The following is a 136118-nucleotide window of genomic DNA, read 5'->3' as shown; positions in this document are numbered from 1 at the left end:
GCCCGCCGGGGCCGGGGCCGGGGCGGCGCGGCGGAGGGGGCGGGGCGGGGCGGCGCCCCCCGCGGGCGGGGAGCGGCGGGGCCGAGCGGGCCCCGGCGCGGGTCACCCCGCCCCCCGCGGCGCCTCCATTTTCGGGCGGCTCCGGCGGCCGCGGCGCCCCCGCGGGGAGGCGCCGGGTAGCGGCGGCCGCGGCGAGGCGCGGGTTCCCGCTCCCGCTTCCTGCGAAGTGCACCGGGAGCGGGCCGGGCCCGCGGCGGAGGCGCGTTGGCGCGGGCAGGGGCGGCCTTCGCGCCTCTGCCCCGCAGCCGGGGCGCCGCCGAGGGGGGCCGTGGCCGGGGAGGGGCGAGGCGAGGGCGGTTCGCTGCGGGAGCGCCGCGGGGCGCGCGCTGCGGGCTGCCCCTCGGGGCAGCCGCCAGGTTGCTTCGCTCGCTCGGCGCCGCGGGTTGTCGTGGGGCCCAAGCGTGCAAATCGGCGCGCGAAGGGGAGCGCGGGCCGGCGGGCGAGCCAGCCGCGGCCCGGTCCTTGCGCCCGTGCCGTCGAGCGCTTTATCAGAGCGAAAACCGCGCTGCCTCCCGCTCGCAGGCGAACCGCTGACCGGGAGCGGCGGCGTGCCGGCGGCCGAAGCGGGGCGTGCAGCAGGGAACGCGGAGCGCTTCAGCGCGAGGAGCAGGGTCCCTCCGGGCACGCGCTCGAGCTTCTGCCCCAGCTCCTGTCGCGCTGCCTGCCCGTGCCCAGCATCGCGGAAGCTGCAGGCCGTGCGGTTACTTGGCGAAACTTCTGCTCGCATAAGCAGTTGCTCAGTTTGGCCGGGATGAGTACTGATCTGGGTTGGTAAACTGCATCCACCGTGAGCAACAGCAGCCGGCCAGAGCTCCGTGTCCTCTTTGTCAGTCAGCGAAGCCGACGCACAAGCCAGTGCTTAAACTGCTGCTAGCTTTCTCTCTTTTCAGGAACCATAAGTTTCTGAGCAAAAATGTAGGTACTTTCAGAGTTCAACTACTGCTAATACGCCTTACAAACAATTTAGCTGTGCCCTGGAGTTTATTTCTTCAGGGGAAGGCTGTCGTTCTGAGTTAAAATCGTCTTACTGCAAACCTGACTGGAAGTGTTTCACATTAGAGATGCTGATACTTTATTTTCTGCTCTCCAAACTGAAAGCTTCAGCTGCCTAAGCATAGTAAATTGCTCTTAAGGAACCACGTAGAACACGGAGTTCGTTTAGTTGCTTGTCTATACACTTGAAGGTTCAAATAATCGTAACAAAACTCACATTCAGAACAGCCTTTCCTTATGCTTACACCATAGTACAAATGCCCGCAGGAGCTCCCTATGCTAATAAATCATCATAACAGCCATGAGAATTTTTGGAAGCACATTTAAAGACAGCTGATAATCTGTGCCTATAAGATGAGCCTCAATGCACGAGTGGTTTTACTTCCCACTGAACAAGGAAACTTGAAATACCACTGTGGGATGTGTAATCTTGTGCTACAGTTACTTCACATACAAAAATGCAAAGTACCTACACTTCTCACATACTTACTACGTTACCTATTACGTTTCCTGGAACTAACTATGGATTTCCATTTGCTAAGACATTTTGGCAGGCCAATCACTGCGTCTTTCATCCTGCAACTCATTATTTCTCTTAAAGAAACATTTTTTTAAATTTCATTGTTTACAATATTCTAAACGTGGAAGAGAGGTATCTCAAGCCTCTTTTCCATTCTCTCTGCAGGGATGACTATTCTAAGATCAGAGACGGAAAGCACATTTCTACCTGGTCAGTAACTGAACACACAGTCTTACAGACACTTAAAAGATTCCCTGCTGATTTTCATTGCCAAGGTGAAATTTTGGTGCCACAGTAGCACTACTTCACAAACCAGTTGGTGACCAACTGACCTGGTTGAAAAGCTTGACTAGCTCATCTCTTACACTGTAAAGGGGGGGAAGACTGCAAAATGTCATGTTCTAGATCTTTCTTCTTACTCTTCTGGTTTCCGTTCAGAATATTATTCATAAGACTGTGGAAAGGAAAAAAAAAAGTACTACATTACCAATAAAAATACTTCTCTCATAACAGTACTCCGTGTTACACATTTCTGACCCTATATGAACTCTAATTTTACTCATTTCCTTTTTTTTTTTACTTCATATGTTATTGCTTTATTCCGTTATTTAACCTTTCAGTATCAGCTTCACATCAGTAATCTCCCAATGCAAGCATTCTTCATCAAACTTTTTCTTGAAACTTTCCTTCAAGAAATTAATCCTCAACTTCTCTCCCTGGAAATTGCCTTGTATGTGAGGTTGTTCAGTGTGTAACTACAAATGCACAACTCGGGAACAATGCATATGATAAATACAGTTTCACAAAGTTCAAGGGCAAGTGACTCATTCCCTATTCTGAGAACTTTTGCTGCATGCTTCAGGTAACCACTAATTTATCTTACTATTACTAAGCTTAAGAAGTTTCACACAACGCTTCTCCTCCCCTCCTCCCAAAGGCACAGGTATACTAGAGATTCTTAATTTAAAGGTGGATTTTTTTCCTTTTAAGATAGGCCATAGGAAACATAGTAAGGATAACATCAGAAATACAGCTGTGTGCTTGTGAAAAGTGTTATACATTAAACCTATTAAACTTACTCAGATTTTTGTTTTGATCCAGATGCTAGATTGGGCTAGTCTGTATCTCTGTGAAACCCCTTCTAGACTTCCCTTTTGAACAGAATATTACTTGTCCTTTTAGAAGTAGAAGATGGGCCATCTGCTCTGCCGTTGTGTGTTTCACATGGCATCCCAAGAGAAACAGAAAATTACAAAACCAGTTTCCATGTAGTGCAAAGAAATAGGTAATTATAATTCCCTATAGCTTTTATTTTCTGACTTGATTACACAACTGCAGTAGCCATAAGCAAACAATTCTTTTTTAATTTCCACAATTTTACGTGTATCTTTGTAAGACAAATTAAGAGAAACTATTTAAGATGACACCGTTGCTCAATAAAAACAAATATGGATCTTTTAAATGGCCAATTAAAAAAGCATTTTCCTTAATCAGTAATGCAGAAAAATATTTGCAGCGTATCCCTCTGAAAATAATCCATAGTTCAGAGATTCTTTCTTTCTAAAATGGGTATGGATTAATTCTCTAAGAGAAAGGGCTCTGAAAAGCAGGTGGAAAGAGGTCTTCCCAGTTCAAGCACAAACACTGATAACAGCTTTCAGGAAGGTTAAATCCTCCCATCAGATCTGCAAGGCAGATCTCAGATAAGCAGCAGAAATTAAGGATTATCTTGACTACGACATGAACTGTTTACTTTGCTATTTTAGATGGTTACGCTGGCTTCATTTCATTTGTTACTGGGTAATGCTTTCCCAAGAGAGAACGAAGGACCAGATGCTGCGATCTTGACTCTGTTCAGATATTTCTACTGCCTCAAGCAATACTGTTTCTAAAAGTACGTTTTCCTGTTGTGAGGCTAACATACTGTACTTGTGATAACATTTTGGTATCGATTCAGGCAGGAGGTGGTTGGTTGCAAGAACCATTCCATACTGGGTTATACGGAGGGTACGGAACGGCCTCCTCTGAGCAGAGGAGCGTTAGCAGTAACTACAGTTACTATTTAAACTAAAGAAATAGGGGTTAAAACATTCAGGCATAGTAGTTCAGAAATCCAACGAGGAGGAAAGATTCAGAGGAATAATCTACCTGAGAGGTAATAATTGAGAGAGTGACCTAAAGTGACAAGCAATGGTGAAAATTCAGAATCATCTCCCCCAAGTGTGGTGCATCAACGAGATCATAGCACATTTCTCATCACTCTCATTCCAGGCAAATATAGGCAGTAACGAATGAATTCAAAGGAGAACAGCAGAAATATTTAGAGAATGTGCTGAGAGAGACATGAAGAGAGACTGAAAGAGCCAAAGATATTCCTGGCATGATTAACAGACAACATATGATGTTCTGTTAATGTGCGTGACTGACAGGAAGCAAGTAAGAGAAGGGTGATCTGCAAAGATCATCCATCCTCTTGTCTTGGTTCTTACTGATTGATATTCAATCTTACCAGTTGATACTCCTCCTCCTTTTACTAAGGATGACCTACAGAGACTGAAACGAAGTTGTGGGATGAAATCAAGGAAACTCATAAAAGCTACAGAATTGCAGTTGATTTTGCATAAACTGGAAAGAAAATAATTAAAATACAAAACCAGTCTTTTAACAAAATGATAATACTAAAATACTTCTGTTTTGTCTCATTTCCTAACCTGAGTATTAGGGAAGTTTGTCTGCCACTGAAAATCACTGGATAACTGTAGAGGCTCAGGAAACACAAGTTTATTCCCCACTCTTGGCACTCACTGGGTGTCTTAGTTGCTTACTTTTCCATGGCTGGGTTTTCAATATTGACCTCGTTTGTTAACTGCTTTGAAATTAAATGGTGAAAAGATGTATTAGAGGGGAAAGAATTGAATTAGATTTATTTAAGATAAAACTGAACAATGCACTCAAGATCTGTAGGGAACAATGATGCACAGGCAGTGCACTAATTATACACTAAAAAACATAAATTGCTATGCCTTTCCCACCTATAACATCAAATGCGAAGCCATGTGAATATATGAATCTGGGCATTTTTTATAAAGTTATTCCAGTTTTACTGTTAAAAGTAATCTTAATTCTTTACTTCTGCATATGTCTACCAGACAGACTGGGGACGAAATTTCTTCCACAACTACCTGAATAAATTACATACCTCATAATTTCTGAATTATATTTATTCCTTGTTTGGTCTGTTAGCCACAAATTCTTCCCATTACTATTTTGGGGCATCAGTTTCCTTTAACATTCTCCAGTGAGACAGCACAGTCCTTCCTCATATGCAGTGTTGCATATAGCAATCGTCAGATGTGAAATTCTTTGCATGTCAGAACCTTCACCTTTAGAAGCCGATAGCCTGCACACGAGAGAGGTATCTCCTGAAGCATCAAAGCTGCTGCAAAATATTTGCTCTAAAGTACTTATATCTAAATTGTAATGTCACAAAAACAATGCATTCTGGACACAGTTATATTTGACACAACTCAGGCAACATTTGAAAAAAATGCAATGAAGTTCTGGATACCATAGCAAGCCAGGGAGTGGAAGCAAAACTGCATCTTCCGTTCTTGTTCCTTATCCTCAAATACTGATGCTGGTAACCTTGCTTTAGCTCAGGAAGTAGAAACAAGTGACAGTATCGTGCAGCTGGTCCGTCATACCCCAGATGTCTGCATCGGCTGTGCGTATGAGAGCACGGGGGTAGAATAACAGGCTGCTCAAGCGAGTGTGTGAACTCACTGCTTTTAAAAACGGGTGCGTAATTGCAGGCCTGCACGTACGTGAAGGTCAGAACGCTCTGGCTGACCACAAGCTGGCTGAGCAGGTGTTAAGCCAAGCAGAGCTAGGCCGTAGCTGGCTGACTGGGCACATCTGCAGGCAGGAGTGTGCCACACAAGCCTGAAAGTGAACCAGAGGACAGTGCGCCACAGCCACACCTGCTCCAAAAATGGTGGTGTTCAGCTGCAAATTCAAGCGCCTTATGAAAAGGCACTTGGAGAAACGCAGTCTGTAAGGCAAAGTAACACAAGTCAAACCCATTTAACACTCTCAAGTGGGAAAACCCTCTCTTCATTTATTCATTAACCCTCTCATGAATTTACGTTGAAATTACTTGTAGCCATGTAGTTTAAGCCTACAAGGCTTAGGAGCAGGGCTATCCATCCTGAAAAAAAAAAAAAAAAAAAAAAAAAAAAAAAAACAAGCCAGCAAAACAAGCAGCCAGCCTTTACTGGATGCTTTCTCAACACAAGCGGTAATGCAAACAGTTAAAGAGTCTCCAGCCTCCAGAAGGGTCCTCTGGAGCTCCATAGAAACCACTTTGCGAGAGCGCAGAGAATAACACTCATACCAACAAAAAATCATTACCTTTGAAATAGCAGACTAATAATCAGCGTAGCAAAACCACACACTGCTTCCTTCTGCCCTGATATTTTTGTTACTTTCTCACACAAATATTTATGTTGGAGCACTTAGGGAAGAAGAACGGACGCTTCAGGTGATTTAGGGCTCAGCTTTCCTTTGCATCTGCTGTGAATCTTCTCTTGACTTAAACAATCCCATACAGATTAATGCAACAACGTTCAGCATTTTCTAATCATTGAATGCGGTTGCCTTGAAGGAGGGTTATTCTTTTTCCTAACTGTGTCTTTATAAAATGCCCAACTCGGTGAAGCAGGTAAAGCGGAGGAGGCAAGGAAGCATAACAAAGCAGGCGCTTCCAGCGCCAGCAGGCGAGTCCGACTGAATGTTTCTGGTGACTACAGACCAGCAGCAATTCCGGTAGCACACAATGTTCCATTATACGCCAAGGTTATTTAATATTTAGACAAGAACTTTAGAACAGCTTCACAACAGCAGGCCAGTGGTGATCGAACGTTTATGAAACTGCATTCAAAGATTAGAAAAAAAGGAATAACCAAGCTTATACACCAGCACGGATTAAGCACGTTTCTAACAAGTTTAGTGCTTATATGCATATGGCATAGCAAGAAGTTATACATTTGAGGTGAGTGTAAGTACACTTAGTGAAAGCACAAGATTTTTGCTTGTGTAAAGCTAACCGCTGTCACAGAATATCTTCATGTCATCGTCAACTGCTTCATAACGCCCCATCTCTTCAGACACTTCAGGCTCGTAACAACTCTCACCAAAGTCAGGAGCGCTCAGAGTTGATGGAAATACGCACAAGGAATAAACCTCAGCTTTGTAAGTCGTATTTTTATTGCTCGGCAGAGTCTCCTCTCCAAGCAGTACCAGGCCGAATTATGCAGGCTGCTGCCTTGACTGACCGGGTTCTGCGGTTGAAATGTGGAGCATTTCTCACATTACGTTATCTCTGGTGCCAAAGTCATTTGTTCCCACACACATACCATAGCTTATCACCCCCTCACAGTTGCTCAGAGGCAACTGTTTAATTGGGTCACGCTGTGAATTACATGAGCGAAACAACCTGGCTCAAAAGAAGAACAGTAGCCAAGAAGTTTTCATATTTTTTTTCTATCTGTATCGTTGACCTTATACCACAGGAAAGGGATGTTGTCCAAACAACAGACTTCATGGCCTTCCTGTCACAGGCAATATTTAAATGATGACCAAGTGTTTGGATATTTTGAATATTTAGATAAAGTTTCATTTGGTAGCTTGATAAACAAACACAGCTTCAGCCAACTAGATACCCTTCTGAGGAAGCAAGAAGCCAAATCAGCCCGCTGTTTGGATAGCATGGTGATACCAACTTTAGGAGGAAATACAAGCAGTTGTGGAATTGCTTGAGCATCCCTCATGCTGTAACATACTTGCGCACAAAATAACCTTATAATACTCTATAATAATTATCCAAGACATCATGGGCCTAAGTCAAGAACAAATCTAGTGGAGTCTACCAGGAGCCCCCTTGATAAAAATTTTATCTTCAGACTCCTTACTGTATTTGCTGCTTTATCCTAAACTCCCCTTAGACACTTGGGGAATAACTCTGCTAAAACACAGTCAAAAGGGAGCTAGTATATCTGAACGATGAGATCAGAACCAGGCTGTGCTAGGGAAAACACTCTGCTCTAAAAGAAGACTTTAAGAGAACACGGGCAAAATGAACTATGCAATGTATTTTGGGCCAATAGGTATCCAAAATAGATTCTTATAAATATCCATGTATCTGTAGTTAGGAAAACATCATCCAGCCACACTTCTACTTCCTCCTCAGGTTTGACTTATTGCATCACGTCTGTTGCAGAATTATAAACTCTCAGGAGAGGACAAGTGTCTCCATATTCCTGCACACTCGCAACATCCTGGAAGTGTTGCAAATAAACACTGTATTAACTGAAGACAGTCAAGACAACTGAGAAAAACCTAAGCCCGGCTTCTAACTTGGTAAGAAGGACATCCTGAATGCCAATTTTAAGGCATATTTCCACTTGATTATACCAGGTATAAAATCCATTGCATCCTATGAAGATTTTCTGGGGTGGCTAGGGCATTTGCTAGACATTTTACAACAAATAAGTGTTCTTTCTGGAATCTATATTGTTTGGCTACAGCAGCAACTCTTGTGAGATTTCTAAGAGATATTCACAAATAAGAATAAAAAACTTCTCCATCTCTCTTGATACACTTTTGGATAAGTGCTTTTGTATTTCCAAAGTATTAACATTACATGAGATTTGTACAGGATAGAAAAATTATTTTCAATATTCACAGAGAGCTGCACCAAGATGCTCTTACAGAGTCCTTCCAAAACTGACAGGGTTAAATACAATAATAAATTTCTGTATTTGCCAATTACTTTACAAAAACTACCTTCTCTAATTTACATGAAGCATCTCCATGTTCACCGGCAAAAGAGAAAATACTTAGTTATGGATTTCACTGCAATAGTTCTAAAGTGAAAATAATATTCTTAGTGGCAGTCACAACATTCAAAATATTTGTTGTATTAGGCTGCTATAGGCTGTTATATTAACAAAGGATAATACAAATTATTCTTTTCATTGTTAGGAATTTACACATTCAAGAGAATCTAAAAATCTAGTATTGAAAATGAACAGAAAGCCAATTTGGGAAAATGCTCAAAATGAAGATGACAATACATTACTTACGACTATTCTCCTGTCATAGTTACGTTTAATCAAGAAGTTACATTTGTTTTATTTCTTGGACTTTCATTATGTGTATTCTCGTGCAGTTATACAGTTCATCTTCAGTTTATATCATCTGGTAACTTCCACCTTTCTGCAGTTTTTCCTCTGGCTTTCTGTCTTAAATTTGCATCTCCTAGTATGTCTTCCGATGTACTGTAATAGAAAAAGAATGATGTAAAAAAATAGTTTAACATGGTGAGTCATTTTGTTCTGCTTTACTTACTGGCTGCGTTGTTTGGTATGTCAACATATTTTATTAATACTAAAGGAGGAATTCAGGGCTGAAAGAACATGAACAGTAAAACATACTGCTCCTGTATACAGCAGTAGGATTGAAGAGATAAAGGCAGTAAGTTCTCAGTGTGGCTTAATCTACCTTACTAAAAAGCTAGATAAACTCTACCCTTTGAATTAAAAAGTCATTCTTAAACTACCAGTTGTTGTTAATGATTACCAGAACTGGAAATAATCAATCAAAATTCACATGCTAGTGAGTCATAGCCTTCTAAGAGCATCAGGAATACAGAGATTATACCCTTTTTTTTTTTTAATTACAAACAAGGAAATGTTAATTTACACATATATACTGATTTGTATAGCAAGAACCATTAGCTTATGCAGTTGAGGAACTGACACATCCACCAGAGCAGTGCAATTACTCTGTATTTCAGGAAAAGCAGAAAGATTTGTGTAAGGGAACGTTGCCAGTAATTTTCCAAATATTTGGCTCATTTGTGCATCATGCCCCCCAGACTTGAAGGGCAACCGGACTTACATACTTAAACGTTTCCGGGTGGAGAACAAGCGGCATCTTTGAGCATCTTTGGCAGCGTTACGGCCGTGCTTTCTTGCTTTTTTTCCTATCCCTCGTGCGTTTTTATTTTTTAGGCCCGTGTGCCGCTGCACCTTCAGCTGGCGGGGGGCCCGCAGGCGCCGAGCGGACTGGTTTTAAATGGTCCAGCAGCCCGTCACCCTTTATGCGGGGCCGGAGCAGGGGCGGGGGCGGCAGGCACCCTGGAGAAGGGGGTGTCCTGGGCACGGCCACGGCGCGAGGCCGCAGCCCGCCCGCGTGCGGAGCCTCCTGCCGGGCCCTGGACGGGTCCGCGCGAGCTGCTTGAGCGGTGCGGGCGCAAGCAGGGGAACGTGGCGGGCACGGGGACAGCGTTAGCGTAGCGCTGAGCGTCGCGCCACGAAACCGACGCTCGGTCCAAGCTGCTGGCATCCTGCAAAACAACGATTTCTGCTCAAGCTGGCCGGTACCGAAACCGGAGCCACAGCCTCCGGCAGCAGTGCAGCAGCGGAGCGTGGCCAGCTGAGGAGTCGGGCTCTCGAGACACACGTACGCGCGACGAGGCCACGTTAATCGGACGGCGGAGCAGAGACCTCAGACGCAGCAGCAGGACGCAGGGCGGAGAGGTTCGGGAGCAAGGATGGAAGAAACCGTGCAAGCACGCAGGAAAAGGTCGGGCCCAAACTCCCTGGATTTTGATTAAACTTAAACATGAAAAGAAAAAAGCACAGAGCAGAGAGAACACATGCTGTTTCTGGAGCAAGCGTACGGCAATGATAGGCAACAGGAAAGAGCTACGGTGAGGCAGGAGGCCTCCCAGGCTACCAGAGGAAGGTAGAGCAGCCACTGCTCCTCAGAGCCCCCGAGCACCAAGCTCAGGTGCACACGCAGGCAAACACAAGCTGCCAAGCCGCGCTTCGCCATCCCCTTGCGGCAGTGACATTAATACTCCAGCTGCTCTCCAGGGCTCCCACAGCCCCCGTGCTGGGTACATGCATAGGCTGCAGATGGACCCAGAAGGAGCTTCACCAGGAAGGAGGATCTACCACGCACAGGGCTCGTGTCCCCATCTCAAAGAGTTTTTCAGAGAGGAAAAACAGGAACGCTCATACTGAGAGCACAGGCTGTGTCCAAATACATAACAGAAGTGACACCACATATGCAACACTGAGCTTTACTCATGGGCAATGCCACGTGTCGCAGGGAACCATAAATCTGCCCCTTCTACACAGTTTCTTTGGATCTCACTGATCCAAGAGTTTGGCATTCCACCTGCAGCAGCATCCTGGTCACTGTTCAGAGCTACCCGTGTCTGAAACATACAGTCAAAATACACGATGACTGACAATGTCATTAACACCTGTATTTTGCTACATCACGTCATGAATTACTGTTGTGTCCTTCATCTGTAATGTCTCTTTTAAATATTTTTCCTCCTTGTGTGAGTTAAATAAGCTATTAAAATCAGGAGAAACACATCATCATGTGCAACTGTAAGAACCCTCCAAATGTAATGTAGCTGCACAATCTGAACTCTTGACTTTCAAAGCCCTATCCAAAGATAGCTCGCACTTGAGCTGGAGGAGCAGCTGCGAGCTTACCTTGGGGCAGGGTTCTGCAGCTCTGCTCTCGGCCCGGCCCAGCGTAAGCTCACAGCAGGGAAGACAGGACGAGCTGGTTGAGCGCTGTCAGACCATGTAAGACTTCCTTAAGCGCTACACGTGACGTATGCGTCTCGCATGTTGGATGGACACTTGCACTCAGGGCTATTCAGGGCTGGAACTGGCTCCCCCTGAAAGTCCTAACCAGGCTCGGAGCCTTGGTGACAGTCTGCACTAAAACCCCTCCTCAGGGGCATCCTCTTCCAGGAGATGCTCTAACTCCAAAGGAGAGGGGCTGATATTGAGCTCTCGACGCGCCCGGAGACCCCAGCCCAGCTCGTGCCCGCTCTGCAGCCGGCATCAGCAGCCCACCGGGCCAGGGAAGTGCCTGTGCTGGATGACAGCCCACTCATGGCAAGCCTGCAGTTATTTCTCAGTTTTAGCCCTTCTTGGCTAAATTGAGCAAGGGAACTTCCCTGCATCAGGTACTTTGCAAATTCAGTTTCTGCCTGCCAGAAAGCTTTACTCGCCTGCAATCATGGTGGTGGAGGAAGCATGAGTAGCCCTGGGGGCTGGAACATTGCCACAGTGCTTTGCGTGGGGAGATGGCCATAGGCACAAAGACGACCTTGTACCTCTGTGCCAAGGCTCCGGATCATTAAATCCCAGCTCGGCAATCACCCACAACCGCTGCTTCGTGGCGGCCGAAAAGCCAAAGCCCAGCAAAGTTATGTGCCTGCATGGCAGACGTTAACAAATCTATTTAGATTGACTACATTTCAGGCAAAATTGTTGCTGTCAGTGTCTGTTTGCCTGAAGATTTCAGGAACGTTTCGTAGCCACTTGCTGTGTTAATTAAAAAACAAGCATTGCCTCGTTTGCTGAGGCAGCAGTCTTTGCAAACGCCTTTGATCGGATGCAGCTCTGGCTAACACAAGGCTAACTGGGGAAGGCAATCACAGCCGACAGGGGCACATCCCAGCCTGACCTCCCCTCAGACACGGGGTCAATTGGCCTCTTACTGACCACAGCAGGACCTGTCCTGCCCAGGAGCTGGAGATGACAGCCACGACTGGGAGACGAGCTAGAAACCAGGAGATGCGGCCAGGAATGTTTCCTAAGCAGATGGGAAGGAACTACAGAGAGCTCCCTCCACCCAGCTGGAAGTGCCTGATAGTCCCAACAGCGTTTATAGTTTCCAGCTGAGGAGGGCTTGCTGAGGTTATGGGGTTGCAACAGAGACTCTGCAAAAGAGGTGTTATGATGGAGGCAAACTTGCAGATTTTTGTTCAGCATGATTGCACCTATTCCACTGCTCTTCTGAATGCCCGTGGCCTCCACACCTTGAAGTTTTGCAAAGCTATTTAAAGGAGTGTTGTTTTTCTGGCCGTCTGCGCCGACTACTTTATGACACATCACCACATTGCTTTACGCGTTTCTCTGCAGAAAAGAGGCTCGCTGAAGACCTGCGCTTTCTAGCAGTTCCCATATATGGTAAAGCTCTGCGCTCGGCTTTCTCGTGCTCGTCCCGTCCTCTTTACTCCTCATTGCAAAAACAGACCTACGCTCCGGTGTCTATGGTACCAGCATCACGCTGGAGAGAGGAAGAACAGAAAGCCTCTTTTTTCCTTTGCTGAATGCCAACGGGCCTCACCATTAAAAAAATAACCCAAACAGTGCCGAGACTGCGTAGTGCTTGTATAACTAGCTCTGCACACCAGCCACGGACTGAAGACTCTTCATCACGCGGTCGTGCAGCGCTCAGCCCCACCAAGCTCGGACCCCGTCCGCGCTTGCTCGGCATCGCGGCGACACAGGTGTTACGGAAAACGCTGAAAGCGCCCTCAAAGTGTGCCCCGCGCAGAGCCGAGTTTTGAGGCGGCTGGGCCCTGGCTCCCCGGTCCCAGCGCGCGCAGAGCACCAGGGCGGCACGCTGCCGTCCCGTGAGTGCAGGCCTGGGTGTCCAACCCCTGAGACTTCAAACCCGCAGCTCCCTCCAGGCCAGCCGTGGGTCAGCACAGAGGCGTAAGCGGCTGCTTGGCTCTGCACGTGGGGCAATGCACTGGATAAAGCTATTCTGCAGCAAGCATCCTAACCCATAAGGTCTTAGTGATTAATACCTCACTGATTGCTGTAGAAAGGTGATTAAGCATTTGCCCAAATTTTCAGTTTAGGGCACGTTCAAGAAAGAGTTGAAGGAACATGACAGAGATGATCATTCTCTGCAGCAGCTGAGGGCAGCGAGCAGGTGACCTGAGTGTACCTGCAGCATTCAACCTTCTCTGCTGAAGCAGCTGGCAAACATCAACTAATTTAGAATAGTACAATAACAGGATTTATCATTTCTTTGTATGCGATTAGCAATATCCCTCGTCATTTTTCTATAGGCCTATGATTTATCTGCTCAAAGGCTGACAGCTCGGGCTAGAAAGGCAAGCCACTCTGCTGTGCAATGCAATTCGAGGGAGTCTTTGAGCCTTCCTCAGCCTGGAGACGGCTTGCTTTCGAGGCTGAAATCCCGTTTGCCCATTGGTTATGTGGTGGCTGCTTAAACCCCAAGAGCATTCGCTTGGAGTAACGTCACCGGAAGAGAAACGGCGTTAGCTGAAGAGGTGAGATGAGATTCATCACCTTGCAGCTTCTGCCTGCTTTAGTCGTTGTCCATCTTGTAGGACGTACTCTTACTACGTGTCATCTTCTTTCTAGGTGTCCCTGGCGAGCGCTGGCAAAGACAGCGCGTCGTGGGCTCTCCCTTCAGCATCCCGGGATCTGTTTCCCCCCCCCAAGCCCAGCCAGGCTGTCTGGGCTCAGCCTGGCAGCGATGGCACAGGCTGAGCCCGTTTTCTTCTACCATACAGCAGCAAAGCCTTTACGCAAAACAAAGTAAAACCTGTTGCAAGACAACTCAAAGTGTTTGAGGCAGCCCGTGTACTTCCTGCTGTGTGTGCCGGGTCTGAGCCAGCGCTGCGCTTGGCAGCGCGAGGCGTAGCCCCTTCCCCGCTCTAATGCCAAAGTCAGCCGGGACTTTTCACGCATTTCAGGAAGACCGAAAACGGGCCCGTTCTCAGGCGCGGTCACTGCAAGGAGCTTTTGGCATGAAAAGCGAACCAAGAAACAGAAACCCCAGGCGCAGAAAGCCTGCCAGCCCTCGCCAACGTTAATGACGCAATCGATAATACGGTTTTTATGTTTGAGCAATAATATTATGTGCTTCGATTGCTGCCCTGCCCCTGCACGCAGGTGCTGCCGGGCAGAGATCTGTCTCCCAGGTCCTTGAAGTCCATAGCACACTATTGGCATTGCATGAAATATTGCAAAATACACGCAAACATATGTTCGCATGGATTATTAGGGATATTATTGTACTTGCTGGTTATTTTACTGGGGCTATTTTACCATCGTCTGTTATCAGCTCGTTACAGGTTTATACGAGTTTGAGGGCGATATTAATTTCCCTGATGCAACCTGAGAGAAGTCATTTTTCAGGCGCCAGCTGCAGGCCTCGGCGCGTCCGGGAAGAAAAGCTGTCCGCAGGCACAGCCTGCAGGACAAGCTGATACTGCAGCTGGGGCGGCAGCGAGCCCCGGCCTCCCCACACCGCGGCGCGCAGAACTGTCCCGCTTTACCTCCGAGAGCGCGTACCGGAGAGGTTTGTTCGCGCAAGCAGAAGCCTCCTTATGGGATAGAAATGGGTTACGCACGCGAAGGGGACAGAGGCTTCGCAGCCCCCAGGTCGTAGCGTCCAAAGCCACTTTCAGCAGCCGGAAGGGCTGCTATGGTCACGGCATGGGGGAAGAGGGTGAATGCAAGGTGAGTCATCGACTTAACGGCAATTTTTCCCTTAGAGGCGTTGAGCTCTTTTCCAAAAGAGAGCGAATTGGGCAGCGTATTTTGCTGCAGGCTCTCGTCCTCCGAGGAGCCAGGAAAGCCTGGAGGCCACCAAGGGTCCTCAGCGCTGGAAGCAGAGACGCGCAGCGGTGAAGGGGAAACGCAGCTCGCCTCCCAGGCGAAGCGCGGGGCTTCACCGACAGCTCCGTGCGCCGCCGGCCGACCCTGCCCTTTCCAGCAGCCCCTTTCCAAACGTGAACATTTCTCAAAGTTAGGTCTGCATGAGAGGTTTCAGATGGGATGGCTAGTAACTGCTTATGGCCTTCAAAATATGAGCCTTAGTATTTGCTCTTCGAAGCCCAGACACTTGGATTACACTTACAGTTCCCCAACATCTCCGTCATGCTGCTGACAGCAGCTTGTCCACATATGGCACCTGACTGCAGCAACAACCTTGGATTCGCTCCTAATACAGACATTTTATTAGAGCAATAAAATGGACCTTGTTTCCACTGTTCTGGAAGAAAATGCCTTTTTTTTTTTCTTTTTGTAGAAAATCATATGGAGGCAGTCATCACATGGGGCATCTGGGAGGAATCCCAGAATAAGTCAAAGTTTTTTTTTCTTTTTCTTCTTCTCCTTTTTTCTTTTTTTTTTTTTTTTTTTTTTACTGTAGCTATTCTGGTAATTTTCTTTGCATGGAAAATTCTGAGAACAGTTAAGCCTGGAGCGTTGCTTCGTTCTGTAGGGCACAGAGACGCCTCAGATACGACCTACTTTAAATCTTAGCCACTTCACCTATGGTCACTGTAAAGTCATTCTTATATAGATCTGGTCAACAGATTTTCAAAAGCACTGGCACCTGCTGCAGAAGTCCCACTGCTCAGGTAATTCCCTGGCTTTTGCAAATCCCACCTCAGCAACCCCTAGATCACTTCCTCTGTTTTCAGAAGTGAAAAAAAAAGGAAGAGATATATACTGTGGAAACAAATGAACATAACTTATAAAAGGGCAGGAGAACACTGTGGAAAGTTTTGCGTTTGCACTGAAGAAATTCCGTGTGCACTATCCCCCAAAGCCAGCAGGCTGTGCCTGTGGACCAGTTTTGTTACACACACACACACAACTCATTTTTCATCTTAAATGATGCAATCTCTCCTTTTCATACATCATAGCTTTTCTCAGTTAAAAAAGGGGTACGCACCCAATGAAACTAGCCCAAAGGACCACCTTGGCTAACACTGCAACACCTTCCTGTGGTTTATAACTAGGATTACGAGTACATTCCTGCAATACGTATAAAAGAGCAGCCAGCAGAGAAACGGGAATAATGTCTCTTTTTCCAATAAACACAAAATACCATCAGACTCATGCCTCGCTCCATGTTCAGGCTCCTGCCTGATTTCCAGAGGGAACGGAGCGTGCTGCTGCCACCACTGCTGCGAGCTTCCCGGTGCTGCCGCTTCCACCGTGGCGACTCCCTCCAGCAAACCACGCTTTCAGGCTGCGCCCGGTGACAGCGGGTTTCTCCGGGCTGGGGGTCTGGGAAAAAGGACTAGCTCCTACCTGATGGAGATCGAGTGGCCCTCTACATCAGTCAGGTTCTCAGAAGTGCCCAGGCAACCCAAATTTTAAGTATCCAGATTGCTACTCACCTTTGACTTCCTAGGCCTAGGAACAGAACTATTTTTTAGCTGTGTTACTTAGGGTGTGGGGATCAGTTAGATTAGTTAGAATGATAATTTTCACTTTATGGAGACAAGAAAAGGTGAACTCCAGTTTTGGTATTTTCAGGGTTGAAAACAGTTTGTAGCAAGTGTCAGCACGCTGCACTGAATTTGCAGATACAGGCCATCACGTCCCATTTACCCAGAAGACTTTCAACAACAGCCTCGTTCCTACCACACGCGGCACTGGTGTATAGCACCCGTCTCTTCAAAGCAGGTGAAAACTGTCTCATGCCAACTATGTAGGTCCGGGAAGAACTTTCTGTACCAGTGGAGATCTGGCATTTATGTAACACAGCATAAAAATCCTGAAAGCTATAAAAGATGTTTTCACTGTATTAGTGACTATCGTTTTGATGTGAAACACGCTCTAATGAATACCTGACAACTAAACCTCTAAAAGGAATGATTTAACTTGACGTAAATGCATTCAACTACTGTTTGTTGAACGATATTCTTCTTAAACAGCCAGCGAAAGAATACACCGTCCTTGCAAATCACGGATTTGCAGCCTTTGTGGCACCAAGGACCACACCTGCAGGTTGTCCTCAGAGCTACGTCGAGCACATGGGCTTGGCCGGGCTCACCGAGGCCTCCAAAGGTGGGCACAGAGAGCCGTCCTCCTGGCTCCTGCAGCATCCTGGCCGAGATGCTGGAGGTCAGAAAGCCGGTGCGCTCGGGGGCTCGGGCTCCTGCGTGCCGGCCCCCTGCCCGCCGCCAGGCCCTCCCGGCCCAGGCTCCGCGTCCGGACCAACGCGGCTCCCGCTCGCGCCCTAAGGAAGCCGTCGAACCCTCGCCGCGCAACGCCAGCGGCAGGCGCTTTCTCTGCGAGGAAACAGAGTTTAATCGGTATCAAGCGCCGGCTGCTCTCCATTAAAAAATAAAAACCCAAAACTGCTCCAGCTCTTTTGCCACCTTACAACGCGCCAGGAATCGAGGGGTACGTAACGTGCCGCTTTCACGTGACATGTCCTGCACGAAATACCGTCGTGGCAAAAAAAAGAATCCCTACACACTCAACAAATTCTGCAATTTTTCCTCAAAATTCTAAAACAAAGTTTCCAAAATTCAATTTTTGTGAGAAGTGTTTTTTCTAATTCAGAATTTTGAAACTCTTTTCCTTTTTGAAATCTCACAGAGCTCTGTACCTCTACCACTTGCAGCCTTTCCCAGCCGTCATCTTCAGCGGACTCCTGCTAAAGCCTCGTTCGCTTGGGGATGCCTTATTACGAGCATTTGCCGAGACCCTTCTGAACTAGCAGAGCTCGATGGAAAAATGCAGATTTAGAGAAACTGCAATATTTTGAATGCGTCTTTCAGTTTCCTCAAGAAGCTCTAAAGAGAGATAACCTACGCTCTTGCCTTTAAATCTGTTGCACGTTCATCAGTCAAAACAAGCTTCGCTCTGAAGAATCGGCGCTTTCACCGGGCGCAAAGCGCAGCAGCCGAGGCAGGGCAGCGGCAAAGCGGGTCCGGAGGAGCCGCGCGGGGAGCCGGGGGCGGCGAGCGCCGGGCGCGAGGAAGCGCGGCGGCAGCACGGTGTCAGGCGGGGAAGAGCGGCGAGGAGGGTGAGGAGATGGCGTGGGCAAAGGCGTAGGTGGTGCCACATAGCAAGCGCCTGACGCAGCCGGGAAAAGCTGCCGCTTCCCCGTCCCACGCGCGAACCCGGCGACCACCGCCGCCCTCCGCGCAGCGGCGCGGCTGCCTTTTGCTTTCCCCCCTCGCCCCCTCCACGCACAACAGCCAGAGCTCCTCCAGCTCCTCCCTCTGAAGGCTTTTCGGGAGGGCTTCGGTTCCGGATTTGCCCGATGGAAGCTTGTCTTCCAGGAAGACAGACGCTCCCCCGGAGTCGACTAAACTCAGACTGCAGAGCAAAGCAAACAGCTAGAACATCGCTTTTAAAACGACACCCTCTTGCTAGAGGGGGGTGGCTCCTTTTTCGGGAAACCTCCTCCTGGCCCTTTTTGTCCATCCTGAAGCTGAAGGAAAATCTGAATAATTATGAATAGAAATTAAGACAACAAGAAGAAGGACGAGGACGGGGCGAGCCCGGACCGGGGCACCCGCACGGCCGCGCTCCACCCCGGGCAACGCCGGTGCCGGCCCCGCCACCCTTCCTGGCACCTTGCTGGTCACCTCCTAGAGCCACACGGTGGCTGAGGCTGGAAGGGACCTCTGGAGATCACCTCGTCCAGCCCCCTGCTCAGCAAGGTCACCTACAGCATGTTGGACAGGGTTGCGTCCAGCCGGCCTTGAGTATCTCCAGAGAAGGAGACTCCACAACCCCTGTGGCAGCCTGCTCCGGCGCTCTGGGTGACGCCAAGCCGGCGGCTGCCGCGCGCAGCGAAGCGGGAAGCCAGCAAGGCACCTGGCCTGGCCCAAGCGCCAGCAAAAACACTTCTCTAGCTCGTATTTTTTCTAGTTCAATTTGCTAACACACAGTTGTATCACAGACCTCCTGCGACTGAGGCTTGCTTTAAAACGGCCACCTTGCATGCCGCCCCAACCAAATTTAGATAAAAATCAGGCTCTACCAGCCAACAGAATTATTTTTTAGCTTTTTGGCTAGGTTGTTCAAGAACATGAAAGGCAGCAACTACAAAAATGAGTTTTTCAGGGGACGCTGAGAAAGCTCAGCCGCAGATAGCTATGCCACGAACGAGACTGGAGCACCATTACTGTCTTCGCTGGCACGAAAACACGAAGCCTCCCTGTCCCCTTTTACAATGTTTAAATCCTATCAAGTTTTAAAGCTTTTCTCCTTTCTGCAGCAGCTCTGTAAGAACGGCCAAACGCTTAATAAAAAAAAATAAATAAAAAAAAAAAAAAAAACAAACAAACCCACGTGGCAGCTCACCGTTGACGCCGTCCCGGGCGCTGCACCGCTCCCTCCGACGCCGCGGGCAGGGAGGGTCCGCGAAGGGGGCGACGGGAGCAGCTGCGCGGCCGCGGGCCGCCGCCGCGCGCGCCCCTTCGCGGAGGGGTGGCCGAGGCTCGCGCCCGCGCCGGCAGGGCGAGCTCCCCTGGCAGCCCGTGGGCGCTCGGCACGGCACCTCTTACGCAGGCGAGCGCAAATTTATCAAGTGCAAACTTTTAATGGCGTAGAGATGAGTCACTGCAGGGTTTCAAAATGTTCGCGTTCTAATTCGGTGTGTCACCGATGATTTACAGCGAATTCGTCGGGTTACTAGGCTATGCGTAAAGCTCAGAAATTTCTGCTCCATCTTGTGATGGAAATACTCATTTGCATTCATGTCACTGTCTAAAGAGTTAAATGGTTTTCTTCTTATTTTGGCACTGGATTTCAATGGAGACTTGTGCGCCGTTTTACAACCCACTAGTGCTATATTTTGTACCATTAATTTGCAACTGAATAATAAGAAAACAAAAGATTTTTGGCAACACTGGATTTTCCAAGGTGATTAAATAATTTCAAAATAGCTCTGAAAAGGAAGCTGTCTCGAATCCCCAGGGTGGTAAGAAATTAGCTGCACACGCACACATTCTAGAGATTATAGTAGGAATTTAGATTTACTAATCAGCAGTTTAAGATATTTAAGAAAGCAAACAATTAAATAGGAACTGCTGCAATTTAAGTTAAAGTCTACCCAAATTAATAGCTACCATTTTTGTTGCAATGTCTCCTCGAAGGCTGATGTGGGAATACACGTGTGCTAAGCTCTGTACAGTATGTACTCCATGAGATACCATAGCAGATGGTGCACTCTGCAAACAAAACACATTTTAAAGACCTCGGAGTATTTTGTGAAGCAGGCAAAAGCATTGCTCGAACCCTTCAGCGTCTCGCACCGCGGCTCCGGGGAGAGCAGGACGGCCTGCGCAAGGCGGCCTCACCCCGGCAGCGACGAGGGAGCAGCGCCGCGGACGGGGCCGTCGGCGCTTTGGGCAAGCAGCCTGCCGTGCGGGGCACGGCGCGGCGCAAGGACGAGGCAGCCGCCCGCGCCAGGGCCTCCCAAAGGTCTCACCGCACCGCTCACCCCCACCTCCCGTGGCCGCTGGGCCGGGCGGCCGGCCGGAGCGCTCCCGAGAGCCGTCCTTCCCGCTGGGCCCCTCCCGAGCAGCTCACGGAAATGCGTTTTTCATGTTCTGCTCCTTCTCTGCCCACAGACTTCTTTCTCGTGGTGGCGCGTAGGTGTATGTGAGGGATTTATCCTTTCCCCACTGAATCACTGCAGCATAACATCTTTTCAACCCTTCTGCACGGCAGAAAAGATCCTAACGTTACTTCTCCTCGTTTTCGTGCTCACGGAGACGCCCGGCGAGCTCCCCGGCGCGATCCGGCCGCGTCCCAGCTTGACGCCGCGGAGGGCGCGACGCCCTCCCGCCCGCGCGGAGGCTCACCTCGGGCAGCCGGCAGGGCGGCTCTGGAGCCGGGCGCGCTCCGAACCGCAGCCGAGCCCGCCCCAGCGCTGGGCCGCCCCAGCGCGGCCCTGCCGGCCGCGGGGTCCTCCGCCTCCCGCCCGCCCCTGCGCAGCTTCAGCCTTCTTTGCAGACGATCCCAGAGCGTCGTGTTCCAGCAATTCCACTGCACGCGCGTCGCACTGGTAACACCTATCTGCACGTGTGCAGAGGCGGTTATGTACACTAAAAGGCTACGAGAACAGCTAAGAAAAAAAATACTTATGAATTACAGTGGCATTTTTCAGGTCTGACCTAGCCGTCAACTGAAAAAATTACTCCACACGCAAGAGAAGACCAGCTTCTCGCAGCCTCAGCACGGTACGTTCATCTCACCCCTCTGCAGCAGTGAGCTCCGTGCAGCCGTCCAACATTACACACAGTGAACTGAAAGAATCAGATTGAAGCCAAAGTACTTGCTAAATCCAAAACACTGCACTAACGTTTGTGCTTTAACTACAGGCCGCTGGAAGACTTTTCATCACCATGTCTGAAGCCAACGTGCTGCGTACAAGCTTTCGTTATTTCAAAAAAGAAAAGGAGGCCTTAGAGGAAATGAGTTCTGCAGCCTTGTCGTGAATAAAGCCAGTGCCACGACTGGATGCTTTTCCCTCAAACCCTCACATAAACTGCTTGTTTAGAGAAAGACGCAAGAGCTTCAGGTGAACAGCCAGCAAACCAAGTTTACATGCCAATGAGCTCTCTGGCTGCATGAAGAACGGTTACGTCCTGAAATTTAACACTAACAACCGTTCTGTAATAGGCTTTAATCTACTAATGCTTTCCAATCGAGGGCCTTATAGTATTAATCTTCACAGTACTTCGATGAGACACTTGTAAGCAGTAACCTTTCCGCAACGGGTCACGGTTAAACGCCTGCCGGGACGATACAGCACGTACACAGCCTCACTTCCAGCCCTTGCTTAAGGGCACATTTCTTTGGGGGATAATAACCAGGACCCGGCACAGGCCTGCGGGCGCCAGCAGGACTGTACTAGCCCAACACTACGTCTTTTCTTCTGTCTCTTCTCTGCCCAGAGTAAGCAATAGATTTTGAGTTTTCCGATTGCATTTGTATACCGTCAATAACGAACTCACACCAAATTCTGTCTCATCCTTCCACGCTCAAGACAATAGTGCTCAGCTCCTTCCTTCCCGCTCCCTTTTCCCTTCCCCGACGAGGCCAAAACTAATACTGGAAGAGCAGAGAAAAAACAGCAAACATTACGTCATTTGTTCAGGTTTCCTACACTTAATCTTCTCCGAGCTGGACTGAGAGAAGACAGTAGGGTTTACTCTGAACCCACCAGACTGAGCGGATTTCCCTCTCTACTTAGGATCACACCTGACTTCTAAGCTACCTCAGCAGTTTGCAGGCTTTTTCCTTTTTTTTGAAATTTTTAGCCTCTTTGTTCCTCTTTTCATACAGTCCCCCGTATGGATTCTGCCTCCAACTATACTTTATTGCTTGATCCCAACCAGAAATGGGCTGTCTTTTAGAAAGCAGATCGAAACATGGTGGATCACCTGGCAACGGCTGAAGGCAGCCACAGGGCCGAGCAGCGAGACGTTTTGCCTCCTGAATGCCCAAAGAAATCTCCGCAGCCTGCTGTCACCCCTGAGCGAAGTGGTCTTGTGCAAATGTAAGTGCATACAAGAGCAAGAGCGAAGGAGGAGATGGCATTAAACAAAACTGCCATGCTGCTGGCCCTTCCTCTGTTTTATTTTCTCCCTATTTGCCTTGGCCCACTAAACGCCTGCAGGCTCTGCAGGTAACAAGGCCACCCATAAAGCAGAATTCAACCACAAGACCAGGAAAAGGCTTCTGCCAGCCACACTTGCATTTCAAGCTATTCCCTCCTCCCCTACCTCAAGAAAATTAACACATTCCTAAACAACAACAACAAAAACCGTTTAAAAAACAAGAAGAAGAAGAAAAAACCCTGGGGAAACTAAAGAGTTCTCATGGTGAGTTTTATTTTGTAAGCAACAATATAAACATGTGAGTAAGAACAAGCATCATTTGCAGGGCTGTCCTTGGAGCCAGAGTATCCTGAATCTAGCAGCCCTTCAATGAACAGAGGAGGGTAAACCTTCACCTGTGGCTCTGGAGACTACCATCACTCCCTTGAGCCACGCTGCAGTCCAAAATCTTTGTCTTGGAAAGACCAAGCATTGAAATATTTGCTATCACCAATCATACATGCAATCTTGGAATGTATTAACCTCCCTCCTCTCCCTGGGTTAAAAATATCATACAGCTACAAACCAGTTAAAAAAAAAAAATTTTTGCTTCTGGCTTATTGACACTGAAATGGCCTGTTGGACTATAAACTGAAATATCATTCTAGAGATAACCAACCAGTTGTGACACAAAGTACTGTATTTACAACTCAAAAATATAGCTGTTATATACTTTAATTTATAGCAAATTTAATACATTAGTGTTTACAAAATAAATTCTGGACTCAAGTGAAACAGCGTGCTGCTTAGTAAGTTCTTCTTCCTTCCTCTCACTACAACTGAAAAGACCAGTGTGCTTGAGAGCTGCTTCTGTGGTCCATGCACAACTTTTGATCATATCAGATGTTGGAAAAAAAAAATCCTGCATCTTTAAAATCTTCTTGACTGACACATTCTATTACTCAATCTGTACAGTTCAAAGCTTAAGCTGTCCTTTAACAAGTTCCATACACGTCTTGCAAAAACTACTCAGATACTAACCAGTGCACTGGCTAACATTACAGACTGAAGAAATATCTTATCCATATTACTAGCTCGTACAACAGGAAAGAGGAAATAAAACTACACATTCAATCTCTTATTTCTAACAGCAAAGCTGCAAACTCCATTGCTTAAAGTAAGATACTTCAGTAAGTGAAACAGTACCATACAGTTCAAGAAACTTTTTTAAAAAACAAACATTTTAATAGTATAAAAAGTTGTTTACTGGTGTTTCTACTATAAAGCTTTGTTCCACAAATCAAAAGTGATAAAATAATTAGATACGTTTACAGTGATAAGAGACTGCAGTGTAGACATTTCAGCTCACAATTTGCTGATCGTTTCAGTACGACATACACTGTGACTGAATCTTTAATACATACCTATGACGCAGAGCAAACTGCAGACACGAAGTGCGCACCTGAACGGGGACGTTCATCCACTGCATGGTAACTTACTTTCTTCGGCCCTCCCTCACCCCTCCAGAAAGCACTGCAGCAAAAATTGTACTCAGAAACTAAATGCATGTAACTACTTTGACTGCAGGAAAGCAACTCTTATTGTGGGAACTACACAGAGAAAAATGGATGCATGTGAACACACTATGGTAAATTCCAAAGTTATACGCCAATTATTTTTCTTTTGACAAAATGACATCTGCAAAAGTGAAAATGTACAAAAAATAAAAACTGTCAAATAAATAATGAATACAGATGTTAATTAAACACAAAGAAATGTATTGGCATACTGTATGCAGTATACAATATATTCATAGAATCATGTGGGCTGGACAGCACTTAATAAGGGGTCACATACTGAAGATACAACCCCTCATCTCTCTCCTCCAAAAGATTTTATGGTTTCTGAATATCAAGTGCAACCTTTTACACTGATGCATAAATCCTGCATCACATCTGATCTCTGCCACACCTAGGATGCATTTTATCTGTTTAAAGATCCACAGAGAAGTCCAAAAAGTTATAATGATCTGAATCACAATTTTTGCAGCCCTGTCCATGCTACCTTGTCTCTTGGGTTTCCTACCAGATAATACTTTATTAATTATACAGTATCTCAAACAACAATCTTCCACAATGAAATTGGAGCTGATAACATGGACTCTTCCATACTCTACTCAGCTTTTCCTACAATCCTGAACTGTAGATAGGTAGTATACTACAAGTGTGTTACACAAAGGCTGCTGAAACCATTAAAAGAGATGTAATGACAGTAAGTGTCAAGTATGTCCGCTATAATACAGAATCAGGGTCTATCAAATGCTATATCCACATAACATTTTAAATCATGAAATATTTTATGCACTTTCCTGTTTTCTACAAATATTGCTGCAAACCTGCTGTTGCGTCTCACGGTTTGCATTCCTAATTCTCCAAGGATTTTTAATTCAAACGTGTAACAACCATATCTACGCTAGGTACATTTAAAGTAGACACTGAAACTTCAAGTAAAATGAACTGTAGTCACATCTACTGGACTCAATACACGTCCCGACATCTAGATTTACTTTGATAAGTTATACAAATACATAATACATTCTTAAATAATGAAGATCCACAATATTAATTTGTGAATCTTTCCACGTTATAAAACCACTTTTACAGGAATGTTTTATCTACCTGTATTACTGTTTTAGTTTGCAGTGTCTCTTGCTTTTCTGTTTCCACAGACTACTGTACCAGTTCTTAGGCTTTGGCTATTGAAATCTCTTATTTGAATGAGGCAACACTGGTTATTAAGGCTGGGTTTTCTTTTTCCTCTTCTGAAGTTTCATTCTTTATTATGATACCATTTTCCAGAGCAGAATGACTATCTTGTGTCTTCAGGTTCTGTTTTTATGACCTTCCTTTCCGTGTTGTTAAAAGCCGAGTGAGGAAAATCCTTTAAAATACCAAGGCCTTCTGTGTTAAAAAGAGAAGAAAAGATGTTAAAGAAAATACTGCTTGAAAAAAATATATTCTGGTTTTAATTTAAGAAAAGGGTCCATGAACTATATAGATACTAACAGTTGAAACAAATTCTGCCTCCTCCTACTGGGCTTTAACCCAGATGGATTATAATCACACTTATGTTACAGTGATGACAGATTTACTTCAGTTCCCTCAGGGAGCAGGCCTTAGCAAAGATGCACTCTTTGCTAGGATTTTGAAAGGGAATCTGTAAACCATTGCCAGCTAGAAAGTTCACCAGATGAATAATCAGTGAGTTTGGGACAGTCAAACTGCAAAAAAGCTGAGCTAGGATTGCAATATACCAAACCAGAACACGTAAGGTTCTGCCTAGTCTTCAAAATAACCTCTTTTGCATCTTATTTTCAAAACTCAGATGGGATTTTTTTATTATTTCTAAAGCTGAAGTTGTAAGCATCTCAAGAATTCTTAGCTTTGTCTCAGTGCACCAGTTAAATGGAAACCACTGATACAGATTTCACAAAACTGATTCTTGACATCTTCTGCCAAACTTAGAATGAGTTACTCCCATTGGCAGAGGCAAATGACAGGACAAACAGTGAGCAGAAGTCAGTGAATGGAAAATCCAGTCCAAAAAACACTGCATTATTTGGTTCAAAGTAGAGAAACAGTACTAGGTCTTTATAAACCAAGTTAAAAGTCCTTTTTATAAAGAGCCTGTTTATAATTTGATTGATTTATACAGAGTCAAACCACAGTATAATCACACTGCATTACAGTTACACTAAAATAAGTATTTAAGAAAGTAGTTCAGGTTAATAGTTCTAGGACGACAGACATGTGCCAGAACTTGCTTATCTGCAAGAACCTCGCAACTGCATTTGCTAAGCTTATCCCAACTCATGTTCACTCTGTTTCCAGATTACAAGTAACATTACTCTCAAGTTTTGTCCAAAGCCTTTGTTAAAAGGTTAAGCGTAAAGCATGTCAGAATAAGCTACGCTCTTCATTCAGAGACATGATGCAGTTCCATCTGAACTTGCTTAGAAGTTGTGGTTCATTTACAAGGGACAGCACTAACCCGAGGACTGAGACTTTGCCTCACCACTGGGGTAAAGTCGGATCAAGTCACTGCACAGAGGCTTTCCAACATGCTGTTCTCCATCAAGTGAAATGTGTTGTAATTGTCTACTCGGCAGATTTGACATTCGGAGATTCAACGGTCTCTCACCTGGAAGTTGTTCACAATGAAATATTGATGCATTAGAAGTAAAGCAGTATTAAAAATCTAAACAGAATTGGTGATTCTTTAAGTCTCTATTTGCAAAAGCACCTCCTGAATTCCAGCTGCTCAGAGAAGATTTCTAGCAAAACAGGGCTTATGCGAGCGTGCTGTTTTGCAGACTATTTTCTTCTTATCAGACCACAGGCACTGTTACAAGTGACAGCCATACAAAAATCTCTTATTCTGATCAAAAAGCTCTTAGAGATCCTAAACAGTCCTACTCCACAGTGGATAAAGGTATAAAGAAACTTGCATAATCAAGAGGAGCTGTATCTGCACACCTAATTCTTCTTGTATACTTGTGCACTGCATTGCTTGACCAACATGCACAAATGAAATACTGTGTATTAACGCTTACATTTATCTATTTCCTTAGCTTCTTTCTCTACTGCTTTTCTTTCCTGCTTAAACAGAACTTGCCTTTAAAAAGGAAACCAAAAATGTCCCTGGTTGTATTTCTTGCATCTGTTTATAACATTCACAACAGTAAAAGAGAAATCCAAACAGAAAGCACTCAAGCAACCTAAACACTCCTAAAATTAATTCAGGCTAATGAATAGCCAGTTGGTAAATTTCAGAGATAACCACAGAGCCATAAGCTTTTTGAAGAATAATAAACTACGAAGATGATCATTATAATCTGCTTTCTTCTAAGTAATGTACATAGCCAGCTCCTCAAGTTTTATTCCTAGACTGCAGAAACAGGCAAACAAGAAGGGGTACTAAATTCACTATAAGCTTTCATTAGGATTTCCACAAAGAATGCAACATTCAGGTGTATTTTCACAACTTAGGATAATCCTAGAGCCAAGTTCTACCCTCAATGAGTGCACCTCACATTCCTCCCTCCCCACACACACTCTTTAGGGAAAGCAGCTTGCCCAGAGATACATTAGAGTAACAGCAGAATCTGCCTCTGCATCTGACTGCATTATTTACACTGTAAACATTTCAGGGCAGAGATCTTGTCTTTGTCCATTCAGTGCTCAGTGTTGTTTTATTAACCTACCACAGCACAATGACAGCAGTTGCATAATATCAAATGCATTTGCTGGCAGCAATGCCATGCCCGGAAGCCACTTTACCTTGTCCATCAGCATTTTCTAATGCCATGCCGTTGGGGCTGTGCTCCTCTGAGTTTTGCCTGTAACACCCTGCAGAAAGGCGTCTCTCTAATCCAGCCTGGTTGCAAAGAAACTCCATCTGTTTTGCCATCACCTTTTCAGACTGCAAATAAAGCAAAAAAAACCCAATATCTCTCTATATATACACATACATAGTGAGTCAAAACACAGGGAAAAAAACAATATTGGATGATAAGACTAAACAGCTTAGATATACATTTTTGTTGACTCATATGTACAGATGTATGCTTTACAGTTTCTTCAAAACTATCAAGCAAACAAAATATTTTTGCACCCATAGATGTACAGTATGAAAAATCTGAGTCATTCAGAAGGACTAAAAATGTCAATTGCTATAGTTGAACCATGCAAAAACACAATGCTAAATTCTGTTATTCAAAAAAACATTTTCTACACTTCAGGACTGCAGGTTCCATGGAGAGAAATGCAACAAAAGCAAAAGATAATGTCTTAATTTTCCCATTTATCTCTGTTCAAATACATGTCTTCACAAAGTATTCCAAGAGCAATGGCAACATCTGCTAAAGAACTTATGCCAAGATTTCACCAGACATCTTGGAATCTTTATTTCAGGAAACAGCACTATACAAGCTTAAAAATCTGCCATCCTGAAAGTGTAGGATGACAGTATGTTTGTGGGGGATAAAGGTGTGAAATGCCTGTCTAGAAGAAGAACAAGACCTATACACCTCTAGAGAGTGAAATTAAACAATGCAGTGCAACGTGGGAGGAAGTGGCGTCTGAATGTTTGTCATTGACTTTAATGCCAAGAAAATTTTAACTTTCAATATAATCTTGTTCTTGAGAATGTAAATAAGCATTTTGCAAAAATAAAATCACAAGTAAAAAAAAAGTTGATTTAGAAGAGCCACAATGAATATGAGAACAGAAACAAAAAGCATACAAAATTAACACCTAGGAATAATAAGAGAAATTGCATTTCTTTTTCAGGTATTTTCATAATTGTTTCCACACTGCAGAGATGCCTATTAAAAAGAAACAATGGAATTTTGCAGAGCACTTAGGGAAGCTGATGAAAGCCCTGACTTTCCACAGAGGTCTGCTAAGCACAGTTCAATACTGTACAAAACAACAGCATAGCAGATCAGCACAAATTCAGCTTTTCCTGTACAGTGATGGCCCTGAGAACAGGGTAACAACTTGGCTGATGCCCATTTACTCTGATTCAGAGATCATCAGGTTCTGCAGAAGAATACTAAGCTTTCCAGTTTAGTCTTGAGAGACAGGTAAAAATGAAAACTATTTTCAAACAGCTTACTTTCAAGTGAAATTTGCTGTTCGCTCTCATGTCTATTGCTACTTTTGAATTGTAAAACATTTTAAAGAAAAAAAGTTTCATTCCTGTTATCTATGTTGTTTAATTGAGATTAAAAAAAAAAAAAAAAAACCAAAAACAGAAACCCAAAGTACTCTAAAACTGCCATGATGCTTCTGATCACCATAAAAGAAACTCAGAGCCACCAATATGTAAAAGCTTAAAATAAATTTCTATTCCATTGGTCTGTAACAACAGACAAAGAAAACTTTAAAGCATACACAAAATTAAAATAAGCTTGCAAAAACCAAGTTTATTTAAACTGTTATGTGACACCAGAACATGTAGCACAATTTTTCACATATCACAAATGAACAGTATTTGCATGACTGTACTACATGACTGTACTACAAAGTAGAACATTACTTTGCAATACAAGAAGGTGAAAGAAAATATATCTAGTCTCAGAAGACAGAAATACCACTCCTAAACGTTATCTTACATGAAAATTTGGTGATTAGATTTGCCCAAATCAGCTATACAAAATAAATTTGTTGCAATTTAACAGGAAATCCCCCCTTGGCAACAATTGATTGTAGGAAAATAAGAATTGTGTCTCAAGGCTAGGATACAGAGAAAACAAAAAAGGGAACCGCTTTTGATGAATAAAAAGCTTTCTGGGTGTTTGGAAAACACTGCACTTCCACCTGGATGCTATTTAGAAAGGCAATTTATCCTCTCAGATCCAGAGGTTCACCATTTCCTAAATACACGGGTCTTTCTTACAGGAAGCATCAGAACTGATGAGACCAAGATCACCTACTCTATTTCACCAAACTCAACAACTTGAACTTTCTATTTATAGCTAAAAACACAAGTAAGACAGCACATACTGTACCAACAGTACCCTACTTACTCCTAACAGCCAATCACATTTTTCTTTTCAAGTCTACTAGACTTGATCCTTACCTCCGTAGCACGAACAAGGGTAAAGCTGTAGCCCTGTCAGAAGTTTCAGAAAATAAACTCAGATTAAATATGAGACAATCACAGCTAACCTAGGCGGCCTTTGAAAACCAAAGGTAACAGCTTTAGTTATCAAAATAATGTATCAAAATCATGGTACAAAGACATGGCCTCTATTATTACAGTCTCATGTAGCTGATTTACCTGGGAATTAAGAGCTGCTGAGTCTTCACTCTTTCCCTTAGCCAAAGCAAGTGGCATTTTGTCTTGCTGATAGAGTGTTTGGACCGTGTCCTGGAAGTCAGGATAACCATCCTAGGGAGCAAAAAAAAAAAAAAAAAAAAAAAAAAAAAAAAAAAAAAAAAACAGCAAGAGAGGCTTTATAATTGATTTTTCAAGAAAAAGAATATTCCTGAACTTCTGTCAAAATTCTGGACTGAAATTTAAGTGACTGTGCTATACACTTCATTTAAGTGTGTATATAAAATACACACAGCCCTTTCTACAAGAACTGATATATATCTAACATGACATACACAAACAATCAGATCTCAAACTCTCAGTTACATGTAAATCCAGGCTATTGTCATCACTGCCATCAAATAATTTAAATCAAGCCTTGCCAGGCAGATTTAGGCCAATGGTTTTTCTCCTTCTTTATATACAGCATCTTGGCAGTTCTTAAGTCAAATTTATATATAGTCAAGACTACAGGACAGCAGCTGGATTTGCTAACCTTATGAAACTGAGCGAAGCCTCACAAAATTCAATGTTTCATACAGAAACCACACAAGTATCACAGCATGGAATACCAGCATTTTAAAAGTAGAGTAGCAAAACTTATGTACTACAGGAAATCGTAATTCAGTAATTCTTTCAGTCTCAAACAGTTACGACATGCAAATCTCTTTTGCAGCTTACATAATGTGCAAGTGAAGTTCCCATGAAAGCCTGCTAAGCTATTAAAATAAATTAATTGTCGAAGCAAAGGTTCAAGATGAGAAATTTATCCTTTTCATTAGGAAAGCTCACATAAAGCACAGGAACACCCATACATGTCCACAGAAGCACAGTATGGGTGACTTTGTTAAATTAAGACAGGAAGCTGGAGATATTAAGAGTACCAAACCTCAAAACGCCAACATTCATTAGCGAGGTACACTAGACCCAAGATATCAGATTCATGCCAAAACTATGTACATTTTTCTTTGGATTGTGAAGGCACATGAATGCAAGGAATAAGATCTTTGACAAGAGCTGATGAAACAGCTTTTCACCTTCTTTGAACGTAACCTATCTTCCAGAAAAAACATGGGGAATAGCCACTACATGGTCCGTGCAGTTGGCAGGCTCCGCCGTGACCCGCACAGCGGTGGTCAGATCTTTGTCAGTCCATGCCTCAATAACGTAATGCCAATGAAGTTACCTTCAAGAAAACAATAGGCCTGAACCCTATATATTGCTTTTATCCACTCAACATGTTCTCCCCAGGGGACACACACAACATGATAGGTATGTAAAACTTCATAACCAGGTGAACTGCCACAAAACCTCATCCTCTAAAAAACAAAGACTTTGTAGTGCATTTCCATGAGCACTGACCACTTTTATAGTTAGATCTGAATTTGCTTAGGGAAAAAGTGATTGTGTGTAGGAAGATGAAAACTGAATACACAAAAACCTATCACTCGGGTTATTTTTGCAACAAATCACGTACTGGGGTTCTGTAAAAGGCCTCCATGATTGCATGCCTACAGAGCCAAAGGCAGTTTCCTAAAAGCAGGCCCCTCCGCCTGCTGGCGACTCCTGCAGACAGCTCTTGGATGACAACGTGGTTCTGTATCGCCTTCGCAGAGATCCTCCTTCTTGCTGGCCCTTCTCGTCTCCACTGCCTGGTCAGTAGGGCCCGGTGCCTAACAGGTTGCGCGAGGCGCCCTGCCCGGCACCAGCTCGTCTCCCGGCTCCTGCTCCCTCCTCGGTGAGCGGGGCCCTGCTGCATGCAATGCAGCATTTTTTATTTTGTCATGCTGCTGGCTCAGTTGTTTTTCCAAGTGGCTTCTTACAGCAGATGTTCAGTCCCACATGTGCTTTCTCATTCCGTCTAATGACATTTTTCCTAGGCATACAGTAGATCCTACTGCTTCGGCCGTTCTCGTGAGGATGACAGAAATCCCACACTGGTACCAGTGTCACTCTCCTCAGCGATGGTGGAGGCGGGCATAGGCCCTTCCTCTCCTCCTCCCCTCTGCCCAACTGGCACCAACGGGAGATGCTCCCTCACAGCCTCCACCCCGATCTCCCGTTCCTGTCTGCGTCCCCCCCACTCCCACCGAGCTGTCTGAAACCTAATTTTGCAAGCTCTCCCCGCTCCTCTGCCCAGCGGAAAGGGGACGTCAGTGCACCACCGGCCCACAAAGAGCAGGAACGTTTTGTTTTCCTTTCCTTCGCCCTCTTGACTGCCAGCACTGCACCTGGAAGGGCAATCTCTTCCTTCGCTACACAGAGCGGCAGTAATGATGGTAAGCAGCCTCTGCCCCCGTGCCTTTTGCAAAAACCTATCTGCGACTTATTCTGCGCTCTGAGCGGGTGCCTCAACAGCTCACGGCTCTGAGCAGTGCCGGCACTGAGTCACCGAGGATGACAAAATACGGGATGCCCCGGCCCTGCTAAATCCACGCGGGAGAGAGGGCTGCTCGGCCGAGGAGATGCTCCTTCTATCCCCGCTCTTCCACCCCGCTCTTCGTCCGGAACGGATTTAGGAACTGCAGCTCTTTGTTTTCCATCTATCTGGTTCCAACTCCTAATTCATTCCCCACCTTATTTCATTCCCTCTGCACCTCTAGTCTCTGCGATTCTGCATGCGATTCTGTGTTTGACTGGAATTTTTTTTTCCTTCTTCTCTGTACACTTCACTCCCACAACTTGCCCACCCACTCTACAAATAAGAGGGGGAGAGCACACAGGGGAAGAGAAAGGCTTTTACAGTTAATTTGATGTAATTCATGGCATATTGTTTCCTTGTAATGCTTGTGTGAGTTTTGTAGTCATGAAGAGGATAAATTTACGATGGTGGCTAAACCCAGCAGTGTCTAAGCTTGCATACAAAGTTCTGCGAACTCTGCTCCAGTATGACCTTAAGACCCTTTTTGGAGGATTTTTTTAATTATACTTTAGGAAATTGATTTTTTTTTAAAGTAATCCTTTACACTTATGCAAACAGGGTGCAAAATTTTTTCCAAATTCAAGCACTAGCATTTTAGACGGAGCTTTGCACAGACATTAGTGACTAATGGGCAAAGGAACAGTGAATCAATAGAGTTCAGCCTTGCCTTAGAGCAGAAAGGCAAAGTGACCTTCCTTAAGAAAAGAAAGAAAAATAAAAAGCCCATTAAAGCCAGTTAAAACAACAAAAGTCACCTGTGTTCAGATCCTCTGCATGACATCAGCATCACAGTAAGCTAATCTGAGACAACATGAAGAATTACAAATTTCAACTCTGAGACAGTATTTCTCATCCAGAACAGAAACATTCTGTAGCATTTGCTACCACTTTCATTTTACTTCCACCTTTCTAAAAAAATCCCCAAACATAATACCATATTTTTTTTTCCAAAGTACAACCCCCCAAAACTGAAATAACACATGCAAAAGTAATCTACCGTGCAACAGCCTCCCTGCTTTAAATAAAGGGGGGGGGGGGGACTCTCTCACTCCTTAGAAGATTCAGATTTGCAGGGAAAAAGGTGTTTATAATGACACTAGTCATTTTATAGTTAGTAAAGCTATACTACTGAATGAAATATTATTTAATTTTCTATTTTTTATTTTGAAAAAGCCTTCTGAAATAATCAGTTGTACAATTATGCTAAAAATTTACTAAAAAGATCATAAGCACATAAAAACATTCCTAGCAATTTTAGGTTGAAAACGTAAGTAAACATCCTTCTCAGAATTACTGAACTAGAAAGAGAACCTTCAGAAAAAGGAGGTATTCAAGACATCACCACTCAGAAAATGAAAATGCACGCTCCCTAAGGTTGTTCTAATCCTCTCCCCACTATCCCCCAAACCTGAACTTTCAGCCTGTATTTTTCAGAGCTTTAATTTTACTTTTCTTTCAACAAAGATCCTACAGAAAAAAGCACCTCCCCTGCAGTGTGTCATTTCAGATACCTGGTCATCCTCAGTTATTACTGAACAAAGGAAAAACTTCTTAAAGGTGAAATCTATTAGGCTGTGGAATATTAAGCAGCAGCTCCCCTGCTAGATTGGGCAAAAGAGGGAACAATCAAGCGACCATCCTGCCATGTACTGGTCAAGGATGATAATGGTATGAATATGGATTAAATCACTTAATGCAGCTTTTCCCAGCTCTCTTCCAGTTCCAGTAAGAACACGCATAGCTCAAAGTAAACCCCCCAAAATGATGTTACAGAATTATTATCAAAGCTACCAAGGAACCCTCAGCACACATGTAAAATTTTTATTATAAAAGCTGAGTGTACAACTGTACACGAACTAGTGAAACTTAAAAAAATTCTATTCATAACTGGCTTTTCAAAACTAACTACCTTTTCTGGGATTTGCCCCATGGGAAAAGCCCTTGTACAGGTAACAAAGCACTGCACTGCTGAAAACCAGTAGGCCTTACATCTAAGGCAGCACTTAACACAGAATGAGTTAGACACGAGAAGCATATTCCAGAATACTACAAACCTTTCCTCTGCGGTTAAAGAGTAAAGAACATATCACATACCTGTGTGACACGCAATTCCAGCACAGGCCTATTGTACATACTAATCTGCATTTAATATACTTTTTTTAAAATAGATGGCACATTGAAAAACCCACAACACTCATCTAACAGTGAAAGGATAATTAGTTTAAAAATAAGTAAATAAATAAAAAAAGGATCATCTCCTTTTTATTTAAGTGACATGCCTCAAATTTACTTTACAGCAGTGGAAACTCAAGAAATAGTCATTTTAGTAAGTGCTTGCATTTCCCTAAGCAAAAGTTTGTGTAAGTGTGCATATTAGTTGTCTATATACATCAGTTTTATATAAAATTAATTACAAAACACAGTAAGTCAATACCTACGAGTCCAACAATGTGTGTTTACAATCAGTTTTTAGTTAGTTTTTGACTTCTCAATATTACAGGGTTTAGAATTTACAGCAGCCAGATAGCCAATACGCTGCCATTAATCCCTACCCAAAACACTCAGGATTCTACATGATGAAAAACTGAAGCAAGTGATTTAAAAAAAATACACTAATTTCAAAGCAATAGGCCTTATGGGAAGATATTTCATAAGTTCTTGAGTTTATTCCATCACAGGAAGTCAATCAGTCCCATTCCTTCCCCTCCTACACACTTAGCGTGCAAAACATTGAGCGTAAATTTACCACAAAGCAAATAGTAATCCTAATCTTTACCCTTTCTCCTACAGGTTCTTTCTGTAAGTATTTATATTTTCTGAGGGAATGGTGATGCTTGCTCTTGCACACACATCCACATCACCTGTCAGATTTTTTCCTGACAAATTTCTTTAGACAAATGAGTGATCTTCAAAACAAAAATCAGTTTTAGCACACATAGGTCAAAACACAGGAGTCACAATACTGTACCTCTAGCTTAATTCTCTTTGGTGACAGTTCATCCCTTTCTCCACATTTAGATCTAGAAGAAAAGACACATACACTATCAGTAAACAGCATCATCAGAAACAGGCATGGAAGACAGAGTGAAAATAAAATAATAAAAAAAATCATGTGAGAACAAGGGAAATGCACAAAAAAGCCTCAAATTCACTTGGACTCGGCAGTAAAAAGAAAAGGCTTTCAAGCATAGAAGATATTTTCAGAAGTGCCCAAAGGTCCATGTACTCTTTGTACAAACAGGACAAAAATCTACTGGAGCATAGACAATTACAGAAACGCCTTTGGCTTTGTCCACCCTGAATGAGTATACATTCACATTAATAGACACTGAAGGATGGAGAGGGACGAAAAAGCACAACAGTTACTAGAACTGTAGAAAAAGATATTTGAAATACATTATATTAAATGTCAAGGAGTTAACATTTGACAGTAACATATAGGAAGTATCAAGACTTCTCATTGTATTTATTAATTCTAAAGTTTTAATGGATTAAAAAAGCTATCAGGCCTTTGTTACTTTTTTTGGAAAGCAGTTCACTGAACGTTAACAATTGAAATTAGGACTCTCCTTCAGTTCTTTTAGAGCAGGTTTGTAATATGCTCCCTGTGGCCTTTGTTTTTTTCATTCCCTGGAAACTAACAAGTCAGATTTGTACATTAAAAAAAAATCCACTACATATTCAGAAGCTTTGGCTACTGTCCATTTACATTAATCTTGAAGCAAACAAATGCCTTAAATACTTAAAATGTTGGCCTCTCAGATGCCTTTCAGCATGCTAGTTCATTGCAAAACCTGGAAAGCTAGACAGTAAATAAAAACCAATTCAGAATAGCTAATCTAGCAGTTTGAAAGCTTCATGGCTTACATAGCACTGTCCTCCCCTCATCAGAAGAGCACTTTGCTAGCTACACAGCAAAAAGAATGTGTCTCTCACTGCTCAGAAGAAACGCTATCAAACCGATCAGTTCACCGCAAGCAAAGGTCCCTTGACTTAATTAAAACCTTACTTGGTGGTCCTGTAAGTATACTTGTACGTAACTTCTCGAGAGATCTGCCGAGCTAGCGCGAAGAGTTCATCCCTCCTGGTCAACAACGCATTATCTTTTACACAGAGCTGAGCGGCTGCTTCATTAACTGTGAGCTAGGAATTAAACACAAAAACAGCGATTCACGACCTTGCAAACTTTCACCCATTCTGCTTGTAAATGTACTCACTCTTCTGAGGTAATAAAAAAAATCTCAATGAAAAGTAAAATTAATTAAAATTGTATACTAAACCCTGGAAGATTTCTTCAGTCTATGTGTATCCTCAACAACAGCAATAAGCCTCTGGAAAGAAAAAAAAAATACACATAGCTGCTGCACTTAATGTCCTTTGAAGTAAAACGTTGTTGTAAGGCTCACTCAACGTGCTTGTGCCTGATCCCAGCATTAATCAAATTTCAGTATAAAACAGTAGCTCTGAATGTTCAGTGTTTGGCTCCCAAAGCCTCGTTTACAGGGAATACTATTTTTATAAATGCAATATGCCCAGGACTTGAAAAAAACTACTGACAGTGTGGGTACAGATGGCTTTCCCTGGTGAATACGGCATAAATTCTGTAGAGGGTGATGGTTTAAGAAACGATTAAACTTTTTTTAGCTATGTTTCTCACCCTTGTGTTTGCGAAGACTAACTTCAAACATGAATTGAATGTAACTTGTTTCAAGGATGTTTTCCTGAGCCTGCTGGGACACACTTCTAGAGCCTCTGCTGCTGGCAACAGCTTCATAAAGAGGCAAAAAAGCAGCGTTAAGTTAAAGCTCAAAATGGTTCTGCAGTGCTCTTCAGAAGCCTATAGGAAGCGGTAATACCGTCATGAATTACGTCAGCTTACCACCACCGCTGCCTGCAGGGCCTGCGACCAGCAGTGGGGACAAACTGGGGCCCAGATGTTTTACGGGAGGAGAGAAATCAGATCGCAGATGTCGGGGATGCTGCGCGAGAGATTCCCTGCGCCTTGCGGAGGAAGTAGGAGCTGAACAGACGTTTTCACCTGCTCCTCAGCTGAGGAAGGGCTAGCACTTGCCATTAGATATGGTACCAAGCAGACAACTCCCACAGGTATTTTTTCCAAAGGGCACACAAGTGGTGAGCCTTTTGTTTTGGGAAATTAAGGCGCTTTGAAGGGCCCGAGTTTCTCACAGATCAACAGTCGTGATGTTCTGCATCTGTATCTGCCTCAGGCTAGCGAATACTGCAAGGCAACTAGGTTCCTCAGGGACCGCGTTGTGTCATTCCCAGTCCTTGACCTAACAGGGCTGGCAGCGTAGGAGAGCAGCCGCAGTTCGCTGCAGAGGAGGATGTGGCTGAGGGCAGAAGTTACACGCCTGTGACCCCACCACCCAAAAGACAGCTCTTACCAGAACCTCCTTCCACAGAAGCAGATGGGCAGCGAAGCCGCGGACAGACCAGGAGGTCTGCAGGCACGCGGCGTCTTTTGGCATGGAGGCTACGATACTTTTACCCTGCGTTATGGTGAATTAAACCACAACGACCAGCAGCTCACCTGAACTACTGCCCAGTCCATCCCCGAAGGAGGGGAGCACGTAACACGAACAGAACAGAACTACGCTGTCTTTAGCTGCAGTTCTGCTATCATCCGAATCTGAAAAACAGATCTGCTCTAATGCGATGCTAGTTCTCTGGGAGATTAAAAAAAAAAACAAAAAAACCCCAAAGTATCAGAGGAGGATCAGGATATATTGCCTGATCCCATATTCTCTAGAATCAAAAAATCCTCGCAGAAATCAGATGTACAAAAGGTGGAAAGTTTAATCTGTGAAACATCTCCTAGTTACTATGTTTCTACAAGACTGTGTAGCAAAATAAAAAATCATCCATTAGACAGAAGCAGTCGTTCTGCGATGTCTATCTTTTCAGTAATAACACAAAAACAAAACAACAAACAAAGGATTAAACAGCACTTATGAAAAGAATTTCTACCCAAAGTCAGCATTGATTTCTGTAAAAGCAATAGCTGTTACTCTGCACAGGGTAATACGGTTAATGCTTACAAAATAGCTCAGGTTATTTTTTTACACCTTGCTGAAGTGTTGAGAGGTTGCAAACAACTGAAAAGATTGAAAGTGTTTTGGGTACTTGGGGCAAATTCTGTTTATCCTAATACATGAGAAAAGCCAAATGTTTGTTTTTTCTGGTTTCTTCTTTCAGGTTGCATTAAGAATTACCAAACTGAAGTACACTGCGCTTCCTGCCCTTTCAGAAGGCAAAATACTACAGCTAAAAGTGCTGTATGCCTAAAAATAATGATTCCTTTTACTGAAAGCCCTAATGATACAGAGTAGTACATAACCACAGAGAATATACAAAGAAGGAGGGATATATACCAGATATACACAGGATATATTCCCACCTAATGGGCTTCACATATTTCCCTATTAAAAACACATTACTAAATGCCAGGCCCTAATTTTGTTGAGTCAGCAGAAGAAAAGGAAGACATTGAGTTAGCCTAAATTCATTACTTATATTTCTTATTCCCATTCCTCACACTATGCCTCTTAAACAGGATTTTATTCTGTTTTATAGGTAGCTAGACAAGCACTGGAATATTAGCAGACCAATTACAAATCTGACTCAGACATGCAAGAGTCACCAAGTTCAAGGGCAAGCCTCACACTCATCCTTCATTCAATCCAATTTAAAACATCAAGTGCTCTCCACACATGAAAAGCTATGTGATACTGAAACGACGAGTGGATGGAGTAAGGCCAGTGTATTTATTAGTTTTGGAACTTCTTTGTTCCAAAGATTTTGCATCAGATTTTACGCTAGATCAGTCCTGTATGTAGCTAATTCTACTGAACCTCTATCATACACTTTCAAAACTACTCCATATCCACAGCACTCATCGGCTTCTAACAGCAGCTGAAAATCTCAGACTTCAGTGCTCACACTGTAACACAGGAACAGTAATAACCTCAGCAGTTTACCACTAAGAATTCCATCAAGTTCAAGTTAAATCTGCACGTAACTCTATTCTGCTCTAGAAGCCAGAGATGCCATGACCTTCTCATTAGGAAGCTACACACTAAAGCTTTTTAAATTAATGAAGAAGTTTATTCAGTTGTTCATTGCCAGCTGCAGACAGAAACCTTGACTGTGAGGCAGAATGACAGGCTTGGAATGTATTAACACATGTAGAAACACAGTATTAGGTCAAGCAGAAACTTACCGTCCCAGCTGTTTGACATCCTTCCTTCCCCAGGGAATTATTTAAAAGTCATTGAAAATAAAAAGCCATTAAAGTTGAATTTACAAAAGGTAATGTCTGGTTCAATAAATTTTAAACAAAAAGTGCTCTCATTGGCCACATATATTAAAACTAATTTGTGTATTTACTACTTTAAAATGGAAATAGAAAGCAAGCTGTTCCAAGAGAAAACTTAATGAAATATAGCTTTAAAAAAGGTCAATCTATTATGAGCAAATTCTTCTCATTTACATGTGTGCAGTTCCCACCAAGCTTAAAGAGGCCCCACATGCATAACAGAGGCAGAAGTCAACCACATATTCTTTTGATCTTGTGCCCTTCAGAGATAGTGATAGAAATATTTCCTAAAGCCAAACCACAGTCTCATTCTATTTGTAAAGGTGGCTTTACACTGACATAATATAGATCTGTAGGGCCACGTTAACACACATTAACTTAGGAGCCCAGTCCTCCTTTCCTCTGTTCTTTGCTACGCTGCCCCTTGAAACTACTCTCCCAGCTTCTCAGAGCCGCTCTTCAGCCTACCATACATTTTATGCAAACGATGACCCAACATTATGCTGCTGAATGCCAGGGAATTATACCTACGAGGAGTCTGCCCTGCTTTCACTGTAGTATTTCCACAGTTGCTAGTCCAGAGAGAAAGAGACTGCAAAAGGACACTGCTGTTCATGCTGTAAATCCTGAAAGTCTCCACTGCTGTTCATGCTGTAAATCCTGAAAGTCTCCACCCTAAGGTAAGGGGAATCTCATCTGCCGCACTCCGGATTGGACAGCAACGTACATGGATCATCTACCCAACTAAGCTTTTCATGTCCTGCCTCCATCTCTCAAGCAACTTGTCCTGTTACAGGAGACACTTACGCAGGGACAGAGGAGTAAGACAAGATTTGTTCTTGCACGCTGGATGAATTCATAGGTATCCATATCCAACGCAAAGCAGATTCGTGAAAGCTGCACAACTAAAACTGCACAGCACAGATGTGGCTGACTACCGGTGAGTTCCCTTGGAAGTGTCTCCCCAGCCTGCAGCAACAAGTCCTTTGAAGTCACTGTTAGTGATGTGCAATTGCTCCTTAAGTGTAAATACACAAGAGCTAAGTGTTCTTTGTTTTCATTTCCTTTTGTCCTTCTCTCAAAAGCACAAACAGAATCTACTTTATGAATAACACACAAAACTTTTTTATGAAGTGAAAAAAGTGCACAGGTTTTTGCCACCCCTATAACAAACACTGCCTCTTCTTTTGGGAGCTGTCTTACACACCAAATTTTAAATCCAACTGAAATTTTGCAATCACTTAACTGTGAAAATGCTGACACAGCACTCATATCAGCAGTGTTTTGGCACTGCTTTGAATTCATGTTTGCTCTCCTCTTGTAATGTACTTTGACACTAAGGAACTATTCCCAACACAGACACACCTTTGCATTACAACACATGCAGTGTGAGCCTCAAGAAAGCAAGAACAGAAATGAAGCAGGCCTCCACGCATTTTTAAGAACAGGAGGGAAAATAGACGGTCTGCAGGTGCTGAAGAACAAACATACAGATTACAGTCACCCTCAATACTGGGGACAGTCCTTTCCCTTCCTCCTCACAGCACTCAGTCTGCACTTCACTCAGCAGCCTAAGATATCCATGCCCAAAGAAACATAAGAACTGTACAATTTAAGCTTCATCCCAATCCAGAAAAATAACCAGGTTTAGGGACTTCTGTTGAATTTTCTTCAAGTTGTACAAGCTACAGAGTGGAGTCTATAGATTAAGAACTTGTTACAGAAAAAAAAATGTTTTAGTTATCTTCAAACCCACCAGTCTGCTCTCAAAGGGGCAGGAGAATATAAAGACAGGACTGGTTCAGAAACATGCCAAATGCTTAGACTCCCAAGGGACAAGCTTGGTGCAACACTGGTTACTATTTCAGTGCCAAGCTGTTTCAAGCCTCTGTCTGAGGGACTATACCAGTGACTGAGTCCTCTGATGACACAAAGTTTACATCAGCACATACACACACAGACACCCCAAAAAAGGGTACTCCTACTTCACTCAAGACTTCTGTTTCAGGACAGGGCTGGATCTGGCCCTTGCAGACACAAGATTTTCATTACTCAGAAATATCTGTATGAGAAGCGTATCCTATAAACAGCATCTCAAAAGAAGTAGGAATAAGGGAAAAACCTTACTGCAGCTCAACAGATTTTACCTCATGGAGGGTGAGATGCTTGCCATCCTTTCTTTTTGAGTCAAATCTGCCATATATTGCACTGTACTTCCTGATCTCCTCCTCTTTGTGAGGGTCCTCATCACTCATCTCAAAGATGTGACCAATCATCTTTGCCAGTTTCTTATTTGTTTTCAGTAACTCCTTGACCTCATTCAAGTCACTTTTGGGCAGGGAAGGAACCATACGTTCCACACATTCAGCAACAGACAGAGCAGCAGCGGCATCCAGGGTCTCACTGTTTTCCTTTGGTGAAGCTGGAGAGCCAAGGTCAGCTGGGGAAAGACTGTGTTCACTCTCTGTAGTGTGATGTCCTTGCCAGAGTCTTGGTTCATTGCTGCTCTGCAGCGATAAGCTCCCCACCACATCAGATTTGCTTGCACCCACGCTTTGCACACATGTAGTGGCAGCACATTTTGGAATCTTCAAGTGAGGCTCTCTGGTACTACTGTTCCTTTCGTAACTACTGCAGGATATCCCCAGCCAAGCAGGAGACCCTTCAGGCAGTTTATATATCGGAATGCTACTGACCGGTAAGGAAGTGAGAGGCTGGTTAAAAAGACCAGGGTTCGTGACCCAGTCCCTCAAAGCCTTCTGCAGCCTTCGGACATGAAGCGGCTTGCTAGCCATGCCTACAAGAGCCATTATCTCCAAGAACTCCTCTTCACCTGCTTCACAGAGCTGCTGCACATCATCACCACCCTGCTGAATGAAGGCATCAAAGTAGAATAAGAGATTTGCTTTTTGCAGTATTCGATACAGCTGCAATTCCCCAAGGGTTCTGGGTAGGGCTGACGCCATCACGGATGACAGAACCTGCAAACAGAAAAAAAAAGAGAGCGAGGATGAGCATCAGAGTGCCAACATTAAGATGCGTTCCCTCCTCCCACCCTTCCTAGATTTAAGACCATTAAGGGACAAGATATTCTCTCATTATACAAACACATATCAAAATGAAGAAAGGGGTTATAATCTTCTTTATCAACTAGTTAATATGTTATCAAGCAAGAGACTTCCTTCAGAACAGAGTCGATAACTAAAATCTTTGTGGGGCGAGGGGGAAACAGCAGACAGTTGAGGTGCACCTACAAAGATGATGATTCAAACACGAAGCCAGCTTGTTTTCAGCATTTCCGCTTCATGTTTGTTCCCAAGAATGTCACTCAATATTGCTCACTGCTTCTGCTTGGCTCTTCTTTATATCTTCAGATCAAAATGATCGCAAAACAAGCCAAACAATTACCGAATACTTGATCCCTGAAGAAAAATATGTCGGTTTTGACTCTCTTTAATTCTCAATTTCCCAGCATGGAGGACCGTAAGAGGAAAGCAAGGAAGAAATAAGTGCTTCACAGAACCCCAGAATATTAACAAAGCTGGGCCAGTAAAAGGGCATTTCAGAACCAAGCATTTCTATGGGTTTTCCCCCTTTCTTAAAAAAAATAACAAAACAAACAAACAAAAAACCCAACACTAATGCCTCTGCTGACCTTAATTATGGCAGCAATATCCACAGAAAAAGCAAAAGTTCTGATGGCTTTCAATATCTGTAGTTTAAAAACATTCTGAATTCACCTGCCTGCTGTGTTTACTCACAGGCCTGCACATCACTGATACTTACGACGTGAAATACCATTCGGCAACACAGCAGTTGTGCTCTGAAGGCTCCCAACAGACAAATTACAGCGGTATTCTACCCTTACAGCTGCAGAAAAATCATTTCCCCAAGTTTCAACTACAAAAACACAGTTTCCATAAAACCCATGTTATCCATAGTTATCCTCCAGAGACCAAGATCACACACATACATCCTCTCTGTCAACTCCACAGTGGCTTTCACAACTACAAACAGATAATTTCCAGTCTTATTGTATTAAGCTAAACCACAAATCAATAGTGTCTGAAGCACGTAATTTGTAGTTGCTTGCAAAAGTAACAGAACTAAAGCATGGAGCTAGTCTTCTAACATTACTCTGGCCCTGCTATCACTTTGCACTTTAAAATGGACAGAGCAGCAACCTAAAAGCACTTAAGGAACAATATGTACACACCGTACATTATTAAAATGGTTTCCAAAAGCCCAAACAAAAAAAGACCCAAAACTGATGTAAGAATAAATAATTTTGTGCGCACAGTGGAAGACTTCTAATCAAAAGTAATAACGAGGCAGAAACTACTCTTACATGTTACATGCTTTTGCCATTAACATTCTTCAGCAACTTAAAATAAATGTAAACATGTAACATGAACAGAATTCAACATCTATTCAACAGGCGCTTGAAAGATCAGGCATTTGTTATAAAACTTTGATTACATTATTCTAATGAGAACCAAAATTAGGAGGCCAACAGAAATTTTACAAGATGTGGCAGCAAATATCTGCAAATATAATCTTCTCAGGAAAAAAAAAGAAAAAGAAAAGGAGTGTGAGGGAACCAGCTGCATGTTGTTTGTAAGCTGGTATTTATAAAATAGAATGGACCAAATTAGCCATTTAGATCTGAGCAACCACCTCAAAGACCCACTGGTTAGATCAAGACTTAATAAATCACATACTTTAGAAAACAGGATGAATCTGGTGACATTCAAGTGTTACATATTTTAGAAACACAGTTTAACTGTAGAAAACAACAGAGAGCTGCAGAAAAACAGTTAAGCACTATCTAAACTCAAAGATGTGAGCTCCAATAAGCTCACTTCAGCAAATCCTTTAAATGCTACATAATTCATTATCTTAAAAATTGTCATTACTTCTCAGAAGTTCTTAGAAAAATCCTTCCTATTCTATACAAGGGTCGAGAAGGCAAACATCACTAACAGCTGGTATAACAGTGGTATTTCACTAAACTGTTTCTACCCTCCCATTCCATATGCTACGTTGACTTTCTCTCATCAATACCAGAAATTAACTTATAACTGTTACAAGAATTCCCATTTGCTCTGGAAGTCATCCATCTTTGCACAAAAGTCTACATAAATCTATGTAAATGGACTTTGTGTAGGAAAGTAAACTGAATTCTGCGAAGGAAGTGGCAGTGGAATTACACACAGCCCAGGAGCTGCAGGCAAGGCACACAGCTAATTTTTCCAGCCCACAGGCTGGAAGCAGCAGCAATAGCCCATGAGCAGTCTTCACCTAGAGGCTTCTAATCAACAAATCTCCTCATGACAGATAAAACTGGATTAATATGTAGTATGGAGGCGTCAGTAGCGAGTCCACAGTTCAGACTGCATTGAGATTTACATTTAAAGCAAGACTGAAATCCCTCTGTTTTGCACTTTAAAGACCGATTTTGTTCTCTAAATTTAGCACAGTAACTCCTGAGAGGACCATGCAAATTTCCCATTTAAGATCGCTACTAATTTCTGCAGAGACGACCTCTTCAAACACTCCTCCTTTTGACCTCTTTTCTCCTCTCATTAAATCTAGTTCCTCTGCTCTCACTCTGACAAGGTCCCAAGTACTTCTGACCTTACAAAACAGAAAGTCCCTCCCCTCTTCAAGAGGGCCTTGCTACGCAGCCAGCTACGCCTGTTCAGATGTTACTGCTCGGCCCCTCTGGCTTGGCGCAGCTCGGCTCACAAACCACAAAGCCAGGCAAGAACAAAAGCTAGTCAATGTGGAAGAAAACGATGAGGATTGGCACGGAGAACAGTCTGTGGGAATCAGACAGGTCTGCTGAGCCAGAGCACTGCTGCCTGGCTCTGCTGCACCCACCGCTCGGGTGTCAGTGCCACACATCTCTCGGGTTACCTAGGACCAGCGTCTAAGAGACCTAAAGTTTTGTTTTCTATTACTGTTATTCCCATTTCTTGACGCAGCAGTGAAAGCACGTTTGGGGCAAAGAGTAAACATGAGAAGAGGTTAAGCAACGAGAAGACCCAGGGCAAGCACGCATCCAGGAGACCTCTGCGTGCTCCCGACCAAGGAGGGCACCCTGCGCATTTCCCCTCTTCCACAGTATGCTCAGTAAGTCAGGGGCCTTCTCATCCGCAATCCCAATAAACCTGGTTCAGAAGCAGCAGCCAGGTAATGTCCTCTGGCAAACCACAGGAAGCAAAGCAGAATGAGCTGCTGCTGCCGTAGGAGAGTCAGCAGATCTTCCTCTAAGGTATGTCCAACTGCAAACTCTTTCACAGCAAGAGACAGGAACATAAAGTTTGCATTGGAAGGCATGCAAGAATAAATGAATGTAGTGACGGCAGTTTGAGCTGCTATTTCTCCCATGTCTTTGCTCATTCTCCATGATAAATGGTAGGGAAAGACAGCTTGAGAACTGAAGCTCAGAAGAGGGGGAAGGGGAGGGGATTAGAAATATGAAGCAATACAGTATACCAGTAAGGAGTGTAGGAACACACAAGGAAGTGCAATTGTCATTTGAATTTTTCACTTATAAAAAAAAAACAAAAAAACAAAAAGCAAACAAAAAAAGCTAGGAAATTCCCTATAACAGAAAAAGCTGTTTAAAATACATTCAAGGTTGCATACTGTTATAGCCACAGAATAACCAGGAAATCACAAGTTAAATCTTCACTCAGCTTTTGCAACCCACAACCATGCATTCTCATTTTCCACATTACCTCATTCTTATCCACAACCTACCACCCCATACCCTCTGCTCCAGACATGGGATGTCACCTTAACTCTGACCACAAATATAACTCCTAGCAAGAAGAAAAATGACACCACAGCACTACCAAGTATCTGTAAGTTACCAGCACCAGAATTACGATGCATTACTGCAACTGACTCCATCTACAAAGACAAACTGATTTGACAGCAGCCCAACTCAATGTTTTAAACAACTGGAAAACACCAATTTCAACCCATTCTGCACTGTCAGTGTTCAAAGCTGCCCATTTCCTGGAGGTGGCAGGGAGGACGCACAGCTGCAGTAAGCAGGTGGTGGATAGTGATGAGGTCGTCTGGAGACAGAAAACTCAAGAGTTGTGGGATATAAGCACAGGGCAAGGACTTATTCTAACAGTTTTCCTGCCCTTTTTTACAATTGTACTAGAAGCAAAAGTGACTGAGCAACCCTAACTGATTTTTAGAGGTATTATTTCAAGTGAAACATGTTTGAGCTGTCACCAATTAAGCTAGGAATATGCATAAAGAAAAACTGTGGAACATCAAATCCTTGTATTTTAGGCAAAAGTGATTATTTCATAATATATCTTGATCACTTTGGGCGTTTTGAAAAGTCTCTGAAGACAAACTGGATTTGGATTTGAGAGCTGGCTGCTTTGCATATTCATTACATTTCTGCACCATTTCCAAAGGACTTTTAGCAGGAGAAGAAAATTACATGTAGCTGCAGTAGCTAGACTTAGCAAATTAAATAGTCTCGTCTAGCTCTTAAGTGTGCCAAAATACAATCTATTAAATAAATTTTATATTCAAATACAGATGTATATCTTGCTGCAACTAATAAGAAACTGGAAGCATGCAACAGTCACACAAAGGAAAAAAAACGAAGCCCAAATACTTAACAATTCCCAAGTATTCACTAGAGTTGTTCCATCCTGAGTTCACCTCGCTGTGCCAAAGTAATCCAGAGGGCTTTATTTACGACTCCTAAATATGAGTTACATCCAGAAGCACAGCTCTGATCTGCACACAGCTGTGACACACTAGTTAACAGAGCTGATGAGAAGAAGAGGAAAGAAAAACAAAAGCAGAAGAAGTAGGTGTGTCGTGGGAGGGCGTGGGGGCAAGGAGACGAGGGGGCTTACGTCGGTATTTATGCCGATACAAACCCTACGGTCCTTGACAGCAAAAACATGCCTACACAGAGAGGACCGGTAACACCCCTCATCCCTTGTGCTGTGCCGCAGTCAGACTCTGGTGGAGAAAAAACCCTCTCAAAAAATAAAATTAAAAAAAGAGAGAGAGAGAAGGGGAAAAAAAATAAAGGGAAAAAACCACATTTTTTCCCCCGAGTCGGCTCATTAGCGGGGCTGGCTCTGCAAAGGCTACACGCACGCGAGCGCACACACTTCTGCGCGCGTGGGCGTGCGTGCCGGAGATGAAGTAAGCCAGGCACCTAAGTGCAGGAAAACTGCCCTGTTTGGCCGCTCTCTCCGGCTCGGGAGGGGGCGGCTCGGAGCCGCCGCGCCGCGCCGGGGCCCCCACGGCGGAGCGGAGCGGCGCGGATCGGCGCGGCGCCGGGGCTCCGCCACCCCCCGCCCCGCGGGCGCGGACTAGGCGCGGATGTCCCCGCACTTCCCGCCCTCTCGCTGCCCGCCGCCGGGTTTCTCGGGGAACCGCCCGCGCCCCGGCCCGCCCGCTCCTTCCGCCTCGGCGGCGGCGCTGCCGCGGGGCAGGCGCGGCGCTGCCCCGGCCCCGGCGCCGGCGCCGGCCCCGTCCCGCCGCGGCCCCGCGCGGCAGCTGCCCGCCCGCCCGCGGCGGCCCGTACGTACTTGCCGCGGGCCGCCGCCGCCGCGGGCCGCCCGGGGCGCTCCTCGCTGCCGTCCCGCCGCCGCCGCCGCAGCCTCAGCCCCGCACAAGTTCCTGCCAGCGGCCCCCCCGCCTGCGCGCCGCCGGCCCAGGCTCCTCCTTCCCCATCGAGGGGGCGGCTGGGCGAGCCCGTCCTCCCCCTCCCCCTCCTCCTCCTACTCCTCCCTCCCCCCCCGTCGTCCCCGCCGCCGCCGCCTCGCTCGCCCCGGGGGCCGCGCAGCGCGCCTCGCCGCGGCTGCCGTGCGCGGGGGGAGCGGCCTGCGGCGCCCCCGCCGCCCCCTCCGCGCGGTCACGTGGGCGAGGCCCGCGCCCGCCCCGCCGCCCGCCCACGCGCGGCCGCCGCGTGACGCAGCGCCTGGCGGGGGCCGCCGCCGCGCGGGGGCGGGCGCGGGGCGCGGGGCGCGGGGCGCGGCGGGGCGGGGCGGGGCGGGCGCCCCACGGCGGCGGCGGCGGCGCGGGGCCCCCTCGGGGCTGGAGCGGCGCGTTGCGCCCACTCGCGCCGGGCAGCGCGGGCGGCCGCGTTTGCGGAGGAGGGGGCGCGGCGCGGGGCAGCGTGCGCGCCCCGGTGCGCGGAGCCCTCGCGGGCCGCGGCCGCGAGCCCTGGGCCCCGACGGGAACCGAGCGCGGCGGGGGAGGCGCTGCGCACGCTCCGTAACGTGCTCGCACATGATTTCTGTAACGGCGGAACACAAGATGCCGAGCTCCACACACAGCAAACGGCGAAAAAGCCGATCTTCGCCCAGCAGCGTTGAGGGAGCCGTCCTCCAGACGTCCGGGTTGTAGTGATCCCATCAAACAGTGACAGCACGGGCTGCTTCAGGCAGCGATGTCTGCCATCGCTGCCCACAGTTTTGTTAGGTAATCGCGATTACCCGTTTGAGTACCCTTTTGTAGGTTAAAGTGGCAGTGATCCATTTGATTACCCAGTTGTAGAGTTTTCTTCTTTGTAAAAATTCGACATAAAAACGTAACACAACGAGAGATTGCGTTCTTGCTCATCACTTAACAGCAGTCTTGGCTAGGCCAGGATCAAAATTTGGTTCTCACTTTAAGGTACTACTGTATCATTAGAATTTATTATTTTTTATGTTTTTAAAACTATTTAAATACAGTTAAAGTGAGAACAAATTCATGGAGTTTTTTGCTGTATTTAACTCATCAAAAGTAGATTGAAATCTGAGTTTGTAACAGTGAAAATCTTATTTAGTGTAAATAACAAAAGAGAAAGGATGACATGTCAAAACTTTAAAAAGAGTCAAAATCCTCAGTGAAATATGTTTATTTCTTAGGCTATGTACAGTTTTTTTCATAGCCAGAAATATCTATCACACTCATGACTGTTTCCTTTCTGTTTTCATTGCCTTCAAATCAATACATTGGCTATCAAAACACTTCTTTGTAATTCACAGTTGTTTGTCTGACAGAATAGGTACTGGTGTACAAGGAAGCTGAGTCACATACTCACTCTTTGGTTACCATTTTTAAATCAAATTGAATTTGTTTTTCAGTTTTTCATGTAGAGATCTTGCAGGCTTTGAAGCATCTTATGATGGTGATTTGCCATAGGTTCATCAATATAAACTACGTAAAGACATCTGAGAAGTAATGTATCATTTAAGCATGAGGGTCAAACTGTTAAGTTTTCAAAAGATACAGGACTGAACTCCGTAGCTGGGGAAATGCAAGGCTCTCCCCAAAGATGGGGGCTTTGTACTGATACAACAGGTCAACTTGTTATTTTTACGGTTTCTCATGGTAAATCTGCCTTTTTTTTTCTTAGACTAAGCGCTAGTATTAGCTAAGTTTATAAAATAACAGATATTTACCCAACAAAGGGCAAATAAAGACTTACACATTAGTGCTTACACCTAAATGATAATACTTTCTCACTCAAAAGCTGTTCTTAAAACTTCTCCTGTGCACTGTCCTGAAGGTACTGTTTCCCATCTGTATACCCATGTACCATAAACTCTCTATATACTAAACTCTAAGAACCTTTGTTCCTGCCGTAGGATTCCCCCCCCCCCTTTTTTTAATTAGTTCTGGCCAACTAGCTATGTTACTTTGCACTAAGACTACTGACTTTGCTATAAAGGTTCTTGTGGTGAACTCTGCCTGAAGATTTCTGACCCAGACCCTCCGAGCGCTAGCACAGCTACACAAGGCCCCTCTGTTGTTCTCGTTGTCTTTCCCTCTGCCCACATATACATAGTATGGACGGGTAGGAGTTTTGACAGAGTGACTACTCCATTTGCATTGTATCCTGTGATCAAGAAATAGGCATGTTACTCTTACGGCTGCTGTTCTCAGTTTGACAAATCAATGCCACAAATCAACAGCTGCCCCATCCTAAAACCATTCCCCAGGCAAAACTACCACTGATTTTACAAAAGTAATGTCGCCTGAGGAAAAATATCTGCTGCATGAAGAAATGGACAGTGCCTGCATTTGGAGCTTCTCTACCAAACACAAACATGGGCAAGCTAGCTTTTGCTTGAAACTGAAATGACTGTAGCGGTGTCTTTTACCTTGGGGTGTGATCCAGTATCCCAGTGGAGTAGACAATGGGGTGCCAGCAGCTTTTCTTCCTGGCATACTGTGGTTCCCATGAGAAAACTCAATTGTGCATTGCCCAGCAAAACCACAAAAATGTTCACAGTGCTGCCTTCTCTCCTCCCACTCAAAATGTTTTTGCATACGCCCTTAGACACTACAATCATGGTAATTAAAGCTGTAAAATATTATTAGTATCACACTTCTATAGACTTTTCATCCAAAATGCTTTATATACCATGCACACAGTGCAAGAGAAATGCAGCCACTTCCATGGAGAAAAGGAACAGCTACAGTACATATCAAGATGGGCAGTAAGATTTTCACCAAGGACATTCGATGCAAATCCCTTCTCCTGCAAAATGTTCCCAGGAGCCCTCTAAAGTCCACCCAGTGAAATCCCGTACAGGGTCTTGGGCAGAGAGCTTGCACATGGGAAGTCACCTGGAGAAACAGGCTAAATTCAGTTCTCTGGGAGTGTTCAAATTGTAGCACAGATGCTTAGAAGGCCTAGCTGTGCTTCTGACAGCTGCCCAAGAACGATGTGTAAATCCGTCTTGTCCTGGAGCGCTTAAGTACAGGGTCAGATTTATGAGCAGACTAAGCAGGCTGTAACCCCCTGTGACTGCCCGCTGTGGTGTGTGCTTGGAACAGAAACGGTTGCCTATATATGCAAGTCTCACATCTTGCATCTGGAAACAGGAATAGGACAAACTCGCTCTGCTGTTTTCCTTCATGAGTAGATTTCAGAACACCTGGTAAAAAGCCAGAAGCAGCTGATGATACATATGGAGACTTCCCCCATGAAAAGCAGGGAATTGTTTTTATGTTTTTTGTTTGTTTGTTTGTTTGTTTTTTAAGCAGTGTCCTAGAGTTTTCTGCCCAGGTACTGCTTCAGCTGACATCCCAAGCAGACCCACAGAGGACAAACCATCTAACCATTGCAGAGTCTGATCCTTCCCTCAAACGTCCTGACACCTGGAGCTAAAAGTTTCCTTTTGAAGATGTCTGTCCTGCACAAATGGGAAGGATGTGATGGGAAGAGTTCTCGTAATTTTACCGTTATTTTCATACTTTTGTATTATGGTTTCAAAATGGTTACACTATACTGGGTGGATTGGTTAAACCAAGACATCGTAACACACAGAATATAAATAAATCATCAGAATCCAATGACCAAGGTAGCAGAACTTCAGTGCACAAGAGAACCTCTATTTCAGATCCCCTTTCTTTCTTAAAATGCTTTCAGGTTATAGAGCAAATGTCAGAAATGTTACATCCCTTACCTAGCCCAAAGATTATCTAGCCCAATCTTGTCCATGACACAAGTCATATATTTACAAAGTGCTCAAAAGCTTGTGATGAAAATAGAGGTAACACATAAATAGCATACATCCACTTGCACTCAAATAAACTCACCTGACCTTCTACACATACTTTTTCTACCAGAGTGCTAAGGTATCTGGGTGGATATAACTTACAGAAGAGAGAAGAAAGGCTCTGCTTAAAATCCTTGCTAATTCCACGAAGTGCTTTGGCTCCTCATGACCTTCAAAGAATGAAAAACAGATTCATTGCCGAAAAAGCACAGATCTCCAGGCGGACATACTCTGCCACTCTTAAAGGGTTCACTCATTGCTGTTTATTCCTTCCACAGAAGGTTCTGCAATAAAAATGATACAGTCTGCCATACAAAATCTGCAAGACTGTGGAAAGTGTGTTTGTGCATGCATGTGCGCATGTGTGTGTATATAGGCAGAGGTAAGCACAAGGTTAGACAGGGGGAACAACAGATCTGCTGTCACCTCTATCTCATGAAGCACCTAGGGCAAGGACTATCTCTGCAGAAATTCATCCTTCCTTCCCATCTGAGTGCACAGACCTTACCAGTACAGTCTGACTCTTTGATGTTCTTTCTGATCAAACAAAAAAAGATTAAAATCACACATGGCATAGGCACACTTTCGTAATATACAGAAGAAATATGCAGATGATCAATCCCTTATTTCCTCAGACTCCCCAGATTGTGAGATTGATGAGGAGCCTGAGCAGGATACTAGTGCCATAGAATCAAAGAAAAATCTGCAGTAAGCAATTATATTCAACGAGGCAAGCTGGCAAGTCAGACCCAGAGGCAACTCCAAGGCTGCCAACACAGCAGCTGGTATAGCGCCCTGAGGAGCCGTGCGCAGGATGTCTCCACGGTTGGTCCCAGAATCTCCGACTGCCACCAGAAGAGATAAGAGGAGGAGGAGGAGGAAGTGCTGAAAGCAAGGGAGTATGTGCCACCTCTCCCCCTCGCTGCAGTCTGCTTCCTTCTGACAGGTCACAACTGCTAGCTAGGTCATTAACACACACAGAAGTATTACTGAAAATGCATGTTGAAACATATTTCTCAAGGATGCTATTAATACGTGTGAAGAAAACACTCAAAATGTTTGATGTTAGTGGAGAAGACAAAAAATGCATTGCATAAGCACTTATTTTATTAGCTATCATTGAGGAGGCAGCAGGGTCTAGTGGCTGGAATGTGTAACTGGGCCAGAGACAGCTGCACTCTCCTTCTAGCTCTCCTCCACCCTGAGGTGACTTCAGGCAAGTTACTTTACCTTCCAGTACCTCAGTTTCCCCATCTGGAAATTGGGGTAATGATTTGACTTCCTTAGCGAAGCAATTTTAGATCTCCTGATGAAAAGTTCTAGGTAAGAAGTGAGGATTATTATTTAGCATCATGCATATTCATCACATTGTGCAATGGGCAGGATTTGCTGAGCAGATGACAGTAGTTGTTAAAGACTATGCCCCAGAAAGTTTGCATTCTCCAAAACAGACATATATATAAACTCATGCAACGCAATGAAGAACAAATGTGGAGCAGGATATGTTTCTGGCAACTGTAACACCTCACTGAACACATGGCTAGCAAAAAGAGTTTTGAAAGACAATTTACATGCCCAGTGCACGGAAATCAGAAGGTGGCTTCAAACTGGAAGGACAGTATAACCTCCCACCACCACACACAAAAACAGATGATACAGTGGGCAACAGAGGCAAAGACGACAGTCAAGAAGAAAGCTTGAGTGAAGACTGGGAAATGGAAGGGTGTATAGGCTTCAATGATGGCAGAAAGCTAGGCAGGATGGCATAGAACGAAACTTGAAAAAAAAAAGTTAAACTTGACAAGGGAGTGGAAACCAGGAAAACAGGGTCAGGCTGACTAAAAGAGGAAATTATCTCATCTACACTACAAATGATATCTTTCTATTGATTTTCAAATTAATAGATTTTATGGCCAGAAGCAACAGTTTAAAATTATCATAATCTGACCTCTTGAACCTTGAGGATCAGCGAATTTCATCATCATTTGAATTAGATTAATCCTAGGTAAATAAAATAGCACACTAGTTGTTACTAGTTGAAAGGTACAGATTCATCACAAAGACCTGTGCAAGCACATGGCTCATAAAACAAGACTTTGCTAATACTGCTTATTTAGTCTTCATCAAAACAGGCGCAAATGTGGAAATGATTCCACACTTGAGCTGCGTCTCTGCAGTATTTAGCCATGCCTCTAGCAGTCAATAGGAGCTGCTCAACTAAAACTGTGTGTCCCTTGGGAAATGCAGATCTTGCTGCTGTCCTCCTCTGAGGCACAAAGGCAAGGCAATCTGAGCTTTCCCAGGTGAAGGTGCAGAAGGGCTGCACAAAGGTCCTTGCACCACAAAGCTCCTGGCAAGACGCTCTATCCACGGTATGTGCCACCCTGCTGACATTATGCAGAGGGGCCTGCCTCACATAGGGAGGAAGGGGAATGCAATCAGTTTTCAAGAACTGTATGCACATCTATTTATATATGGTTGAATAGTTGCGTATCTTTGAACAGTCCCTGTACCTTGGCACAGAAAGAGAAACTAGATGACTGCCCAACATCAGTAGTTCCAGTCCTATTTTCAAAGGTCAGCATCTAAATTTTCATGAATTCCAGCAACAGCACTGAAAAGCTCCCCTTGGAGCTGTCCCTGCCAGAACAGCTCCAAGGATCAAGCACATCTACCACACTGAGACCACTGGCAGCAGATCAAAGCAGCTAATCATACTAGCAGAAGTGCAAATATCTAAAGACAGGTACGAGCCACCTGAACAGGTCTTGATCTGCAAGGTTTCCACTGTCATCTGCTGTGAAACCAAGCTATGAATGTGCACATTGCACATCTGACCATCACATGCCCTGTACACATCATTTTTTCCTAGATCAAGATGGTACCAGTGCTCATTTGTCACTGGTGCCACTTACGTATGTCCCCTGGGAATAGGCCCGGGGCAACAGCTGGGCAAACTACTTCTGATAAGTAGGAAATGTGACTAAAAATGGGATCTTAGAGAGAGTGAATATTTTCACAAATTCAGCCTGCATTTGTCAATTAGCTTCATCTGGAAAAACACAGGGAGGAGAAAAACTTTTGAGATGTCAAAATATACTGTTTTCAACGTTTTCAAATAACAGAGCTCAGCTTTTTGTTTTGAAATATCCTATTCTTCACAAAAAGTGACCCAAAAGCTTAAAAAAAGTTTTTTTTAAGTACTTCTGAGAGCTCAGTACTCTGAGTGTTAAATGATCAATCATCATTTTGGGTTAAACTAACTGCTTTGGTCAAATAAAAAATATCTCTTTCACTTTGTATCATATATACGCACAGAGGCACAGCAATATGACTTGTGTTTTGGAAGACCCAGAACTCAGTTTTACTTCGGTATCTTTCAGGCATAAAACCAAAAGGCCATTCTTCACCCCGTCTTACTGAAGATTTGAGGAAAATGTGAGGAAATACATTAACAAATGGCAGAAAAGAACATAAAGTTGTGAGCATATTTAATGGCAAGTTTCACAGAGTGAGGCTTGTATGACATGTCTCTGGAGGAAAGAGCAAGCACTGACGAACTTGCAAACTTCCCCATGTAGTTACCAGAATTCAAACTGGGGCAAATTTCCATCCCTCCTACTCCTACGCTGGGCCTCTGCTGAACTGAAATGATCCAGAGGTTGTGATATGGGCAAAGGAGGCACATGATTAAGGCTGCCAGACAGTTCTTCCATCTCCAAAAATTCAAGAGTGCATAAAGCTTGCTACACGATCACCTCAAAATTTCTGAGGTGTGGCACAGACGGGCAAAACTAGCTTATTATTTGTTTTTTGGTCTGTAAAAATAGCGAAGCTAGTGGCATGAGGGGATGGCAGAGGAAAGAGAGAAAATCTGCTTTGAGTGACAGCAAGTGTGGCGCTGCACCTCAGGAGTGGGAGTTTGGCTTAGCATCCAGGCACTTAGATCTCATCAGTAGCCTGAGGTAGTTTTTAGTTTGTAACTTTAATCTTTTAATCTTTCTCTCTCCTCAAGTGTGTGGGTGACTAGCACACGTTGGTGGGTTAATTCTATAACTTCTCTCACTCACTCACTGCTCTCCGTGTGTATGTATAGTGGACCCAAATATAGGACAGTGAGGATAAAAAAATAATAATAAGAAAAAAAAGACAAGACAGCAAGCTGGCAATGGGTAGAGTGATCATTCCCAGCAAAGGCTTTCAGCATGAGATAAATGAGAAGACAGAGCACCCCAAACTTCCCAAAGACAAGGCAACTCAGGGCCACCAGTATAGGCCTTCATTAATGTAAAGGTGATTATATAGGGAAATGAGCACCAGACAATAATTAAAAAAAAATTTAACCTGATAATAAAATGATGTAACTCCAAATGGCTGTGCTTATGTGCACTTGAGACAAGGCCTGTTCCTGCCTATGCAAGGATTTACACAGAAACTCTCCAGTGTCCTCTAAAAACCATTTCCAAGAAGAAGAGGCCAACCTCCTTGCAATGACCCAAGGTTAGTATTTACTCTGCAGCTTTGGACAAGCCTCCCACCACAAACATTTAAAGCCAAGGTGCAAAATCACAGAGGCCAAGTTGTTATTTACTTGAAGGGGTTAATATTTTGTCACAGTTAAGTAGCCATCTCAATACACATCAAGGTCATTTAGAAAAAGTAAGCTGGTTTTCAAACATACTGCACATTTTCATCTCCTGAGCTCCCAGTGCCTTCACACGCCTAAATTTTAGACACACAAACTTACAATGCCTCACGTCTGCCAAATATGAGGAGCATCTCTGCCACAGCATTTTGGGAAGCCACGTGCTTGTGAGGAGCTCTGAATGCCACAGGTGAAAAACCTACAGAACAGGAAAGTTACGATCATGCTCCAGGCCTCTTTTCCAAGCAAGGAGAAGGCTTCAACACTTTCCAGCTTCTCTCTTGGCAGTGATTTACGTGTAGGCAGTGGTCATAATCAGGAAGTGCCTCCTCCAATTTACAGCTGGTGATACCACCTGTGCCTCTCTAATTCCAGCCAAAACAGCCACCTCCTCAAACCCACTAAGGAAGGGCAGAGGATCCAGCAATGATAACACCGAGAGAATAGCAAGGCTCTGGTTTAAGCACTGACATTTTCCCTAGCTGTATATTCCTGTTTATCAGCAGAATATTCTCTTTCTTGTTGTAGATCTAGCAAAAGGAGGTAAACTACTGGAGATAAGTGGCATAGACTTTAACACACATTTCCAGACAGCATATAAACTTTATGAGGACCATCGGAAACAGTCTAGTTTTCTGCATATGGCAGTCCGTATCACTGCCTTTTTACTGATGTTTTCACTTTTACCCAGATGAACTGGAATAAGGTAGACTTTTGTAGATTTTTAGATTATAGCATACCCTATACCCATATAGCTGTTATCAAGGTCTTGATTACCAATTACCATAGCAACTTTCATCAAGGATAGGCATCGCTGTGTCACACACTACCAACTGAGGTAATGCTTTTCTGCCTACCTTACACCCCTAGGAGTATTACTGGATATGAAAGTTTTTTGATCTTTCCTATTATGTAGGTTCACTGAGTGCTATTAAGTGACTGTTACAATCCTCCATAGACTTTTACCTTAGAGAGGTTCCTTCAACTGTTGCATTTGTAGAGTGCCTCACGAACCAATGCCAGATTAGTATTTACTAATTTATTCTACTTGAGACCATGAATCGAGCTGCTTTACTTTGGAAACTGGAAATTTGAGCTGATTTTAAATTACATAATTTTATACAAATTATATCTGTGGTCAGCTGAAACTAGAATTAGAAAGGGTAGTCTTGCCCTTCCCATCCATATAACCAACAACAGAGCTTTCCCAATTTCCCAAGTGAGACAGTTTGCACAAAAAAAGAAGAGAAGCTACCATTTTATGAGTTGGCATTCATTCTGGATGGCTTATTTTTTCAGATATATGTCCCTTCTGGGGCACATACTGTGGTTCTGTTCTGATCCTACCAACAAAACTTCTGTCAACTTTTCTGGGGCAAGCAGGACCTAGAGGTTTTGATTTGCAGATTTACTACATGCCTGTATATCTGGTTAATCTGGAGCTGTGGGTGCCAAAACCACAGGAGAATCGCTTGCAAATATCATTTCAGCCTTTCTAATGCCACTGGAAAAATAATAACCTTTTGAGAAACCTGAAATGCATTCTAAAGGCTACATGCAGAAATAAGAACAACAGATCAGAATGAAAACCAACAGTTTCTGGTATCAGATAAAACACTTGCTTTAATCAGCTTTTTTCTCTTCTCTCTGCTTTTATTTAATTTCACTAGCTTTCCATAGCCTCACAAAGTTATTTTTGAATGACCCGTTTGCCATCAATTTCCTGAATAGGCCCAAGCATTTACTCCTCTTTGAGCAAGTACATTCTTGTTGTCTTATCCTGTAATTATTTGTGTATGAATTTAGAGTGGGCAGGTTCTCATCTTCCATTTATTTTTTAATAGATAATAAAGAAACAATTTAGCCTTACAATTCTGTAAAGATTTGATCTTAGCTTTCTCAGTCCAGTGCCGTAATGACAAACAAGCATATGAACAATCTACTGCATAACAACCAAGAAACACACGCATTTTATGTTGCAGAGAGAATGCTCTTCATACAGCAAAAATTTTGTCAAAAGTTACAAAGCTCTCATATTACTGTCTTTTAAGACACTTTTGCTATGATGCCTACAAGTCACTCCTTTGCAAAGTGGGATTTTATCACTGTTTTTCTGCTGAACTCTGTGGATTTATCTGTTCTTCAAACTACTTCCCGCATTCTTTGTCTGCTATATCCACATAGCATATTCTTATCTCGGGACTCTTACCTAGGGACTGTCTTGTCAACTGACTGTACAGCATTGAGCCCAATGGCATTCTGATCTTTGGGATTTCCTGGTGCTACTTACTGTGACATAAATAAACAGTCACTTTTCTTCCTCTAATCCACAAAGACTGCCACATTTTCCTGCTACTTCATGTGCTTTTATCAAAGTGAAATCCTATGAGACAACTGGAAGTATACAGCACAGTGTCAAGAGCTCTGACGGCTTTGATCAGCCTCATGGCTACTTCTTCCTTCATTTATAAGTTCCACCACTTTCTTTTCCTAGCTGCTTCCTTGAGTTAGGACAGCAAAATTTGTCTTATCCAGCTTTATGACCCAAGCAGTGCGGCCTCAGAGACAATGAGCGACAGATGAATGAGCTAGAAAAAAGAACAGAATTGTGATTGTCACATAACTGTCAGAAAGGAACTGGTGGGTGACACAGACACCTGAGATACGGGGTTTAGCAACTAACAATCAAAAAGAGACTGCAGCTTGCTTTCCTCTGTTTAACATCAGTGTGAGAGGTCACAAACAGGTATGGAACATAAATAAAACACATGTTCAATCTTTTCAAAGGTTGAGGTTCTTTTTGCTAAGAAACAGAGCAGAAAACACGTGCTCACAACTGAGTAATATCCAGATAGCTGCAAGGTTCACTTCATTACTAGCTGTACAGGCCTTTTTGTTTTCAAAATTATCTGCCAGCTTTTCAAAGAGAGAAAAATATTCTTAAAGTACTGAGCCATCTTAAGGAGATGATTACTAGCAGAGCTGAGAGCTTCATCTGTTCCCAACACATCCTCTAATGAGACCCTGTTTTGAGGTGCTTTCATCTTGCTAAATTTTAATCATTTGGATTAAAATTTTCTAGGTCAGATATTTACCTCAAGTTGATTTTTTAAATCAACACATCTTTGTACTCGTTAAAAGTACGAGATTAGCATCATCACTATACAAGACATTTCAATCCCTCACTAGAACCCCTATATGCAGGAGCTGAATTAAGTATGTCTGGTTTTATTTCACAAGAAATTGAGAGTTAAAGAAATGTTGCATGATCAGTGTTCTTGACAACAGATGAATTTTTTACAGCTGGATTTGCTCACTCCATAAGCCCTTCCTATATTCAGATTTATTTTTAGCATTGGCAAAACCTAGCTCTTCAAGTCTGATGAAAGATATTTTACAATAAATTAGTATCTCAGTTCACTACAACAGAAGCTCAATGTATGGAATTTTGCAACCATCTGAAAGCAGGATACATTTAATTTTAAATGGAAGGATGTTGACCACTGACCTTTAAAATGTGCTACTAAAGTAAAGATCCTACACAGTGGTGGGGAATAAGGAAGAAGCTGTATGCCCAAAGGTTGCTGCTAACCTGGTCCTCTTACTTGGCAAAGAGAAGTGGATTAGGCTATAGATCAACTTCTAGAATGGGAACTTGTCAGCCTCATTTGGTGAGCATTGCTTTATCCCCACAATATAAGGAACAGTGCTTCGGGTTCCCTGTTGGCCTTCCTACGGTTGCTGACAATGATCAAGCTCTAAGGGATGTCACTAAAAATACTGCGTGCAATTCCTCATTCTAACCTCATGACTTCCTTACTGTGATTTTGGTTTCTTTTCCTTTTTTTTTGTCATTTTTTTTTCCAGAAGGAATTGGTTAGAGAGAGGATAAAGTCACTATGGGAAAGAAAAAATATGTGAAAATGGGAACCAGAAAAAAAGTAGCAATAAGAAATAATTAGAATTCTATTTAATAGTGAGATTATTTCAGATACACTGCTTTCCCTCAGCTAAACGTCTGGTAATGCCTAACGATATAGATTTGAACCATGCAAGCAATGAAAAATAACTGTTTCCCTCAGTTGTTCCCCTTTTCACTGAATCCCAGCTCAAATGGCACACATTTTTCCTATTATTTGAATTATTTGAATTTATATTGTTTCTGTGAGAGGTAAGTTCTGAGCTCCAATATATGGTCCAAAAATGGAGACAGGAGAGAGCAGAAAGTGAGACTTTCTCTCTGATTAAATACTCTTACAGTTTATGCTAACCTGAGACTCTCTGGGTTTAATGTTTTCTATGGATTTTTTCTTGGCCTTCAGCAAATCCCAGCCAACAAGGAACACAAGGTTTGGGGAATCCGAGCACTGCATTTCAAGGAGAAGAAAATAAAAGGGTAAGAATTTCAACAATCACTGTGGAATAATAAATATGAAAAAAAGGTTGAAGTCCAGCCTTGAAAGGGCAGTCCAGCACTGACCGATACAACCAAGTAGCACTCCCAGGTAGGCCTTATTATAGTAACTAAATTATCTAGGGAATATTGGTATTCTATCAATTTGCAATTACTAAATTCAGAAATGTTGCAAAGAGTTAGATAGGATAATCTAATCTCTGTTATCACTCATATCTGATCTAAATGAATTTTAGATTCACTGCTTCCTTCTACATACCTGAAGATCAAGACTATCTCTTTAATGCTCCTTTGCTTTAGTTAATGTCCTACCAGATCATTTCACTTAACATCATATTTTGTTTGCTGCTGGAGCAAAGGAGAAAGTTCAGCCCCAAGAAATTTAATATCCTAATAACCTAATACTTACCCTTTCCAAAAAAAAAGCTCACTGCTGTCTAGAAATGCTCAGAGATTGTATTAAAAACATACGATGCCATAACCTCCTTTTGTTTCAAAGAATCTATAAATCAGATTTCAAAGCTGGCCTCTCATTTTCTTGCACAAATTTTATACAATCACTATTTAACTGTGCAAGTCAGATAACTGACTATCTTTTCTTTTTGATCTAGTCCTGTGTCCAGGATCATGATTTGCCCCAGTGTAGATCTAAAGGCAATGAAGCTATTCTAGACTGGTTGCTCCTATTACAACTACACGAGTGCAAAACCTGGTACTTCCCAAATCCATCACACAATCTATTTGCCCATGCTCCAGAGCTATCTTTCAGGACAACCACTATTGTAAGCTGTGCGCACCCAAAGCAGTAGGACTTGTAAGTCTGAATATATGGATCCAGTGTCACCTCTTACTTGTCTACCTGGATTGCTCATCTGCGTCTGGATGCAGAAAAGGTTCTGTGGGATCACAAATGTGCAATTTTTTAGGGGAAGACTTGGGAGCAGATGAAAGCTTGGGTCCACCATCCCCCAACATACCTGCCAGAGAAGCTGAGCTGGTATAGGTGGGGAATCAACTGTGCTAGATAAAGGAGTAGTACGAAAATCTCCTTTCGCCTGAAGCAGTAGAGAAACCAAGAGAAGGAATAGCAACTCTCCAAGGGATACAGCTGCATGCCACTCCTTTCTGAGGGTAAGCCATGATGTCAGTCTTACCTGTTGAATTCATTCCCAGGGAATTACAAGCTAGATGAAAATCAGATTTTTTTGTATTTTACCAACCCATCATGCAGCATTCTTTATCTATGATTTAACAGGTCTTTTACCACTCGTAACTTGTGATTTCAACTAGAGGAAAAAATGTGATAGGATTTTGCATGACTCATGGATCTTGTGAATATTTTAAAATGGCTCATCCTACAGGCTTTTTAACTGGATTGAAGCACAGTAAAAAAATTGAGTTCTGTAAAATGGCCTGGACACTGAGCTTCTGTGAAGTACATTTTGTGCCTTTAAAATGTGATTTTGTTCTGAACATACATCAAACCGTTCAGTAAAACCTAGCAAATATGTAACTGATTAGGCACACAAAAGTTTCTACATTCTTGGGTACTTTTTTATACACTTACACAAAACTTCAGGAATTTTTTTCATCAAGGCCAAATTTTCCATTAGCAAAGTACATCTGTAGATCTGGATTTACTAAATCAATGAAAATCATTACCTGATGCTTGCATACATGGTTACTCTGCTTGCGCTGTACTGCCAAACCTCAGTTTCTGGGGCCAGATTCTCAGCTGGCATGAATCAGCATAGAGCATCCAGAAGTTTGATTGCCAGAGATCTTCTCCTATATTTATTTTTAGTGAACATATGGATTTTCCCTTTCCTTTTTTTTCCCTCTGATATGCCTGTGTCCTTTTTCCTGCTCCGTTATAGCATTAGCACTTACAGCAAAAGGACGTGTAACTGCAGTGACTTCCAGAGGGAGACATGCTATGCACAGCTGCAAGTTCCTTGCGTCTGTCAACACACTTTTTGTACTACAGATTTTCCACCTTGTGCAACATTGACACTGTAGCTATCAAAGGCACCTATCCTATCTTCTGTTCACTTCCGACGATGACAAAGGCTAACTACATCTCTACACTCTAGTCTCTGAACTTCTCTGCTTCCTCTTTGATCTTTCCACCCATCTCTCTCTGGTCATAGCAACATGAATTTAGAGCTCTGTAATTTTCAAAGGTCTGTACTGTTAACTGCTTTGCCAACTTCAGCCAAAGATTCAGCACCTTACTTTTGGATACAGAGGCATTGTAGGAGCTGATAGGCTTAGACTAAAGAGACAGCAAGAGAGAATAGAAGAATGTCCCTGGAAGATGTTCTTAAGTATAACTTTGAAAACAGAATACCTGCTTTCAAAACACAGGCATAGATTGCAAGCTTCAAATGATGGCATCTGAAAATCTTGACCTTCTCCGAGTTCCAGAGAACTCGTATACTGCTGCTCCGAATAATCCCTAAACAAGACTTAGTAATAATAACAATTAGTAGTAGTAATAACCACAAAGTTATTTTCATTTCTGAATATCATTCAGCAGGAAAATAGATTACAATCGTCTTAGAAGCACTGGGAAAACTTGTTATAGTTAAGAATGAAATTATTAGGCAGAGATGATGTTTAACATCTGAACTGTCACCAGACAGGCAATTACATCATTACCTAAAAAAACCCCCGAAGTTTGACAATATGCATTATAGACCAACTTCACCCCTAGTGCAATGTTGTTTGTCCATGCCGCCGACACCTAACTGTGGTTCCAGCACAGAAAAGTCCCTTCTGTATCAGTTGAACAGCTCCATGCATTCTTATTCAGCCTTCTCTGCTTCCTTGAGAAGGTAAGATAAGATTTTACTATTTCTTGCTCTTTATGGTAGTACCTGGGCCAATATGGCTCAGAGAATGTGAGCAGGATTCATTTGTGGTTCATGTATAGCCAGCATCATTCATTCACTTTGATAACAGAAATGCTGTTGTTTGTGCTGATCTCAGAAGTCAGCATAGTGTTTTCAGGGGTTTTCTCTATCTCAGAGAAAACTGACATGGCCGGCACCTACTGCTTATTGGGAAAGAGCTGGCCTGGGAATCCCTGAGAAATGTAAACATAAGTACAGAATCCAACATTTCCCTGAAGCTCATGACATATACTTTCAAATTCAGCTTAGGGATTTTGTTTGCCTTGGAATTTCATTCAGCATAATTGCTTTGTGTTCATAAATTGTGTATTAATGCCTGCACTGGACTGTATGAAGCTGATGGAAACCACCTAATCAAGCCCATACTTGGTTCTAGACTCAGCCACAAAGCATACCGTGGTCAGGGTAGTGCTGTGTTACCCCAGGAGAAACCCTGGGAGGCAGCAGTGCTTTATAGACCTCCCTGAGGGTCCTGGTTCCTCCACTTGCCTGCTTTTTCTTGCTAATATGCTCCAGCTGCCTTGTTACAAGTCTGTATGCACTCCTAGCTTACCTCCAGCAGCTTGTACACAGGGCAGAGCTGGAGCTTCATGTCCTCACGCTGGGCCGTGTCCTGCTTCCTCACCCCATGGCACAGCCTGGAGACTGCCTACAGGACAACACAGTTACCCCTCACAGCCTGGAGCAACCGCACCAGCCCAGGGCCAGATCCAGCCACATACTAATGTCACTTTGGTTTACCTCAGCAGTCAGATAAAATTTAAGGTGACTTCTTTTGGGAAGCAATTGTCAGGCATTTTGCAGAGGCAGTACTGTCCATGTACTACTCTGGATGCAGGAATAAACCAACAATTTACAGTTTCTTTTTTTTTTATTCCCATCTGCTTCCTATAAAACTCCCTTGCCTCATTCTCAAGGTTATGCCAGAAAGCCTTCCCAAGCTAGTCTGTTTTTTCTGCTGCCCTCCCTCTCAGAGATTGCACCCACCTTTCCACACAGCTGCAATTCAAATCATTCCTCTGCCCTGGAGATTGTTCCTGGGGCCCAAGGAAAGCCCGGAGGTCACACTGCCCAAGCTCCCCTCCAGCTCTGCTGCAGCAGCAGCCCTCATTGTTTCAATGATCGGTTCCATCAAAGAGCTCAGTTGCTTTCTGCATCTATGGAGCACAAAAAGCTGTTGTTACACCCACACACTTTACTCACTCTCCAGCATAATATTATTAAAGAGCCACACTCTTCTAAAGAGGTCAAAGGCACTTGTCTGTCTGAGTACAGCTGCATCAAATATGGAGGAAGTTTCCAGACCAAATTATATGGTAGGACAAACCAAATGAACACTAAGAAACTTTCCAAACCAAATTAGTTATTTCATTTTTCAAACTCTTATCTTTGAAATGTCTTACTGCTTTTGCTTCAAACTTTCAACAATGAAAAAGCTGCAAGCAGCCATAGAACGAGTGCAGAAAACAGCAGATAGACAGACGTAGTTCTGGCAAAGTTAGATGGAGCAGGAAGGAGAGGTCAATGGGGGAAAAAGCCTAGACAGTGACAAACATTTCTCCATAATAAGACAACAGGATTTGACAGGATTTCTTGTGTTTTAAGCTTAGCATGCCTTTCCTGATAGAAAGTAAGATCCCTTTCTTCTTCTGACATGGTATGTCATGCCTTCGATAAAATCCTTTTGAAGATCAATATGCACATATAATATAATCTGACATTATTCCAGCGCTACAGGGAACATCTTGAACATAATTGCACCACATGGAAGTTGACTTGCTCTGAGAAAAACACACAAAATAGCTTTCACAACAAATCTGTAAACACATTTATGCTCCCAATAGCCATGATAAATCCAATTAAACAGTCAGGATTTGTGCCACAAACTGTCACTAAAGGAGTTAATGCAGTTTGGAACGTATGGAATACACTAGCTTTAAATAAAGAAACTGCATTTCCTAGAAGTCAAAGGTTCCTAATCATTCTGTAGCCAAGACTCACTTGAAATTGCTGACAAGATATACCATCAATGGTGGCACCCTGTTGCCTCATCCTCACCTTCCCTAGTCCTGACATCGCCATTGCTTCTTTTCTACCTTTCCTCTGCCCCAAGAGTGCTGTGGAGCTGCAGGTGCTGCCACTGCTGGCTCTGATACTTCTTCTAGCAGTGCTGACAAAAGCAGTCAGCACTCAGCTAATCCTGGAGCCTGCTCCCCAATATGACCAGTCCCAGGATATTCCTGAACCCAATCAGATTCAGCAGAGTTTATTTTCTTCAATCCCCTCTACAAGGCTCTGGTCTCAGTAGCTGGACCAGCCTCATCTGTTGGAATGACTACTATAAAAAACATCTGCAACACACATAACATTATTGGAGTGGCTGAAAATTAAGTTCAAAGTTATTCTTACTTCAGACAAGAAGATAAAAAAGCCCAGCAAGACCAGAATGTTTCCAAACACAAGCTCTGATCTTAGTCTTATTTTGAAGGACATGCAGAATGAGGTTTGTTTTCCTTTGTTATGAGCATCACTATTTCAGGTACGAGGCTGACACTGCAACAGTAGCAAACAGTACCAAAAGTCAAATAGAGTCCTGCAGATGCACATGCCATGCTGCTCACAACACTATTAAGTTAATTTTCATGGTGTGACACCAGAGAGAACCAGCTATGAAAGCGTAAGTCTTAAATGTGAAATAACTTATTTCCCAAGATGCTTGAATTCCCTGCAATTTACCAGATGTTAAAAATTGTGATTAGCAATAACATCCACATTCATAAAGCCAATATAAGCAAAAGGCCAGATGCTAGTCTGATGTTCTGCTACCAATGCACTGAAAATACAGAGTTCCCACAGTAAAGAAATTACTTCAGCCTAGAACTGAAAATTTCCCTTTTCTGCAAGAGACATGTACAGAACAAGCAAGGAATGCTGTCTTTGCCCTGGAAAGAGTATTGTGTATTGCAACATCAGAGGAGCAAGATACTCCAGAGAACATCCACTCTTGAGGAGCGTTAAGCATTGCACAGTAAGGTTTGCATTTGGCTAGCTCTCAGTGATTTTGAAAATGAATGCTACTAAGAACAGCAACAGCACAACAGCTATACCACTGCTCTGCATTTTTTTTTTTGAATATGCTCTGCATAAAAATCAAAATCACCAAAACATCATCATCAATATTTCTCATGAGAGAGAAGAAATTCTATTTACAAATGCTTAAAACAGATCAAAAACAAAAAAGGAGTAACGGCTAGTGTAGATACCCACTGAAAAGAAGTCCTTTGGATCAAGTGGCAAACTAGCAGTGGACAGCAGTGCAACAGTGGAAACTCTGAACAGTGAGTGGTATCCCAGCACTCAGTTCCACTCTGAGTAACTTACTGCATGTTAGCCATTTAGCTAAGACTTTGAAGCTTAATGGTTAATTATCCTCCAAAGAGTAATCACACAGGGAGTGCAATGAGTCCAGGTGTGTTGCATCCTTCTGCTGAAAGAGGCAGATGAACACTCTAGACATTACTCCTGCTTAGTCCCCCAGTTGCTATTTTTCATGGACTGCAGAAACTCCAGAACAGTGTGTCCTAAACAAATATAATAGCTATTGTCTTTCTCCCAAGGACAGCAAGTAACAGAAGATATCTACAGGAAACACCTGAGAACTACCAGCATGATAGTGTCAACATCCCTTACTCCCACTGCAGAAGACAGCCAGCCACTGTGTACCATGACAGATTCTAGCATTTTTTGATTCCATTTGCTTCCCTCTTTTCCCTCTAAATGAAGCACCTGAAACATATAGTTTCCCGTAGACAGAGTCCCCTCAGGAGCATTGGGCTATACTACCCCTCCAGATTAAACAAACAAACAAACAAACAAAAGGTTTACCTCTGTTAACAATTCTTTAACTAGTTTCAGTGCATATGATTGTGAACTGTCTCTCAATATTCTAATTTCTGCTATTCTTCTTTATACGTTTCATGCTTCCATTTTCTGTAGACATAGGAAATGCTGGGATGCTACGATCAATAGTGAAAGAAACTAATACAACACCCTACTTCAGTGCACAGCCAGTGAAAAAAATCCTGAGAATGGGAAATACTTAAAGTGAAATATATGCCTACATAACATACATGCCTATGTAACAGTACTAATGATTTTGAGTGTTTCAAGTTTTCGTCACCTAAAGATTCCTTAGGAGCATCTAATTTTCAAAAAGAGCTGTAAGTGTCTTTCTCCAGAACTAATATTCTTCTAAAAGTGTCCCACAGCCATGCAAGATCACTGATCAGTTTAGGCATTCAGGACTGGAAGAGCAGAGAACACAGAGTACACAGAGTAGAAGCGGAAGTCATGGGGCAGGCCGCAGCTCACTTGCTTAGAAGCGCTGTCCTGTGCACTGGGACTGTTTCTGAGTTTATTCTGACCTGATCTCAGATTACATTTTTCCCCCTGTGAGAACAACTATAGAATCATAGAATCAGTAAGGTTGGAAGGGACCTCTGGAGACCATCTAGTCCAGCGTCCCTGCTCAGCAGGGTCACCTAGAGCACATTAGACAGGATTGCATCCAGGCAGGCCTTGAATATCTCCAGAGAAGGAGACTCCACAACCTCTCTGGGCAACCGGTTCCAGTGCTCCATCACTCTCACAGGGAAGAAATTCCCCCTCACATTCAGGCGGAACTTCCTGTGCTTCAGTTTCTGCCCATTGCCTCTTGTCCTGTCACACGGGACAAGAGAAAAGAGTTTGTCCCCGTCCCCCTGACACTCTCCCTTCAGGTACTTGTACACATTGATCAGATCCCTCCTCAGTCTTCTCTTCCCCAGGCTGAAGAGGCCCAGCTCTCGCAGCCATTCCTCATAGGGCAGATGCTCCAGCCCTCTGAGCATCTTTGTAGCCCTCTGCTGGACTCTCTCCAGTAGCTCCCTGTCTCTCTTGTACTGGGGAGCCCAGAACTGGACACAGTACTCAAGATGAGGCCTCCCCAGGGCTGAGTAGAGGGGCAGGATCACCTCCCTCCACCTGATGGCAACACTCTTCCTAATGCACCCCAGGAGACCATTGGCCTTCCTGGCCACAAGAGCACATTGCTGGCTCATGGTCAACTTGTCATCCACCAGCACTGCCAGGTCCTTCTCTGCAGAGCTGCTCTCCAGCAGGTCAGCCCCCAGCTTGTACTGGTGCCTAGGGTTAGTCTTCCTTAGATGCAGGACTCTGCACTTGCCCTTGGTGAACCTCATGAGGTTCCTCTCCACCCAGCTCTCCAGCCTGTCCAGGTCTCTCTGGATGGCAGCACAGCCCTCTGGTGTGTCAGCCACTCCTCCCAGCTTGGTATCATCAGCAAACTTGCTGAGGAGGCACTCTGTCCCCTCATCCAGGTCATTGATGAATAAGTTGAACAGGATGGGACCCACTACTGAGCCCTGGGGGACTCCACTAGCCACAGGCCTCCAACTGATGACAACCCTCTGAGCTCTGCCTTTCAGCCAGTTCTCAATCCACCTCACTGTCCATTCGTCTAACCCACACTTCCTGAGCTTCTCTAGGAGGATGTTATGGGAGACAGTGTCAAAAGCCTTGCTGAAGTCAAGGTACACAATGTCCACTGCTCTCCCCTCATCTATCCAGCCAGTCATTCCATCACAGAAGGCTATCAGATTGGGTAAGCAGGATTTCCCCTTGGTGAATCCATGCTGGCTACTCCTGATCACCTTCTTTTCCTCCATATGTCTGGAGATGACATCCAGAATGAGCTGTTCCATCACCTTACCAGGGATGGAGGTGAGGCTGACCAGCCTGTAGTTGCCTGGGTCCTCCTTCTTGCCCTTTTTGAAGATTGAAGTGACACTGGCTTTCTTCCAGTCCTCAGGCACCTCTCCAGTTCTTCATGACTTTTCAAAGATGATGGAGACCGGCCTGGCAACAACATCCGCCAGCTCCCTCAGTACTCATGGGTGCATCCCATCCGGGCCCATGGATTTGTGGATGTCTAGCCTGCCCAGAAGGTCTCTAATCCTATCCTCCTCAACCAAAGGAAAGTCTTCCCTTCTCTGGACTTTCTCCCTTACCTCCAGGCTCTGGGATTCCTGGGGGCTGCCCTTAGCAGTGAAGACTGAAGCAAAGAAGGCATTCAGTAATTCTGCCTTCTCTGTATCCTTTGTCACCAGGGCCCCCGCCTCATTCAGTAGCAGGCCCACATTCTCCTGAGTCCTCCTCTTGCTGCTCATGTATTTGAAGAAGCCCTTCCTGTTGTCCTTGACATCCCTTGCCAGACTCAATTCCAGCTGGGCCTTAGCCTTCCTCGCTGCATCTCTACATGCCCTGACTGCATTCCTGTAATTCTCCCAAGTAGCCTGTCCCCTCTTCCACATTCTGTGTATTTTCTTCTTCTGTCTGAGTTTGGCCAAGAGCTCCTTGCTCACCCATGCAGGTCTCCTGCCCCTTATGCTGCACTTCTTACTCATAGGGATGCACCGCTCTTGAGAGGAAGTGATGTTTGAATACTAACCACAGATGCTTTTATTTCTGTCCTTTCTGTGTCTGTATACTGGAAAAGCTGGCATCTTTCCTCCCTACAGAAGGGGTATACAGACATACAGGAAAAAAAAAAAAAAAAAAAAAAAAAGAAAAGAAAAAGACAAGCCTTAGTTGAGTGATTCTAGCCAGAAGAGTTTCTTTGGGCATCTAAGCTGCTTAAGCCACACCTGTCTGGTTCACATATTGTTCAAATGTTTGCAGAGTTTCTGGACACCTTGAGCAACAGTGATGGGGCTCAAACACTTTATGAGTTTTCCAGGTGTGTCTAAGATGTTTCTGACCTCCTTAAACTGGAATTTGTTTGGCTTACAGAGCTGGCAAGATCCTATGGTGTTTGGTACTTCTAACTTCTTTTGAAGTAGGAATGCTATTTGTGAGCTTACCGGTTCTGTGGTGTCTTTCTACACTGAAGAGGCTTGCTCAGAGCAAGTAACTGCTGAAGGCTCAGATCATCTGGCAAACAACACCTGCCTATGGCAACTTTCCTTTGGAAGAACAGTTCTGGGCATTCAAACTTGAGATTTAAAGAAATGGAACAAAGCTGATGCTTCTAGACCATGTGGCTTTTAGGATTAAAAGCTTTAAAAGTTTTTTCAAGAACAAAGCCACTGTCCAAGACAGAAGCTCACTGTCCTGTTAATGTGAAACCCGTGACAGCAAAATGAACACACACATAAAATCTCTCTTCTCTTTAATATCAATATGATATAAATGAAAAGGCTAGGAGAGGAGCACAATGCAGTTAAAAAAAAACCCAGGTATTTCATGAAAATGGGATTCCAGCCTTCCATCTGGAGTCACTCCTGTGCCTCCATTTTTCATGCATTAAACTCATACACAGTTTCACAGGCCTAATCCTGGGATGGAACTGCCCAGGAGTCAGAGTCTCAGATAAGGGCAGCTCCTGTTACTGATGCCACTGCCTTGAGTAGATTTATAACCAGGCTAAACTTGGCTAAGTAAATGGTAAAGACTACAGGGACCAACTCAGCTTCTACCCTAACTTTCAGAACATGGTCTCTGGCCATGGACCACTGTGATAAAGGATGCAGTACTGTAAAACAGGATGTTTCCATGCACAGCATATAGCATACCCTCTTCCAGTCTCAGCTAGACAAGAAGAACTTAAGTCTCCTACTAACCACTTGCCTTACTAACTGCATGGACAGGGCTCTCTCTCTCTCCTGTTCTTTTACGCACCAGAAATGTATGCTACTGTCAAAACAAGCAGGATTTTAACAAGGGCTTGGCAATAGTTTCAGCTTTAGAGGAATCCCACTGACATCAGCAGAAACAGAATACCACAGTACAGAGAGCAAGATGTAATATTTTAAAGACATAGGACAAGTATCATTGCAAGGGCATTTGGCAAGTACCATTGTTGCATTTGGCATTGGATCAAAAAACTGAAACCTGCAAGTGCTTTGAAGAGAACTCCACTTTCCTCTCCTTGCCAATGGATTTTTAAAATTACTCTCTCTTACCTTGTCAGGACAGCTGCCAGATTGAAAAGACCCACTTTGTTAGGAGATAAAGTGGGGAAAGTGTTAATTTATGCTTGTTCTGTTCTAATTCTTTATTTAAGCTTCTGTGGCCACTGCCAGAGACAGGAGCCCAGGCTTGTTCAGCCCTTCATCTGACTCAGTACCACAACTCTTATGTTCACTTTTTGCCTGGCATGAAACAACCACTTGTACTCTGCTGCACTCACTGCCACTAAAATCCTCAGTAGTCAAAGACAATGAATATTACTACTGGGAAAGGTTGAAACGATTGCAGCAAAGAATGATTTGTAAAGATCTATTTGAGGTACTTCCTGCATTCCTCAAGTGCCTGCAAGAATGGCTGTGATTAGCAGGGACAAAATGACTGTACATCCTGACTCTCCCTACACAGATATTTAGAGATGTATTATGATTTGCTTATCAGTATTTTACAAAGGTAGCCCTTTAAGCAAATTGCCTTATTTTAGTGAAAGGCACTAGAAAGCTGCCTATTTGTTGTGCAAATCCATCAATCAAGCATCAAAGCCATTCACATATCTCTACCTAACTCATTCAATAGCATTTATTTCTCATTCTCTCCCAAGTGTACATTTAGATATGGAAAAAGACAGTAGCCAAATCTTCCAAGTTAGTGAGCAAAAAAAAAAAAAAAAAAGTCATTAGACAGAGATACATTTATACCAAGATAAATAAAACATCTTAGGTGTTTTATTTTAAAAAATTTCACAGAAATAAACACTTCCTCTCATATAGTCCCTCAATTGTTAAGGAAATCTAAGAAGGCTAAGAAACTTCATAATGAAGGAGGACTGTGTGTCAAAGCAGAAATGGGATAAATTTTTAAATGGAATGTTGAGATTGGAGGGGATCAAGACCAAACCGGCATGTTTTACTGGTAACGGGAATTACAAACAACTGATTTTTATGTGGGTGTTAGGGTGAGTGAGTACAGAGGTGCATGGGTGAGCAATAGCAGGCTGCATGTATCGTTAAGAAAAACACTAAACCACCCAGAACGCTCAGGCTCTTAAAGAGAGAGCAAAGTTTTACTTAGTTTGAAAGTGCTAGACTATGGGTGTGTTAACAGAAAGCCTGAGCTGAACTAGTCAGAGCATGCACGTAAAAGAAAATAGGAAGCAGTAAGACACCAAAAACTTCATGGGTCAAAAGGCAGAAGAAAGTCAGAGGCTGCCTGCATATTTGTGAAAGACTTTTAGGATGGTTTGTCCTTCCTGGACCTTCTCAACATTAGCATGGCTTAGGTTTCCCTGTCTTTCTCACTATTTTCCTGGTAAAAATCAATGGCAACTGTTTCAAACACAAAAAAGACTGCTTGTGCCAAGAAGTCAGTACTCTCTCCAGTGCTGGTACAATGCCTTTTCCAGTGCTTGGCTACGACATGCTGGGTTAGGGAGACAGTTTTTGTGAATTCTTCTGTCCTCGATACCTTTGTTAACATCAGTTACTAGCCCTTTTTAAATTTTTTGGGGGACAATTTTTACAGTGAAGCCTCACAGGAAAGATTTCATAAAACAATTGGTCATTAACCAATTACTGTACTCATACACAGGGCATTAACACAAAGAATGAGATCCTGAGCCAGCATCACTGTTATTGGCTTCTAGAAAAGGTGCCTACCAAGCACGCACCTGGTTTATCAAAAGTCCTTGGTTTTCCTCAAGGGGTATAATGACAGGCCAGCAACTGCAATGGTGTTATTGCAAAAGTGTGATTACAAAGCAATAGAAGGACATTATCAGAACCTTCTTAACACAAACAACCTCCTTTGATTTAAGAGAGCTTGACAAGCTGCTTTGACAACACACAGACTAATCATTAAGGTAGCTGAGCACATCAGGGCTAAAATTTAATTCCAGGACATAAAGAACTGCTGGAATGAGTATAATTCTTTTCACATTGGTTTAATATTGCTAATAAATCATTCTTCCAAGAGTGCTTTGTCAAGTCCCAGAATAATTATTAGAGGTTCCTGTATAGATGTAACATTTATTATAAATGTAAATCTTAAAGTGTAAGATAGAGACAACACATACTTAACCATAAATACAACATTGTTCCCATAACTTCTTTACAAAACCATACCTCGTGACGTGAATTCTAATAATAGACACAGTGGGCTGACTTCATCTATTAGTTCTCTTTCCTTTTCAAACTCTATTAAAATATTTTTCTCTTTATAATCAAATAAAGTGATTTGGAATGACGTTAAAGTTCATTACACTAGGTAAATCCTCTATTTCTCCACAGGACAAATGCAGCAAAAAAATCCTAGTCCTTCAAGATTATGACTTGCCTTTCTTTCTCTAACTGGTGAGGACTGTTCAGCTGCCAATGAAGTCTTAGATACATTTCTGAGACTATCAACTAGGATGCCAACAGTAGCGGTAGGACTTGGCTTTTGTGATTTATTAACTAAAGACTAGGCTAGGCTCACCAATCTTTACCACAGACCATCCAAAATCAAAATAGTGATTGATAGCTGTTGAGTTCACCTGCATATAAACCAGTGGTCTAAGAGCCAAAATTCTAATATCTGAGTCATCGTGTAAAATCACATGCCCGTTTCTGGCATTTCCATTTACTAGTCTAATTTGTCCTTCATGCCTCTTTTCAGGCGGAATGCCTTTGCACCTGCCACCCTTGCATAAACACAGGCTCACTCACCTCAGTGCTACTATCTGCCTGTCTCATATCATGCAAAATCTTTCACAGGATAATGTATTTTAGAGGGGAGACTAGAAATCACAAGGGCAGAATGCATGAGTTACCGGTAGGATGTGTCCCCTTCTAGACTTAGAGCCTAGACAGAAAAAATACTTCAGTTTACAGCATAAAATACTTTATGCAGTTTTTATCTCATCAGGCCCTACATACATTTGTGACAAGAGGGTGTCCTGAACACCAAGATGGCAAAGACGTTCCACTACCAGAAATCTGAGACATTGACTTCATAGTGGAAGCCATAAAAGAACACAAGCTCCAACTGATCCCTATAGTTAGGACCTCACAGTTTTTCCACAGTTAAGGCAGGGGAGAATTTTACTTTCCATATAGGCAAAATAGAAAATTCTTATAGAGAATGTAAGGAGAGTTGATCCCTTTTGTTTAGCAGTGGCAGGCCCAAAGTGCAATATTTAACACTGGGCAAAACACTGGACCATCACATGCTAGGATTTTACTAGTAATCAGATAATCAACTTTACATATATGTTTTCTTGTATGCTTTGTACTAGGTATCATTTAAGAGTACATGCCACTTTCAAACTGTTAATTCCACTAATCCCTGCTTTGGAACCTCCTCACTATTTTGGGAACTTTCTCCCTCACAGAATAAATCCATACAAGGATCAGTACCTGACACACCATTGCTGGACAACCTCACAGCTGCTTTAGGACCAAACAATCACTGTCAATCCATTATCACTATCTCCTTTCAGCTGTGCAGTAAATATAAGAAATGAAAGAGGCTATAGTTCTGATAACTGCTTCATTATCTCCCTGCAGCATCACAGATTTTAGTCTGTGCAATTGTATCATGCTAGCTTTTGATTTGTATCTGAAGTTATATTCTAAAATGGCAAAATATTTGGAAAACTGATGTATTTAGAAGTTTAAAGGTTTAACTTCTCTGGTTTGCTGGCACTGTTTCTGAGCACAAGTGTAGCCTGCTCACAAGCTTCTTCCAAGAAACCGAGGTTTCCTGGTTATCTCTGCTCTGCATCATGAGAAAACCTCAACGGCTTAGAAACAGACCTACTTGTTTTGGGAACTCTTGTCACTGGCATACGTACGCTCAGCCCTGGCACTGTGTTTTTCTGTGCCTTGGTGTATACATCCTGCTGCTCACCTGAAGGTGAGGTCTGCTAAAGTGCTTGATTTCCCTGTGCTCAGCAGTTTACATGTCTGTGCAGGGGGTGGGCAAGGTGGAGTGTTCTTTTGTTTCACCTTTAGTGCAGGAACTAGGTCTTGAGCCAACTTCATATTTAACTTTGTGTAAAGAGCATCCAGGGCCTCAGATAAAGTAGATGGGAAGGGCATTTCACAAGTTAATAAGTGTCTCTTACGGTACAGAGACGTCTCCTATTGTTATAAACAGTACCAGGCATCTTATTTAAATTACATTTTAAAAGAGACTCAGATTTCACCCTCAAAGTTTTAGTTTAAACTATAGTTGTTCGATTCATTAACTGACTGATGCAGTTCTAACATTTTCTCCTTATATCATACAAGTCTCTACTTCTAGAGGAGACTGGCAGGAAAGCAAATGATTTTCTGGAATATGGTATCAGGTGGAACTGAAGCTGCTTTGGGGATCTCATGTGAAGTAACTGACAAACTGCCATGCCTCTCATTTCCTTAGGCTATATATCGACGTTCCTTTAGACAAGGAAAAGGCTCCCTTATCTTCTTACCAGAGAATTAAGAGGTTGTGGAAAAAATTAAGACTAAACAGAGCAAACTTGACATGATAAATAATAAGAGTTTCTAGTTAAAAAAAAAATAATTTGCCTCTCTGTTGCAAATTCAAAGCAAAGGAGGAATCTAGTAAGATTTGTATCACTGCTTGCTTACTACATAAATAGCTACATTTGGCATACTAAAAATAAACCAGATAAATATTTAAGGTCCACTGGTACTTAACAGAAGCCTGGACCTGAATTTGCTTACTATTGTGTAAATAAAGAGTGACATAATTGAAATCAATGAATTTACACCAGAATACTTGGTTGAAATCAGAGCAAGGGACTATGTTTCCAACAAATGCATACACATCCTCCTCTGAAAATTTTAACATCAGCAGACTGAATCTTCTTTCTGTCTGACCTTAAGTTCCTTTTGATACCAACAAGAAAATGAGCATCCAATTAATCCAGGGTTGAATGCCAGGAAAGCTGCATAAATCAGAAACTATAGAAAGGGGGAAAAGCTGTGTTACTCATACTAGTTTATTTAAAAACATTTAGATTGCCTCTCTCTCAGAGATGTCTGTCCCCCCACCTGTGATATAACAGAAAAGCATGTGTTATGACACATTGATTTTTCAAAAGAATGGATAGCTAGGACATAAGAATCTTACACTAAATCTCAGACTGAATCTTAGAATAAATACGCAAAGGTTTAAGGAAAAAAACATAACTAAAAAGGCTGTTTTGCCTAATCAGTAAAATAAGACATATAAGTAACCTTTCAAAAATCATTTCCACTGTTCATTTTTCAAGCTTAGCCTGAACAAGGGCTGCAAAAGATATCTAGACTACCCACAGCAGTTTAGGAGAAATAAATATTCCTAGTAGAGCAGTACCCAGCTCAATATCTATACACGTCATATAAAATAGAGATTAACATAAAACTACTGTAACAATAAGTACTTATACTTTTTTTTTTTGTAGGCCATTTTTCTCGCCCCCCAAAACTCTGTATTTTGTGTGAAATACTTCAGACTAATGCACTCCTGAAAAAAACAGTTGGAGATGAACAAAATAGTCTGAAATGGCTCTTCTATCTAATTTTAACTATAAGAGACCATTTACATCAAATAAAAAGACAACATAATGTACCCGGTAATAAATCGCATTATTTGCAAGGGCACTTAAGGAACATGAATTATTTGTATTATTGGAATAAACATTCAACAGAATCCACCAAAACATGTGAAACCATTTAAAGGGAAATACAGTAGCTCCTTATCCTAAATAAACTAAGGCAAGAAAAGAAATGTGCTTAAGTAGATACAGATACTGCGTTACTCTGATTATATGGGGAAGCTAAAAGCAAAACAGACAGCCTTTCTGCCATTTTTTCTTTCTTTTCCAGGAAAACAAATATTAAGTACCTGGATTACAAATCTCCTCCAACAGTTGATCCCACTTCCTTTGACGTTCACCTCCTACGAATGACACAATCCAACGCCCACATGCCAACTCTAAGAAAGAAAGAATTGTCGTAGCTTTAGCAAACCTGCATCCATTTGGTTCTGGCCAAAGAAAGATAAAATACCCTGTAACTCTGCAAACAAATTATACCATTTGCTGACGTAAGAAGGGGGAAGGGAAAGCAAAGGAGAAGGAAAAAAAAATCAGGGGAAACACTGTTAGTCATCATAAGCATGTGTAGTGATTTTAATGGTATGCCTGGAAATTAAAATCCTCTACTAGCATTAGTCAGAAAGTAAACAATAGGCTGCAACAGGGTAACAGGAATCACCTCATGGGGAGGGAGCTGGCACCCTTAAAGCCTTGTCCTGGGGTGCCAGGTTGCAAATGCCACAGTGGCTTGGGGAGAGGGGCTGGTTTGGGCGGCTTTTCTGTGCAGGGGCCAGCATAGGCTAGGCTCTGAAAAGCATAGAGACTCTCACCATCAGTCAGTTCCACAGAGATATCCTATTCATATGGTTGTGCACACCAAATAAAACATCATCTGTGAGTAGCAGAGTTTTCTATGGGACAAGAAGGATTCAGTGGCACAAAGAGGATTCAGTATTATATCTGACATTGCACTCGGCTTTTAAACGGCTAAACGAGGACATTGCAGATGATATTAAGGAGTGTTCTAGGGGCCAGAATATATTGGGTGACATAACCCAGAGCTCCCAAAGCTTGAGATGAAAAAGAACGTCTGGGTCACTACTCTGCACTACTGTTTGCTTTGCTCCCTGTCAACACCAAATTATTAAAACAGCAATTTGTCTAAAATGCTGCAGTTGAAAACTCTGCGTATTCTGTCATGAGAATGTCAACACCACTATCTAAATTCTGACACCCAGGATCTCAGTTTTGTAATTCATCAGCATAAGACTTCTCAGGTGAATGTTCTGACTGATTCCCAGTATCACCAACATCACTGTCAGCCACCTAGGTATTCCCTAGAGCTATCTCAGCCAAAAGTGGATCTCAACTCTTCTCAACTTATAAAATCTGACAAGGGCACAGCTTCAATGAGCCAAGCTGCACCAATAAACAACCTCCTCCATTCTATCGAACTTGTGAAAAAACAGTTAAAAACATAGCCTTTTAGTTCTGAATCCAAGCTTCGGCCAAAGCAACGTCATCATTTAGAAAGTCAAACAAACGCACACAATTCAAATAGGAAGCTATGAATTGCAGCGTAATTAATCACAGCCATCCTAGAAGGACTGCTAATAACAAAAGAATAAAGTCTCTTTTATTAAGGAATTCCTAGTGTGGCAGACAATGCCTAGTAGCTGTTGTATCTTGCTTGAGTGAATATGTTCTCCTTGGAAATCAAGCAAAGATTTCTAATAGTTTCTGACAGTATGGTCCCCTAAAGCTACATTTTCCTTCTGATTCATACCAACTGACTGTAACCCTATGACAGTTATTGAAAGTTAATTAGCAGTGAAGTCCAAAGAGCTCTAGGAATAAAAATACAACAAAGAACTGAGTGTGTCTCTTTTTTCCAAAAAAAAAAAAAATACTGTCAAAGAGGTTAACATAACTGAAAAAAATACTGCGAACTGAAAAACTGAAAGGGATTCCTCTAATAAACTTGATTATTACTGTCCCTTTCTGTTTAGAAAGATAGCCAAAAGGTAACATATTTCTTAGGATTTATTAGGGAAACAGATCAGCATAATATACAGTATTGCCTTCTTCCTTGCACTTCCCAAAGAGGATGATAAAAATTATATAGAAACAACACCTGAATTATATAAAGACAAATAAAGACAGAAATCCATTGCTGCTTCCTTTCGAGTATGAAGGTTGTCAGATGTTGCACATTATACCAAATCTAAACTATTTCTGCCCTCATTCTCCACTTCCTCAGTACTTGCAAGGAATAATCTACAGTTATATCTGTGCCCAGTGAGTGCAAAGTGGGTGTAAAAGGCTAACCAATGAGAGCAGCAGCCCTGCGCCACCTACTCAGCACAGATGTAAATGCTGAGACAAGGTGCAAGGCAGTGGGCAGCCCCTTCTGGGGTTAAAAAAAGACCATACTAACACCGCTAGGAATTGGATTCAGCCCTAAACAATCACGAATAAAACCAAAAGCAACCTTTGTGCACTGAAATAGCATAATTTTAAGGACAAAGAATGGAAGGCATTCTGACACAGCAAGTAGATCGGAAAGGCCAAATGCAGGCCTCGGTATAAAAACAGACATTGGTGATACCAGAACTTCTTGGCAAAATTGTGTTTATTGATTTTCATATAATAGGCTTTAAAAATCAAAAAACCAAATGCTCCACTCCTTTCCACCTCTGACTGCTGTGTACCACAAATAATCTGAAGTAACTGAAATGAGAGAGTAAGAACTGGGGCACTTTCTCAGAACCTGAATCTAAGTTCAGGTCTTCACAGCTCTTACATGGGAATTTTGTTTACTGTTTAAGACTCCCCTTGTGAATGCCTGAGAATTAAAGTTGCTGACATTCACCTCCAAAGTATCCAATGTATGGCATGGCCAACTGCTAGCCTTTTGCAAACACATTTGTGATTAAACTTGGCCTTTCAGCTCAAGTTGTGTAGGTGTGGGGCGGGGAAACACAGGAAAGAGTGCTTAAGGGAGACAAGTATCAACTCTTGCTAGATTAGGGCACTTGGTGGAGGTTCCTCCTATTAGAGGTTCAGGAAACACTGGAAGCCTGTACGCTTGGTTTTGGACCAATTTACATCTCAGCTTGATAAAGCCAGTCAACATTTTTGGGCAGCTTAGGTAGAGAAAGGACTACAATGTAATGAAAGGCTTCCACTCACAAAACCACCATTTAACACTGTCACTCTGTCCAACTGTTAAATTTGTATGTTATCTTCTTTATTTTTCTTTTTAGGCATGCATTCTTAATTTTACTGAAGCCCTCAAATACAAAGCACAGAGTAAGAGAAAAGGAGGTGGAATGCATCACGCAAGGAGCAATCGCAGCCCTTTCAACACTTCATTCATACAATTCACAAGAGTATTGATTTGTCATGACAAAAGTATTAAAATATCAAAAGAAACAGCCTAGCAATCCCTTAGAACTACAGATTCTTTGGGCTTTCCTCTCATACAACTGAAATGCACGTAGTAAAATTGGCACCTGGTACTGACTTCTCTGGTGTTCAACAGAGATGATGCCACAGCCCTCTGCTGCCAAGGTGTCCCACTTTGTGTTTCTGCTCTCCACCCACCACGCATCTCCACAAAGCTTGTAGGAAGTTTAGTACCTCAGGTTTCTATCCCATCACGTTTGCTTGGAGTTGACCCAGTCCAAAAACTACCGAGTGAACAGGAAAGTGACACCATGTCTGCACACGCTTCGACTTCCTACGAGTCCAGGCTTAAAAAAAGAAAAAAAATATTAAGTGTAAGGGAGTAGCTGCTGAATGTTTTTTCTTTTTTCCCCACGAAGCGTTTTTAAACACTTTGTGGCTGAAGCTGAACACGCAAGTAGCTTACAGATTTCTGTGAACTCTCAAATCCAATCTGAACTTTCCTTAAACGGTAACACTCAGAACTGGAATTACCGAAGAACACTAGAGGAAAAAAGGAAAAAAAAAAAAAAAAAAAAAAAAAAAAGCCTGCGTGCGGGGGAACGAGCATTACCGGTTGAACGCGACGCACCAGCCCCCGAGGCCCGGCCGGGCAGGGCAGGCGCAGGGCCCCGTTCCCGGGACGGCCCGCCGGGAGCTGCTTCCTGACCCGAAACCACCCCAAAACTGCGCGCCGAGCGGCACCGCAGGGGCCGAGAGCAAGGCGGCCGCGGCCACAAGGCAGGGAGGGAGGGAGCGGACGAGCGCCGCTCGCCAGCCTCCCCCTCCCGCCCCCGCAGAGCCATTCCCGGCCCGGCCGCCGCCGCCGCCCGCCGCTCTGCCCCGCCCCTCTCTCCCCCCACTCCGCGCGCCTGGCGGCGACCGTTGGGGGCGGCGACCGTTGGGGGCGGCGACCGTTGGGGGCGGCGACCGTTGGGGGCGGCGACCGCTGGGGGCGGGCTGGGCGCGCGCGGCGCGGCGGCCCCTCGGCTCACGGAGCGCCGGCCGCCCCATGAGCCCGGCGCGGCCGCCCCGCCGCTCGCAGCGCCCCCTGGCCCCGCTCCGGCTGCGGCTCCCGCTGCTGCTGCTGCTGGCCGAGGCGGCCGGCGGCAGCGGGGAGGCGCCACCCGCAGGTACTCGCGTTCCCTCCTCCTCTCCCGCCGCCCCAGGCCGAGGGGCCTCAGGGCTCGCGCGCGGCCGCGGAGGCGGCTGCCGGGGCACGGGGCGGCGGGCCCCTCCCGCCCGCCCGCCCGGGCGCGGAGGGCAGGGCCGCCGCTTGGCGGAGGGGCGGAGCTCTCGCCGCTCTGTGCCATCAGCAGTCCGCCATCCCCGGGGAGCGGCGAGCTGCTTCCTCGAGTGTCTGCTGCCCCTACCTCCACCCCAAATGGCATTATCCTATAAAATAGATACAGATTACGGCTTTTCATAAATATGAGAGTAACTTACTTATCTTCGTCCCTCTGGCTTCAAAGCAAAGTACCTCAGCTACATTTGTTTTGTTGTTAAGTCAGGAACTCGAGGCATTGTCGTCTGCTCTGCCACCATCATGGTGGCCCTAAGTCCTGAGGCAGGGTGCTCCATTTGAAATCTGTCTGGCTAAGTAGAAAGTTAAAATAATTTCCATCAGTAATTCTGTAAAATATATCCTTGAGGGCATCTGCTAGCTTTTCTGCTTTTCTAGTCTCTATTTTAGTTAGTGTAATAACATTCTAGTGTTACTTTGTGAGACAAGTAGACACAAAAGTGCTTGTGACTGGACAGGAAAAAAAATGTATAAATTAAGTGGCACCAAATGCTCCCAGAAAAAACATTTCTTTGACCCATTTCAGTTGCAGATCTTGGAAGCCTGGGTATACATTGTCATACTTTCCTGTATAGAAGTTCCCTGATCTGAGGCTTCCTCAGGATTCTGCAGAAGATGCTGATTCCCTCTACCGCTCACAGTCTTGAAATTTGAGGGTTGCCTTCTCTGTGTCCCTACTTCAGCTAAAATCCTACTTCCGATGGTTAGCTATTCAGATGCATCTCTCCTTTTGCTGCTTGGCGGTTTCTGTTTTACTCTGTGGAGCTGATGTCATGTTTGAAGCAACGGATTTTTCCTCAAGGAAATGCATATAGATGTCTTAAGGAAGCTAAGAAAACATTTACTAGTATTATGTAGTGGGGTCATTATTACTTATAATGCGAGAAAAAAGTTTATCTGTGGTAATTTATTTCCAGTGTGGCAGCTTTTCCATCTTTGCTTCTCAGAGATCTTCCATTTCCTTTGTCTGGGCTGGAATGTCGAATCTTTTTCATATCATGTGCCAATGTCTGCTGCAGCCATTCCTCCTGCCCCTGCTGTGACTGTTCCTCACTCATCTTTCCCTTTCTTACAGACTTTCCTGATTCTTGCTTATGGCTACTGGTGGACAGTAGTACAAGACACCATCTCTAGCTTGCCCCAAGCAGACAAACATCTCTTTCTTAATCATCTTGCAGAAAAGGTGTTTGTCATTTAGGCTGCACTTCGCTTTTGCATTTTTTTTTGCCATTTCCTTATCACTGAATTCATCTCAGTCTTAGCCCTGTGATAATGCCCAGCGCCATCTGTTTGCTGCATCAGTCAGTAACACTTCAGAGACGAATCTTTTTGCAGTTTCCTCTGATGACATTATAGAAATGACTTATCAATTCAGTATAGTCAGCACTCGTCTGAAAGTATTGTGCTCCACTGGATTCAGTATGGATGAGGATTAGTCATATGGTTAATTTTCATAGAAATGTCCAAATTGTAAGTTGAAACCAATTTAGTTTAACAGAATCATTTGTATACACTATATATTCTGATTTTAAAATGACTTAGCAAACTGAGATAAGAACATGCATTCAGATATTTTTCATTGGTTTAATTAAATCCATTTTAAAATAATTTAGGCTAGGTTTAACTTCTTTGTGGAGACAGGGCAGGTTCTTACCTGCAAACAGTATTTCCTCATCCAGACTGCACATACTGATCTTGCTGTTCTGAGTGTGTGACAGTATTTTAGCAGATACTAGCGAGTTTGGCTTAGACCTACTTTTCCTGTTTAGTGAACAAGATGATTCCCTCTTCTCACATCTGTATTAATTTCCTTTATTCTACTCCTTAATTATGTTCCTGGAATACTGATGTAATGCACTGTAGGCTATATTTTACACATGTATGGATTGGAATGTATGTTCTTAAAAATTTGCTCCATAAGTCTTTTAGGTGCATTCCCACTCTGAGGTACAGTCTAATTCTGAGAACTATAGGGGGTCACTAATATTTCTAATGCCCCTGAGCTAGACCAATTAGCAGCCCTAATGAAATTCCTTTTGGCAAACTATCAGTGCAGTTTCCTTTTTACATGTCATGGCTGGAATATGTCAGGAAAGATGATACTATAGGGACAAATTGTTTTTAAAAGAAGTGTTTTGCTATTTAACATTATAAACATTTCAGAGGGAAATGGCTATGAGATTTCTGCAATCAGCAGCAATGTCATGTGCTAAATGACTATTGTAATATGTAAGCCTGTTTACCTGCTTAGACTCCCACAGTTGCATTCACCATTGGTATAAGCACTGACTCCAGTGTAGTTACACCCACTCATGCCGGCAGTGAATTTGGCCCAGAGGCCCTATTCTAGTGCCATCAAAACACTCTTATAAAAGCCAAGCTTTGTACTGAACACATTTTTAAAAAATACCACCCTGCATTAATCTTTTTTCAAAGGTGCTGCAGTTTACTTTGGAGCCTAAATTACTTGATTAAAATTCTAATTTCAATTTTCATCTAAATTATATTGAATAGGTTACCCTGTAGCATAGCTTTTGTTAGATTATCTGCAAATTGTTTGTGATTCCCTCAGCATATATCAAAAATGAGTGGAAGGAGGAGGAGGCAAAAAGGAGGAAGAGTATATATTTGTATTAGGTACATACTTAAAATGAACCTTTTCCCCCACCAGATGGAAACTGTAGCCTTTTGGAGGAAAGAGATGTCATCCAGGAACTGGATGAAAACTGTTACTGTTATATGCAAAACAGAACCATGCACTTACAATACATTTGGTCAACTGTTCAGGTAAGAGTCTATTTTTGGGATCATGCACATATGCAGTACTTTCCCTATCAGAGTATTTGATCCATGAGCAAGATCAGAGCTGTATCTCTGTGTATAGTTGGTTGTCTTAATGGTGTAGAGGTAGGACCATGATAAAACTACATTATAGTACTCTGCTCCTTCACTTTGTATGCAGTGGAGATTTGCTCTCTCTATTAGAAGAATGTCAACCAGGCTATAGTGTTATAGTAAGAGGTCAAACATCTACTTTGTGTTGCGTATTATTTTGTTACATACCTTTTCCACCGATGGATGTCTGTAACAAATGTTAAACTCTGTAACAGACATTTTTGCTTTTCATCAAACATCAAACTTTTAAATCTGAGGATAAAATACAGTTCTGTGGATCACTTACTGTAGCATTGCAGGCCAGAGTGCAGGAACAAAAGGTACATTAGATCATGACCTATAAAAACCAGCAGTAGCAGTATATTTCTATTTTGCAAAGTAACAGAGGGTCTTCTTATAAAAAACAAGTTTAGGACATCAGTCTTGAAATATAAAAACCTCAAAACATTGAAAGTAATGACAGGGTGGTAAGGAACAAGCTGAGTATCTGTTTGTTCCTTTATTTTCTGGCAAATATTTCACTGGACAAGGGAAGGAAACAGTTTTGTTTCACATCTGTTGGAAGAATTGCTTCTGATATAGAAGGAACAGGAATATCTTTTTATCTGTTCCCAGGACTTTTTTCTTAGGAACATGCCAGAGATGTTTTTGTGCATGGCAGCAGATTTTAGGCAGTGAAACCCTCCAGCAGTCATGTAAGCTTTCTCTAAGTGCTTAAAACCAAGAAGTTCAGATTTTTGCGACAATAAATTGCTTGCTGCCATGCTGTTTTTTCTTTTAGTAGAAGCCTGTTTTACTACCTATTATAGCACTTTTTTGTGGATGGGTCTTCGTTGTCCAATATGCCCTATTCCAAAAGTTCACAATCAATTGTAGTCTTCAAGTAGATCATCCCATCTCAGAAGATGGACAAGATCTGTTACAGTTTTCAGGGAGAGAGCACCAATATGTGACCCCAAAAGACACAACAGGAACATCCTTAATATTTTTTACTTGTGATATATTCTATATTTCTTTTCCTTCTTCTGTCCCTAACATAAAGATTGTGTTCTTTTCTATGAGAAAAGCAAGTTCAATTTCTTGTGGTTCAGAAGTGGAATGGGAAAGAGTGTGACCATCCACAAAATAAACGATGGTCAGTCAAATATTACTATTGTATTATTGTATTGTATTGTACACTAATTTTGTTAAACTTTGTAGGTGGGCAAATATCACAGGTGAAACCAAACCTACAGAGCCTTTGAATGGATTGAGGCCCATTAGAAATGTGTTGACTGTGAATTCTCTGAATAACCTTTGCTTATGTGTTCTCTGAATAACCTTTTAAGGTCCAAACTGTATATAGTAGAATTAAATAACTAACAGAAATAATTGAATTAACATTTTATTCTCTAACTCTCAATACTGATTTTCATTATCGTATGCATGAATGATATGCTTTGCGTTTCCGAAACAAAAGAAACCCAATGGTTCTGAGCTACTTCTACAGGTATTTTGTTATTGTTTGATTTTAGATAAAAGTTAACAGCACAGAAGTGTTCAAGTTTGTGCCTATTTCAGACAAAAGCAACTGTCGTAATTCAGAAACCGTTTTTGAGTTTACTGCATGTGCTGTTCGAATCTTCTGGCAATCAGAGACATCTGCAGAAACTTTAATAAACATAAAACAATATGGAGAGGATATTTGTTTCAAAATACAGCCCTTCAAGAACGAACCATACATTGTGAGTGTAAAACGAAGAAGTAAGTAATAATGCTTTCGGTTTAACTTACCAATAGTTTAGTATTGCAAGTGTTAATGAACACTACTTATGTAGGAAGCTTGGACTTTTCTGTTAATATATATATAAAGTTAACATTTCAGATTGAATTAACCTAAAATCCACTTTTTTTTCCCCCACTTTTTAGTGCTAGATGGAAAGATCTTGTTTTTGTTTGTAGCTGGAATTTTTCTGTTCCATTTTGCAAACAGTCTTAGCAGGTAAGTACTATCCCCTGTGTTTTGACCTTCTTTCCCAATGTCTGTGCATCTTTTGTCTGTTACCTAAGATAAAGATGCCAAACAGCTGTTCTTTGGGACAGCTGGAAAATATGGAGAAATATATTTAAACTTCTTCATATCATTTGTGTATAGACAGATTGTACTATGCCTTGGAGTGTTATAGTATACTCATCACATAGCTATGTTGGGGGTCTTTAGATTCTAGCTTCCTGCACTTGTGAGAAATTATGGGAAACACCTAGACAATCCCGAATGAGCAAGTGTGTGTGGATTTAGAAAAACTGTCTTTTGTAGATGAATGAGTTTAGCTGAATGCTAAAGAATGCTGTATGTATTATAAATTATGTGTTCCTGCAGGAAGAAATGCTTAGAATGAGGTCATGTGGGGCCTGGTTTGTCTCCACCTTGATGACAGCCTTTTCTCATTGTTCTTTTGATGCACATTTTGCATAGCTTGTAAGCGAGATGCTTCTTATTCTAACAAAATACTTGCCCCAGGACTTCAAAGCAAAATGAATCAGAAATTAATCGTCAGTGACATCTTTAAAACAAGCAGAGCAGCAATAGGTTTTATAGAGCTAACTCAGTATTATACTTTGTAAGTCAGATTCTGTACAAACAATGTTAGAAAACCTTTTTTTTTTAACAACATTTTAAATTAAAGAGTTCACAATTGTATATATAAGGAAACAAGATGAATAGAAACTAGAAATTCAATAGAAGCAGAAAGTGTGAGCGTTAAGACAAACTTGCAGCCTGTGACGTTAACACCCCAGTGACCTTATGATATTCTTTAGGAATTTTTCTAGCATGAATTTAAAATCTATACAAGATATTAACTATATTATTAAAACCGCTGATTTAGAGTTGTGTTCTTACTGAAGACCATTACTGTCTTTTAAAAATGTGGCATTTCTAATCAATTGCAATTTAGTAAAAACCTCTTACAGTATTCTCTCTTGTTCTCTTACAGAAGCCCCAAGTTCTTTTACCTTTCTGGAATAGTACTGGGTGTTCTTGCTCTGCTAGTCTTTCTCCTGTTGACGCTTAAAAGATTTATTCCAAGGGTAAATCTACATTAACAAAATAATCATCATCATCATCATCATCACAGCATAGGATGAAAAGAGTCTAGATCCAGATTCTGACCTTGTTATGATTCTGTGGCCAGTAATCCCACTGAAATGGGTGCAGGATTGCCTGCATCAAGGCAATCAGGTCAGAATCATAGAATCAGTAAGGTTGGAAGGGACCTCTGGAGATCATCTAGTCCAGCCCCCCTGCTCAGCAGGGTCACCTAGAGCATGTTAGACAGGGTTGCATCCAGGCAGGCCTTGAATATCTCCAGAGAAGGAGACTCCACAACCTCTCTGGGCAACCGGTTCCAGTGCTCCGTCACTCTCACAGGGAAGAAATTTCCCCTCACATTCAGGCGGAACTTCCTGTGCTTCAATTTCTGCCCATTGCCTCTTGTCCTGTCACGTGGGACAACTGAAAAGCGTTTGTCCCCGTCCCCCTGACACCCTCCCTTCAGGTACTTGTACACATTGATAAGATCCCCCCCCAGTCTTCTCTTCTCCAGGCTGAAGAGGCCCAGCTCTCGCAGCTGTTCCTCACAGGGCAGGTGCCCCAGCCCTCTGATCATCTTTGTAGCCCTCTGCTGGGCTCTCTCCAGTAGCTCCCTGTCTCTCTCATACTGGGGAGCCCAGAGCTGGACACAGGACTTGAGATGAGGCCTCCCCAGGGCTGAGTAGAGGGGCAGGATCACCTCCCTCGACCTGCTGGCAACACTCTTCCTAATGCACGTCAGGACACCATTGGCCTTCTTGGCCACAAGGGCACATTGCTGGCTCATGGTCAACTTGGTATTAGAATCAAGTTCTAATTAGATTTAAAATGAGCTGGAAACTGTTGATGCACAAGAAAAGTTTATTCTGAAACCTGAACTGTTTTTATTAGAGTGCAGCTAAGCTTACTCAAACCATAGCTTTAGTGGCAATTGAACAAATTGTCTTCTATTCACCAGAGAAAATTCATCTCAAGGCAGATACAAACTTTTCCTTCATTTCACAAAACCTTCAACTTCATGCATTGTTGTCACATTTCTGAGCTATGTCAATTGGAGACACATTGCAAGAGGATGTAATGGGCTCATACCATGACATTGGGACATGTACACAAATACCGAAATGCCGTTGCTCCACTTAAATTTGACATTGTTTAGTTGTAGCATACAGAGCACTCTATAGTGGAAGTCTAACACAGATCATAAGCCCAGTAGGTCTACCAAATATCACATATGTTTTTTGCCTGGGAAGTCCCTTGCACACAGTGGTCCTAATTCTCACTCAGATTTTTAATGCTACCATCATATAAGTAACTCTCTGCCTAAGATATTCTCTTTTATTTTCCCCCCTTTTTTCCCCTAGTACAGTACCTTTTGGATTTTAATGAGTGGCTGCTGGATGTCCTCACTGTATTTCATTTATTATTTTAAAGAGAATATGCAGTGGTTGTGGTCTGAACACAGGAACTACGTGTTAGGTAAGAGACTGATCAGAATAATCAGAAAATGCACTGCATATTTTGTGTTGATTTAATGGTCAGATTAACACCTGCCCATAAAAAATGGCTCACATTTATTATTTACTTTTTTTTCTCCTGAGCTAGAGATGTTGGAATATTCTGAAGGTTCCTAATCCACTCAAATGATCATTTACTCTTCATCAACTGTAGTGGGCCAGTAGCAACTTTAAAAGCAGATTTTGTCTGTATTATTTCTTCATTAATTTGTCATTTCATACTCTCCCCATGACAGCAAAAGGTTAGCTGGACAGGCTTGCATTTTGCTGGCACTGGGAAATGTGGATGCACAAATTGATAATTGGATGTGGCTGCAGGGGCTGACAAACCTGCTGATTTGGCACCTGCTTTGACATTCTCTCATGAAAGGATTCTTGTGCGACTCAGAGCGTTAGCTAAAGGCTGTTCTTACGTCACCTGTGAACTTTTTGCACACATTTTAAATACAAAACATATTTAAAATAAAAGGTACGTCTCATGTACCTATAGGGCAACACAATAAACAGCAGGCTATACTTTGTCAACCAGCCTACTAAAGCATATGTAGATAGCTTACACCTTTTTCTCTATGTGATTCTTTCCTGTTTCCACAGGATATTTTTTGGCTGTTGGAATTATAAGCTTTGCCACTTGCTATCAGCATGGACCACTTACCAGTGAACTGAGCATAACCTTCTTCACATGGACACTACAATTAATAGCCTTTGCCTTGATTTATTGCGGTGTCACCATACCACAAGTTGCATATGCAGTAATAGCAGTGAGCCTCTGTTCAAAAGGCCTGTGTTATCCCCTTGGTGCTGCTTGTCACATAGGAAGGTTTGTATGTATTTGTAAATATCCAAATCTCTGTATCATCAGGAGATATTAGAAGTTAATAATGAAAAAAACTTTACAATTCATGAGCTTCTAATGCTAGTTCGTTCTACCAAATGTAAAGCTATATTAGGAGACATTTAAATCCATAAGACACAGAATTTAATTGCTTTCTAGTTGGCAGTTCTAAGCATGAATTTTATTCTGTGGAGAAACGTGACTGTGCTCTTAAGTACAAATGTAGCACCTTCTAGTCTGCAGCATATGGTAACCAACACATTTTTGTGTGATTGATTAGACTGCAGCAATACCATCTTGGTTTCATGCGTTGTGATACAGAATTTACAGGTAACTCGCACTGAATCTTGCGCAATAAAGCAGTATACTGTTACCTAGGAAGCTGATGTTAAACATGGATGGTTCTCGGAGGTCAGTGGGCTATCAGTGTCAGGCAGAGTTCAAGTATTAAAAATCTAGTTCCACCAAAGTAATGTTTTCCACTGATTTTAGTATTCCAGAGTTGTTATCAGAGATGTACTTGTCTACCCTTACTGCATGGCAGCAGTTATCATTGTGGAGAATTCCAGCATGTTCCTTGAGCCCCTGTTATACAATGTGGCATTTGGAATTTGAACTACTTGCAATATAGTAAATGCTTAGTTTGCTAAGTGTTTTAGTTAACATTATTGGAAGATATTTGATCTTCCTGATCTTAAAGTGTGTTTTATCACAAACACACAAATGAAAATTCTAAAAAACCCCCACCAAACAAACAGAAAAACCCCAACAATTTGCAGCTGCTTGTTACCTTCAGTGATGACATCCTGATTAAGAGAGTCTTTAGTTCAGACTATTCCATGGCTGTGAACTTCTGCTGAACCTCAAAGAATCAGAAGAGGCAAAGGCTGTAACTGGCATAATCAAAAGAATAAAAAACAAATACTAATTTATTTTTTAGTCTTTGACACATTGTTTAATTTTGAAGAACATATTGCTTTGCTCTTGTATTATTTTTAGATGTTTGGGTGTAGATTAGGCTGAAGCTTTGTTGTTTTAGGTAGAATTTGTCATTTGTCAAAGACTGATTGCACCAGCTGAAAAGTACAAACTGTTTCAACAGCAGCATATAGGATCAATGCTTACCTGGTGTAAGCAGGCTCAACTCACTCTGAAATCAACAAGATACGGTTAGGATTTGACAGAAGTCAGAACATGTGTGTTTTACTCTGATACACTGTGGTTTGTTCTTCACACAGACCCCTTCTTTTCAATGATTTGATGCTTCTGTAGAACCAAAAAGCGCTGAAAATAATAGCACTGCAATCTCTCTTGGGGAATGAGGATGCCTTTTCAAAAGCAGGAAAATTTGAAGTTTTTTTCCCGTCTTTTGAAAACATTAAACAGTAGCACCAAACTTTGAGCCCAATATGGCCAAGATGCACAGTTCAGAGCACAGATACAGAAAGATGCACGTTATATATAAATACGTGTGTATGTATATATATACACACACACACTCATTTTCAGATACACAGAGACCAAGATAAATAGTTCAGAGCAGCAGATGTGTCAGTACAACTAAGAATTAATCTTTTATTATCTGTTATTAAGATCAGTACTGATCACACTAAGCCAGCAAGACCTTTGCTATTTGACCTAAACAAGGGCTGCAGTTCATTCTTGCCCTACAGGGAAATAAGAGGGAAAGTTGAACGCTGATGGTTGGAGCAGGTGTTTTTATACAGAGCTGAAAGTTTTATGGGCATCCAGCCCTTGCTTATCTTAGCTCATCATAACATTTAAATTGAAAGCAGTCGACAGAAGGGAACAGAACATGGCACACTTTCTAATTGATATCTAATTATATTATACATTGCTACGCAGCAGCTAAAAAAACATCAGATTGTAAACATTTTGGCCTCAGACTACTCAGTTGTGTAATTTAAAGCAAGATTTCATAGAAGCAATCTAGTAAACAACATGAACAACTCATAACAGACTTAGAGCATTGCTTATCTTCAAAGTTATATATGCAAACTGGCTTTTGATTCAGCCTGTGTCTCTGCACAGACACATTTTCCATATTGCACCTAAAAATGTCTGAGCAAGCAGCCATCTATTTGATATTTATGAGGTTTTAGTCCATGCATACACAATAAAGTATTTAGAAGGACCTGATCCAAAACTCAGTTGAAGCTCACTGGATATCTTTCTGCAGAATTTTACAGTTTTGGATGAGACCTAGAATAAACAGGCTAACAAACATCATCCTAAAATTTTAATACAAGTATGTGGCTTTTCCTCCAAAGAGGAAAAAGATGATGAATGCATGTTAATAGTAGATAGTATCAAAAATAGTACTACTATTACTGAGCAGTAATTAGGTGGACTGCATGTGTGGCACCAGAAATATATGCCAGAAGACATTAGAAATACTAATTGTTTTCATTTTATTTTAGAAAAATGAAGAACTACTTTAAATCACAAAAGTTACTGATTAGATACCTCACTGAAGAAGAATATAGAGAACAAGGTGAAACAGAAACTGTCAGAGCTCTGGAGGAGCTACGTTCATTCTGCAGGAACCCTGAATTCCCATCATGGCTAGCAGTATCCAAACTCCAGTCTCCCCATAGGTAAGAAAGTCTGGCTTTTCTAAAACAGTAACTGTATTGTATGGGCACTAGCACAGCAGATCCAAATGCTACTTCAAGCATTGTTCCAGGTGAGTTTATCTTACATACAGTTAGACTTGGAATTAGCTTTATCTACTTAGGTAATCCTGCTACAGATCACAGGCACTGTGGTATTACTTGTTGGTGATATACTTAATTTTTGTTCCCCCTCTGACCATAAAATTTGGAGAGTTTGCAGAGGTTCAAAGCTAATTCATAGTAATGGCAGCTATCCTCAAACCTTATACGCTCCCTGTAATGGCTCTGCAAGTTCCTACCTAGTGACCCAGGGGGCTAACAGTGAAATGCCCTCTTATTTCTGTAGCTTTAGGAGCAATACTGGTATGTTCTGTAAAATTGGGGCAGGTTGATGATAACTTGCTCAAACGTTACCAGTATTTAACTTACTGCAAGCCAACACAGCTAAGGAAACCTATTGCTTAAAGTATCAACCAGTATCTAAGAGTAAGAATACTATGTAAACAGCAATATCTGCACCTAGGAAGTATAATGAAGAGAAGAGCTGCTCCAGATACAGCTCAAGAGACAAATTTAAGACAAGTAAGAGTTGTGAAGGGTCTGAAAGGCGGAAAAAAAAAAAAAGAAAAAGAAAAAGCTTGTAGAAAATAAAAGTCGATGTGTACTTTTTTCAGTATCAGAACTTTTAGGAGCAGAGTTTCACACATTAGCCAGCCAAGCAAGACTTGGCTATTACCCCAGAACCAATTGTCACAAATTCAAAGGAGCCACCATCAGCTTGGCATTTAATTAGTATAAATTTAAAACTAGTTTCAGAAGCTCCATCTTCCTTGGATGGACACACATACAGCCCCCCTGCCACTGTTTATGTATTTCCTGTTAAACTATCTTATTTTTGAAGCTACTTGCATTCTGTAACATTACTAAAAGATATAAAAAGGGAAAATTCAACTTCAGTTTTGTAAAAAAACCAACCAAGCAAACATGCCAAATGCACAAAGCAAGCAATTGAGATATGTATTCTCTGGTTAATTAGTTAATACTATTTGTCAGTTTAGTTAATATTGTTCTTTATTTTAGTTCATTTAATTAATCTTATTACAAATTATTCACCATAAAAATACAAAAACAATGAGAACCAGCAGAGATCTAATTAAAATTTGAGTATCTCTTCAAGCTTTCATTAACTATCTGAAGATAATTCAACACAAAGCAAACTTGGAAAATGGAGCGAGTCCAACACCTTTCTCTGTATAGGCTAGTGATGCTATGAAGAAGAGTGAGGTAACACATTCATCTCAGAGAAATGTTGAATCTAAAATGTAAATTATTGATCAGTTTACCAGAAGGTAAAATACAGCTGCAGTTCCTTTTCCTTACATTTCTCTGATGCTGTTGACACTTACCCAGGTGTCAGAACTGCCATCTGTTTCTGTGCATTTGCCAGAAACCTCCAGCGCCATTCTGACTGTATTTTCAATACAGTTGTCCACTGAAAATACGATTTATTGCAAACTGAAATGTAGAGACAGTGTTAAGTTCATGCTTTGTTCTGCAAAGTCTCTAGTTTGGCATTTACTTGGAACAGTTGCAGAATTCCCAGTCTGCAGTCACCAAAAGCAGAAATTCTTCCACGAAACTTTGCCTCAGCTTGCCCAGAGTATTTGGCATCAGAAGCAAGGTGATCGCACAGGAATGTGGGAGCGTTAAGGTTTTACCCTTTTGCCTTCATTAACAGAATGCCAGCTTACCTGAATTCTTACAGCCTTTAATCTCAAATACACTGTTAATTTTAATTTTGGAAGTTAAAGTACCATTCACCTAAGTACAGGAGAGGGACAGTTTCTTACTCTGGATTACCCCATGAGCACTGACAAGGTGAGATTTCAAAGTCAGATCTTCTTGCTTAGTCACAAGATCTTGCAGATGGCTTCTAGAAGAGCAAAAGTTACTTATTTAGAAAAGAATGGAGACAGAAAGAAGATATGGGAAAACAATGAGACGTGTTCAGAGTTGCTACCATTCTTTGCTATTGACTCTATTGTGCGTGACTCCCTAGCTTATGCTATGATTTCCCTGTACTGCACATGAATATGCCCTCACAACCTCTGTGTTTAACTGGCAGTATTTCCTGCATTTACAGTGTATTTTTGCTTCCCAACTGATCACTTCTCTTTAAAAAATCTGGCAGGTTTGCAGGTTTTGTTCTGGGATCTCCCCATGTCTCATCTGCAGAAACGAAGGCACATGATGAGGATTATGGCATTGGAAGCGTCTTCCTGGAACAGCAGCTCTTTGACACAAGGGTAGAATCAGAGCAGGGTGAACCATCCAACTCCATCTATGAAGAAGAAAATGATGAGGATGAAAGTGAAAATGAACAAATTTCATTTCCATATGGTACTGAGTTCTGCTGAGCTTTGGAAAATACCCTAAAAAGGAGACATTCTTCCTAGAAAGGAAGGCTACAGACCAAGAACTCACTCTCAGTGATTTCTTATAGATGCCAGGGAACAAGCAAGCATCTTTGAAAGATTCTCTTTTATCACTGATGTGTCTGATTAGAGCAACAGAAGAAAGTCATATAGGCTTTTCAAGTGAAGAGGATTCTCATGCTATTAGTACTTTAGCTGCAGAAATAAACATTGCTTATTTCCAAAGCAAGTACTGGCAGCAGCCTGTACCACGCTTTGTTTCCCCAAGGACACTACCTCTTGAAAAGACAGAATCTGTTTTGCTCCATTTCATTGTTAAGTCCTCTGTGCTGCACAGTAGAAGAAGGGGAAATCATTATTAATGCTCTACTTTTACCAAGGGCCCTACTTGTTAACAAATTGTATAATGCTGATAGTATGCTGATAAGCCAGTTCTATTATTCATGCAGCTTCTCAGTGCTAAAGATCCAGAGAAAGTTAACACAGCTGAACATGCTTTGTTTGCTCTTCTGGCTAGGCTTGCTTTTTTAGCTCCATTTTTGGCCTCCCACATTAATTTTAAGCTGCTCTTTGGAACCCTACCTGACTTCATCCCTCTGCTTGTATTACTCTGTTCTTTGTCTCTGTTCTAGTTATGCTGTGCTTCGTTCTTTCTACATTTTTATTTCTTCACACTTCTTCCCTGTTCCACAGGTCCCCTCCACTGCATCTTTTCTTCAGTCTTCTTCTCTAATTGCTTTCAATTTCTGTGTCACCTTACCTCACAAGGGTACTGCCCTCCATTCCAGCCCTCTGAACAGCCCAGGGAAGGTAACAAAGCCTGAGGATGTTTCAGCTGCTTAGAAGAACTGCTGTCAGTGAGGCCAGACTGATGGCCAGACCATGTAATTGGGAATGACCCACATACAGCCCCACTATCTTCAGAGTATTCAGTGGTTAGCTCATTCAATAAAAAGGAAAAAAGAAAAAAACATTCTTGACAAAACAAGGAGGGAGAAATACCTGACTCTTCCCTCTTCTTCTTAGCCCCTTCTTTGGGACTTGCAACAGAAGGTATGTGTGTGAGGAGAATAAAGAAAAGGCGGAGAACTTCATCATGTCTCTTACAGCTTAGGTATTATACAATACTAGCCTAGGGGATATATCATCTTACCTCAGTTCGTCTGTCTACAGGGGTCATTTTCTTCCTTTGTTCTTCAGGCTTTCCATATATTCCTCTGTCTTCACCCTTGCTGGTTCGCTTTTATTGTCTCCAAACTTCAGAAAGCAAGAGACATTAATTTTCTCTTACAAGCCCTCCAGGAACTGCCAGTGGTGGGAAGCAGTTTACTCTCCAGAAGGGCATTTCAGACCAAAATGCATCTTCTTTGAAAGGAATACCTTTTCTTTGTAGCACACCTACTGATGCAGCACCATTGCAGTGGTGCATGGCTATCTGATTTCTCGTGCATGTCTGGACAAGGGAGAAAATCTGTTACCTCCAGTTAAAGTCCTAAAAACTACCACCTTACCACATTCCAAGAGCTCCTCTATACAAAACATGACTCAGATTGAATGCTTATAAGCATCACTTAGATCATTCTTCCTCCTTTGTATCATTTTGAGGTAGCTTTATTTTAAAAAGAACTTTTCATTTTATAGTGAGAAGAACCTTAACACCTTTTTGTGCCATACATTTAGAAATACACATGCACAGTCTATAGCATGTTTAGGGGAGAGAAGCCCTGTCAGGTCTGTGATCAAAAACGTTCACTTGTAAGCCAATAATATTCAAAAATAGATAGAACAATAGTATTCTACTCAGCAAGGCCATGGGCAGCAAGAGACATTCCAGTCACCTCTAAGAGAAGCTGCTGCTCAATTCACAGTTATATTGCCATCTGTATTCCATCAGTCTGGTTTGACTGGGTGGGTTCTGTCACTGGCAAGAAGTTAGAAGTATTAGTTGTTCTGAAAACTGAGGGAGCCCCATTACCTTTGATGGTTTGAAAGAAGGATAGAAACTCCCCCACTGGAACAATGATCTTAGTAGACTGAAGATTTATTTCATCTTTCCATGTGTTGCCCCTGTGAAAATGAGATACTCAAAAAACAATTACAAAATTAATCAGAAAGGGATTCTTGCAGAGATGTCTTAATTTTAAATCTATTTCTTCCATGTTATAAAGCATATTTCTTCCATGTTATAAAGCATATTTCAGTATATTTCTTAACTAGCTAAAAACTGCTGATCATGAGATCGGAGGCCAAGGAGGAGAATCAGATTTTGTCCTAGCTTAAACCCACACAGTCTCTCTGGACTTTCTCTTTTTACTGAGTTGGTGATGACTGTCCTTCCATAGATACATATAGTATGCATTTATACACAATAGGTAACATATAATCTTCATGTATTATTTGGCTATATGATACGCTAAATGAAAAAGCCCAAACAAACTATGCAATTTTTTGGACTCTTTTCCTCTTACTATTTTTTTTTTTAAGAAAAATATCAGGTACACCTACTCTAAAGTGGAAAGACCACCACCCAAGTTTTACATAGTTACAAAGCCTGTCATTTACCAGAGATGGGTAAATGCTATCCAGACTACAGCAACTACTAAGCACATCCAAAAGAAGTATAGCAACATATTGAGAAAGATAAGAACTTTAGTGAATAGCTAAGAATGCTGATACTGACCTTAAAAATCTTCCCATGTTTGTTTCAATATTCGAAGCATTTCATAAACAAAACCCAACAAAACTGATTGCTGCCATTTGAGGCCTTTACCAACAGTGAGTTTACTTGTACAGTGCTCCTATGATATATGGAGATTACACAGATTTACTGAAACACAATTATTAAGTGCTTTGTAGTGTTCATCCAGAACATCTGTGAACAGAGTCTAGATGTTAATCCAGTGCCTTATCCATTAGAGAAGTGTTTCTTCCTTAACGAAGGATTAATTACATTTATTTTCTATTTCACAGTGTTTAAAAAAAGTTAAAACTGCATATTTATTTTGCATTCGTGGTGCAACATACTTGATGTACTGTCTTTTGCATTCAGGATTTTTAAATAAAAGTATTTTTTCAACTGTGTGGTCACCCCCCTTATGTATTTACTCTGTTCAGAACAGTAGGGCACCTAACAAAAAGGAGCCAAGTAAATGAATACATGTGTTCATGTACTTAAGTCTTCTGCATCACAGCAGATTTGAACAGCAGCTGTATATTGGCTGTGGTTGCCTCAAATGGAGTGGGTCCTCTACCCCAAATGCATCTGCCTGCAGGAATTTGCTTTACTCATTCTCCATTTGTAGCAGATCCAAACCACAACAAAGCCAAAATTGTAAGATTGTAAGTGAGGTCTGGTAGTTATACACGTGGGAACAAAACTTTCCCTAAGATTTCTCTTTCATGACTTTTGTACGCACACAAGTTAAGCAGTTGAAATAGTAAAAACTGAACTTCCCTACACCTAAAATAAAAAATAAATTCCAGGCAAATGTGCTGCAGTATAGAACAGATGTATTAGTGCAAACATATTTAGTTAATCAGAAATAGAAATGGGAAGTTTTTCCATACCAGCATTTAGCGGCCTCTTTTTCCTATCTTGCTAGAAGACAAACTTAATTCAGCTTTTACTTTCACTCATGTCCTGAGAAGAATTTGCCCACTCTCCTATCAGCCTGTTTACGGTGCATTTAGATGTGCACCCCTTAGATTCACCTCACCCCACAAAAGGCAGTTTGTGCCTACAGTCACATTTTATCACCTTAACGGTTTTTAACACCGTACCAGATAGTAGCTCCCAGGTTCTAGGTTAACTATCCTTCATGTACCTTACAAAAGTAATTACAATTTAATTATTTTCGATTCAGGTGATTATGTTCGCTGCTGGTGCCATAAAATGAACAAATGGAATAAGAGTTCAGATTGATACTATTAAATACATTATGGATACTTTATATTTCTTACCACAGTTTTTACAATTTCACAAATATCAAAACCCAGGTGTACATGTCTATCTTGCAACACAGAATGACTGTACATTTCCAAAAAGAGCAGGCATTTCAAATAAACAATTCTGAAGTGTAAACACAGTGTAGAAGCTCTTCACCTCACAATCCAGGTGCTATGCAGTAGAAGCTGAGGTAACGCCATGTAGCATGAACTCCACAAATGGATGATTCTTAGCATTCTTCTGTCCTGTCACCTGTTCAGTTGTCTAGTTCTCTCCCAAGTTATACAAACATACAATAAATACATTTCTGATTTTAAAGGACACTTAAACAAGTCATGAGGATTACATACAGTACATTTAAGTTCAAGTGCAAAAAAAGTAACTAGTGGCTAGTTATCGATGTTTCTTTTTATTTCCTATGGTATTGGTCCCAGGCACCAGAACATGGGTTGTACTAAAAGCAGAGCTAAAGCACAGCCATGGGAGACCCTTCAGTCAAGCTAACTGGCTTTCAAAGTGGATGAAAACTGCATATCCCCTTTGCTTCTGAGCTGCTGCTACCTTCTTCTCCCCTAACTCTGTGCTCCTGTGAAGCTTGCGCCTGGATCATTGCACAGGCTGTACAGTCCAACAGCACACACCTTCCCCATGGAAGGCCTGTCACATATGCCTGACCTCAAGGAGTGCTAAGCAATATTTATTCAGTCCTGTAAAAGCTGAGTGCTCAGCATCTCTCAAGATCAAGCTCTTAATGTAAGCAAGTGGCCTAAAACACTTATGCTCCCTAACCCCACAGACTCCTACCTTGAGCCCAAGAGTTTTCCTTTCAGCAGCAATTTACACTGTGCACCAGCAACTGAGCTGGCCACAATTAACATTGAAAAGCATGATAAAGCATAATTCAGAAATCTTCCAGTATTTTGACATTGGGCAAAGCAATTTTCTAAACATACTGCTATTTAGCTACATTTCCTTCCTCCTGAGATTCTCTCATGTTACTTGACTTTTGCATCAACAGTTCCCCTACACACTCCGCAAAATCCTAATCATTAAGATTTCTAGGTAATTCATCCCTGCCCCCCCCACCTTCCCTAGGCACTTAAAGCTTGCTGTTTTCTTAATAAATAACCACAGTAACAACACTTCATTAAATAAATCAGTACATAAATGATGAAATAAAAAATAAAGTCAGTGTGTCCCTTGAAAACCTTGATCAACCTCAGCTTGTGCAATCTTGGTCAGATTGCTGTCTTGCTATAACATCAAACCTAAAGTTACCCAAACACACACAATATATACCCCAACTGAGAGCTACAAACCCAGAGCTTCTTTAGAATCCTTCCTCCATTTTTTTTGTTTCACTAAAATGCCACCAGTTCAATCTCTCTGCTTTGCAGAACTAGACCTGTATCTCAAATATGATAATGTCTCCATCAAAGGATATGCTGTGTGTTTTATTTAATCCATCACCACAATATGAAGATATGTTTGCTAAAGCTGTTCTGTTTCCGAGAAATTTTAAAGAGACAGTTTCACGCTGCTCCTATATTTATTGGGCCTGATATATTCTAATAGACTATGCAAGGAAACTCAGCTTCTCTCCTAAAAAGTCCCTTTGTCTTATGAACAAATCAAAAGAAAAAAATAATAAATTAGCTGACCAAGTCAGACACTCTGTGCCTGAGCAAGTGAAATGTGAACTCCTTTTTTCTATAGATTGCAGAGAAATTTCTTAACATTTGACTAAACTAGCAAAGCAGCCAATAATTCTTCCTACAAATAGATCCAGTTGCATCACTTCCCTCAAGCCTTCCAAACTTTTGATTTCCCAGCTCATGTTGCTCTGTGTAGTCATATGAATGTTCTTTATATAGTTAAAAGCTTGCACTGCATCACATTATGATTGTTCAGATGAAGGAAGTCCTACTTTTGAGCTCCTACTCCAGCATTTCCCAGCCAAGAAGCAGAAATCCATGCACTGGATTTGATAAGATGAACTTATCTCAGGGCCCTGCAGCAGCAGGCTGAGCGTCAGAGTCCAACACAATGCGGTCGCTGCCTACTTGGGAATCTGATGTTGCTGTTGAGCAATTTCTGGACTGCCCAGAATCTGTCACATTTTGGGGTTGTCCTGCTGAGCTGGCTGGTGAAGCACTGCAATTCTCATTGATTTTCTAAAGAGAGAGGAAAGCATTGTTTGCAAAAAGTAAATATAAACACTTATGGCATTATCCCCAGTGGATATCCCCGGATGCATTCAGTCACTTCTGGAAATTCACAAAGCCCTTAGGTTGAATGCCCACAACACAGCAAATCAACTTAAAGAAGCAAAGTAAAAGTAGTACATTCAACTCCAGATGACACTAACAACAAGCAGGCAATAGCTTACCTTCCATCTCTTTTCCTAACTGCACTTCCCCAAGAAGCATGCAAAAAACAAACTTGTTGTGTTTCAAGGAATAAATTGAAATTTAAAGTGATCAAACAACATCATTATTTTGAGCAAAGAATTCTGTAAAAATTATTTCATGCTCCTTACACATTGCTCTCTTCAATAGTGCCTCCCTGTCCAAGATACTGCTCAGACTCTGAATGGCAGAACTTTTGCAAACTGAAGTATGCATTCCATCCAGTCTACTCAACCGGGCCTTACTAAGAAACATGAGGGCACATTTAAGTACAAACACCAATTACACCCCCCTTGTGAAACAACAAGCCTTCATACTGATAAATTTCACATTAGAAGATGGCACATTATCTATGAATATTTTTTTTCACTAAAGAATAAAGAGTATGGCAAGTATATGCCTTAGCTTAAAGGAAGATAAGCGAGCAGTAACACTATCAAGTCAAAATCTTTATGAAATTAATCTTTAAGATTAATAATTTTGTAACTAATTCCATTTTCTGCACACTAATCCTCCTCAGAAATTATGTATTTTCATGCACATTTTAAGGAGGCTATTTGACAAATGTAGTAACAAAACTGGGCAGCCTTTTTCTAGTTTCAGTATTTTACCACCAGCAGCCTAAAATGACTGTGTGCAGAGAAAACAGAAAAGCTTTGGGGCAGGTTTGTGCTTTTGGAAACCTGAAACAGGGATAAGGAATTGACTTTGGAGACTGGAAAATGAAGGAAGTAGTACAATACATATGTATCAGGTTTTATATCAGCACAGTATTGTTACAGGAATGAAAGAAAAAAGAGATGACATTCTTTAGAAACCAATGAACTTCAACAGGCAAGAAAGCCTTTTTGGCTACTTAATAATTCTCAATGAAGTGGTTGAGTAGTGTCCAACAATGTTGGACAAGTCTTTTAAAAGCATCATACAAATGCAAAACATTCTTTTCTTGATGTGTACATAACACTATCTATCACTACTTTTTTCCTGACTTTTAAATGGAGACAGCTTATATTACCAAACACCTTGAGGACATTTACCAATGGGAAACAGAGTGGTTTATCTAGACAGATCACTGATGAAAGACACTCATGATATCTTCAATGTTACTATAAAAAAAAAAAAACACCTGTTAAAATAAGTTTAAATAATAAGTAAGTTTAAACAAGATCATTCCAGATAAGATATCAGATACTAGAAATTACTTAATTCACATTTGAGGTGCTTGCTCTTCCTGCAAGTCAGTTTAAAGACTCAGGGAAGCTCAAAGGAAAACTAAAGCAAGTGTCCCTGTTAATCTGTTTTCAATAAGGCAAATGGTAAAGGTAGGAGAGAGCTGACCAAGTGGAATTCCTGCACAGTGCACTCAGCTGATTCATGGTCATATCCTAAACTACCCATTTCCAAAACCAGGAATTGCAAAAATAGCATTTCTGTGTTCACATGCACTGGGTGCATAAGAGGGGAACCTCACCACTCCTTCTTCCAGATAAGTAAGCACAGTGGTTTTAACATTACCCATGCTGTTTTCAAACCTGCTCTCAAAACAGCATTTTCCTACTTTGCTGGACCAGTATGCTTCAGCTCCATTCTGAAAGGTGCATCCAAAGCATTAGGTCATTGTTCAAGATTCAAGTCCATCCAGTCCTTGATGAGATTACTAAAAAGTTTTTCTGGGAAGAGACTGGAAAGAGGGGAAACTGTGTAAAGTAAGCACCAGGAATCAGACATTTTAAGTCATAGAATGGCTCTTGCCTTCACCTGGTACAACTCTAAATAAAATTGAGATGAAATTCATTTCAACAGAAGACACTGTATACCATTGGTAATTGTCTGGAACATCTATTTCCACCACAATACAGATGCTTGACAGCACTGTCCAGGGAAGTAAAAGTGAATAAAAAATATTTTACATTCTATAAGAAGCAGTGCATCTTGCTTCACATTCATTTATGCTCTTGTTAATTTTGGTAAATGGAAAAAACACACATTCCAAATAATAAGAAAACAAACAGACGGTAAAAGGAATTTAAATATATCCAAGCCTATAAAACAAAGTCTCTTTCCATGTCTTCCTCTTCTATCTTCAGGACTGTATCTTCAAAAATAGTTACTCCTGCTGTACTATATATATGGGTTGTAATTTTGTTTGCTACAATATTTCAATTATTGTTTCACAGCTCCAAATTTATTACAGGCTGACAGGGAATACTTGTTAGATACTAACAAGTTTACAGAGCTACTGAGGTCTTTCAAGCATCCTGCAAAATGTTTTTACGTTCAACATTAAGTTATGGTAATAACTTTCTATATGTCAGAAGATTACCTGCAAAGGCTGAATCTCAGAAGTTGGATTTGTTTTGGATAGCTTAACCATCTCTTTTATCTGATAGACGGCATAAGTTAAGGTGACCCAAGGAGAAGAGCTGATACCCCAAGCAGGTTTGTTCACATCCTCTTGCTCTTCTTGGTGTTTGGTTTTCTTTAGAGGGAGTCTAGGCTCAGTCCGAGGCATGGTATCTTCTGATTGCTGCTGTACAAGATCAATAGTTGCTATGGGAACAGGACTGGAAGGCACTGGAATCCTTTCTGCCAGCATTGTCTTTTCTGAAGTTTAAAACAAAGTAATCATCAGCAAAAGCCAAATGAGGCAATGAAAACAAAGTGATGCTGCTGTCATAATACGTTTTTGGGGTTATTACCGTCCTGAAAGCAGACCACAATGCACAAACAGCCAGGAACCAGAAACATCACAGTCTAGTTAGGGAACACTGTTTGGATGCTCCCTGCAAACAAGGTTCTTCTGCAGCTGCAGTGATGTATCTTAGATGGCTGCAAGAGCAGAAGGAGCTAATGAGTAAGAAGTGGCCCATTTGTTCCTAGCTAGCTATTAGGTTTACTTATTTTCATGTTAATACAAACTTAGTCATTTTCATGTTAAATGTAGACTTAAAACAAGTCTTTTAACCTTCTGTGGTTAAATATATGCCAATTTGTGGCAAACTTCTTCCTCTGCATAAATTCTGCATCTTACAAATCACTCACAGTCACAGCTGAACAGTATTCAGAACCATTCAGAGAAGTCCCATGGCCTACATCATCATAATATTTGATTCTAACCTTAAAGTTTCTAAACATGACTGATTTGATTAAAGGAGCTCTTCTACATCTTCTTCATCACTTCATTGCATTATCTAGCATAGTCCTATCGAAGAAAACAAATCATTCCTGCATAGTTATGGAGATGATGCTACAGTTAGCGACCAAAAAAGTTAGACACACACACACTGGAGAAAATGAAAATGCTTATCACACAGGCTTACATGAAAGGAGAAATGATACCACAGATTTCCTTCTTTCAAATATTAGGTCTTCTGATAGTCTGAAATGTTTTCACAACTGCCTTGAAATACCTCTCAAAATATGACTTGTAGCCCAACACAGCAAGCCTTCTAATCTTGGAGAGCCAGAGTATTTATACATAAAATATCCAAGTTTCTAACAGTCTGTTTAGTTACTTTTGTGTAACAAGCTGTATGTTGTTTATGAGTCTGTAAGCAACACTGTAAATTTGAAGAAAATATTTTTCCTGAGTAAAAATATTCTACTGCATAAAAAGTTTATTTTCAAATTTATATTTTGTTTACACACTTTTAAGATAACAGTGGGTATTTTAAGCAATGGCTGTAAGTTCTCTAGTAGCTAAGAAACAAAAAAACTAATTCTGCAAACACTTAAGCTTATGCTTAGCTTTAATCACTCAAATAGTCTTGTTGAAATCAACCTAATTACTATGATACTTAAAATTAAGATACATACTCTTAAGATGGGTATAGAGTGTATCTTAAGTGAAGACCAAAGACTGAAACAAACTTCACAGAGTAAGACTACAAGAACAAACTATACTTTTGTAGGTTCATGTGTAATGAACCTAACATTGATAGAAGAATAGAAACAGTAAATACCCCGTTCACCTTTCCATTTTTCTCCATTATCATTTGAACAGAGGTGAAGAAAATTCTAGCAAAATAAATATTTGAATACTTTGGTACAGGCAACTTGATAATTATTCAAGGACAGTTCATTTAATATTCCAGTTAAAGAAAACAGTCTTTCATTTCATACTCAATGCATATATATGCTTTATACTGAAGCATAAAAGTTTCTGCTCTCTGAGGACATTTCTACAGTTTCTGGCAGAGATGGCTTAGACTGCTAGAGTATGAACATGAGTGGTCCAGAAGGCTGCCTTAAGGGACTGATGTAACTGAAACAACTCATTACAGATGTCAGACTAAATTAAGGGATTCTCAGAACTGAGAAAGTATAAAAATAGTAAAGTATATTAACCTTCTTCCTATTAAAGGAAGAAATCCAAGAATTCAGTGATGCACTTTTTACAGCAGCAACACACCACCTCAATTTCAATCATTACTCAGGAAAAAGCCTCTCATTTGAAAACAAGTTTTCCAACCAAAACCAAGAAAAGACATCGAACAGACCAAGTTAAGGTTGCAGGGAATGACATTTGGAGCTATCATTTTCATCATCTCTAATTTTGCATATTTACCTTCTTCTTCATCAGGAACCAACAGCCACTGGATCAGTGCAAACAGAAGAAGAATCACTAAACAAGCCATTCCTATTCCCCTGAATGTTGCAGCAGGACCTGTGAAGATACGTATGTATGTATGTGTGTGTGTGTATATAAGTACACACACATATATAAATATACACACACTTATATAAATATACACACACATATATATATAAAAATTTTAATTGAGAACCTACCTAATAAAGTAATACAAGGTAAGTCAGCATAATGTACTCTACGGACACTTATAATCCCACGTATATTCTTGTTAGGTTGTTTTATTATGTTTTCTTCCTCCTAACACTTTTTTTTCCTCAACGGGTTTTGCACAGAATTTTTAACTGAGTAATTACAATCTCATTTCTTGATCAAGAGGCTATATAGTACCAACCTATTCTCTCACAAAGGATTCATTCATCTTACCTAAGGACCAGTTAATAGATTTTCTCACATAAAATTATCAAGATGTAATATATCTAATCAATCTGACAGGACAAAACCATAAGCAACCTGGTCTGAATTCAGTGTTGACCCTGCTTTCATCAGGAGCCCAGACTGCAGACCTACTACAGTCGCTTCTCACCTGAGAAATCCTATGATTCCAAGATTTATACAAAGTACTATATTTTAAAGAGTAATAAACTTACTTATACTTAGGATATTTTAAGTTAGCAGTTCAGCAAACAAAATTTTCAATAAATAAAGACACAATCTTGGCTTACCAAAGTAATTGACCAAAACCCCTCCAATCATAGCCCCACATCCTCTGCCCAGACCCAAGTGAAGACCTTGCAGGATTCCCTGGGCTGAGGTTCTCAACTCCGGAGGCACTGCTGCACTAAGGTACGAAATGCAAGCTGCCCATATAGCTGCATGGGTAACACCTAGAGAGATAAAACATTGTGAAGAGAATATAGGGCCCAAAGTATATTAACACAACATCAGAACAACTGCACTTACCACTTGGAGTATGTGTTGGGGGAAAAGGAAAACAGAACAAAGACCCTTCAGTGACTAATGCCTGTGAAGAACAAATTTGTTAATGTAATACTGGCAACCAAACTACAGGGATATGTGACGACTACTTCTACAGAGTCTGGCAGTAGCTCTTTTTCCCTCTAAGATGACTTCATTTCTCTTTTGGAGACAGTCCCTCGGAAGGCTATATAAAATGTTTTAAAAATCTCCATCAAATTCCTCAACCCTTTGAGACTGAGATGGGGCCTTGAAAATACGTTGCTGATTTCGTAAGTCACAGGCAATTAAAGCATTGACGCTTCTCAGCAGTCTCATTACTGCCACAATGAAGGAGGTGCAGAGCCTATAAAAATTAAACAGTCTCAGAAATACCCACATCATTTTTTCAGAAGCAAGAATGAATCCCCTTCTGCCTTCTCACTCCCCACCAACCCAACCCTGAACAAACTCTTTCGGAACTCAGCACCAACTCTCTGCATTTAGCACTGAGCAGTCTGGACTGGCAAACTGGACAGGCCAAGCACACTGATTTCTGTATATGCTGTTTTGAGGTAGATCAAGAGACCTTTCCTCACAACTCTGATCGTATCCTGACCAGGCATGCTGCCCCATGCTGCCTGCTTATATTGCACCCGCATCAAGGGCTAGAAACAGTAGAGGTCCTCACAGCTATAAATAATGGTCATATGTCTAATACAGTCAGAGCTCACCCATATAAATTTTGGATGTCTCTTTCTGGTACTTGCATTGTAGATTCTGGGTTATAAACAATTTTTTCCTAATATAGAAAAGTAACAGCTAAATAGAAAAACAGCAAATGATCATCAACATGCAGAATGAAGCTGCAAACTCAATCTTCTTCTTGGAGCACCTGGTGGGTGGGTGGGTTTTTTCTGTTGTTGTTTGTTTGTTTTTTTGGTTTTTTTTTTTTTGTTTTTTTTTTTGGAAAAGGGTAGAATCAGACAGGAAAAGGATAGGTTATGGAGATGCTGGAGAAACAGAATAGCAGTTTTGTAGCTTGTTACACAGTAAATAAGCCTGAACTACTTTGCCACCCTCAGACTGAGTGGGAATATTCTCATTTCAGTGGAATTAAAAATAGTAATCACAGTTTACCAGTGCCTAGACATTCTAAGCTCTACTGCCTAATTTTAAAAAGGTGTTGGCATAACTGATGATTCAATCAACATGGTTGTGTCCTCTACACTTAACATATTAAGAAATAGCTGGATGCTCAATAATTACTTATGCAGTTAGGCCAAAGATTCGTAAGAGCAGAAAAATACACTGTTTTTTAATGAACTCACAGAATAACTTCGCTTTTGCTTAGCCGTAAAATGATAAATAACACCGTAAGAAATCAATATCGTTGGTGTACATTTGACATCCACAAAGCTATACTCTTCAATTTGATTCCAAGTCTGAATAAAAATTGCCCAACCTTTTGGCTTGTAAAAAGAGGACTATTTGTACTTTGTGACAGCAAAGTACACAAAGACAACATTTACCATTATGGAATTGTTTTTGCTAATAGGTACCTTACCTTGTTGGAAAAAAAAAAGTTTACATTAGACTGAGCATATTTTACCCTATCATTTACAGTTTAAAGCTTTAAAACTCACAGATTTTCCAGTGAAAAATCTCCAAGTTTTAAAATTCACTGTATTTCTACTACTGATTTTTTTGTTAAATGCAGCTCCATGTATGTACTGAAAATAGCAACTAAGTATTGTCCCAATCACAAAGCAAAGCTAATCTAACACAGGTGACTTGTCTTTAGGAAGAGCATGTGCCAGTGAGAAAACAATGAATATCAGTTAATGTAAAATACTCGGTTTTGTCAGAGATTGAAGAGTAAATCAAATTTTAAAGCCTGGCAAATGAAAAACACATCAGAAATTAGTCAGACCATTAGGCACGATACTACTATATTTGTTTGAAAACAAAAGGCTGTACTTAATACACAGGTTCTTGGATGTTTTTCACCTTTGACTAGGAGATCCAGATAGAACATAGTGTTCTCAGTTCTTTTGAAAATAAATCTACTCCCATTAAAGCTAGCTTATCATACTTGCTCTAAAGATGCAGAATTGTACATTATTAATGTGATTTTTATGATGACTAATTATAAAACAGTGACAGTTTGGAACAGTTTTAACAGCAACTCTTATAAGAAGTTTGGTCTGCTTTACAGTAATCATGTTTTGCTTTGTTTTGTTTTAAAATATGTTTAATGTGAAAAGCTTCTTTAACATTGTTTGCTGTAACTACTAACTGTCCTTGGCCATTTGGACGATAGTACTAATGCTTGCGACAACCCTAATATTATGCTTAGGAATATAATATTTAGTAAACTTTAGCCAAGAGTTTAAGATTTTGGCAGTCTAATTTACTTCAAGAGAGATATGAGATAATATAATTATTGCTAGCTAAGACCCAAGATTTTTTATTCTCTAGAATGTAACTGTTACTGGAGCATCTGTAGGATAGAAGTCAGTTCTGAGAATTATATATTTTTTGGAGTTTGATGGATAACTACCAACTGAAAATAGCAAATTTTCAGGATATTATTATAGTTTTGTACTTAGAAAAATTTGTTATGCAAATTAGTTAGCTAGCATAGCTGTTATCACAGATTTTGGACATATATAACTAGTATATCAAAACATAATCAGTCAGCTGCAAAATGAATATTCCTTGCATGTTCAGAGATTAATGACATACAGCATTTTATACACATACCTACCATACATATGTACCTATCAGAATGTCTTGAAACTTTCAGTCATGTAAGGTTCAGCCCAAAGCCCTTATTTTCATACACTGCACACACAAATAAATCATACAGGCTCAGAACTCTGAATTAAGAAGTGACTTTACATCTCCTCATTTACTGCTTTGAGAGCATAATGCACTTGAAGAGCCCTCATCATCCTAGTTAGGCCAGTAGCAATTGAAATACAGCATGGTTCATATTACAATCAATAGACACAGTTTGCAGAGTCATCCTCCAAAGTCTCTCCATGCCCTTCAGCATAGCACATAGGGATAATCATTCTTGTAGTTCAGAAAAGAAAAATAAATTCTTTACAAGACTCAGCTGAACTTGCTGACCCTACAACCCTTGAGCTGCTGCTACTGGAAATTGCATAGAATCTGACAGCTTCCTAGAAAGAGAATTATGCTCAGTTACAGCATGGGCTTCACCAAGAGAGTTAAAAGACCTATCAGCTTGGTGCAGTTACACGGTCCATACAGCACCCACAGACTCTGAACGATCTAATCTTTCATTGTTTCTAAATACCTCTAGCCCTCGCATATGCAAAATAGCTGCAAATCTATCTCCAAGACTCAAACAAAAATGAGAATTTCCAACTCGCCAGGTTTCACTGAGGGGTCACCTATTATCCTTCCTGACACATTCACTGCATATATAGAAAGGAAAGTGGGGCTCAAATAAATAGAATTTGATAATTCCTGCAAAAGACCTAAAAAATCAAATACAGAGAAAATGAATAAGAGGAAAGGAAGAGAATAATGGGCAAAAAAAAAAAAATTCCAAAGTACTTGTAAAAAGATGATGTCATTCTCCCACTGAGCAATACTAAATGCTATTACTGGGAGGTAACAAACACAGTGACAGTAATTAGAGACGTATATACTGTGCCTATGAACTTCATGTCCCCTAACAGCAATGACAGATGAGATGCAGGCTGAAAAGTGCACGTAAAACATGAAGAGGGTTTTATTGTTTTCAGTGTGTATGTTTGTTTTTTTTGTTTGTTTGGTTTTTTTTAAGAAACATTCTGGCTTGCTGACTACAGATATTTTCATTTTTTAAAAAACAGGATTGTAAAGTGTAAATGATTCAACAATGGCTAGATATAGATAAAGTATGGCAGAACAATTTATGAGAAAGTATTATTTTGCAGTTCTCCATTTTTTTCTTAAATCTCAATTACTCAGGGTTATACCATACAAAAAAGTCTCCCAAAACAGCCACCTCATAGCCCTTCTGTAAAAGTAAAGCTATGTAATAAACATATCATACTGAAATTTCAGTAGAATAAATACAAGATATAAAATAGAAGAAAATTCCTTCTTAGCTGTAACTGTAGGATGCAAGACACAAATTTATGGCAAATGGACAATTTATTGCAGAGGCATAAACTTCCTGGCTTGTATTTTGAGTCAGAGTGTCATTAAAATAGGATTACCTACGAGGCAATATCCAATCCCTTGTATTCATCATTCATCCTCCCTAGATGTTTAAGTAGACAAGAGTTTTTAAAACATATACACTTTTTTCTGGTTCTTTGTCACATGTTTGTATTTTAACACTTGGTATGAGAGATGAAGTATCAGTTTGATAGTGGTGATTCTGCATCTTTTCTTTCGTAATAAAAATTCAGAAACTTGCTGTTACAATAGATAAATACAATCAATCATTTTTGTTGATAGGGAGGGAAGAAGCTAGGACAGACAGATTTCTTTCTATGTATATTTAGAGATCTACGCAGTGCTCTCAAATGGCATTTTATAATTCCACTAGAATCTATCTTACAAAGATTTCTGTAAATATAACCAAAAAAAAAGTTAGTACAAACTCAAATTATGTTACACAAAGAAAATTTAAAACCTCTAAGTATAATCTGTGGAAAACTTTCTACACAACATTCTATAAAGTCAAAATATTGGCTTTAGGAAAGATGGCTCAATTAATTTTAAAGGCAGGGAAAACATTTTGTTCATTTAAATTAAACATTCTCTTTCAAGCTTGCAAATCCAAATTCAGTCTTCTTCAAATACAGGAGAGACAAAGTAAAATTGTTTAGATTTTTTCTTCTGTTTGAACTGTGATACACACCACAAAGAGGGAATAAAAATGACATAAAAGAACAATTTATGCTTTAACAGTGCAAGGAAGGTCTTACAGACAAACTTCTTTGACAACACAACGTGAAAACAGGATTCAAATGACTTTGCATAGGCCACACCTTTGTCCTTCTAAGTCATGTAGAAGGACATTATCTTAATGAAGCTCTGTTATCACTGACAACGCTTTTAAAATAAATTCCTCTCTAGTTATTAAAAAAAAAAATAACCCCCCCCCCAATAGTCCAAGGTATAAATCAAACTACACCACTGAAAAACAGCTGCAAAATATTTTAATAAAGACAGTGACTTGGACTACAGTCTTTATCCTTTTTGTTTTTAAAGCATCCTTTGAAGTACCGTGACCTTTTGCATTTAATGAAGTTCATATTTATCCACCAAACAGGATTTGTAGAAGGTGTGTACTCAGTTCATGTTTCTGTCCCTTTGTTTAGTTAAAGGGTGTGTTGGTCTTTTACAGTTCTGTTTGAATCAACAGACCTGGGCACAATCAAATGCAAACTTGCCCTTTTGACGTCAAATATTTTCTAAGACAAACAATAAGGTTTTAGGAAACTGGGTCTTCTGGGATATTTGTGGTTGAAGAATAGAGAAATACCAGATTACTACCTACTCACAGGTGAGTTGAAAACAAGAAAAATATAAGCACGTGATCTTAAACTGGAAGGCCATTAATGTACTGTAATGTACTGCAATGCACTGCCTTACCTTGAAGTACTTCCATAGGGAGAACGGTCCAGGCATTTTCCAGATACGAGATGTAAATGTAGCGAGCTGTGTTACAGGCAAGACCGATATAGAGCACTCTGAAGGAAGCAAGGAAAAGAGACGTCATAATGGTTTGCACTTTCCTTGTTTTGCTTGTTATACTGTTACCTTCCTGCCTTGGAAATCATTTGTGCATGTACAGACAGTTTGCTTGTCTGAAGCATTTGCTCAGCAAAAAATACCTCCTTGAAGTCCTATACTCAAATATAAACTCTCCTCCTCCCACACCAAATACAAATATATTCAAAACAAGTAAAGTGAAATGTCACTACAAAATCCTAACGGAAAAAAATCAAAAGGGTCTACAGAGCCACTGAGCTTTTATAGACTCATTCTAAATACATTCAAAAAAAATCCTCTTTTCTAAGCATTCAGATGTCAATTTTTCCATTTTAATATGGACTCGGTGCAGGTTTATATTACATGAATTAATTTTATCCCAATTAATATAAGTTTACCTTCCCAGTATCAGCAAATTGCTCAGAACTACTCTAAAAACACTTCCCACTGAAACAGTATAGTTTATAGCAACATGCCTCAGGATAAAACTTAATCATCCTGTTGAAAAGCAGCAGATGCTGCATCTCAGAAGCAAGAAAAAACAAAGCTCTGATAACAATTTTTAAATAATGAAGTACAAAAACTATTTTCTCAGTGCATTTCCCATTGTACCAGATGACTTTTTCCCTTCAGTTTTCAAATTTAGCTTAATTTACCTTAATATTTAACAAGGTCCTCATTCATCCAACTATCTTTCTCTTATTTTGAGGTAGATTTTAGGAAACAAAGACCTCATTCCAAGCACGTTTTTGTCTTGAGAAAAGATGCCATTGTAACCTTTAAAGGTTTTTCAGAAATAGAGACTATATATTGCTCAAATATAGGGCTGAAATGTTCTGGGTTAAGCCCTGGTTTGGCACAAGTAAAATACACATAACTGATAATAAAGATCTAAGCAAAGATATTCTTTGAAAGTACTCACTATTTTTTGTATCAATTTTCAGTTAATTACTCCACAAAAGCAGAGCAAATTTAAATCAATAGTACATAACCACTGCAAAATCTTGAGTGAGATGCTCTCATTCAAAAGTAGCATCTTGTTAACAGATGAGGTGTCTAAATATACACGTTGACAGCTAAAATACTAATGGCATAGTTTTCATTTTGTTAGGGATATCACAGAACATTCAAAATTTTAAAGACAGGCCTGTTCCTTTTGCAACACCAGGATTACAGAAGGCACAATGTATTTTATTTTCAATAAACTGAGTAAGTTTGCAGGAAGTTTTTTTCTCCCAAACCCCTCATCAGGCCTCCCAGGTGCATGTGAGGTCCATAAGTAACTGGTGTAACCTGCCCTTATGCAGCACAAGCCAAGGCATTAGTTGAAGGAAGCACTGGAAACCATTAAGAAGTTGGCTACTTTACAATAAAGAGAACAAACTTATTCTGTATACCATTCCTCATAAATCTTATCCTCCTCTTTAAAGTCTGCTATTCCAAACAAGTAACTTAGTTCCTTCTACAGCCACAACTTAATGCAATTCCTATATACAGTTGCACTTCTGAACTGTATTACAACACTTGCCAGAAAAGAGAAGGAAGCCTAAGAAGGAGAACCAATGGGGTCCACCGGTAAGACCCAGCACAGTGCATACTCTTGGGGGATGTAAAGAAACCACGTCACCATATACCTGTTTTTCTGTATCAACAGATGCATCCAGCCTTTTGTTTAGGACTAGTTCCTGCCAACTTAATTTTCACTTTTTTCTAGCAAAACGTTTGACTATCCAGCAAGAACCTTCCTCCCATCTTAGCCATCCATTATGACAGCCAGATCAGACATACGAACAGAGGTATCCTGCTTCATAGTTACTCCATGGCCACTAATACACTCAGCTACTTGGGGCTTTTTCTGTTTGTTTTTTTCCCCCCACAATGTTATATTTGAAGAATAATTTGGAGTTCAGTAAGAGCTATTTGGGTTGGTTCTACCTTTTAATTTAATAGAATACATATGTAATTTTAATATATATTTAAGATACTCCTATGAAGATTTCTGTAATTATGCTTTTAGAGGGGCACATCACATGAAAGGTTTTTGGCATATTCTGTAAATACACAAAAGTTATTTATAGCAACCACTTAGGCTCTTTATCAGACCTAAATGGATAATGTAAACAAATGTTCCTTATGAACATTATTTGCAGGATCTGCACAGATACTATATTGAATTTACAGGTTAAACACTTAAGGCATTGAATCTATTATTTATGTTAAGTTGACTAAGCTATTTATAGCCACAACTACCAGTCTCTGCTTCCCATAAAAGCTCATATGCTGAAATTGTGGTCAAACACATTCAAGCTTAACCTCAAACAGGAGGTTATTTTCAGAGATTAACATCATCTTCCTAAATTCAAGGGCAGCTATGAGTGCTTCTAAACAGGACATTCAGCAATGGCATCTAAACATTTGATAGCCAGTTTTGTACACTTGTGTCACTAAGTCCTCTCAAAGAACTGTGGCCTTCACTACATCTCCTGATAATTTATTTCCTTTAAACTATTTAATCTACACTGAAATGAAAAATCTACTCTCTCAACTCTCAGAAGGTGGCTGGAGGAAGAAAGGCAAAAAAAACCCTCTAACGTCTGCAAAATTGCTTTCGCCCAGTAAATGAGTACTACCACAGAACAGTTATCTACCTGAACTGATCAGTATCACCACACCGGATTCATCTAGTCACGTGCTAATCTTGCACAAAATCAGAAATGCTACCAGCACGTAACAGCTGTACACATGTAGAACATATGTTTATGAACAATAAAGCTAATGAAGCCAGAAATAAGGCACTTTGAATCAATGCATATTCAGCATAGTATTGCTTAAAATGCTTGGATAGTAATTCAAATACTAGTTCAATTACCATGTGAAAATGGAATACATTCAGAACACGGTGAGGAGCTTACAAGCCAACACATACAACGGTAGAAACAGAAAGTTTTACAAGATTAGAAAATGAAAACAGTTTGTATCTGACAAAGGTGTAAAGCCCATTTTTTTTGTTCTACGAGTTCTGCAAGGGACAGCTAATAGTATTCTCTCCTTGCTATCGTGACAGTGCATGCAACTATGTTACTCAAGCCTATCTTCAGAGAATTAGGGTAACGAGGAAAGATTGAATGTCTCCTTATGGGAGTCTAGCAACCTTGGAGAAAAAGACATCTAGCTGTAGACTACTGGTTCTTACTAATGGGAGAGAAAGTGCCTGTAACATAGGGCAGGTGTACACAGAACTATCAGAGAAGAGTATGAACTCTGAACTCCCATCAATGCTATTATTTTAAAAAGTTTGTCTTCTCTTGAACAAACCATGCATTATTTAGCAAATTTCAAAAAGTTGGAGGAAAAAAGCAACCAGAAGATGACTGCTCATTAACTCTGATGACGAAATATGAACAAGCATTAGAAAACATTAAGATACGACTAATCTATATTTTCTAGGTATATCTGTAAAGAATGTTGTTTCACTGCAAACAGGAGCTAGTGTTTTTAAAACTTACAGTGATCCAATCTAGGATTGATAGTTTTACCAGTGGAGAAAAAAAAAGGGGGGGAGGGAGGGGGAGAGAGAGAAAGTTAATCTTTCTTTTAATAGGCTGTTACTCCTATCCCCCCTATAATTCCTATTTAATCTTATTCATAACCCTATCTTTCTTTCATTTTTTTTTCTTTTTTCTCTATTTGATGTCTAACCCTGAATGTTGGACTATAACAATATACACTGAAAGAGCATACCCTATCTTCAGCTATCAAAATTATGATCTGCTCTCACCACTCCTCCATCATCATATCCTTCCTCCAATCTTTGCATGCAAGGTGTCATTTCCTCAAATTAATTAGTTAAATTCAGAGATTACAAATAAAAGACTGCCTCAAAGTAGAAAGACCATCCTTAGTTAAAAAAAAAAGAAAGAAAAAGAAACACTGTTTCTTAAGTGAAATTACTCTCAAATTACTGTGCTAAGCATCTGAAACATATTTTTAGTAGTGTTCAAATAAATCAGAATATTAATCCAAATGAAAAGCAAAATGGAAACCCAAAAATCAAACACACAGAAAAGACACAGAAAAAGAACAGTATAATCAGGTGTTAGAAAACAGAATTGTATCTAAATGATTGCATGATTGTAACTGGGGTATTTGGAAGAAACAAGAGGCTAACAGCACATGGAGTTCTGTGCTCACATGCACACAGTACCTGAATGAATATAGAAATATCTTCATAATTTCATTACCTGAAATTGCCCTCTATCTTTCCTCCCTGAGCCTTTTTAAAGAAGAAAAGATGGATATAAAATATGCAGAAATCATATCACATCAGTTTTGAATTTAGAGTAAAAAAAATATTCACTAACATGCTGTTAAGTAATCAGTCCCACTTACCAAGGAAAAAGTACAAGAGCTGTACAGCCATTTCACTTAAGCAGATAACACACAGAGTTGCAACTAAAGGCACAGAGCAAGGAACTGAACCTGTAAGCAACACTACTAGGCTGCAACCTCATTCTGCCAGCACCTAGAGTCTGATTACCAGGGCATGTGCACAGGAGGTGCTCACCTCTTCTCTCCATCTCATACACCTCCCCTCCCAGCGTGCAAGGGACACGTTCCCAGTCGAGTGCAGGAGCAAAGAACCACCCTGCAAGGAGGAGCAGCTAAGCAGGAGACTTCCAGAACATTGCTACTCACGAGAAAAAGTTATACAATTAATTGAAATTTTATTTCAAAACAAACAGTCCTTGAGTAGGAAGCAGTTTGAAAAGATCTCTAACAGAACTTTGCATCAGTGAACTAGGATGTCTTTTGGAACCATCTACAGAAGGTCATGTTGCCAAAAATGCATGTACTAGCATGGAACTGAAAAGCTATGGAAGCATTTCAGAGCACTTTAAGCTCCTAAAATACAAGGACTTGATTAGACAGCTACATATCTGATCAGGGTTTGGAACTGTAAAATAAAAGGAAATCCTTAAAACAGATTAACTTGAATTTCACTTTGTAATACAAGGCTAGGTCAAACATTGAACATTTTTTGTATAGCTCTTTAATGATTGTTAAGATCTCCTTACCTGATATGACCAACCAATTCAATCAACTTGTGGCTGAAGAAGTAGGCAGTCAGCTCGGACACATGGCTGAGCACAGAACAAACTCCAAAGAGAGTAGTAGTGCCGTTCAGGTCCTCCAAATGCCAGTAAAGGAAAGTGAACACAAAGCCATATCCAAATCCCATGAACCAAGCCACAAAGAGCACTGAGCCATACTGGATACTACACAGCAGTTTTATCAGATCCCAAAAACTGAAAGACTGTGACTGGCTCATACTAGTGGGAGTATTATCAGAGGATTCATTGGAGGCGTTTCTGTCCACCTGTGATATTTCTACTTCTTTTCTCTTATTTTCATCTTGCTTGAAGTGCGTATAATGAAATCGGAACTGAGTGGCCACAATTAATGCCATTGTCATCAGAACACCGAAAACTATGAAAACTATCCTGTAGTTCTTGTATTCAGGAGCTTTACATCCTTGACCTTCAATGCCAACTTCGATATGGGTATAGTCAATGCCAATTCCCACGGACAACATGGCTAGTCCCCAGCCCAAAGACCCCCACATACGCTGCAATCCATACCGGTCCCTGTGTTTGCCGAGGTATTGTAGAGTTACAGTGTCCACAATAGTAACAGAAGAAGCACTGAAAAATTCTCCTATTATGACAACCAACAGAATGAGTAGAAAGATGGCTTCTACTTCTTGATCATCATAAACAAGCACAGCTTGGTCAGAAGGCATCGGCTTTGTGGTGGTGGCAGCTGGAGTGGTACTCTGAGTCTTATTTCCTGGTGAGATTGGGCTAACAGTTGCATTTTTTGAAATCAGATGGGTACTATTTTCCAAGGCAAACTCCATATCATTGCTCTGATTAGGTAGCAGGAATGTTACTTCAGGACTAGCAGTCCCTGTTGTTTCCAGAGTGACTGGTTTGGAAGTGAATAGCTCTCTCTTCCCACGAACTTTCTGGGGTGTAGTATTTGCTGTGATTAGCAGAGAAGAAATTGAGCCATTTTGCAGAACTGTTGTTAAATGGCTGCTTCCATTGGTGGGATGTGCTGGGGGAAGGCCCTTTGGTACACATCTTAAGGTGGCTGGTCTAACAAATCCAATGCCCAGGTTAAATAAAACCCAGCATAAGAGTGAAAAGAGAAGGACAATCTTCCCTTTCTTAAAGCGATCCGCCACCACTCCCCAGAACGGAGCACTGCAGAACTCAATAAAGTACCTAATGCCCACCAGAAGTCCGCTCTGGCTGGGTGACATACCCAGCTGCTTGTAATACACGGGCAGCAAGGGGTAGAGAGAGCCATATGCAGAGTAGAAGAAAAAATAGAAGACCTTTGAGATCAGAAGATCATTATTTATTCTGACACAGTGCTTTTCTAACCAGTCTAGTTCTTCATCTGGGACAGTGGTTGTCTCTGTCGAAGGGGATTCGTTCTGGGGCTGCAAGTCTTGATCCTTGGAAATGCCATTGAAAGGATCAGCAAGTACATACTTCCTCTTCTGTTCTTCTTCATCATCCGTTAAAATGGCAACTTTATCATCAGTTGCCATGGTTTAACCACAGGCATCCAATATTTTGTGCACTCCGAAGAATTACTGCTATCCTATAGAACAAATAAAAGAAACCATGGTAAGGTAACACGTAGGGACAGATCTGCAATGCCAGTCATCAAGGACAAACATGACTGATACTCCTAAGCAATAAATACAGCAACAGTCACAGCAGGGAAGGCCATTTGCCTAGACTATGGGTACACATTAGATTCAAATAATAATAATAAAGAATTATTTATGACCAAAGCTGTTCTCCCAAGACCAGCCTTAAAAGAACCTTTCTTCCTATAAAGAACCTTTTGTGTCAAAGACAGGGAAAAATTGTGTGTTCAAAGTTACTGTGGCAATTAAGTGCTACCATTTGCTTTTCTTTCAAGTTAACTTTTCTCCTCCAATACTAACTGCTTTATTTCCTGTATTCCCACAGGATATAGTAATACCACAGGATAAGGAAGCCATGATTCCATAATTAAATAATGCAGCCAAATATATATCCTGTTTTGTTAAAGATCAAAATAAATTACTATCTGAAGGTCGGTGATGTCATATATTAAGTTAATCAATCTCCTATGAAACATGATTTTTTAAAAAAACTGTACAATCACAGCAGAAATTGGTAGGAGGCTTAAAATTTCTAAGCCAGTGGGAAGGGAATCCAGACAGGGAAGGGAATTAGGAGAGGCCTTCAAGATTAAAACAAGAGACCCTCACAATTAGGATAACAACCTCGGAGGCATCAAAGACCTGAGATCAAAGAAACACACGGACAGAATGTAAATACAGGCCCTATAATGATCTTTTCAAGTCAAATTCCGAAATAAGGAGAGAAACTGTCCTGCAGCTGCCTGCATTGTACTTAACCTGTGGAGAAGTAAAAGGCTGCAGAACGGACAAGCTGCACTTGAAAGCAAAATCAAAGTCATCACTACTTAGCCTTTGATTTGACAAAACAGTTTTCATATTTGAAAACAACAAACCATTCATACAAACAAGTTACCTAAAGGAAGCCTTCCTCTCGAGGAATAAGACAAAGCTCTACCAATGGACTGCCAGCTCAAAACCATTATATTAGGCAATTATTTTTGCTATGCTCTTATCTGTAAATTTAACCTAGGAAGATTAGCTTACATTCATTGTAAGTTGGATATTTAATGTGTTTTGGTTCTGTCACCCCTCTACTGTTTGGATTACTGTTAATGATGCACAAGAACCTTTTCAAGGACAAAGATCTGAATATGGCAATATTCCAGAAGAGCCTGAAATTTCTCTGAGAGCACTGAAGTTATGGATATGGAATATATTCCTCCAGAAAATGGAGTATATTTTGCAGCTCTGCCCTTTCTATTCTCACAAGCAATGTTCCAATGAAATTTCAATCTTTCACAGTTCAACTGAAAGCATAATATGGTCTATTTAAAATCAGTCATGCATTGAGATAACCAGCTCATTTAAATTATTTAATTATAAGTCAGAGTTTATTTCAATACCAACAACATATTTGCAATCCAATGGCAGGCTAATGAAAGAGATTCTGAAATTCACAAGTATGTTAAATGAATTGTTTTATCTTGATCCAACGTACACACAACAGCTGGCAGAACAAGTGACGGATACTTTAAAAAAACAGTGATCCATTGAAATAATCAAAACCTTACATAGTTCAGTATTGGACAACTCTCAAAATATTATCACTAAGATCCCAAACTCTCATGATGTTTGTGCATGTTTTTTATTTTTAAATGGTGTTTCTAGGGATATCATCTACAAGGATCTCTGGTTTTACTTGAGGAGGAAAGGTTGTAAAAAAATCTTGGAATCTTAAATATTCAAGTGTACTAAATCAGAAACTGATCAAAAATCTCAGCACATAAACATAGCTTTCTTTTCTCTCCTATTGCTTTAAAAACATTTCAGAGACAATCCAATTAAATAAAAAAAACTGCAAGTGTTGAAAGTTTAGAAAAAGTTCTAATTAAGCTGTTACAGCAGTCAAATATGAAAACACATTTTCTTGCTCTTACTTGAGACCATTATAAGCCACGTGAAGTGAAAACCAGCAGATATTTAGTTAGTTGCTGTAATTTTTAGTTCAGCCAGCCACCTCCACCTGACAGCTGGAAAGACTGTAGGTCTTTGCTCACACATTTGTTCATTTTTGGCTTATACATCCATAAAACAAGTCCTTCTAATGAGTAAATTAGATCAGTCATCATCTGTGCTTTTATTTGCTTTAAGCCTTGCCTTGATTTGACAACAAAGATTTGGCAATTATTTGATCCTCTTTTACTTCAGTTCCCCTTTCCTGTTGGAAACGGACTTCAGTTTCATAAGCTGTATGAAGAGTGAGTATATTAAGAGCTGTTACATTCTTAATCTTTAAGAACTTCAGTTGTTGCACCCTCTTTTGCCCACTCCATGGCTTTTATTTGCCAGTGCATCCATCATCTTCTAACCTGTTGTGTGAGGATTAATCCAACAGAAATCTTTTATACTCTTCTATTATTTTGACTAGAACATCTAAAATAAGAAATCTATGAACAGTATATTTCATAATAAGTTCAATAAATATCTTCCCGCTCTTAGGAGTGTTTCTTTGAATATTATTAATAACGTGGAATATACCCTTCAGAAATACAACAGCATCAGGACTGGTAGAAGCCATATGGCATTCTTTAATGTTTTGATCACTAGTTTGTTTGGGGGTTGGGTTTTTGGAAGTGATTTTATTTAGCAATCCTTTTAAATTCTAAAAATAAGTTACTAAAAATGAGAAAGCCAACTAACTGGTACTGCTATTGGAAATTTGCAAAAAAAAATAGTAATCTATGAGTCTTTCCTTCTCCTGGAAAAAAAAAAAAAAAGAAAGAAAAAAAGAAAAAATGTCAGGCAGCAATTGAAAGTGCAGTGAAATCAACCAGATGGTGAAACAACATACTTCTGAGTGCGAACAGACTACGCATCTACCAGGTATTATAAACACAGTCTTCAAATACTACGTCTTCCCTTTGTAAAATCCCTTTCTGATCTACAAGGCAGAAGGAGGGCAGAAGACAGAGCTATTGGCAAGTTTAAAACGATCAGCAGTGAACAGGAGTGAGGAACGAAGATTCGGAAAGCAAACGGACCGGATCTCTCTGCTTTAACCTCTTTGGGGCAGAACAGGAGCGAAGTTGTGGTCAAAGCCTGTCCAATGTCATCGGTCCAGCCAGGATAACTGAACGCAGACCTAGTAAAGGGGTCCACTCACGTGATCAGAAATGTTCCAGACTGATAACATCACTCTGGAAAACAGGAATAACTGTTCCGAAGCTATCTTCCACAAACTTAGATAAGTAGCACTAACAGACAATACAGCCCTTTACCTTCTACACACAAACTGGAAGAAATATCTGAAAAGATCTTGGGGGGGGGGGAGAGAAAATCCACAAATGGAATGAGGTTTAGCAAGTGCATAGGATAGTAGATTTATGTAACAAGAGTATTTTGCTCCTCCAGCTGACAGGAGGAACAAGCTTTTTACTTTAGACAGGTTTATGTTTCCAAAACACTACACTTGGAATTGAGAAATGAATCTTTGTTTTTCCATCACTCTATCATCCCTGACACTGTAACAACTCAAAAGAATTTCAAAATATTAAAATGCACATCCTCCCCTCCCCCTGAGAGGCATAATCTGGTTTTGCAGGTACAGGACTGTAAGTCACTTGCTCAAAGTTACACAGGAAGCTTGTGGCTGATCTGACTTCATCAGAGTGTGGATTTCTGTGCATGATCACACATTTTCTGAGCCTGTTTATGTAAAAGTATATTCATTGCTTTTCAGATAAAGAAAATAGATTTTTAACCACATGGCATTCTTCCTTTGTGCTTTACACAAAGAGTATTCTTAGATAAGTCCTACAGTCAATTTTTTTTGAGTTTCCTGATAAACAGAGTGTTTCCTCCTGTTTACGTCAATTTTTATTCCTCTAATGAAATTCTACTTCAAACACTGAAATCTATGACAAGGCTTTCAGCAAGTAATCTGCAAAAAGCTACAGCAACCTTCATGCAGACTTAACTGCCTATGAACAACTGGCTCCGAGAAACAGAGGAAAAACCACTTGCTCCAAGGAAGCAAGCGATGACAGTGCGGTGGTCGCTTTAACGCCTGTGACTAGCCTCTTTGGCAGGCGGCAGGGAGCAGGCAGGCGTGGGTACGCTGCTCCGCTCCGGTCAGCTGAGTATCTCCTTGGCATTCTTTTTATTTTTTTTCAAACTGATCCTCATTTGCACTGTCTCTCTCAATAACTAGAGGATATCAAGATCAGAAAGGACAAAAAGCTAGTCTATTCAAGACAAGTACCCTACAAAACAAAACAAAGGAAAACAATAACTCAAAAAAATATTAGTGCGGTATACTCAAAATGCAGTTCTCCCTTTGGAGTCACTCTTCCCAAAAGCTTCAGAAAAGCACCTACTTTGCACTGTGTCTCAAAAAAATGCTAATCAACAGATCTGACTGGGGTGGTGAATCCCTGAGCCTCTCAAGGGAAGTCCCAAGGCACTTACAGATTTATAGGAGTAAAAAGAAGGCATTAAAATTTCACTTACAGACCAAAAAGCAATCAGGAGGAGGAGTACTGTGGTTTTTAAATAAAGCTTAATTCAGCATAAATATTTGATTTGTAGATATTAGGCTTTGAGAATTCAATATATAATTGAATATAATAAAATATAATTAAGACTCACAAAGAAAAGTATCTAAGAGCCTCAGAGTCAGGGTTTGGATGTAAACAGAAGGTTAAAAAAAAAAAAAAAGGAAAAAAGCTCCACAGTGCAAGCAGTTAATAGTTTTAACCAGTTAAGTACCCAGCAAAATCATTGCATAAGATTTATATTTACATAGTGTCTGAAAACAAACTCTAAGAGAGAAACAGGAAACATTAATTAACGCTCAAACAACATGTAGCTGTAACAACAGAAGCAGGTTAGACTGCTGTCTGCACTGTGCAGATAACTCAAAGCCAGCCTATGTATGACATCAAATCTTATTTTATTCCGTTCAGGCTTTCACTGACTAGAAAAATGAGTTTGCAATAAACATGTGAAATTTCACATAAGATTTTCACATGAATATTTTAAAATCAATCTACTAACACAAAACACATTCTTTGAATAATTGTTCTGCTTCTGTTTTTTTTAATTACTAAGTTCTTATGTTAGTGCTGGGATATATATTTATATATTTATCTCAAGTTTGAAGTAAGGCTTTAGCCTTTTCATATCAACTGCCATAGTTAGTAATTGAAAACGTCTCATAAAGCCTAAGTTAAGTTCAGAATAGGTCTGTGCTAGAGAAGCAGACTTAAAAACTGTCTTTAAAAGAAAGATCACCTCACCTATCTCTGGGATGGTGAAACTGCTGTAACATTTGCACCCATCGCATTGCTCACACACAGCAGCTCATCCTCAGCCCTGCTTATCTCAGTGGTGTAAACTACAAAATCTTTGGATCAAGAACTTCCTGCTGCAGTTCCTGTGCAGCGTCTAGTAGAAATCAAGCAAGTCTATAAAAGGCTGCTGTAATAAACATGAATAATAGACTACGTCTCCCCTTTTCAAGCAAGTTTCACTCCTAAGGAGCAGCCTAGTGTTGTCACCCACACCTACGCCCAGGAGGAGGGAGATGCCAGGCCAAGAGCGCGCGTCACGACGCAGGAGCACGCGCTTACTCTCGGAGGGCTCCCAAGCCTTCAGGAGCGCGCCGGAGGCACAGGCCGGACACCCCACGCAGGCGCCCCCCGCCCCGAGCAGGGCCACCTCGCTCACAAGTTACACAGGCAGGCACAACCCGCGTTTGGTGAATTTACTTGGTGCTGGGATGCAAGTTTGAAGTGAGACTTGGTGTTTTAACATTAGCGACCATAGTTAGGGTTTCCAAGAAGAGAAACCACCTCATTCTAGAACACTTAACTCTTAAAATTGGTTTATTTTGTTGTACTTGGCATGCACTGACTCAATGTTTGTGTCTACAGGCTTTTCTACATCATTTAATATGTACACAAAACCACATACTTTGACATGTTTAGTCAATTAGATTGAGAGACTAAAATATGTCTCAAGTGTGTCAAAATCAGGTTTAATATGTTTAATGCACTTTATAATAGGTTTGAAGTTGCTAAGTTGCTACAATAGTACTAGTATTAACATTAAAGCAGAAAGATAAAAGCACTATCAGATCCTGATCTATTAAAGAAAAGCCATTAAACTCTCGCACTTCAGGACTTTTGCTTTCCTACTCATGTTTTCTGTTTAATGTGTGCAAATCAAGGTGTCATAGTAAGCTATTTTTTAACCATTTTCACCAGTACTAGACTCAAAAATTTTAGCCAGTTCTTAATATACCAGCTACTGACTAGACTGCACTTACAAGGTTTACACTTCATTAGTTTTGGTAAACAGCAAGTGAGACTTCAGCTATGGCCCAGAAAGTGCCCAGCTTCAGAGCTGCGGTAGTCTACAAGCACTTCCAGTACTCCCAGTACAGGGAAAAGGCAAAACGCGCTGTGCTCCACCAGCCACAGCTTCACAGCGCTGGGAGAAGTGACCTGTTGCAAGACAAAGAGATTTGCTTGGCGATAGTCTTTGGGCCCAACCACAGTTCCTGCCACTGGATCGTATCCCCAGCTCAGGTTCTCTTGCAGCGCGATAAAACCTCGCAGCCCTGGTGTTGCAGCTCAACATCAAGGACAACATGGTAGGAAGAACCTCTGTTCCGGCCACCGCTACAGCAGCGGCCAACCACGACTTCTCCGCGTCGGCTGCTCCTGTCGTCAGCTTTTGCTACTCCACCTCTTTGAGCTTTTCTTTTAAAACTTGTTCAGGACTTTTACTGTATTAATGACAGCTATCACGGACACCATCTTCAAAATGAGAATTATTTTGTTTTCAAGTGCCCTAATCCTTCTGTGGGTCGTCAGGGAATACAAATAACTAAATAAACGTTCCATTGTCTGCTGCTTATTTACATGCAGAGAAACAAACCTGCTACCAGACCAGAAAACTAGCGTTGTACAATAATCTTCCTTGGACACAGTTAAATAGATAACTAGACCCGATTCGTAGCCCAGTCACGTAATAGTGTTTCAGATGAGCTCCTTCCGAAACACTTGAACAGTAGTTCACTTGAACTCTCCTAAATGCCAAGTTCAATACTGCATTTTTCACTAACAGCACATTAAAAAACTGCTGTTAAAGCTTTAAAGCCACTGACCCAGGACAGCGTCTGAAGTGACGCTGCAGGGCGTTACAGGTGCCCGTAACGCACAGGGCACCTCCAGCCCGCGCTGCCGGAACAAGCCCATATTCCCGGGCTTAGCTGGGCAGAGCCCCCGCGGAAAAGCAGCGGACCAGCCGCCTGCTAAAACCCGCCGTGCTTTACCACGGGTTTCAGCGCCGCGCCGCCCGGCGGCAGCCACGACCGCCCCCCGCGCAGCCGCCGCGGCGGGGCCTCCCCGCGGAGGAGGCTGCCTCGGAGCTGCGCCGAGGCCCCGCTTCCACCGCACACCACGAAGGCGCCCGCCCCGCTCCGCTCCGCTCCGCAGCGCGGCGCCGGGCGGAGAACAGCGCAGCCGCGCCGGGGGCAGCGGAGCGCAGCGGGGCCGCGGCTCGGCCGCCGCCGCGGGGGACCCCGGCCCGCCGCCGCCGCGGGGCAGGGGCAGCCGGCGGCCCTGCCGCCGCCGCCATCCCCGCCGCGCCACTCACCTCGCCCGGGGGCGGCTGCGGGAGGGCGCCCGGCCGCGGGCAGCGCCGCGCCGCCGCCTCCTGCCGCTGCTGCGGGCGGCGCCGCGCCGCCCCCGCCGCGCCCGCGCCGCCGCCGCCGCGCAGGGGCGCTGCGGGCAGGGCCGGAGCCGCCCCGCGGCGGGGGGGCCGCGCTGCGCTGCGCCGCCCGCTCCGGCACCGGCACCGGCACCGGCACCGGCACCGCGGGCCGGGCCGGGCCTCCCCCGGCGCGGCGGGAGGCGCCGTCGGTCTCGGCCCGCGCCCGCCTCCGGCCCCGTCTCTCGGAAGGCAGAACCCCCGCCGGTGATGCCGAGCGGCGCAGGGGCGCTGCGCGTTTCAGCGCGCGGGCCGCGCTCCTGCGCGTCCGGACCCCGCGGCGGCGCCGTGGTTTGGACGCGGTTTATCCGCAAGAAATAACTCTGCTGACGTCAGAGCCGAACCTGCCTCCAGCAGCCTCGGGGGCCTCGGCCGCCGGCCGGGCTCCAGGCTTAGGCACGGTACCGGGGCCGATCGTGGGCCCCACACGGCGAAAGGATCTGGTGCCCCCCCCCCAAAAAAAAAAGTAACATCTCCTCCTGCTCAGAAGTTTCATTCGAGCATAGGGAATTAAATTATTATTTGTGGTGCCTTCCACAGCCGTGTAGTCATCTCAGTGATCTTTCTAGAATTATGTGCACAGAAAATCCCGTAATTGCTGAAAGCACGGACAACAGGACAAACCTTCCCCCCGTCACCAAAAGTGAGATTTGAAAACAGAACAACAAATTCTGAGGTGGAAAAATGCCAGTAACCTGTTCCTGAGGGCAGGATCTTCAGAAAAGCAGCTGTCCCAAGCAAGCCCTGAACAGCATAGCACCGTCCAGGTGTGACAGCGGGAAGGAAAGAGGGGGAATAATCAGGACAGAAAATGAAAGGACAGCCGGGGGTTTGGAGATAGCTTTTAAGCCCTGAACTGCACAGGAAGTAGTAAAGTTGTTAGAGGATTAAGCTCAAGTGGCTGTGTTTCCTACGCAGGAGCTCAGAGGTGGGGAGTTTTCCACGAAGGAACTGGGCCAGAGTCCAAGCGAAGTCAGTGAAGTGCGTTCAGACTTCGCAGGGACGTCCAAACCGGCGGCACCTTGAGGAGGAGGAAGCTTCTGGAGCGGAGCACGCGCTCTCTTGGGGCTGAGTCTTCGGGAGATCATACATTGAACATCCCCCTTTCCATATACTTGGTTTCTGAGATGCCAGGGATATAGCCTAAAAAATTCCTCTCTGAATGTGGGAATTCAGGCAAAATGTGCAATGTTTCCTCTGAGGCTGTTGCAAAACCTGCTATGTGAACGTGAAGTTGCAGCTGAGGAGTGGATTATAGAATGTGCCCAATACACAGTCATCTACAATGAATTATTTTTATGTATTGCAAGAATGGTTTCTTACTGAGTTTAAAAACCTAATCGAGTACCAACCAAATTTGATCCAATAGCTTAGATTGGGGTGTACTGGCTTCAAGCAATAAGGATCACTAACATAAGGAAAAACTTCAGCATTCAACAATATTGCTCCCACCTGACAAGCTATCAGAGCAGAACTGAACATAATAGTCTCTGACTGGTTCTTTCTTTCAGTAAAGCCCTCTGTAAAGATCTGGATTACAACCCATCAGAAATTATTACATATGCTCAGAGGGTTCCTTTTCTGTTCTTTCAGCTACGAAAATGAGGATTAGCAGAAATGGAGAAACTGCGGCCCTATACGCAGACTGTACGTAACGAAAGCCTACATATTTCTAGCCAAAAAAAGTGTTCAGAGAAGAGGAAATACAGTTTTGAGTTACCTAAAGCACAAAGTTTCCAATTAAAGCACTTGCTACTATAAAACATGATAGCAGAACTAAGGAAATGAAAGGCTGGGTGAGATGCAAGGTCCGCTGAAATTCAGATGTAAGGTCTCCTCTTTTTTTCATGGGCCTTAGGATTAAGCTATGAATCACTGTATAATGTGATATACAGAATGTAAAAAACAATAAATAATGCTGAAAAACTCTTTTGCTGTTAGCAAATATGTGGAGTAAGACTAATACATGTGCACCTGACCACTGGCTATTAGAATATTCAAAACCAATGCTTTTTAACAGTAAAGTAAATATAGAGAGTAAATATACATGTGCTATAATAAGCACTATGTTATGAACCCATACTTGGGTTAAATTTATCAAAAAAATGGAAAAAATGGCTGTGGATTTCTGTAGGCTTTTGGTTAAATATTTACACTGCTTTGTTAGGATTTCAATTTGTGTGTCCTAAACTGCTTTACCACAGAGAAAATACTTGCCAAAAATATCTACAAATTCCTCATTGTTTAGAAAAATAACTTTAATATATAATACTAAGGCCCAATGAAACTGAAAAAAATTAAAGCAAGGTAGTTATTTTTAAAAACAAAATGAATAAAATTAGATGTATCTGCTGGAACACTGCACGTTGCTAACAGTAGCAGATCTTGCTTGAAAAGGACTCAGTGGTGTCAGTGACCCTCTGTGGCAGCTGGCTTGTTCCTAGGTTAGAGGGAAAATAAAGCAAATATGCTATTCCATAACACAAACAAAACTTTCATGGAAAAACGTCCTTCATATACTATGTGTAACACATACATATTGTGATTTTGATATTTTCCAACAATGGCAAAGGTAAAGTACCTGAGAGCTTACGGAAATTGTTTCCAGGAGCTCAGATTTTAATTTTAATTTATAGAACTATCTTCTTACTTGGGTTCCTTCATGAAATAGAGCAGTACTTTGAAATCAGGAACTTCTGGTTGCTATGAAGTATTCTAATGTCCTTCAGTGGCTTTTAGCTCTGGACCAAAAAAAAAAAAAAACAAACATCAGTGAGGCTAGAAAGATAAGTTCAAGGTGAGATTATGCTGTTAGGACTTGCTCCAGAGCATACTGAAGTCAATAGAAAAGCTTTTATTTCAATCAGGCCTTTGCAGAACACGGACAAAATTACTTTAGTCCCCCTTTAGCTAGGGGAGGAAATACACTAAGGTGACTAAGGTGCTCAGTTCTTCCTCTTTAGGAAGGTCTTCATCTCATACCCAGTTTGCAAGTATCCCAGTATAAATCTGGGAAGAAGTTAAGTTGTTACGAAGAACAAAGAAAAGTGGCTTTTTTCTACAGTTTCAAAGACTAAATGCAAATACATTACCATCACTAAGAGAGAAATCCTGACAGAGGAAGTGAAAAATAGTCACACAGTGAATCAGCAAATCGTGCAGAACTAAAAGCAACATTAATGGCAACAAGTAAAACTATTCACTATTCATAGCTGGTCAGACCATGAGATACTATTGCAGTGGTCTGTCTGGTTTAGCAGGTAAGCAGAGGCTTCACTTCATCAGATTTTTAATCTAACACCTTTAGAAGTATTAAATTCATTAGCAAAGAGAAGACAAAGCAGTGTGCAAAAGCAAATACTAGTTACAGAAAGTATGTTTACTGTATATGCCCGTGTGCTTTTACTGCGCTAATACGCCCTTTTCCCCCTCAAATTAGGTTTGCATTTGCACTTTATCTGTCTATACAGAAGTCAGCTTTTCCTCGTCCAGAGGACTTTGGAACCCATTGGCACATACCAAATTGGGTGATGGTGATGGTCTTGCAAATATTAAATCCCTACAAGTCAGTGTGAACATCAGCAGCTAGCGAAGGAAAGAACCCCAGGAGAGTGCCATGAATGGAAGGAAAGCCAAGAGCACAACCTCCCCAACAGGCTCCCGTGCAGCTGTGAACCCTTGCCCTGCCCACGCAGCCGTTCAGCTGGGAAGGAATGGAGGAACGGGAGTTTGGGGATGAAATGGAGGGGGGACAGCAGAGGTGTGCAAAGTGGGGGAGGAAGGGAGTGGGTTGCAGAGGTGTGGTACACAGACCCGCCGGAAACCAAGCTTCATTAGCTCTGCTCTTCACAGGGCTGCTAGTTTACATTGGGCTGTTGCTAGTACAGAAGCCACTGAATATGTGCACAAATATTATGACCTTGAGCCTGTCATAAGCTCTGCAAATACGGATTGTAGAGCCTGTGCAAAGGCCTGCTGACTTTATTTGTATTTCGGGCAGGAGCTAAGATAGTTTACACAATTTAGATACTGAACTCGCAATGAATTCTGCATTGGCCTATCTTCACAGAGGCAGGCTTAACTGGCCAGAGCTTGGAGGTGGATCTGCTTAGGCCTTCTTATATAGCAAGGTCTACAGAAAAGATCAAAAAATGTCTAAAACTTAAATACAAATATCGCATTCACACATACATTTTATTGTAATAAAACCTAGAAATTTTAAAAATAAAAATGGAGAATGACTAGGGCAGACAGAATGGTTAAAAAAGGCATATGCACCAATCTCCTCTGCACATTATAGCCTGGCAGAATGGGTCCTTGCTCCCCTACTTAACTTCAATAACCCAAATATATGTCTTCTAAACCATATTTGGAACATAATAAGTAATTGTTGAGCCTAACCTGTTTATCTACAGGCTATCTACAGGTAGATAACTGAGGGACAGCAAACTGACCACTTTGATTCCTAGGAAGTTCTTTCTATCCCTTCCAAGAACAAAAGATTGAGCAAATAGTGGCATTCAAGTAGAAAATTATTTTCTGTCATTTTTCTTCACATCTACAAAAGAAAAAAAAAAGGTCAGATATGCCTCTTTTCCCCTAGTTATTAGTAAATGACTTGATCACAGGTCAATGGGAATTAGAGTTCTCAGCTTCTAACTAGATTAAGTTTCCAAGATTAGCTCTTAGAGGAAATACAATACCATTACATTTCAAATTATTCCTTGACCAAAACAAATTTTAGCTAAGATTTAATACTCTTCACATTGAAAGATTAGTCATGAAAACAGTTTTGGTTTTACACAGCATTACATATTCTCCTCCTCTAATCCAAGGACCAGTTCTCATCACTTGTATAGCTGAAATAAATGACGATAGCTCAAAGCAGTTTTTAACCCATCTGTTTTCTTTGATTCATATTAAATTCCTGTCTTTTACAATGCAGCTGAATATACAAACCACCACGAAGACACACGAATGTGATTTTTGATGAAAACCACTTGAATGGTGCAAGCAGTGAACTCATCTTTTCTCTTGAGAAACATATTGCACCAAATTCAAGCTAAGACTGACTCCAGTAGCTTCAGAGGACTAACATCCAGTTCTCAACGGCTGAATTTGCCTCATTATAAATTGCAGAAGTGAGTGGCACTTTTGCTGCAGACATGAGTCACAGTGTCAGCTAAGCCTTATTTCCCCCCAAAACAGACACATCTTTTTTATTTTCTATTTCATCTGAAGATCTCCAGTGTAACTTCTTGGTTAACCTATCTTAATTTCTTATCAGCATCTGAGCGATCCTAGTAGCTGAACTAAATTTTAAGGTCAGTTTCAAACCTTCCCCCCCCAAAGCGTGAAAACAATGAGTGAATGACTGATGCCCTTCTCAGACAAGTTCTGAAGATGATACTCCTCACTGTAAGAACAAGGACCTTAATACCTCAGTGTCATGTGAGGACCACATAGACTCCAGTTACACTGAGACTGAAAGCAGTACCTCTGATCAAAAATAAACGTGAAATAAATAAATTTTAAATACATGAATGTTTCTATTTGTCTAAAATACGTCTAAAATACGTAAACTATTTTGTTAGCCATGCCATGAAATGGTAAAAGGGACTTTAATGTACACTGATAATATTATCAACTAATTTGATTTCTATTCAGACTTCTGACTGGAAATAAAATTCATTAGTAATATATGAAAAACATCCAAGATTCTTTCTTTGTAGTGTTATCAGTGCAATCTGGAATAAAGGCTTCATGAATGTAATCAATTGTTTCAGAAATACTGAACATAACTATTCACCTGTTTCCTACAATATACTGATAATCACAATGTATTTAAAATAGGGCTTAACATGCTGTAGTATTCTCTGTGGAAAGCCTCAGAACATCTGTTTATTTCTGAGTCTTAAGTTGAAGGTAAAAATAACACAAACAAAATTTCAGAAGCTATTAATAGTTCTATACTTACCATGCTCATTAATAAATTCATTCAATTCCTCCCCAGCAGTGTTTCTTTTCCAAACCTGGAAACTAAATTATTGTCTGTGAAGAAAAACAACATATGTTTAGTTTTCAACAGAATGTTAATTTAGGTTTAAAGAGCCTGATTCTGCAAAGTGCTTCTTAGCCTAAACTTCTGTGGAAACCAGTAACAACTGGTTCACAATTTCACTTCAAGGACAAAGACCAGGTCTTTCATTAGTGGTATGTCAGTGTATTTGGCAGGTAGTGAGAATGCACAGCTTAGGTCAAGCCGGTTACCATAATAGAGCTACCATGAAACCCAAAATGGTTTCAGGAAGCAACATCTCTTCAAAGCAGGAACACATCCTAGAGAAAGTGTGTTCCCTTTGACAGGGAACAGAATTAGCTGGTCAGGAGATAAAAATATGGACCTCAACTATATGTATATCAATAGAGGAATAAAAACACTTCCTGGCATCAAGTTTCAATATACCACTACTTCTTCTCTTAAAGGCAGACTGCAAGTTTCTGCAGCATTTAAATGACCTGACAAAGCAAGTACTCTGAAACAAAAACAAAACAATGTTAGACTGCTTTCTAGTTCTAGCTTTTTTCCTGCCTCATTGGACAAGGATAAGGTTTCACCATTAGCCAAGGCACTTCAGTAAAGTTAAGGCATTTTGTTTGACAAATGGAAAAACGGAGTGACCTTGAAGAATTTTACCAGTTCAAAATAAATGAGTAGTGCCAGAAAAAGTACTGTGTAAAACATATATATGCTGAATTAGTGGCTTTACAATATTTATACGTTTAATTAGCTCTTAATTAGTAATTTAGCTTCACAGTAAGCAAACGCTGCCTTTCAGGGCCCTGTACCACCACAGAAGTCCCGGCTGCTTCCATTCGGCTGCTCCGTGCTGCTCTGCAGTGAACACAGGTCCCTCTGCTGCATTGAATAAAACATTTCAGACCGAGTACTTCCACACTGAGATATGTTTGAAATCTTGTTCCACATCTAAATTTTTCAGCTAACCTTTCACAGTATTTCTGTTCTCTTTGTCTCTTGCAGATCACGATCTATTTATAACATCTCAGCTATTTCCAAACCTCAAGCAGACAGCAAATTGATGAGTCATTGGGGGATATGCCTTTGAAATGCTTGGGCGAGGAAAGAAAAAAAATACAGGGAAGTGACAAAAGCCGAAAAATAATCTTTGCCTATCTAACAGTATTAACATTTCTTACCTTTTTTCTAAGCCATATTTCACAACTTCATAAATGAGCACATCAGCTATGAATTTTAAATATCTCTGCT

The 136118-nt window shown here is 41.6% G+C and overlaps 3 protein-coding genes and 1 long non-coding RNA gene across 9 annotated transcripts; 1 reads left to right on the top strand and 3 right to left on the bottom strand.

The window, feature by feature from the left end:
• Window positions 1-23079: 23079 nt before the first annotated feature.
• On the bottom strand, window positions 23080-82645 carry NAB1 (NGFI-A binding protein 1). 5 transcript variants are annotated; one of them, XM_062578696.1, is made up of 10 exons: window positions 82585-82645; window positions 82206-82318; window positions 78872-78961; window positions 42592-43425; window positions 37118-37251; window positions 36077-36128; window positions 30651-30761; window positions 28145-28286; window positions 26856-27005; window positions 23080-25765 (listed from the first exon to the last, which is right to left on the bottom strand). In XM_062578696.1, exons 4-10 carry the CDS (start codon window positions 43408-43410, stop codon window positions 25674-25676), a joined length of 1500 nt encoding a protein of 499 aa, XP_062434680.1. In that variant the 5' UTR covers window positions 43411-43425; window positions 78872-78961; window positions 82206-82318; window positions 82585-82645; the 3' UTR covers window positions 23080-25673. The 5 variants fall into 5 exon arrangements, with proteins under 5 accessions (XP_062434680.1, XP_062434679.1, XP_062434678.1 ...); XM_062578695.1 differs by lacking the exon at window positions 82585-82645 and adding an exon at window positions 82438-82490; XM_062578694.1 differs by lacking the exons at window positions 78872-78961; window positions 82206-82318; window positions 82585-82645 and adding an exon at window positions 49033-49195.
• Window positions 82646-83022: 377 nt separating this feature from the next.
• NEMP2 (nuclear envelope integral membrane protein 2) lies at window positions 83023-99768 on the top strand. Its single transcript, XM_062578937.1, has 9 exons — window positions 83023-83143; window positions 85985-86100; window positions 87723-87951; window positions 88117-88189; window positions 89184-89277; window positions 90640-90754; window positions 91387-91612; window positions 94069-94245; window positions 96455-99768. Exons 1-9 carry the CDS (start codon window positions 83023-83025, stop codon window positions 96678-96680), a joined length of 1377 nt encoding a protein of 458 aa, XP_062434921.1. The 3' UTR covers window positions 96681-99768.
• An 852-nt stretch (window positions 99769-100620) lies between these two features.
• On the bottom strand, window positions 100621-128796 carry MFSD6 (major facilitator superfamily domain containing 6). The gene is made up of 7 exons (XM_062578161.1): window positions 128717-128796; window positions 119424-121020; window positions 114229-114326; window positions 108369-108530; window positions 107620-107718; window positions 105376-105656; window positions 100621-102818 (listed from the first exon to the last, which is right to left on the bottom strand). Exons 2-7 carry the CDS (start codon window positions 120965-120967, stop codon window positions 102648-102650), a joined length of 2355 nt encoding a protein of 784 aa, XP_062434145.1. The 5' UTR covers window positions 120968-121020; window positions 128717-128796; the 3' UTR covers window positions 100621-102647.
• Window positions 128797-131070: 2274 nt separating this feature from the next.
• LOC134142304 (uncharacterized) lies at window positions 131071-135745 on the bottom strand. Of its 2 annotated transcripts, none has more exons than XR_009958818.1 (5): window positions 135680-135745; window positions 134808-134881; window positions 133285-133388; window positions 131412-131571; window positions 131071-131270 (listed from the first exon to the last, which is right to left on the bottom strand). It is a non-coding gene; the product is annotated as an uncharacterized LOC134142304 (long non-coding RNA). The 2 variants fall into 2 exon arrangements; XR_009958819.1 differs by lacking the exon at window positions 135680-135745 and adding an exon at window positions 135513-135565.
• Window positions 135746-136118: the final 373 nt, after the last annotated feature.

This window comes from Rhea pennata, chromosome 6 (assembly GCF_028389875.1).
Source record: "Rhea pennata isolate bPtePen1 chromosome 6, bPtePen1.pri, whole genome shotgun sequence".
NCBI classification, from domain to species: domain Eukaryota; kingdom Metazoa; phylum Chordata; class Aves; order Rheiformes; family Rheidae; genus Rhea; species Rhea pennata.
This window is presented reverse-complemented; position numbering and strand designations above follow the sequence as displayed.

Bases quoted from the DNA above. Each gene is read 5' to 3' on its own strand.
- NAB1 (XM_062578696.1), bottom strand. From the start codon at position 43,410: ATGGCGTCAGCCCTACCCAGAACCCTTGGGGAATTGCAGCTGTATCGA. The intron at 27,006-28,144 runs GTAAAGTGGCTT...AACAACTTCCAG, and splicing joins AGAAAATGCTGATGGACAAG to GTGAGAGACCGTTGAATCTC. The intron at 25,766-26,855 runs GTTAGTGCTGTC...TTTTTAACACAG, and splicing joins GGCAAAGTCTCAGTCCTCGG to AAGGCCTTGGTATTTTAAAG.
- MFSD6 (XM_062578161.1), bottom strand. From the start codon at position 120,967: ATGGCAACTGATGATAAAGTTGCCATTTTAACGGATGATGAAGAAGAA. The intron at 105,657-107,619 runs GTAAATATGCAA...TTTAAACTTCAG, and splicing joins GGTTCCTGATGAAGAAGAAG to AAAAGACAATGCTGGCAGAA. The intron at 102,819-105,375 runs GTAATCTTCTGA...CTCTCTCTTTAG, and splicing joins CTGAGATTCAGCCTTTGCAG to AAAATCAATGAGAATTGCAG.
- NEMP2 (XM_062578937.1), top strand. From the start codon at position 83,023: ATGAGCCCGGCGCGGCCGCCCCGCCGCTCGCAGCGCCCCCTGGCCCCG. The intron at 87,952-88,116 runs GTAAGTAATAAT...CCCACTTTTTAG, and splicing joins TGTGAGTGTAAAACGAAGAA to TGCTAGATGGAAAGATCTTG. The intron at 94,246-96,454 runs GTAAGAAAGTCT...AAAATCTGGCAG, and splicing joins AAACTCCAGTCTCCCCATAG to GTTTGCAGGTTTTGTTCTGG.